Raw genomic sequence first — 126084 nt, forward strand, 5'->3', positions numbered from 1 at the left:
AGTTAACAGTGAGGACATGCAAGTTAACAGTGAGGACATGCAAGTTAACAGTGAGGACATGCAAGTTAACAGTGAGGACATGCAAGTTAACAGTGAGGACATGCAAGTTAACAGTGAGGTCATGCAAGTTAACAGTGAATACTACATATGAGATCTGGTATATTCGTCCATGGATCAAAGTCAATGCTTCATGGAGAAACACATAGATACAAAATAGGTTATATAAATTATATTATATGGTAAAATTAAATAATTGAATATATTATACTATATTTATCATTCCCATATAATGAATAATAGCCGCAAAATCGCTCATAGATTAATGATCAACAAATAACCTAGTTAAATATTAAAAATTCAATAATAAAAAACAACAATACAATACACAATTGTATAACGCCTGCATGTTTAAGGATGCCTCCGTCCCGTGAATTTTGGGCAGGACTCACCGAGGTAACAGTGTGTCCCCCCGAGGGACAGACTCAGCTGGGCAGGACTCACCGAGGTACCAGTGTGTCCCCCCGAGGGACAGACTCAGCACCCTGGTCATATAACCCGTTATGGGCGAGACTGGAATAGGCAAAATCTGGAAAAATCAAACTTGTCTATTTTACCACGTTTTTCTTGACTTCGTTTCGTGTCTGTCTGTCATCAAAAATTTAATTCTTAATTTAGAGCACTTCTAAACATACTAGTAAGTTGAAATTTGGCATGCATGTTTATGCTGCCTAACAATTCAAGATTTGATCATCAGAAATAATATTTAAATTTTTTTTTTTAATTTTAAAATAAAAAAATACTAAAAATTCACGGTTTAGAATAGAGTTTTTTCTCGAACATCCACACTTGCCAACCCTGGAAATTGATTTGAATTGCTAAAATTGCTAACTAAAAAGTAGAAAATAAATAAATATAAAAATATTTTTAAAAACCACGTTTTTCTGGTTTTTACAAAACTAAAAATAGTAAAATAAAACAAATAAAAAACTTTTGAAAACCATGTTTTCTTAACGGACAAAAAAGAAAAACATCTACTCTTACATAACATTTCATAACATTTTACATAACTATGTACGAGTAAATGTTATGTACGAGTAAATGTTTTTCTTTTTCGTCCGTTAAGAAAACGTGGTTTTTAAAAGTTTTTTTATTTGTTTTATTTATACTGACACTGGATGAAAGTCTCATGCTAAAAATTCAAACTAATCAGAAAAAATTTGTTAAGAAATAATCAGAGTCAATGCAGGATCATAATTTTATTTTTATCCTCAGTTATTGAATTTTGATTTAATAGTTCGGTAAGATATAAAATTTATAATGATTCAGCAATTATTTTGTAGTTTTTATGTGCATTTTTATAAAGAAAAATACTTATTTGAATTAAATTATAAAATTCAAGTCCTGAGTGAAGGGGCGATTGTTCATATTGAATTATATAACTGAATAATTCTGCTGAGATATCGTTTCAGATGTCTGAGCTCAGCACGTATTGATTCTACGAAAACTAAAATATTGTTTCTTTAATTTTAGTGAAGGAATTCTACTTCTTCAAGTGGCCTAACCCCACCAAATACAATAGGATCGATCATGCGTTATGTGTATTTTTTATCGCATTAAATTTTTCTCTGAAGATTTGAGGTTTTTCACTGAATGTTTGAAAAGAAGTGGCTCTTCCCCCTAAAAATGATATAGAAAAAATACATACAAGTCATTCGAGAAGGTAATTTAATGGAATGAATTATTATCCGCCATATATTATGACCTCACATTTTGTTAGGAAAGTGATTATTCGGATTAATAATACTATAGTCTTCAGGCCTTTTGATCCATATAACACCAATAGCAAACAATGCGTTTTGATTGAAAACTTTTGACTAAACTGAATTCGTTCAATGAAATATGTCTTTCATGGTTCGCTTCGCTCGTAGCGTCCGATTAATTATTTATATATTCACATCACTAAAGTTATTCAGCATACGGCTCCATAACTTCCATATTATTCGTTAAGATAATGCAAAATTAATTTAAATTTCATTTAATTTTAGTGATGTAATTTTTCCGGCATCCCGCATAGACAGAACCAATTAAAATATTTGATATTACGCTAAAAATTCGTCACCTAAATATAGCGCAGTCCGAAAGCCGATATACCGCCAACCAGAAGAGCATTGCCGAGAGCTATTTAATTAACTTATTTTGATTGAAATTTCAGTGACAAAGACCCAGTCTGTGCAATTCAGAATTATATGGAGAGTCCCACAACATTGAAATATTCATTTCGTCCTGGAATTTTGTTTCTAAAATTTTAATTTAACGAGTCTCGGCGTGACCAGATTACTAGGAGTACAGGGATTATTAAGAGACGATAAACATGAATCCTAATTAATGAATAATTACTTCTCAATAATTAATTAATCATCGGGAAATAAAAGAGAAGACCTACATTAATCCCGAATAATTATATCGCTCTAATAAAAATTAATTCCGATCGTTCCCTCTAGCTGTATTACTAAATTCTGCAATGGATTCAAACAGCTTGCATTTAGATTGAAATAATCGATATTATAATAATATTATTGATTTACCGGAAAATGTAACCATGCAGAAATTGACACCTATAATACTTTTCTTCATCCTGTAATGTATGACTTATTTAATATTAAAATCCTGACGCCCAAAATGAGATTGGCACAAAATAATTGCCATTTTTTTCCAGCGTGTGATGTCAACAATTTAACCTTAAACCTTCCCTTATTTTTCCTTGAATTCTGAGCGTCCAACTTCACCGCGTCAAACTCATTCGCTTCCAGTAAAAAATCTGTCAAACTCGTTCAAAAAAATTCCAATAAAGTCCCCAGCCCGCCAGACGCTCAAGCCCGCAGGTTTGGTATGTCAGCGGAATATCAAACAGTCCTTGTTATTGACTGCACGCACAATGCACTGTGGAACCGGCGAAAATGCTCTATTGCCGAATTTTAACTATGTTTTCCAATAATTTTCTTGGACGTTAGTCTGTCATCCACTGGTTGAACAATTTAATTTTATTTAAGTGAGCATTTTCTCAAAAGTTTCTCCTGGAAATTTGATTAGAGTTTACCAAGAGTTCCCTTCTTCTCTAAGTGAATATTCATTTTAAAATGGTTCCTCAATATATTTATGAAAAAACTTTCCTATTCCTATTGTTTACATTTAAGAAAACGTAACAGTTTATTAAAATTATAAATAATATTTAAATTTGTATAACTTCCGCTGCCCTGACAAAATTCGGGGTATGCTTCAGCCTCCACCCCAGAGTTGTTATGTTCGCGTTAGAGTTATTGGGGGTCAGTTGGCCAACTGATCGCAATTCAAGCTACATCAGTAACACCAGCAACAGAAGAAATAGCTACATCAGCAGCACCAGCAACAGAAGAAATAGCTACATCAGCATCACCAGCAACAGAAGAAATAGCTACATCAGCAGCAACAGGAGAAATAGCTACATCAGTAACACCAGCAACGACTAGTCAGAACCTCCTTGTCGACTTTATAGTCTCCTGAGAGTAGGGCAAGAGTTGGCAGAATCCCCTCAGTCCTCTCACCAGGCACTTGTAGCTGTCTGATTAGGGGACCGGAATGTAGACCAAAAAGCGGACATAGAGAAGTTGATTTACGTTCGGTCCGAGTCCTAGGCGGTTCCTAATTCAGGGTCGCCACCAACTAAAAATTTTGATAGGGTGGGTGCACAATGCCGTCATGCGTGGGCTTGTGAGCGCCGTGCGGCCAACATACGCAGCCAGAAAAAACACAAGAAGGATTCTGTTTCTTCTAAAATTTTATAATTGATGCAGTTTAGCGTCAAGCTCAGAGTTCGATTGGAAACCTGAGAATGAAGGTGAAGGTCTTCAAGGAACCATTCTTTGGTTTTCAAGCGAATTCTATGCTTATACACTCATTTTTGTCATTTGGTGTTGTTTGTGTCGAGTTTCAATTTTGCCGCCTTCCAGTGTTTTCAACTTAATTAATTGTTTTCCAGCTGAAAGTTTCCCATATAAATAACTTTGGCCAATGGTTTCCATATAAAAGTAAATCATCAATCTGGACAGTACATTTTAAAAATTAATCGATAATTCAGCATGATTCAAGTCTGTTGTATTAATCAATTATTCGCAACATGTAACCAAATACCATTAGTGCGGTATTCTATAACCATAAGGTAAACTCTTATCACTTAGCACCGTCTTTCCTGCTGCTCTTAGACGTTCCTTTGTTAATTAGTGAACACAATGGACCTTAATTAAGACCTTATTATCCCCCAGGTAACAAGTGCCCTGAGTTCCTTTAGCGACACCAATCCAGGGCCGTGCTGGAAGCACCACCTTTGACGGCAACCAAGCGCCCCCTTAATTCCCAGCGACACCGAGAAATGAGCAGAGCTTCCCAAGGCTCGAACCCACGACTCGCTTCTCTCATCTCTATACCGCTACCACTACTACACAACAGTAGCGTCAAGCTCATAGACGTTATACAGTTAATTACTGAATGAAATTTAGTTTAGCTACTATTGTTGCTTTTTCCTGGATACCTTCACTTAATTAACTGAATGTGTGTGGCTGATGTTGCACAGTTGACTGTAACCTTAGAACATTATTCCAGATCTGACTTTACTGGCTCTTTGAGCCAGTAAAGTCAGTCTTTGCTTACTGGCCATCAGCTAAAAAATATCATAGTATTTTCTGCTTAATTACAAACAGGCGATACGAATTTATAATTTATTGTCCTAATAATGTAAAAGTATATAAAAAATATTTATGGGGGCTTTTTCCCACCAGGCGGTAGATTTAATTTCAGTACAGAGATTTAAACGCTTTTTGAACTCCAACACGGTAGTTTTATGTGTATACTTCCTTAAATGTTGGATTAAATGAATCGTTCACTCATCAACCAAATTTTAGTTCAAAAATTTGTAGCGGTATTCATGATAGCGGGATTTGGTGAAAAAGGATTCTTGACTCTCACGAATTGTCTATTTCGGGGAAATTGATATAAGTTAAATAATAATATAAAATAAATTACAGTTTCATAAATAATTTGCATCACTCCAGAGCTATTTGTTAAACTCAATAAACATTTTATCACGCGTTACGTCATTATTTTCTTGATAAATTAACAAAAATAATAGCAAAGCTGGACAGATTTTGCCGACAAGAAGAATGCACAGGAAGAAACTAATATTCCAATCGCGGTGCCACATTTTGGACACATTTCACTGAGAACATAACTTCATATCACTTATAAAACATGGTTTTGATTTACATCCCTTAAAGAGTGAATTTTCAAAAACCGCTTTGAGCATTTACTGTTATTATGTCGAACCATTTAACTAATTTTATTAAACGTGTAGCTTAATGAAAACCTCGTAAAGAGAGGGAAGCGAGAATCGATAGTCTCTATTCCAAAGGCAAATCTTATCAGTGTAATGGTTTGCTGACTTGATTCAGAAAGTTTCTCGACATAAAATCTCGTTTCATTGCAGAGTTTCAGTGCAGCGACTCTCCTCGATTCAACAGACTCAGCAGGGCAAGACTCACCGAGGTACCAGTGTGTCCCCCCGAGGGACAGACTCAGCAGGGCAAGACTCACCGAGGTACCAGTGTGTCCTCCCGAGGGACAGCCTCAGCTGGGCAAGACTCACCGAGGTACCAGTGTGTCCCCCCGAGGAACAGACTCAGCTGGGCAAGACTCACCGGGGCACCAGTGTGTCCCCCGAGGGACAGCCTCAGCAGGGCAAGACTCACCGAGGTATCAGTGTGTCCCGTTGAGGGACAGCCTCAGCTGGGCAAGACTCACCGAGATACCAGTAGGTTCCACTGAGGGCGCTGAGGTCGAGGGGCGCCGCCATGCGGATGTACAAGGAAGAGTCGCAAGCCACAGAGGCGAGCACTGCCACGCCGGCAGGGCCAACGCACCCACAGAAATGAGACAGCCTCACCCTGTCCCCCAGGATGGTAATGGTTAAATAAACTGAAGTGATTGATTGTTTTCAATGCATTCAAAATTAAGACAAGAGAAAGGAGCCGTTTTTCCCCTTGAACTTTATTTTTCACGCGCAGATGTCTTTTTATATTGGGAAAACTTGTTTGTGACATTTTACTGATTTTATATTATTTTTAACTAATATTCATTTCATGAAACCGGTATCTAAATTTTTTCTTTACATTCAAATTCAGTTATAACTTGAATGATATTAAAAAAATTCCGTAAATCCGTCATCCTGATCACAGAAGTTATCTTTCACGACCGAAGTTGTTCTCATCCACGTAGATCAGTGAACAACAACAAAGAACTTTGAATTTAGCCCACGAACGAGGAAAATATTTTGTTGTATTCTGACTAGTAGTTGATTAATAGTGATTATAGTGCAGAAGACACCAATATGTGATAAAGACGCCGTCCAGAGGCCTTGATGACGACGCATAGAGACGCCTACCGTACCGTCCGTATGTGCTAAAGGCTCCTATCCAGACGACATAGTGTTTTAGAGGCCATAGCGACATACTGATATGTCGTACACTCTTAACAATGAAATGACAATAGATAGAAACAATTCATCTACTAGTTAATAAGCAACAGCTTGAAGAAAGTTCGTCTGTGGGCTATTTATTTCAAGTTCTTTGTGGGCTATACGTGGCGATCAAGGTATTTGCTGGGAAATCATTCTATGTATTATCTTCGAGTTGATTTAAGAACATTCGGCTGTTCTGAGAGTTTAGACCGAGATCTCCGACGGCAATGCAACAAGAGGTTTTCCAGCGTAAAAGAGAAAACCTTGGTGCTATTCATTTACATTTGCAGGTTCTCACCCGCTGTTGCGTAGCGGCACAAGTAAGTCGTCTAGGGGTTGATAGTCGTCAGGACGGAGCTTGAGCACCACTTCTACGCCCTCCGCTCTCGCCACGAACTCCCCCCACTGCGTCTCTTTCAGGGCGACGTAGTCAATGTCCACCACAAGACGTCGGGGCTTCCAGTGGCACAGCATCGCTACTCCCACTGCAACATGGCGACCTGATGCGGTCAACATAGGGGAAATTAAACAGTTCTTTGACGCTGTGAAAGACGACTCAACACGAGTGTGCGTCACACATCACAGTCAACATGAGCGAGAGTCACTCGCCTCAATCAACATGAGTGAACGTCAATCACCACACTCAACATGAGTAAACATCCCTCAACACAAGTAACATGAAGGCCACACATCGCACAACACATGAAACAGATGCGAACGTCTCCCACAACATCCAACATTAGTGTATGCCACACAATACATCAAATAAATCTAAATGTCACCCATTACGTTTTACACGAGTGAACGTTGTAGCTGTTGTTTATAGAGAGAAGAACAGAGCATGGTTGACAGTATCGAATGATTTTGAAAGTCGATGGCGGCATGCTACTGTGCGGGCTGTGATTCGTTGCGAGTTGAAGCCATCCGCAATTAGGTGCGCGAGCGGGAAAAGAGCTGCGGCAGTTGAGAGACTTGGTTTGAAGTCGAGCAGGTACAAAACTTAACAAGGCAGTCTAAGAGGTGCGGGAGTCTAAGCCACTGCAGGGTGACTATTATAGCCATTGCTCCCGCACGAGGTGAGGACGGGCTCCGGCTGAAGTGCAGCCAACACCGCGGCCGTGAAGTCTGGCCAGTGACCTTTGTTGAAGTTAATGGAAAAAAGGTCAGTTTGAGGAACCGTTGAGATGGTGAGGGTTTAATGGAGAAATAATGTGTATAAGGACAGAATTAAGTGTGAGGTGAAGAGCCCAGTATGTGTCGAGAAGATGTGAACTGATAATGGTGATCCGGTCATATAGGGGGACCGTATGACGTGAGCAAATCGGAGAGTTTCCATCGAGGATGCCGAAAGAAACTTTACACACCGCATTAAACATGTGAACGTGGTGCATTATAAAGAACATGAGAAAATCTCACACCACATTAAACGCACGTGAACTTCAGCCACTACATCCAACGTGCGTAAACCTCACACCTCATCAAACACACGTGAACGTCATCCACTACATCCAACGTGAGTAAACCTCACACCTCATCAAACACACGTGAACCAGCCACTACATCCAACGTGCGTAAACCTCACACCTCATCAAACACACGTGAACGTCATCCACTACATCCAACGTGAGTAAACCTCACACCTCATCAAACACACGTGAACATCATCCACTACATCCAACGTGAGTAAACCTAACACCACATCAAACACATTTGAACTTCACCCACCGTTCAGGATCCTCCAGTCCTCGTTTCCAACCAAGGTAGCAAGCTCGGCCACCTGCTGCGCGACATGGTCAGGACAGCGCGCGACGCAGTTCCTCACATCGTCCGCGGTGACGCCGGAGTAGCCTAGGGCCTCCTTCAGCTCCCGCCACCGCCGATGGAAGTGGCTGCCACTGCGGTTGCTGAGGGCCGGCACCACGTACAACAGCACTTCCCGCAAGCTGGTGGAAGCGTTTGTGACAGCGTTTTATAGGATGTGTAGTCACAAAATAAGATCTTGGGTAATTATCTGTTACATACAACATATTTTGGTTTGTTCCTCATCTGGTGAGACACAGTATTCATCTACCTTTTCAGCGTTTTCAAAAACGCTGCATTAAATTGCGAACATTTTGATTTAATTTCGTGTTTTTTTTTGTAAAAAACATTAGGGTTACGATAATGGAGTTTTCTTCTCATGGTTTGGAAGCTACTGTTTACTGCTTATGACTGAGAACTTGGTGCAGTTCATTTATCTTGGCTGGGAACTTCCCGCTAGTCATTGCTAACAGATAAAAACTTCGAGTTCAGAGGTAACGTTCACAATGGGAAAAGTCGCTCGAATCGTTATCCAATTTAGGGGCGTCAATCTATTGGAAAGTCCTACCCTGAAAAAATTGGACCGTGAAGCAAATTCATGAGTCATTTCAGTGTGAAAGTTTTTATGACTAAATTGGACACGTTTGGAAGCCAATCCTCATAAATTGCACATTGCACCATTGGCAGTAGAGTTAACGTGCATTTAGCGGATTATGTTTTGGACATGTCATGTACCCCAGTCTTCTTTTAAACAAAATTTTCTCCAACTAGTCAAAACGTTGACCAGTTTTTGACTACACTTCTCATCGAAAATTTGCCGCTTGATTTTCTAACAATTGCTTCACAAATATTTTACTTCATTTTCGTCTTGAGTGCGCCAACCACCAAGATGTTTCAAGTGTAGGAGCATGACCTGCTGTTTCCAATTGAAAATACGTGACATGTCAAGGTTAAAATTTAGAGCTGAGAATTGAAACGGCCATAGTTGCTCTTATAGGGTAGACTTTGACGCAATGCGCGACACAGCAGAACTGTCGGCTCATGTTGCCTTTACTAAAGTTTGAACAGAGTAGGGATGTGAGTTTTTTGTATGGTCATAATTTTCGGCCAGTTTAAAAAAAAGTGACTTAGAGTTTATGTATTGAAAGAAAGTAAGGCAATAAATTCAACTGCCTCTGCCTCCTTCCCACTACGGAGTAAAGACAAGGGGGGATTTTTATCTTCTAGTCAGACTTGGCCTGAGCTACCGCGCTAATTCGGGCGAACTCAACACCTACCGCTCATCGACTGCTGGAGTAGGAACCAGGACCTCGCACTTGTCTGACTTGGGAACGGATGGTAGAACAAAATGCGGACAAATAGAAGCTGATTGATAAGCTCCTAAAATTTTAGGATTTACCTATTTCATAGTTAGAATCTTCAAAATTGTGTTAGAATGCCTGAGAGATAGGATCAGCTGCTCCGTGTGTTGATCAGCTTCCCTCCTCGCCATTTCGGAATACGTCATGTCATTTGGTATTTTTGATCCCAGAATTTATTTTTTTTGACGAATTTGATATAGGTATATATATTTATTTCTTATTTTCTCACCGGGTTATTTGGTCCGGCGCGACTCCCAGGATGAGGTTGAGGGACTCGTCTGAGTTAATGATGCAACGGAGGACGTATTCAGCAGCGAATATTTCTTGAATAGATTTGTGCTTAAAGGAGTATTTTGTGCATCCTTTACCATTCGGTGGCCTTTGTATTTTCAGAACCACTGACAAGAGAATCTCATCGTCTATTTCGTTGGCCCTTTTAGTAAATTTCAATTTACACTGTTGTTTAATGTGCTCGCACTTTTCTTCTGATATAACTATGACATTTTCTACAAGTAATTCTAATGCTTCTTTGCCGATGACTTCAAACAGGTCGGCAACAAGGTCGTCTGGTTTGTTGTAACTTGCATCCAACAATTTCGTCAGAACGAGTTTTTTGTACAACTGTAGGATACTATGGGCCACGTCTCCAGGCATTTCCCATGATAAGATCATGTCAGGTAGGTACTTATGCACGGCACAGAAATGCATCAAGTTAATGGGTTCCGTAAATAGACTTCGGACGTCCTCATTGAGCGATTCGAAGCACCTTGTAATTTCTCCTGCCTTATTACCTTTACCAAAGGACTCTTCGTACTTCCTCAGGAATTCAAGTTGGTCTTCAAGCGCTCTCAGAGGCACAATCTCATACGCAGTGTAGCAAGCGTCATTGCGGGTCAGGATTGGTCCCAATTTCTCCATGCCATGAGGACGACTAGAGATCAGTACACGCCAATTGCTTCTTCGCCTTTTCCTTATGACCTCACTTACAACAGCTAATGATTCGGCGTGAACTTCATCGAAGCCATCGATTATAAATAGCACCTTGAGGCGTAGAAGGGCTTTTGGGACGTTCTCTTGACCACCTCGCTCGTTGCACAGATTTTCGAAGTGTTGCTCGATGACGTCATTCAGTGTTTTCGAGTCGCGATCTCTGCACTCGAAAAAGATGAGCAGGTCAAATGAGATCAAGTAATCAGCATCCACATGCATGAAAAATTGGAGCATGATGTTTTTCAGGAGTGTTGTCTTACCAGCACCAGCAACCCCTGTTACCACCACCACCTGTTCCGATGCCTCAAAAATTTTGGTGTATGGGAGGACATTTTCGCTGCTGCCTTCCCTCACCATTACGTCAAGGGCGTGGAATACGTCTTGGCGTAGAACCACGTCGTGGCTCAACATAAGCATTTCGCAGGATAGCGTTGGCACCCAGAGAAGTCTTATGGCTTCTTTTCCGTCCAAAACCAACCTCGATACCCAGTAATGAATGTCATTTTTGTCCAAGCCCTTCAGTTGGTCTATTTCATCACTAAGCTTTTGTTTCATAACATCAGAAGGAAAAGATAAAATACTTGGGTCCATTGAAACTGAGTAAAATCTTCCGGCTTCTTCTATTAGATCAAACAATGCTGATGTCAGATCATCAAAATTTTTCTCGTTCTGAAGTTGATCCATATTGTGGAAAACGTTGTTTCGCATATTCTTGACGACACGCAACTTGTCAAACATTTCTTTGCTCGTACTCGTATCATATCTTCTAACTTTTGTGAAAATGTGGGAAAGCAAACAGAAGATAGCAGTGACATCGAAGTTAGCAGGACTCGTCTCTTGGGCAAAAATTTCTGAGTTGAAACCAAATTCTTGTTTCCATTCTCTATTGGAGAAAACTGGTTCGTTTTTCTCTGTTCGCAAACGATCCAAGTATTTTCTATAAGTCTCATAATCTTTCTTTCCCTGACATTCCGTCTTTACAATAGTTCCCATGACTAATGGACTAAGATGCAAGTTAGCGAAAATATTGCATAGGCAAGTGTTGATGGTTTTGTCGCTCAAATTAACTGCGGACGTAGGAGGGCTGGCAATAGATCCAGCGCCGGCCATCTTGAAGGATCTGCGGAGGAATAAAATTTAGTGAACAAATAGTACACAGCATTATTCAGGAATTAAACTTGATGTCGATGGTAACTAAACGAAAAAATCGTTCGTCCTAGCATTAAAATAATTTGATTGCTAGAATATCTTATTTACCAGGAAATTGAAAGGCAATAAAACCAATAAAATTCACCATAAATTCACTCTACACGAACAAAATAAATATAGCGAATCTCTTTCATATTCATGATTATTTTTTCTTTGAAGTTCATAGATAGTACTAATGATAATACCGTATTTCTAGGTGAACACTTGAGCTGAGTTAAACAGTTCAAGGTCCCAGTGACCAACGATTACTCGACGTTTTAGCTTGAAACTTTGGCAACTCGGTAATTGGGAAAAAGCTGTAAACTTTTAGCCAACGCTGATTCTATAAAATTCCACTTGCTCTAATTCATTTAAAGTTGTCAATAGATACACTTGGGAGCAACGGCTATTGGTCCGCTCTGATTCATTTCATTATTATACAATTTTTGGCAGCATTAAATTAATTATCTGAAATTAAAAGCGATATCTGCCTTGCTCATGCACAGATGAAAGTGCAGCTGCGTCGCTGGACGGTCATTAAAATAGAATAAAATTAACATAATATATGGTGTACCCTGGCTGCTTGTTGTTTAAAAAAATATAGTCGAGTAGTTTCACATATTAGCTTGGTCTTTGTAAAGTTTTTACACAATTTAACTGCAAAAGAATGGTATATTTCGGTGATTTTATTCTTCTTCAAGATACGCCAAATGAACAGTGCTTCGACAATTCATTGAATTGAATTTTAAATGCTATCTAACAGCGTTCAAAAAAACCGCACCTAACAGCCCAACATAATCGCCAAACAGCTTGCAAAAGGCAATTGAACAGCCGTCAAACCGATCTACAACCGTTCCTTTGCAGCACTGAAACAGCTCTGCCAACAGTAGTCACATGCAGCGAAGATGTGCATTCTCACACATTATTTTCCTTGTGTCCACCATGCGTGATGTGCATTCTCACACATTATTTTCCTTGTGTCCAACATGCGTGATGTGCATTCTCACACATTATTTTCCTTGTGTCCAACATGCGTGATGTGCATTCTTACACATTATTTTCCTTGTCTCTAACATGCGTTCAGGCTCAACACAGCCAAACAACAATAGTCACGACACAGATTAAAACCTAAGTTGACACTAAGTTAACAACAAAGGAAAAAAACTATCGATTAACAATATCAAGGGGGACAACAGGTGTACAGTGTGCGCGTAATTGACGCATAGTTTACGTTTAAAAATATGCGTCGATTCCAAAATCCTTAGATATGAATCGCCAAAAATGGAACCGAGTATCTTGAAGTCACTCTCAGATACAGTCGCGTCACACTATTCAACATGAGGTGCACAGCAGAGTGAGAAGACTGAGGATAAAAAATATAAACAAATACTGCGTGACAAAGTTGCGGATCTTGTCACCAGACAAATGTCTATCTCTCACACCTGAAATACCACTAAATCCTCAAGGGTTTGATTGCATTTGTCATCAAGAGGTGATCAGGAAGCCACATTCGCGGCCAGCAGATAGCGAGGCAGCTGACATCACCCCTCTTCCCACCCTACCGCTCAAGACGTACCCTAGGGCAATGTAGATTGGGCAGGTGGGGCGGTGGCAAATTTAAAGGTAACCTGACAATGGTGTTCTATATTTGGAGAACGAACTTCCGCTATGTACCTAAACCTCCTAGTGATTCCAAAAGCAACTTATTTACGGGACGACAATGATGCTGAAGGATGACCTTGCGTGAGAAGAAAGAGCAGCTATAGAAACGAAAACAATGGAAGCAGGTACGACATAAACACTAGCAGTGCCACAATCAGCAGCAGTGAACAATGTACAAAGCAAATGAAAGCAGAGCCTAAACAGCAGCGACAACAACAGCGGTCCCAAATGCGCAAAAAACAGCTATTGATATAACAGTAATAGCAGCTATAACAGCAATAGAAGCAGCAATAGCTGTACTTGCAGCGATAAACGCAGAAGTCTCAGTAGCGATAAAAGCTGCATCAATATCTTGCGTAGTTGCGTCCACCGGCGTAACAACTGCCAATAACAAGACGATGAGTTATCGAACGCGACCGGAACATAACACAAACAACAACAGAAGCGGTAACAGCAGCGCCAGCAACAGAAGAAATAGCTACATCAGCAGCGCCAGCAACAGAAGAAATAGCTACATCAGCAGCACCAGCAACAGAAGAAATAGCTACATCAGCAGCACCAGCAACAGAAGAAATAGCTACACCAGCAGCACCAGCAACAGAAGAAATAGCTACATCAGCAGCACCAGCAACAAAAGAAATAGCTACACCAGCAGCACCGGCAACAGAAGAAATAGCTACACCAGCAGCACCGGCAACAGAAGAAATAGCTAAATCAGTAGCACCAGCAACAGAAGAAATAGCTACCTCAACAGCACCAGCAACAGCAAAAGTAGCTACATCAGCAGCACCGGCAACAGAAGAAATAACTACATCAGCAGCACCATCAACAATGAAAATAACTACATCAGCTGCAACTACAGAAGTGCATCAGCAGAGCCGCACTGGTTTTGCAATACGCCGCATGGCATCATCTCCTACCAGACAGTAGGCACCATTAACAAACATGCCTGCCTATGAGAGTCTTATAAACTTTCACTTTCAGTTGAGATTTTTGTGCTCAGAATGTGAAACGGGAGCTGAGAGTTAGAAACGACGCTCAATGCAGAGCGGTGGCAACACACAACGTACACTTTTACTCACGTCACATGGCACACTGGAGTGTTTGTTCGTCGGTCGGTCGGAGTACGAGTGTCTGACCAGCATGGCAGCGGACAACCTGCTCGTTGCTGATGCCTCTGTAGGCATGCATGTAAATAAAACCAGTCTTGAATGCAATGACCCTTCCTTAAACCCATTTTTTTTCTTTCCCGCCATATTTCCCCCCTCGCCTTCTGTCTTGGTCATCTTGCGATCTAATTTTTGCCTTTCAATTATATCCTGACCAAATTATATTATATTGATGCCCATCCACTGCATCAATTCGCCGTTTCCTTGAATAAATTCATCCCAGTTACCGTTGTGCTGTACCGCTGCTGACGTTGTGCTGTACCGCTGCTGACGTTGTGCTGTACCGCTGCTGACGTTGTACNCCACCTCGTCAACCATCGGATCTTGTTTAGAGTGACGAACGAATCGTCTTAGAAGAACTGGTCCTGGCGATCCTAGCCATGATGGGAGCGAAACTCCGTGTGAAGATCTTCGTTGAAAGGCAAAGAACCTTTCATGCGGTGTCACATTCGTTGAAGTCGAAAGCAGGGACCGGATTGAGTGTAAAGCGGTCGGCAGCACCCTTTCCCACTGATGGTCGGCCAAGTGATAATTTCTCAGTGAAAGTTGGACCGATTTCCAAATTATTCCGTTATACCTCTCGCACTGCGCGTTGCCTGTACTATGATAAGGAGTTGTACGACTTGTAGCTACTCCTTTCTGCGAGAGATAATCTTTGAGTTCTGATGACATGAACGAAGAACCTCTGTCTGAATGAATGTAATTAGGCATGCCACAGAGGGTAAAGACGGTTTCGAGGCATTTGATCACCGTGGAACACTGCGTATTTGGGCATGGGAAAGCGAACGGAAAACGAGAATATTCGTCAACTATTGTTAGGATGTACGTATTTTTCGTAGCTGATGGGATAGGTCCCTTGAAGTCAATACTGAGACGCTCCATTGGCTGCGTGGCTTTAATGAGGGTCCCTTCTTCAGCCCTGAAGAACCGAGGCTTCAATTCTGCGCATATTCTACAAGAGGCACACGTCCGTTTGACATCTTCGGTTGAGAATGGGAGATTCTTCGTTCTAACGAAGTGTAGCATTCTTCTGACTCCCGGATGACACAGTCCATTATGAATTTCTACGAGTGTGGAGGACCGGAAGGATGAACAGCACGAGGCTCTTGTCAGCGCATCAGCAGTGACGTTATCCTTCCCTGGACGATATTTGATCGAGTAGCTGAATGATGCCAGCTCTAACCTCCATAGATGTATTTTGTTGTTTTTTATCTTAGTCCTCTTCTTTCTGTCCAGCATAAAAGCCACTGACCGTTGATCCGTGATCAAAGTGAAAGGGCGTCTGGCCAGAAGATGGTTCCATTTACGCACCGCTTCTATGATAGCCGTTGCTTCCTTCTCAACAGCAGGGTAATGCAATTCGCTCCCATGTAGAGTTCTTGACATAAAGGCAACTGGACGTCCACCCTGGTTCAAGACTGCTGACACTGCCACGTCTGAAGCATCACATTCTACAACAAAAGGCAATTCCTCGTCGATGGACGTTAAAGTTGCGCTGGCCAGTTGTGACTTGAGAGTTTCGAAAGCAGACAAAGCGTTTTGATCGAGTGGAAAGGATTTTGTGTTGACTAGCGGGTGAATCTTGTCCGAGAAATTCTCAATCCACTTCGCATAGTACGCAAACATACCCAGGGCTCTCAGCAAGGAAGACTTATTTGTGGGAGGCGGAAGCTCTTGAAGGGGACGAAGTCTCTCTGAGTCGGGCTTAATGACCCCATTTCCCACACAATATCCCAGAATATTGATACTGGGTACCGATTTTATGGTTTTAGAGTCGTTGAGCGTTATGTTTCGGCGCATGACCGCAGCCATGAATTTTTCAAGATTGATATCATGGTCTGCTTCTGTCTCTTATACACATCTAATTATTAAGTTTGGGTTATTGAGCCTCAATTAAGAGGTTTTGCAGCGAATTAATCGTAACGCAAATGTTATCTTATTTGGAGTAGTATATGTTATCGAGGGAGTCTATCCAACTTTACGTGATCTCATTGGAAATTTCAACTTTTAACGATTTTAATGTGAACCTAGATTTCATACGAAGGCACTTGATCCAGCATCACAGTTAACATAAAATGTAATGTAAAAATGTATTGAATAATTTCAATTAAATAAAAACCTATGGCAACTGCCAAAACGGGCTTGAAGTGAAAGGTTAATTAGCAGTCAACTAATTGACAGAAAGAAAAAAATATATATAACTCAGTACTCACTGCAGTGAGTGACAGAGAGCGCATTTTCTCGTCGACGAAAACTTGAGGTCACGAACGGACAGACAGACAGACGGACATGGCGAGCACAATAGTGCATTTTTTTCCATAAATGAGAAAATGCGCTAAAAATTAGAGAGAAAGTTGCATTAATTAGTACGAAGTCCAGATCTCCAAATCTACAACCACCAGCAGGTAGAATGGATACGGATGCTGCGCGCGTTTGTTGACAGCCACGTAGCGGGAGCAGACGGGCGACGATAGGTTGAATTCTATCCACTGCAGACTTCCTAGTGCTGGAGGACCGGCGTAGTAGGCCAGCACTGTGTAGGCACTGAAGTCTCCTGGGCTAGCAGGAGGGTTCACGCCGCCCAGGAACTGATAGTGTGAAAATGAGGAGTTTCATTTTGTATTGTCTGACGGTGTGAAAATGAAAACAGTCATATTGTATTCATCAGTTGTCATATTGTATTGATGAATACTTTATGATAATACAATGTTGTTTCACAGTTGTAATATTGTACTGTATAACTGAAATCCTGGAAATTTATCGACTATCCAACGGATGAAACGATACCTGATGACAATAGTCTGATCTCGGTTGCACGATGTTCGCTTACTTTCTCGATTAAACCTTATCGTACACAAGAATAGTTGAAGAAATTCTTTCAAATCGCTAATTTGTACGTGTTACTTAACAAAATCGAAACATAATCTGATAATTCAATGCTTAAATGAAAATGGCAAGAAATGACAATAATTTATCTCATCGTTATGGCTTAAACTGTTAACGTCTGCTATTTCTCAGTTGACAAGGAATTGTTACGTGAGAGTAAATCGTCATTAACTGATGCTTTCGTTCTTATGAAAACTCCATTAGACTTTAATTTATGCGGAACATTCAGCGTTAACCCCATTAAGAAAAAAATATACAGAATATCTCTAGATATTCACCTGAATATCCACGAAGCGTTCCACTTGATTTGGCAACAGAGTGTAAGGTAGCACTCTGATTTTTTCAACTCGCACGCAACTTATCAAGTCGATCAGAAGCCAAGGTTGGTCCAGCGAGTGAAACACAGTAGTGTTATCCCCGTCGNGGAATAGTTGTGATTAAAATTAACTATATTTTCACTTCCGCTGTAAAATCTGTCTCTTATACACATCTAGATGTGTATAAGAGACAGGTTAAAGAGAAGTGTTGTAAAAAAGGCCTCGTTACTCGATAGGTATGGTCTTTACGAATAGAATGGTATATGTCTCATCGCTGTAGCTTCAAAACTCTAGGAGGAGTAGGCTTTTCCGTGACAATAAGTTAAACTTTTCAGGACGGCGCGACAAAGTTTCGTGCGCCTCGAAATAGGCACTCAATGCATCATGGATGCCAAACTACAGGCTTCTGTAGCTTAATCCACTCAAGGATGCTAGCAGCGACTTGTAGCACACCTCTACGTACAAAGTTAGGAGGGTAACTGAGCTCAGATGCCAGATACTGCCATATATCTAGTCTTGCCGGTCTAATTTCCTTGGATCTATTAGTGAAGGAACTCCCTCCCCCCCGCCCCCCGTTAAATACCAGCCGTGTGCGTAAATATTGACGTACATGGATCGCAGTAGTATCGTTAGAAAGCGCAGAATGTCAGCTTTAAGATGAGACTAAGCATGTAACTGCAGCACAACTAAAGTAGAAACTATATTCAAAGATTTCAGCAGCTAATTACTTTATATCTAATTAGTTAAAGAACTCTCCCACCCGCTTCCCTTTAAAGAGACGTCATGAACGTAAATATTTACGTACAGGGATGGCAGTGGTACCATTGGAAAGAGCAGAATTTCAGCTTTAAGATGAGATTAAAACCCAAAAATGCCAAATCTGAAAATTTTAGGGTATACCTCCCCCTTAAAATTTACATTTTAAAGACAACACTTCTAAAGAGGTTAGTGTCTCCGATATTACACATCTACAATGAATTTCTTATTTTATTTTTAAATATTTAAAAAAAGTATTTTTTCAATTTTTTATGCGAAAAAATGTAAAAATTTGTGCAAAATTTCAGATCGATTGAACAGGTAGAAGTGTGTTAAATATCGAGTATAAGATTTGTAGCACACAAACAAACAAACAAGAAGTTAAGTTAAAGAGAACTCTTGCTAAATATTCGAATTAAAATTAAAAATAAATAGTCAATTTACTTAAGAAGGGCATTATTTTCTTTAAATGTTTAGCTCAAATAATGTGCGTTTTAGGTAAAATTACGTGGTAAAAATATTAAAATCCAAATTAAAAATACATGCTCACTTTACTTAAAAAGAGCATTATTTTCTCAAAATTTTGAATTAAAATAATGTGCATTTTAGCTAAATTTACGTGTTAAAAATATTAAAATCACAATTAATAACATACGTATAAAAATTACTTCTTAAAGACAACACTTCTGAAGAATCCAGTGTCTCCGATGTTGCACATGTACAATGAATTTCTAATTTTATTTTCAAATATTATAAAAATTAATTTTAAATTTATTTTTATTATAGAAAAAATTAAAATTTCTAAATTATTTATTCTGTCAATCGATTCATGATAACTTACGCAAGTGTGTAAAATTTCAGATTGATTGGGCAGGTAGAAGTGTATTAAATATCGATAATATTTGTAGCAGACAAACAAACAAACAAGAAGTGAAGTTAAAGAGAAGTGTTGTAAATTTGTTGGCGACATCACGGCCTAACCATTAACCGTTAATTATCGAGCTTTTGAAAATTACTGATCTATGTATCTATTTACACTCACCGTTGTCAACTTCAAATAAGTCACAGCCCATAGTGCTACAGTAACTGCCGCACATTATTTTGCTGTCAGCATTAATGGTCATGGGTCCACATGAGCTCAAGCCACAGTTGCTTCGGTTGCTCTCGTCAATCCAGTAGACAGCGCAGGTGTTGCTTAAGCGGTGCAACAGAATAGCGAGCTGAACGAACTTCATGATAATTGATTAACGGTAATTTATTCAGGAAATAACCTTGGGTCGAGTGCAGTAAATTAGTCACTGCGTCGAGAACTGTGCTAGGAGTAGTCAATTCAGTAGAAATGATTAGCAGCTTAATTATACCGTCAGTGTCGCAAATAGAATAAACTTGAGATTTCCAGAACCCAGTTCTACTCAAATTCCATAATAGTTTTCAAACTGATTTAATTAAATACTCGACTGACAAAATAAAATTTGTTTTGACTTCGATTTGAAGATGAAAAGAAATTTAAATTTATGATTCCTGCAAAAAATTAAATGCGCATAATCAAACTATATGATTTAAAATTTAATTCATAAATCACTTCTCATAATGACTTGACCACTACAAATGAAATTCCAGATCTAGGTAACATCCTCAACGATATTCATTGAGATACCGTGCCTAAATAGCCACTATATATGTAATAACAGTGCCATGCTACAAGTACACGTACAATCATTCGGCAGTATTAAATAGATTTGAACTGCACGAGCCCGTAGCATTTCAAGATTATCGCGAGGCTCAAACACTCTTAAAAGTCTAAGTTTCCTCAAAATTTCATGAATGACCTAAATGGTTAAATATTACGTCCGAATGAAGTAATTTTAAATGCAGTCCAGCTACTTCTAATTCAGAGTAATGGGTTACGAAATTTAACGACAAATTTTGGTCGCAGAGATGAAAATTTTGTACGTCAATATCAAATTTTTGTTATATCAGCAACAAATAAAATAAATTCAATAAGAGCGCTCATGAAAATAATTACGACTTGCTAATGAAAAAAATTTCATGCACTAAGTAAAATAATGCAAAACTTTTTCGGAATACTGGTATAAAAAGAATATTACGATGTTACTCCCGATACTGGCAAGCCTAAAGACGCATATTCTTATTAAATCGGATTTTGGCGAATTAAATTTCATTCTGAAGTAGCTATCGCTTTATTTTGGATGTATATAAATAGCCAATTTTGTGTGCATCGCATACGGTATATCATAATCAAATGATTTAAATTTCGGAAAAACGAAATCAAAATACAACCGTTCACTGTTCGAATGAAGTATTTGCGATCTCGGCGAAGGAAGTACTGTTAATATTAATAAAATTCAAAATTTATATTTAAATCGTTGTCGCCGAACAGGAAAACTCAACAGCGCCGTATACAGGCTGAGCCACCTCACAGCAGGCGTTAGTGCTCGGTAGGGTCGGAGATGCTTAGAGACCGCAGCAGCCTGCAGCCGTCTCTAAATATTAGATAACGCTGCTTTTGAAAATTTCTGTTAAAATATAAAGGTTTTACATGATTAAAACATCAAATGATAGTAGCACTAATCCCTGCATGTTGTTCGTAAAAGGAACGAATTATTTGTTATTTTTTATTAACCATTCATCTTGCTTGCTCGTGTTGATTGGAGTTTTATCATGTGCCGTTAGTCGGATGAATGTCTCTCAAAATTAATAATCTAAAAATCAATATTCCCGAATGAAATGATCTTGGCTTCCCTCTCAGAAATCGAGTCCCTCACCGACTTCAATACGAACAGCTGTGTTTAATGTATCAATATGCCTTTAAGGGTGGCGACTGCAAATATCTTGCGATAAAATGAAGGTGTTCATTCATCTGGTGAATGATGCATTTGATTTGTACAAAAGGTGAGTTCTACTGAATTTTAGTATTTAGTAACAATGAAGAAAAAACATGCAGAATAAGAAGATATGGTCACAAATAGTGATTTGTGATTGTAATGTCGGCAGTGGAAGAATATCTGAGAGTTTATGTTAACACACAGCTGAAAGTTTCTAGGCACGTTCAAACACAAGTTAGTAAATCTAATAAACTGCTTGGGCTGATCAGACGCTCCTACGAGTACCTAGATGCAGAAGCGATAAAGATGTTGGTTAATCCATAATAATCCATAATAAGGTTGAAGCTGTTGGTAAGAATATAGGTTAATCTGCAATGGACATTAAAGTTCGCATCGAAAAGGCGGAGCTATCACTTATTAATAATGTTGAACGAAATAGAAGTAGAACCTCATGTGAATCAAGCTTAGATTTGTAAAAATAGTTTAATCTCATCCTGTGAGACAAATAAATCCGTACAATTTCGAAGAGTTTCGATCAAATTATGTGCTTTCCATATACGGAGACGGTATAGTTGCTAATTTCAGGAATGTAAATATTTCCCAGATATGTTTTTCATGAGCAAAAACAGCTAAAATTTAAAACCGCGGAAATGGTTAGTACTAAACAACTCCTAATTGTATTAAAAGAGCCATTTTGTTTTTAGAGGTGCTTTGATGGCCTTTTGCATCGACCATCCTTTCCTAGCTTATTAATTAGAAGTTGTCCAGTAAATTTAGTAGCCCAGTCTAAAAAGGTTTTTAAGTTCCTGTATAGCAACAATTGGTTAGAGACCATGCAGAGATACAAATGACTGCTTAAACCCAATGGACTCTATATATTTCTTTAATTTGTCGATATGATCGGTCGATATCAATAGCATGGTTCACATTTTATCTCATTTACGCATCGGGCATTTTCGTTTTCGACTAACTGTTAGTCATCGAAATTGATTTCAAACATCCTGTCAAATGATAGAATTGTAGAACTTACAAAATATTGGGTTCGTAGCAAGCCTCGTATACTGTGGATTTGATGTAAGTTATTTTTTACTCGGTTTCTGACATTTAAATATTTTCGGAAATGAAGCTAGCTGCTAAAAATTTGCTTAACCATTTTGTCAAGAACCGTGAAGAACGGTACAAGTAATCTATGATTAAAATGTTGAGAAACATTTGAATTGAGAGACTTTAAATGAGTGTGTATCTTTGAGAGATGTGAGGCGAGAAAACTTTTTTCGGCATGAATCAGGTCAATCTTGACTAATCTAATTTTTTTGATGCAAAGGTTGGGAATAAATTACGAATTAATAATGACACCGTATCAGTTAAAAATTATAGCTATTAAAATTAAACTGTATCTAGTCACTCGCAATTAGATTATGTATAAGTAGTTTCTACCCCTAGAATATAATTCATAAGGCTTTTGTATTAAGATTGTTTACTTCAGATAATTCGTCGTAGAATACTTACGGACTGCTAAAAAAATATAGCTAATCAATAATAAAAAATTATTTAGAAAATTTTCAATTTTAAAATGTACGAAAATATTCTGAGTGAAAATAACTAATTTTTTCCATTTCGGTAAGTTTTTAATTGTTATAAGAAGGCTTCGCGCTGTGCGGCACGCGAGGTCCCACGTACAGCCTCGTCGCCACGCGACTGGAGGCCGACGTCGGGAGGCCGAGATAATATCGCAGCAGGTGAATTTGCCGTGCATGCACGCGTCAAATGCAGCTGATTAGCCCGGCAATGAGGCGTGAGTTTTGTATCCTGGAAAATAATAATTTTCAGACATTGAGTGAAATATTGAGGCATGAGTTTTGTATGCTCTGATGTTGCTGCTGAAAGTTTTGACCCAAGAGAATTTCGCAACACAGATCATTTAAAACGCCCAGGCGCGTGTCTGGGTAACTATGTTCATTGAGTTTAATATTGAGGTTACAAAAACCTAGAGACTTTACATTTTGTGTCGTCGTAGCCATAGAAATCTTAATAAGATGCTAGCTATTCTTTCATAATTTTTAGCAGCGGATTCAAATTCACGTTTCATTCGTAACGGCATGCGTCGTGAATGTATTCTGTCTTCTTATTCTGTCTTACCATTACCATTATTCTGCCTTTAGAACTTTAATACAGGTCTTAAGGTCTCAAAGTCATGGTCTTGCAGTTACCGGTATAACTGTGTACTCAATTATTGTAGGTACCTGGATGATAATGACACTTGACTCAATAAAAATTCAACGTGAGATTCAGAAAAAGTATAATATCGAGGATTGAATTTGACTTTTCTTTCTGTTAATTGCAAATCTGACATAATTCAGTTACAAAAATAAGTTCAATTTTAATCCGCATCCCGTTCCTGAAGCTTTTTTTTTCAAACGAATTTTCGTAGTCACTATAGACTAAAAATTTTACTAGTTTTAACTTATCTCAATCACAATCGAAACACAGCAATTTAGTAAGGAATTGTACAAATGTACACGGGCAGCAGGATTGATATTGTTAAAGAAAACACATGAAAGGAAAACGAATGCATGCCCATGTCAAATTACAAAAATTATATTTCAGTACTTTGCATTGAGTAATGATGACCCGCTAAAAAAATCGGGTGCTGTTTCTGTGCACCATTGCTTTCTGCATGCATTCGTCGTCGCCAAATAATTCATTTCGGAGCGCTGCCTTAATGCGCGGAACGGATACCCATGACGCGGACAGCACTAATGAGCATCGTAGCCGTGCCGCTGATTGTGGTCTATTGACCATCTGCAAACTTCTGGAGGTTCAGCTCATCGTTCTAGGTGTTATTTCATCGACACGATTAAATGTCGAAGCCATGATGTTTTCGGTAGTTTCCATAGGGATGGTTTAATTTATGCTCAACAAATTTTAAAATGAGGCAGAGGAATTATTTCGCTGGAGGAATCATTTCGTGTTCAAGGAACATGTATTTTATGAGAACAACTTGACATCCGACGCATCCATGATTACTGTCATAGTTCCACTAATCACCATGATTGCTGGACTTTGAGACTTTCATCTAGTCACTCTCTAACATTAAAAATGCATTTATAATTTAAGCCAGCGGATTCTAATTCACGTTTCATTCGCAACGGCATGCATCGTGAATGTATTCTGTGTTCTTGATAAACTTTATAGAAATACTAGTGCAAAAAGAACATTATGATGCTAGTCCCGCATTGACAAGTGTAATAACGCATATTCATATTTAAAGGGATTTTGGTGGACTCAATTTCATTCTGATGTCGCTCTTGTTTTATTACAACACTTCTCTTTAACTTCACTTCTTGTTGCTTGTTAGTCTACTACAAATCTTATAATCGATATTTAACACACTTCTACCTGTCCAATCGATCTGAAATTTTGTCGGAGACAATGCTTGAATCAATTGACAGAATAAATAATTTGAAAAATTAAAAAGATTTGCAAAATTAAACAAAAATGTAACAAATAATTTTCAAATAATAGAAAATAAAATACGAAATTAATTGTATATGCATGCGTAACATCAGAGACACAGGCCTCTTTAGAAGTGTTGTCTTTAAAAAGTTTTTTTAAGCGCATATTTTTATTATAGATGTAAATACATAACCAATGTTTGTGTGCATCGCATACGGTATTTCAATGCTGAAATGGTTTAAATTTTGATAAAACATCGCTCTTCATAATATTCCTACTTGCTTTTTCATGATTCAAAACAGCGGATTTAAATTCACGTTTTATTACTAACGGCATGCGTTGCGAATGTATTCTAACTTCGTATTCTATCTTTACAACTTTAACTTTGCAATTTTCTTATGGGGCCATACTTTCAAAACTCGCTAAGTGAACGTAAGTACTTACGCTCTATTTTCTCGTTTATGATTGGTGGATTTTGCTTGAAAGCCCGTCATTGATTGGCTGATGAACTTACGATCTCTTAACTTTTTTTGAAAGTATGGGCCCCGGTCTCTAAGTCATGGTCTTGCAGTTATCGGTATTACTGTACTCAATTATTGTACCTGAATGATATTGAAATTTGATTCAATCAAAATCCAATGTGAAATTCAGAGAATATTGAGGACTGACTTTGACTTTTTTTAACTGCAAATCTGACACAATTCAGTTGAAAAAATTAAATTTTGATCGGTATGCCGACCCTGATTTTCTAATTCAGACGAATTGTTGGAGTCACTATAACAACTACGTTTGTTGTATCTCTGTTGTTTTGACTACGTGATTGTTGTATCTCAATCACAATCGAAACAAAGCAATTCAGTAGGGAATAATGCAAATATACACGGGCGGCAGGATCGATTGGTAAAGAAAACATGTGAAAAGAAAACGAATGCATGCCCATGCCAAATTACGAAAATTATATTTCAGTACATTGCATTGAATAATGTTGACCGGCTAAAAGGAATTGGTGCTTTTTCTGTGCAGCAATTTGTCTGTATTTCTTGATTTGCCTTTACAATAGAACATTACCTTAACCTGAATTAGCCTAACCTAACATGATATTTCGCATATAGGATCAAAATTAGATGGTTTGATTCTTCATTCAAAATTTTCAGCGAATTACTAAATAAATACGTTTATTTTATAAATGTAAGAAAAACGTTTGAACTTTAAAATTGAATGCACTACTCTTATTTGTCTAAAAAATTACTCTCCGTGACCATTATTCTTGTTAATGCGTCTCTAAGTAACTGTCATGATCACTTTAAATCCACAAAAGTTGTGATATTTTGGTAGAAATCGAGTAATTTTCTTACGCAAGCCCTATTAATCACTAATATTTTTCTAGTTTATCACAAATTTACGAACTATATTTAATTTTCACTCATAACACGCGTTTTCCTATGACGCTGCTGTGGTTATATAACACTATCAATAATAACACTATAAAACATTAACAAACACAATTGGTACGCAAAATGTTTCGTGTATATCACAATTATGAAAAAAAATATTTTTACGTAGAGAAAAACGATTTTTCCTGCCACGAGCTGGAATAACAATCAGTTTTTTTGCGCTTCCCCTTTTTATTCTATCTCCTTTATTTCTCCGGCAGCGAGTTGGATGATCGATTTGAAATTATTTCTTTTCCAATTTAAAGCCCCATTATTTATTATTATTTATTTTCCCATTATTTAATTATTCCTTTTCGTATTTAGACACATTACTCCACTTGTACTGGATAATTCAAAATAGGGTTTTATAAGAAACAAGCATTCCTTCACTCTTCAGAGACTCCGATGACCTAACTTCTGATAGCGATACTGTGTAAGTGGAACAATATTGGTAATGGTTATAAAACAACTGTAGCTCAGTAGAAATTTCTTCAGTTTTTATTTAAATGAGGTTCAAGGATCAAATTTGAAGTCAACTTCGTTTCTGGCTATTAATTGAACGGTGTGGACAAGGTTTTCTTGGTTGTGTCTCCAATATAAAGAAATTGAGGCAGCTGCCGGGTCGTCAGCGTATACGTGAAACGCACGTAAGTTATGCCCCGTCGCCTCGGTTTTGTTCTGAAGTAGAAAAGAAAAATACTCTTAAATTGCTGCTTATAAAGAAATATAAATAACTAATTAGCATTACAAAATAGTGTTTCATTAAAAATTGAATAACTCTATAGGCGTCTAATTCACATCATACATTCCTCATTAGTTGCACCTTTAAACAAAACAAAGAACCACCTCGTATCAATTAAAACTTCATCAAAAACTTAGTTTAAAAAAAGTGGGGGGCGCGCTGCCCCACGTTACCCTAAATACTATTTAGTCTACGAACGTTATCAAAGGTTCAGTGGTTTAATGTTTAACTGCTCACTTCGCTGTCGAAACTCGATTTTGAACTTATCACAAATATGTTGAGAGCCCAATAATGGCTTATTGTTACATCTTAATTTTTTATACGAGGCAGATCTTACCAAATTGATGTCAAAATATTCAGATAACAGCGCTTCAAATTATCGAGAATCAGCAAATACTATAATTAGTGTCTGATATTTTGCAAATAGATGTTAGTCATTCATTCTTGGACGACACAAGGGTGATTGTTCACACGGATGAAAATTTCTATCAGTTCCCCACATTCGTTAGGAAAATAACGAAAACTTCAGCTATGAGTCACGTAGTAGGTGAGTAAATCATGTGTCATGAGATGGGCCACTTTTGTCCTTAATCTGTTCGATTAACCCGAAAAATTTTTCAACGATTCGATCGATTAACCCGATTAACCCAAAAAAAAGCTTCACTTAACATCCAGTTAGGTAGATCGATGCGATCAACAAAAATCCATTTAATTATAGGCAACAGTCATTAGAAAATATTTAATTGTAATCAAAAGTTCTCAAGGGATGATAAAGCATGGCACCAACATTTGAATAAGATAATTATCTTTGTTGCTAAATTAGTAAAAGGAGTCAGTCTTGTCCTGCATTATTCAATTAAATATTTTTAGTATAGTTATACATGAGTATATAGAGTCAAACAGCGAGTAGTGTTCAACTGTGCATGAGGCGTGTTAAATGATAGCGCGAACTACGAGCGTGTTAAATGATAGGGGTTGTGTAATCCATTTTCAGAAGGAATGTCCATTGAATTACATTCATTCATTGCTATCTGTTCCATGTACTGTGCTGTGTGACAGGGCCTAACATTGATAAAATCCTGCTTAGGAACTTTCTTTGTTGAACTTGTGTTGTGATTTTAATCGAACCATGAGGCATTTTTTCTTCTCATCTTGACCAGCGTGCAGTGTCTGTTGTAATGTTTTCTTTTTTTTAGACTAATTCAAAGTTCTAAAATGTTAGATTCTTCAATGGGAATTTGGCTTTGAAATTTATTTAGTTTCCATGTGATTAACTGGTGATAAAAAGCTATCAAAATCTACAGGCGCCTCATTAGGTTTTCCGTTGAGATTTCTGTATATTTTAGGGAGATATTAGTTTCTTCAGTGTATACTTCTAAACGAAGTTCGTGGTAATTAATGCCCATGAGCTACCGCGGTTCTAATTTTCACGCGTGTCGTGTTTTATTTTTATTAAGTGAATTCAAAGTATTAAGTATTGCGAGCAATCAAAATCTTCGGATGAAAAACAAAATAATATCTCTAAAGCAATCGTGATTATTATTTGATGACATTGATTCTGAGCAACAATCGCATAAATGACATTGATATATCTATCCATGTTTTTCAATGTTCGTTCCCAGAAGTCATGTGCGACACTAAGAAATTCTCAGCAGCACTGCACAGGTTCCACTTAAAAGGCCCCGACAATGGTTGAATTAATAATAATATTAATTAATATTAATTCAACCATGGCCCCGACCGCGGTAGAGTTTCGTTCTCGACTAACATTTTTGTCGAGAACTGCAGACGCTCGCTGCTCTTGTCAACAGTTTGTCGACAGATGAGGGCTGCTAATGACTCTGCTGCTTGCCGATTCCTTAAAGAAATGTATTGAGCCAATTTAGCTTGAGTTAAGTATTTTTTATCTTGTTAGGATTTGGAATTTTTTTCATCAAGTAATTTGATTGAGAAATGGAGATAATATATAAAACAATATATAAGTAGCATTGCAATCTCGTATAAAATTTCATAGACGCATAATCTCAAAGAACAATATTCAGTAAAAACTAAACTTGTAAAATAGTGCTGTAAAACTCACTATTTGATCATTTAATGAAGGCTCGCGCTATGAATTCTTGGACTACCGTAAAAGAAATTCCATTGATCGCTGAACGAAGGACGATGACAAGACATTAAGATGTTCGTAAGGGCATATCAAAATACTGGAGAAAATTATACCCGACAGAAATGAAATGATGTACGAGGATAATGCATCGAATTTTTAATAATAGATATCCACTACTGACAGCGCTAGATACATTGAACTTACACATTGACGTTCAACTTATGAATATGATTTGAACAAACTTACGTTCAGCACTAAACAATCATTATTATAATAACAGATTTTTTAGAAATATATTTCCTCATTCATCTTATTTTAATATCTCACCTCATACCTATAATTGCAATCCTATATATTCTCACACTTTTCTTGTATTATGACATATATTTTTCAATATAATAAGCCGACAGGAACAGAATAAAACAATAAATGAAAATTAATCATTCATAATACTGGTGAAATACTGCTGCCCAAAAATTTGAGTGATTGTAGGCGAACGAACACTCAAGTAGCCAAGATACATACAACATATTTGATGCCAGAAGAAAATATAAGCAAATAGAATCAATAATTTCATGTTAAGGTTTAAGGTCAATTTCAACGCCATCGTAATTACCCATAAGATTGAGAATCCCAGCCTCACATTAAATTCCCCAATATCGCCTAAAAATTACTCTAACACAACAAATACGTATATCCCAGCGTGCAAGTAAATTACTACATTGTTGTAAGTTTTCAACTTACCTCAATTTCCAACGTAAACTACTCAAATCTCAGCTGATTACCGCACTGCTGTAGGTCCTCACATGGACGTAACTCTCGCATCGTCGTAAATTCTCATATCTCTTTAAATATATACGACACAGCTGACCAGTAACAATAAATGAGTTTACTTTAATTTCCATAACATCAAAATACTCAGCCCCTTCCAAACTGAATTTTTTTTAAATTACGCCGCTTCGACCATCTTACCATGATGTGAACGCGAGATATTATTAGTGTGATTATTATCTTCAACTTTTATGGTACTCTTCAATTTTGACATGGAGCAAAACTTGGTGGAATTTCGCATCAAATTCTACATGGAGTAAAACTTGGTGGAGTTTCACATCAAATTCTACATGGAGTAAAACTTGGTGGAACTTCACATCAAATTCTACATGGAGTAGAACTTGGTGGAACTTCGCATCAAATTCTACATGGAGTAGAACTGAGTGGCCGCGGAGCTCTGCAGTTCAATTTGTCCCATTTTGAACTGTAGCCTCTTGAGCCAGACGTGGAGACTATGGGGGGAGTGCAGTAGAGGCGTCCAGAGAGGCAGGAGCCTTGTCAGGACGGTCGAGCCACACTCCTGCAGCGCCTCCAGCAGCGACAAGAAGTGCAGACTCACCATCTCACCCAACTGACGGCATTCAGTTCACAATATTTAACACTGAATATGAATGAAATACATATTTTCATTTCACGCATATCTGAACCCTCCAGAAAACCTTAATATACTCCGTTAATTTCTATTTTGTTCTTCGTCTCCTGGTAGGTGAAGAAAATAAATTTTGGTTTACAATTTCATAGTGTTTTTAGCCAACCTCTTGTAGAAAAAATCCTCTACTCGACAAGTTAAAAAATATATAACTCAGAACTCACTGCAGTGAATGACAAAGAGCGAATTTTCTCGTCGACGAAAACGTGAAGTCACGGACGGACGGACAGAGAGACGGACGGACGGACAGACGGACAGGCAGACAGACGGACGGACGGACATGGTGAGCACAATAGTGCATTTTTCCATAAATGAGAAAAGGCGCTAAAAATGGGACTGCCATATAGATTAAGCGACGTGCAGCTTCTAAAACCTGTAAATGTACAGCTAATCGCTACCTTTGAAATTTACTAGCCTTGTTTTCTCCCTTTTTGGAGAATTACTTTAGTTCAAACTTTAAATTAATACAAATGTATAATCATAGCCAAAGATACTCTTAATATATAATGTTTGGGATCCTAGAATGTATCTATAAACAGAACTAAACAATCAACATAAACAGAACTAGAATTGCTTTATAATGAAGATAAATCAATGCAAACAACACTTTATTTGTACAGAACATAACATCAGAGCATATAAAATTCTTTCAATATTTTTGTCATTCAACTCCCACCATTTCTATTACAAAAAATATCGAAATCTATAAATGAATTGGATTTTCGAAAGAGGGAAAGGAAAAATGACAAACTTTTCCACCTGTAAAATTTACAGAAATAATATACTATCATCCACAAACTCTACAATTATGAAGCAAACTAATAATATTTACATATCTACTTCAACAATGGCTACTGTTAATATTCCTACAGACAATGCCAAAATTAATCGAACTAAAATTACACCAACGATGGTCATGACAAAGATGACTGAAATTACAATTTTTGCGTGAATGATATACAGAAAAAACGAGCACTGATTTTAAATGCATGAAAAATTCTGATGAGACTAACTAGTAATAATTATATAAGATGTTTGCATACAAAATATGAATAATGCAAAAGATGCCATTAGCAATTATTTTGCACCGCGTTTGGTGGATTCAAAGTTAAATTATGGCTGACACATTCTTCACTTTCGCTCGTGAGCTGTAACAATTTTTATCAATATGGACCAAAATAACTTGAAATTTGACAAGAGCTTCATCAGAGGAAGGGCATTAGGGCATGCAGGGCAATTTGCTAAGGGCATTGATTCAAATGTTATATCAGTGCCAGCAATTAAAAAATGGCAAAATATTGTTTCCATGCCATGAAGCGTTTCCGGCGAATAAGTTTACTTCTTCATATTCTTATAATCGATCCGTTCAACGACTTATAAATAAATTGCTGATGTTGGGAGCTGAAGAAGCCGTTGTAGTAATTGGCAGGAGGAAATCGTTGACAAATATTGAAGAATATTTTCTTAAATTTATTCTTATGAGGAAAGTATGATAGGTTCAAGAAATGACATGATAATGAAATTTAAAAATATCAATCGTCAGCTATGGAAAGATCGGGTTCCAAAGGCTGGACATCTTGTGAATCAAGTCACGAAAAGTTCAAGAATCGGCAACAGGCCATGGGCCTATTTCTTCAATGCCGACACTTCTATTCTATTATATTATATGATGTTTATGATGTTTATGATGTTTATGAACAGGCCATGGGCCTATTTCTTCAATGCCGACACTTCTATTCTATTATAAGTCAACCTAATCTTGTTCACAAGTCAGGCAGTTGAGGCCCACCTTGCCGTGATGGGGGGAGTGCAGTAGAGGCGTCCAGAGAGGCAGGAGCCTTGTCAGGACGGTCGAGCCACACTCCTGCAGCGCCTCCAGCAGCGACAAGAAGTGAAGACTCACCATCTCACCCAACTGACGGCATCAGTTTACAATATTTAACACTGAATATAAATGAAATACATATTTTCATTTAACTCATATCTGAATCCTTCAGAAAGCCTTAATATACTCCGTTAATTTCTATTTTGTTCTTCGTCTCCTGGTAGGTGAAGAAAATAAACTTTGGTCTACTACTTCAGAATATTTTTATTCAACCTCTTGTAGACAGAAATCCTCAACTTAATCAGTAAAAAAATGGGACTGTCATATAGATTAAACGACGTGCAGCTTCTAAAACTTGTAAATGTACAGCTAATCGCTACCAAAACAAGTCGAGAGCTAAGAAGCTAGTCGGCACAAAGCATAATACAATTAATAAGAAAACAGGATGCAGCTTCAATAAATGCAAGTCTCCACAAGCTCTTATATAGAATCACTTCATTATTGTTTATTCATCCATCAGCCACCTGCAGTTCATGTTATGATTCAAACCGACAGACGCCAATTTATAACACCAACTTTGAAATTTACTAGCCTTATTTTCTCTCCGTTTGGAGAATTCCTTTGATTCAAACTTCGAATTAATACAAATGAAGAAGCATAGCCAAAGATACTCTTAATATATAATGGTTGGAATCCTAGAATGTATCTATAAACCGAATTAAACAATCAACATAAACAGAACAAGAATTGCTTCATAATGAAGATAAATGAATGCAAATGGCACTTCATTTGTACAGAACATCAGAGCATAGAAAATTCTTGCAATATTTTTGTCATTCAACTCCCACCATTTCTATTGAAAAAAATATCGAAATCTATAAATGAATTGGAAAGAAGGTAAGGAAAAATGACGAACTTTTCTTACTGCAGTATTCACAAAAATAATAGGGTACTATCATCCACAACCTCTACAATTGCGATGTGAACAAATATTATTTACATATCTACTTAAACAATGGCTACTGTTAATATTCCTACAGACAATGACAAATATTAATTAAACTAAAATTACACCAACGATGGTCATGACAAAGATGACTGAAATTACAATTTTTGTTTGAATAATATACAGAAAAAACGAGCACTGATTACAAATGCATGAAAAATTCTGATGAAACCAACTAGCAATAATTATATAAGATCTTTGCATTCAAAATATGAATAATGCAAAAGATGCCATTAGCAATTATTTTGCGCTGCGTTTGGTGGATTCAAAGTTAAATTATGGCTGACACATTCTTCACTTTCGCTGGTAAGCTGTAACAATTTTTATCAATATGGACCAAAATAACTTGAAATTTTACAAGAGCTTCATCAGAGGAAGGGCTTTAGGGCATGCAGGGCAATTTGCTAAGGGCATTGATTCAAATGTTATATCAGTGCTAGCAATTAAAAAATTTCAAAATATTGTTTCCATGCCATGAAGCGTTTGTGGTGATTTGCACTAGTATTACTCTTGAATGTCATAATTACTTTTATTAAACCTTCAAACTCGTGGTTATCGACCTCTGTAACAATATATTGCTTAATTGTCTTGATCTCGATTACGTATTTCGGATTTCATCAATTTCACTTTGAACCATTATAAAAATATGCAGTAGTTAATCAATTTTGAGCACCAATAACACTCGTGCTATTACTGAATGATGAAGTTTAGTAAATGTCGAAATTATTTTATGTTAAATCGTACCAGAAAATATTGTGAAATTTCTAAGAATGCCAGTGGAGAACCATCTGCCAATCGCGCATCGGGTAGCTAAGTCATTTTCTAGACGGCGCCGTGGGGTGAACATCTACTAAGGGGTAAGCTGCTAAGTTCTTCACTGGAATTAAATTCTTTTAATGCAATTGAGTATTCCAGGTAGCCGAAATGAATAAATTGCTAAATTGTGTTTTATATTCTTTTGATATTGTTACTCCAATATGTTCATGTCATGTTTGTATTCTAATGACCAACCGCCCGCAGGTGTTGGTCGTGCCGTCATTCTTCATCCCATCAATAAACACACAGAACCTTCATATTCGTTACTCCATCCTACTTGATACATATTTTCTACAATCAATTAAGGAAGAGGGACGGCGAAATCTTATTCATTTCCGACCTTTTAAGAAAACCAAAACCCTCTTCCTAAATGTTTCCGGCGAATAAGCTTACTTCTTCATATTCCTAAATAGATCCGTTCAACGACTTATAAATGAATTGCTGATGTTGGGAGCTGAAGAAATCGTTTTAGTAATTGGCAGGAGGAAATTGTTCACGAATATGGAAGAATATTTTCTTAAGTTTATTCTTATGAGGAAAGTATGACAGATTCAGGAAATGACATGATAATGAAATTTAAAAATATGTGTAAAATCCATCAATTTTTCAGAAGTCTGATTAATTACTTTAAAATTAAATTATTAAAGCAAGATGCTACGTTCCTCGACCACGATAAGCAATGCGAACGGTCGAGCAACAAACATGTATTCTAAATTATATGATAATAATCTAATATAAGTGCAAAGTCGTACATATTACTGTACTGTAATATTGTTCGTACAAAATACTGTTAGGCATGCTAAAGTTCAAGAGGAAGGCAATTGGTAATTAACGCTACCTGCAGGGACTCGTTTTCCTGTGGAGACAAATCAGGGTTAATGGGTTGCTACTGGCATCGAGGGTTATATATAACAGCAATTTTAACGTGACTTTTCTCTTGCAGACTATTATACGTAAATGAAATTAAGGTATAAATAATACGTGCGTGTTTCAATTGACAGTGCAACACGAACTTTCAGCTTAAAATTGTGTTGTGAACACAAATATTAGTTTATTTAAATAAATACTGAATAAGTGTTTGCAGAATAAGCCCATCGGTAAAATGTCTGTACAATACTAATCATTTAACATTTAACGACAAATTAATACTAAATACCATGAGTAGCCTTACGCACGTAGTCCTCTTACAGTAATCCAGCCTTATTGTTAAAAAGGTAATAATTTATTAATAATTAGGGGAAACGAAAAAAACACACTCAACAAAAACAGGCTATTAAAAAAAGTTGTACTAGTGCATACTCTACTGGAAGAATGTATGTAGTATTCAAACATATCTTAATGAGACACTCGTGACGGGCTGAACAAACAGTTAAGGTACGGGATGAAAGGTATCACTTAATTGTTATCATCATTAACAAATAATGAACCATCTTTTCGTCTGCAAAATCAAATGAGAATAATATAAGGCATGATAAGATTTACGAACAATATGAAGCAAAATGGAGGTTATACTTGGATGAAAAAGGTCGTGAATGTGGCATGAATGTGGCGTGAATGTGGCATGAATGTGGCATGAATGTGGCGTGAATGTGGCATGAATGTGGCATGAATGTGGCATGAATGTGGCATGAATGTGGCATGAATGCACTCACAACTTTAGAGTGCGAGACGAGCTGTAGGATGGATGGCGTGACCTTAGCCCAGAAGTCTGTGAGCAACGCGCACGTGGAGTTGTAGACGTCGGTACCTGGAGTACCTGCGTTCTGCTCCAGGTACACCGTCCACACCTGCAGACACCCCACAGTCTTCAACACATGGTCTATACACCGTCCACACCAGCAGACACCCCACAGTCTTACACACATGGTCTATCACGCGGCGTCTTTGCTATTGTATTTCAACTGGCGCACGCGGGGTTTGCATTATGCACGATTCTTTCCAGTTAATGTCTTCAAGGGTGTTCATGCCCAGGGTAATATTTAATATTTAGCGGGGCTATCTGGCATACGTAGAGCTTGTGTTTTTCAATAGAAAGAAAATTTAATTAATGCAGCAATAACGCATTATAAGCTTGGTAGCAGTTATTACGAGTACGAACTGTGTTTGCAGTGAAATATATTTCCGTAAAGGGCCACTGGATCAAATTAGCTTTATGTATCAAGTTCATGGAGCAAAATACTTCAGTGGTGCTAAAAAAATATGATTCAGTCAGCACGGTTAGTCACCTGGGATAGGATGAAGGCGAGGAAGAGGGACGACATGTTGATGACGGACGCCTTGGACTGCTCGGGGAAGCCCGACAAGATCACCTGACGAACATCCATACTATTTAGAACTTTTGTGATTGTATGCATATTGAATTTCTCAGTTTGATCAAGATGCTTAAATATTTTGGTTCTACATTTAGCAGCGGCTCTGGGCAGCCACTGCTTTGCAGCGCTCTGTTCAGTGACAAGAATTTGCTTGGCTGTTGACAGATTTGTGGAAAAAATGAAGAAAGTTAAGGTTTCAGCAATGTATACGGTTTCAGCAATGCATACGGTTTCTGCAATTTATACGGTTTCAGCAATGTATGTGGTTTCAGCAATGTATACGATTTCAGCAATGTATTTATGTCCCATCAGCTTTGGCTGACTATCAGATGATAGTGAGCTTGCAGTGCGATGGGATTGACAGGCGGTCGAATGATAGGACGGTTATGGAGGTCCAGTTCATGGGGTTTATCAGAGTGTCAGCGGCAATTGATAAGTCCGGTGTCGGCTTGGTGTGTCCATGTCCGGGGTTACAGGTCCAGTTCATGGGGGTTATCAGAGTATCAGCGGCAATTGATGGGTCCGGTGTCGGCTTGGTGTGTCCATGTCCGGGGTTACAGGTCCAGTTCATGGGGGTTATCAGAGTATCAGCGGCAATTGATAGGTCCGGTGTCGGCTTGGTGTGTTGTCCAGGGTTACAGGTCCAGTTCATGGGGGTTATCAGAGTATCAGCGGCAATTGATAGGTCCGGTGTCGGCTTGGTGTGTCCATGTCTAGGGTTACAGGGCTTGAGTTGCCTCTCTCGGTTGCCAAATCTTCTGCAACATCGCGTTCTCCTTCTCAACTGCGTTGCCACTCGCGGCATGCGAGGTTCACGAGATGAGGGTCAAGTCTAAACTTTTTGGATTACATTGGAGCGGGAAACTAATACGTCTGAACACTTAAAGGTCTCTGCCAGCGGGTACGGTTCGTGGACGATTGAAACAACCAATGATGATGTTCAGGCCGAGCTTCACTTAAGAAACTTGCGATAATTACTTGTAAATTTCAAAATCAATTGCACCTAAGAAGTCCAGATAACGTAGAAAGTTAACACAGCAATCATGGGCACAACAATTGGTATGATGAAGTCGCTCCCTAATAGAGATAGACTACATCCGAGAACAGTTCGGCTAGAACATTTTTCTCCGCAGTCGTCTGTCGAGGAGTGCGGCGGCTTCAAACCTAGTGCACAAAGCGAGGCCAATATCTGGTCGTTAAAATATGATGTTATGTACCTTATATATGTAGCAAACAAACGCCGAAAACACAACAATATTACCAAAAAGTGAGATCTTGAATTGCGAGGAAATGAAAAAAAAAGAAGTATATATATTCGTTCACTTGAGCAATTAATTAAAGGAAACTAACATCTGAAGATCCAACAACAAAATATATATATCAGTTATATATCAGTATATATCAGTTATATCAATTATATATCTGATATATCAGTTATATATCAGTATATAACAAAATATTTACTGGATTAAAAACCCTTCATGATTGAAAAGGGCGCTGTATTCAAGAATAAACGGATATTAAGATAAATACGATGCAGTCTGTATTAGAAGTTCTAGATGTAAAATACCTGAATGTGGTCAGCGATGTGGCAGGAGGCGTCAGGTGGTACAGGCATGCACACAGATGGTATGCTGGTACCAGTACCCGTCTGGTTGCAGGTATGCAGGAGTGACCCAACCAGCAGCCATGACAGTAGCCTGATGTGGCTTACGCAGTCCAGAAACTCTTTTTGCCTGGAAAAAGTCGAGTCTGGTCAATTTTGTAAATACGCTTATTTTAAATCCACCACAGCCGTTATATTTGGAATTGAAAATTTAAATTTTCTTGCCGTACGTAGTCTGTCGAATGGCGTCATTTCTTTCTAATTTTAATTAGCCACGTAAAAGTATTCAGATGACTAGACAAGACTCTAAAATAAATATGACGGTAGGTGTAGTCTTCAACCAAAAATGACAGATATTTTAGAGGTAAATGAGATCAGACTGCCTCGTTTCTGGGAAGTGGGCGGGTTGTTCAGCCACGGAAAATATTTATTGAAGAACCTCGTATCTTATTTTAGACTTAATTGAGACAAAACTCACCCTTGTTGCATGGCAGTGGGCGGGTTGTTTAGCCACGGAAGATATTTATTGAAGAACCTCGTATCTCTTGCGTGGCCACGGCTGATCTCCAGCGAGAGGTACTGCGCTATGCCGGCCTTCAGGAGCCCGCCTATGGTGTCTTGGTTCAGGCCACTCTGCTTATCAATCAAGAAATAATCATTATTAATATATAGGGAGATAAAATTATACAATAGATAGATAAAATAATCAAAAATAGATTTTTGGAACGGGGAAAGAATTTATAATGTACACTTATTATGCATATATTCTATTGAGAGATGTGATTATTATTTTCTTGTTTGTAGAGGGTTCACAGTAGAAATGGAGTTATTAAATTGTGACATTCTATTCATAGGAGTAGTGTATCGATATTCAGTCGACGACAGTTCCACTGATGAACTATAATACTGACCAGAAAGTTATATTTTAATTGACTTCTCTCTTTGAATTTCATGATGAACAACGAAAGAAATAAATTTATATCAGGTAAGAGGCAAAACAGTGACTAAAAATGCACATAATTAAAAGTAATAACAGTAATAGAGACATGTAGAGATCATGATGGCGACCTTTATCTTGGTGAGCGTGTGGACGTCTGCGATGAAGTCCATAATGTCGCTGATGTAGGAGGCGCGGATGCACTCAGCCACCAGCGTCGAAGTTTGTGGACTCAGAGGATCTGTGCCCGAGGGGCTTGTCGTCACGTCCAGTACAGGGTTGGGGCCAATACTTCCGCCATTATCCTTCAGAAAAAAAATTTATTAACAATTACCATCAAGTGAAACCATGCAGCACTTGGGTTGGGGCCAATACTTCCGCCATTATCCTTCAGGAGAAACATTTATTAACAATTACCATCAAGTGAAACCATGCAGCACTTGGGTTGGGGCCAATACTTCCGTCATTGTCCTTTGAGAATTACCGTAATTACTGCCATCATTGTGATTTAAAAATAAACGCGTATCATGAATTACCGTTAGGTTTTGGCGTGGCATCATGAGGTATTTGGGTTGGACAAATAATTCCGCTATTGTCATTGAAAAAAGAAAGCGCACCACTAATGGCCGTCAGATTTTGGTATTGTATCATGCGGCTCTTAGATTGGTGACAATATTCTCTATATTGTTCATTTAGGTAATCATTCTCACCGTGAGGTATCGATATGATGTGGTAACCTGTGCACGGTACATCCAGTTCCTGTCAACCCACCTTTGCACCACACACTTCAATTGTGCCATACATTAGAATATCTGGAATTTGTGTCGATAGATTCAGGTATTACTTAAGAAAGTTTTAAAATGTAAAGTTCGGATATCCAATCTTAAAGAGAGCATAGAGAAGATAATAGTCTAACAGTTGGGTATGCTCCAAAGTATTCAAAGAAATATGAATAAAATAACAAATAAAGGAATTAAGTTGACGAGCTAGCAGACTTCGTGGATATGTCTGGACATTTAGAAAAGTATTATTGAAAGAGTTAACAAAGATACTGCACATGTAATACGTTATTATAACTCATAAAAGAGTGAAAATTTAGTGCAACCAGAAACACGTGTCATAAGAACCTTACAGTGAAGGTCCGCACGATTGGAATCGTTTTTAGATTTATCTTCATTAACCTTTAGGATCACCTTCAGCATTAAAAACATGAACATGACCAAGTTGCTGTCAGGTAAAGTAACCTTGAATTTCAGCGCTTGGATAAGTTCCAGCGCCATCATGCGAGCCAGGAACAGCTTGTCGCGCTCCTGTTAAATAAACCTCAAAATGTACTTACATTCATGATAATTTTTTATATTTTGCGATCGATATACTGAAATTTAACAATATTTTTCCAAGAGTATATATACGTTCTATCTATTTTCACAATATTTCTTCCAGCTGTACGCAAAATATTCTAATGTTAACTACATCGAAAATTTCAGTTTTGATGATTGTATAAATTAAAGCATATTGTTCAATTATACACAGGCCAATCTCCTCTCCCGGATTGGATCATCAATTTCCGAGAGTAGAGTCCATCCTGGAATTTTTGTTCGNATACGCCATTTAATGTCCGCTTCAGCTCTGACTTTTAAGCGTAGCTTGCACGTTCAGTATGACTAGGCTTGGCCTCCCTTTCTCATACTCCAAGGTGACCATAAAGTCAGAAAGGAAATTCTAACCACAAGCCAATTTTGATCGGGTGGCCAAGCTAACCCGGAATAACTTAAGGCCGAATGTAGTGACTTCTTCTGTGCAGAAACCTAGGCGGTCGCCAAATTTTATTAGGGAGAATTTAAAAGCAAAGCAAAGAAAATAGCAAGGAAATTCACCATTTCTTATAAAATACTTAAAAAAACTTTTTAAAAAGCACATTTTTCTTGTGGACTAAAAAGTAGAAAATGAATTATGGCTCGCCGCAAAAAACGTGGGTACGTTCACCATCAAATTTCCAAAATTCGTGTGTTGTGTGCTTCTCGCTTTAATCATAAATTTGCCCGACCCACGTTTTTTGGGGCGAGCCATAATTTATTTTCTACTTTTTAGTCCACAAGAAAAACGTGTTTTTTTTAAGTTTTTTTAATGTATTTTATTTTCTCTTTTTTAGTCCTACATAATATTCATTTTAATTCAGTTGGCCACGCAAATGCACGAAAGAAAATTCTTTTCGAAGTTCTGTAGAAAATTGTATTCGAGAGGATACATTGGTGAATGTAATTTCATTTCATTTCATGCACCTATTGAATAAATTCCACGCATTTCATTGAATAAATACGCCTGGAAACGTGCAACAAATTATTGATTATTGTATTGTCATCGGGAGCTGAGCTTCCCTAAAAGTTTCAGAGCGCTAGCTAGCGGGAAAGTTGGTGAAATATCGATTGCAAGATTTGATCATCACAGACGGACACGAAAGCGAGCTATGAAAAACGTGGTAATAAAGGAAACGTTTCGGAGTCTAGCTACATCGTCAGTTCAAAACCTGAAACACAGGTACAAACAATAAGCAAATACATTCACATTATAGCACAAATCGTCAAATGACTTTTTCCTTTATAATAAATGGTGAATTTTTTGGCTATTTTCTTTGCTTTTAAATTCTTGATAAACTTGCGATTTAAGTGATTACGATCAAGTGATCGTAATATTTTCGTTAGGGATTTTTAATGCTGTTATTTTGTTTCTTCTACGTTTAGACCTTAATTACTCAGCATTTGTTGCTTAATAACACTTTTTACGTCATTGGCGTCATTGCAAGTTCTATTTCACTCACCTGTCGTACCATTGTTAGCTTCGCTGTTGCCTGCTGTCCAGCCGCCGAACGCCTGCCAGACGCGCTCGATGATCGAGTGCTGCTTCTCGGTGCCAGCCTCACCGGCGTCCAGCAGCCGCTCTGGCGTCGGCATTTCTAGTCTCGGCGACGGCAAATCCACGGACGTCGAACTCGGGCTGCAGTCAATGGCAACCGGTGAACCTGGCAATGCGGTTGTAATGCAGCATTATTTTATCATAGGTTTGCCAAGATGGGCAATATTGATAGAAATAATTGATTGCTTTTTGGTTAAGGCTTGTCCAGCTTGTATAACAGAACACGTTATTTCAAGAGCAGAGATCAAACTACAACCATTGAGTATCTATATTTCCTTGTGTCGCTCACCAACAGTGATGAGATCCATCATGGAGAGAGGGGATGGAGGGGAGCAAATGGATGCTCCTGGGGGGATCAGCGCAGTGGGGGAGGTGGGTGGGGGACCAGAAATGCTTACTTCTGCTGCGTCAGCCATTTTTACCTGGAGCTGAATAAAGCAGATATTGATTATGGTTCTGGAACTGAGTTATAAGAGGGTGCACAAATATCAGTACGCAAGACAACAAAACTGAACATTTGAGTTGGTAGTAACTGTTTTCAACTTCATATAACAATCACTAGAAGAACAAGTTTTTCTTTGATAACAGTTTCCTTTAGTTCTAACCCCCACACCCTTTATTCCCTGCCCACCCTAAGGCCCTCACTTCACTAGCAGTTGCCATGCGCAGTCCAGACTCAGCAATAACGCCCTGCTCCGCGCCACCGTAGCCAACGCCCGCCACAACAAATCCTCCTTTGTTGGCTTGAGGATGCGGGGTATGAGTAAGATGAGTGTGGTGATGAGTGTGGTGCTCGGAACAGGTAGTGGTGGCGTCATACATGACTGTGGTGAGGTCAGTGGTGCTGGAGCACACTGTCGTCGCCTCGATGCCAGACTCCTCGCTGTAGTCGGGGGGCGCCGCGCCCGCTGCTGCAGACGCGCACCAACAAAACATCGCCGCTTGAGTGTCATCAACGCATGGCACCATGCAAGAAAATGGCGCCATGCAAGAAAATTACGCATTTTCCACTAACGCATGGCGCCATGCAAGAATATTACGCATTTTCCACTACCAAAATAGCAATAACTTATCAAAAGGTTGCGCACACGTTTGAAGTGCTCGAGGAGAAAAATGCACCTAGTTGATACGGAAAGATAGGATAGGTAGATTTTGGCAATAATAATACAATTTTTAAACTACTCCAGATGGAAAAATAGATTTATTAATACTATTAATATTAACTAAGCAACGTATTTTTCAATGGACCTCGCACTGTAGACGAGCTTCACCTTCTTTTGACGAGCGCTCAGGCCGGACGGGGAAGTCGGCGCTGTTCTGCACGAAGACATTCCCCGTGGGGGTCAAAACTGCCTCCTCTCAAGCTTATATTTATACCCAAATTATATCGTTACAGTCAATATGTCAAAGTTTTCAAGAGGACTGAAATCTTCTCAATCATTGCAGGAAAGTTATTGAAATTTTTCCCCCATTCTTGTATGTAGTTTTTTAATGCTTCACAAAAATGGTCCAGTCGGGCCGAATCTCATACAAAATATACAGTGACTGAATATAAAATTATTCGCTAAAGAATTCTCTCGCATCTTATTACAAGTTTAGTTTCATTTTTCACAGGTTTCCTCGGTTTATTATACTGAATTAAATAATTTAATTAGCAAGTTTCTCATCAAATAACTCCTTGATTATTTTATTACTGCCAAATATTACCTCAATATTCTTATCACTTATCTAAAGTTTCACCGGATTAGTATCTAAAAGACGTAGACTGAAATTTGGATGGTATTTTTATCAACTAATTTATCAAATGAATGGATATACTAAATGTTCGAAATAATTATAAATAATAAAAATAATCACAGCATAAGATGATATAACATCAAAAGAACTCAATGACGGCCTCTCGCTTACATTGTTGCTCTCGCCGGACGCCTCCCAGGCCTCCTATGTTCGAAATAATTATAAATAATAAATATAATCACAGCATAAGATAAGATAACATCAGTTAGAGGTAACCTGACGAAGTTCAGTGGCTGCACCGAAAATAGAGTGATTAGTTAGAGGTAACCTGACGAAGTTCAGTGGCTGCACCGAAAATAAAGTAATTAATTAGAGGTAACGTACCTGACGAAGTTCAGTGGCTGCACCCAAAATAAAGTAATTAATTAGAGGTAACCTCATGAAGTTCAGTGGCTGCACCGAAAATGAAGTAATTAATTAGAAGTTCAGTAACTGAGATTGAATAAAACTAAGTAATTAGTGACATCCTGACAATGCCCAGTGGCTGGGCCAGATGGAAAGTTATTAATTAGTGGTTATCCGACGAATTTAGTGGCAGGGCCTGAATGAATATGAATAATTAGTCATAACCAGATGGACTACAGTGCCGGGACCTGAAGGGAAGTAAGTATTCAATGATACTCATCCAGCAGATTAAGTATCCCGCGCCAAAGTTTAGCAGTCGTTTAAGAATGTTTAATGTTTGTAATATTGATGAGAAGAGAATATACGGGAAATTCCACAGTGTTGGTTTTCTTCTCCAACCGCTTCCAACCACTTCCAAAAGCCTATCACACCCTCTTTACCATCCAAAAATTCTTAAAATAATTTGTTGCAATCCTGACTAAATGGGTGCCGCCTAGGACTCAGGGAATACGTATATCAGCCACTTGAAGTCCGCTTCTGCTCCGAGTTCAAAGGGTAGCTTGCCCGTTCAGTGTGACTCGGCTTGGACTCCCGTTCTCATACTGCAAGGTGACTATAAAGCCAGAAAGGAAATTCAAACCACAAGCCGATTTTGATCGGGTGGCCAAGCTGAACCAGAATAACTTGAGGCCGAATGTAGTGACTTAGTCCGTGCAAAAACTAGGCGGTCCCCGAATTTTGTTAGGGAGAATTTAAAAATAAAGAAAATAGCCAGAAAATTCACCATTTATTATCAAGGGAAAAGTTTCGGAGTCTAGCTCTATTGTCAGTTAAAAACTTGAAACACAGGTACAAACAATTGACAAATAAATTCACATTGATGCATATCGTCCAATTCCGTTTTCCTTTATACGAAATGGTGAAATTTCGGGCTATTTTCTTTGCTTTTAAATTCTTGATAAACTTGCGATTTAAGCAGTCAAGTGATCTTAATACTTTTGTTAGGGATTTTTAATATTGTTATTTTGTTTTTTTCTACGTCTAGACCTTATAATTTCACAGCATTTATTGCTTTACAACACTTTTTACGTCATTGTCATTGCAAGTTCCATTCCACTCAGCTGTCTCAGTTGTCGTACCATTGTTAGCTTCGGTGTTGCCCGCTGTCCAGCCGCCGAAAGCCTGCCAGACGCGCTCGATGATCGAGTGCTGCTTCTCGGCGCCAGCCTCACCGGCGTCCAGCAGCCGCTCTGGCGTCGGCATTTCTAGTCTCGGCGACGGCAAATCCACTGACGTCGAACTCGGGCTGCAGTCAATGGCAACCGGTGAACCTGGCAATGCGGTTGTAATGTAACATTATTTTATCATAGGTTAGATAAGATGGGAAATATTGATACAATAATTGATTGCTCATTTGTTAAGGCCTTTCCAGCTTGTATAATAGAACACGTTATTTCAAGAGTATAGATCAAACTACAACCATTGAATATCTTTATTTCCTTGTGTCTCTCACCAACAGTGATGAGATCCATCATGGAGAGAGGGGATGGAGGGGAGCAAATGGATGCTCCTGGGGGGAGCAACGCAGTGGGGGAGGTGGGTGGGGGACCAGAAATGCTTACTTCTGATGCGTCAGCCATTTTTACTTGGACCTGAATAAAGCAGATATTGATTATGGTTCTGAAGCGAGTTATAAGAGGGTGCACAAATATCAGTTCGCAAGGCATCAAAACTGAACATTTGAGTTTGTAGCATCTTTTTTTCAACTTCATATAACAATCACTAAAATAACGAATTTTTCTTTGCGAACAGTTTCCTTTAATTCTAGCCCCCACACCCTTCATCCCCTGCCCACCCTAAGGCCCTCACTTCACTAGCAGTTGCCATGCGCAGTCCAGACTCAGCAATAACGCCCTGCTCCGCGCCACCGTAGCCAACGCCCGCCACAACAAATCCTCCTTTGTTGGCTTGAGGATGCGGGGTATGAGTAAGATGAGTGTGGTGATGAGTGTGGTGCACGGAACAGGTAGTGGTGGCGTCATACATGACTGTGGTGAGGTCAGTGGTGCTGGAGCACACTGTCGTCGCCTCGATGCCAGACTCCTCGCTGTAGTCGGGGGGCGCCGCGCCCGCTGCTGCATACGCGCACCAACAAAACATCGCCGCTTGAGTATCATCAACGCATGGCGCCATGCAAGAAAATGGCGCCATGCAAGAAAATGGCGCCATGCAAGAAAATGGCGCATTTTCCACTACCAAAATAGCTATAACTTATCATAAGGTTGCACACACGTTTGAAGTGCTCGAGGAGAAAAATGCACCTACTTGACATGGGTTGATGCAAAACGATTAATTTTTGTTGAAAATATAGGATAAACTTTGGCAATAATAATACAATTTTTAAACTACTCCAGATGGAAGAAAAGATTTAATTATGCTATTAATATTAACTAAGCAACGTATTTTTCAATGGACATCGCACTGTAGACGAGCTTCACCTTCTTTTGACGAGCGCTCAGGTCGGACGGGGAAGTCGACGCTGTTCTGCACGAAGACATTCCCCGTGGGGGTCAAAACTGCCTCCTCTCAAGCTTATATTTATACCCAAATTATATCGTTACAGTCAATATGTCAAAGTTTTCAAGAGGACTGAGATCTTCTCAATTATTGCAGGAAAGTTGTTAATGGAATTTCTCCCCGATTCTTGTATGTAGTTTATTAAGGCTTCACAAAAATGGTCCAGTCGGGCCGATTCTCACACAAAATTCCAGTGACTAAATTTAAAATCATTCGCTAAAGAATTTTCTCGCATCTTATTGCAAGTTTAGTTTCATTATTTCACAGTTTTTCTCGGTTTATTATACTGAGTTAAATAATTTAATAAGCAAGTTTCTCATCAAATAACTTCTTGATTATTTTATTACTGCCAAATATTGCCTCAATTTACTGGCCACAAATCTAAAATTCCAACGGATTAGTGTCTATAAGACGTAACATGAAATTTTAATAGTATTTTTTATCAATTAATTTATCAAATGTATGGATATACAAAATGTTCGAAATAATTAGAAATAATAAAAATAATCACAGCATAAGATAAGATAACATCAAAAGAACTCATTGAAGGCCTCACGCTTACATTGTTGCTCTCGCCCGTCGCCTCCCAGGCATCATATGTTCGAAATAATTATATATAATAAATTTAATCACAGCATAAGATAAGATAACATAAAAAGAACTCATTGACGACCTCTCGCTTACATTGTTGCTCTCGCCGGACGCCTCCCAGGCCTCCGAGTCTTCCTCAATGCAGATCTCGAAGGCAAGTTTTGTGGCCGCCCTCGAGATGTTAAAATCGCTCGACGAATCAGTCGACGTGCTCGACGAGAGCCAATATGACGTGGATGAACGCTGTGACGAGCCACTGGATTTAGGAGTGGATGAACTGACGTGGGTCTGGACGAGGGCGCGTCGTCCTAAAGCTTCCTTTAAGGACGACATCGTCTCGTCGCCGTCTCCAGGAGTTTCTCTCCTGAGTCCCTGGAGCGCCTGTTCGCTCAGCCGCTGCAGGCCAGAGTCGTCGTCGTCTGCAAGCTCCGCATTGTGAATCCTGCCGTGGAGTTTCAGTCCAACATTTTCTCGCCGAAAAATGATGCAATGACACTATATAAAATTGCAGTTTTAATAATTATTTGATAAGTGAAATTTGTTATATTTAAAATTTAATAAGTATAAAATAATTATTTGGTGTTAATACTAGGAATGCTTATATCAAATTTGGCCTATCAACTGTTTGCACGTTAGTATGATTGCTATTGAGAAGGGAGGCCGTTTTCGTGAAATTAGTCCCAAGGTTGCGTTACTTCGCAAGATGAAATTTGTATGAATTATTGCCGCTATTAGCACCAAGCAATTTAAAACTTATTCTCTTCTTAAATAACAAAAATGTTCGTGCATTTTTATTTCATATATGTTAGTTCCGTGACATGAAACATTCCCAATGAAAGGCAACTCGTGCCACTTGGCTGGAATGTCAGCCGTTTATTATCATACTTGACAATGATTCAATCGCTTTACATGAAGTAGGTTAAACATAGGTAATAATGGTGCAGTCAATTAGATTAGTTTCGCTAATAAGATTTAATTTATGACGTCACTTTCTTACTTGTACAGGTTGCATGTGTTTTAAGGGAAATATCACGCAATAAAGAGGATATGAAGAGGAAATTGATAAGTGCAACCTTCAGTGCAACTCCACGATGATGAACAGTTAATCTGTTGCTCTATACGTGGGATGGTAACGGTATTTTATTATCAAGTATATTTTATTATTAGTGATGACGATGAAGTATGGAAATGATGTTGAGATCAAGTGTGAGTGAGGTAAATTTCAAGGGTAATATTTGCACGCACTTGACCGTAAAGGAGTCGTCAAAAGCTTGTATCTGCGACGCCATGACTGACGTGACCGCCGTGGACGAGTCTCTGACGTGGGGCGTTGGTGCCGAGATTTCTTTGGCAACCGCAAACTGCACGTCTTCTGTGCTGCACGTCTCGGCTTTCAGCTCACCTTCGTCAGGCAGCGTCTTGAGGCAGTCGGCGTCGTACCAAATGTCCTGTTGTTTTCGTAGCTTCGTCAATAATTCGTTTTAAGCGTAATTAATTAATTGATATTTGCGAAAGTATCGTAGTTGATTGATCGCAGTTCAGCTAGTAATGCCATTAATTAATTGTGCCTTAGGCCCGTATGTTGATAATTAATCATTATTCAAGCAAGCATCATCCTTTATTTTTGGTATTCTATTCAAGGTCGACATTTTTGTCTTTTTTCGCGACTAAGATCAAATTCCTAAGCTACACGTGGCCTTAGAACTCAATTCAGTTTTGACGTTCACCTGCGAATTTGGGCTAAATCAGTCTTCGCCCTTCCTCGATATACTCGTGCAAGTAGAAGATGCAATGTTCGTCGCTAAAGTTTACCGACAACCTTCAGACGTCGGAAGAGTTCTGAACGAAGCAAGCGAATGTCCCCAGCGATACAAAACCATCACTTTTCGCGCCCTAATACTTAGGGGCATTTAAAACCTGTACATCGGCCAGTAACTTGAGAACTGAACTCCAGACCTGCAAGCAAATTCTGGTAAACAACGTTTATGCGACTAAAACTATCGACAGCGAAATCTCAAACTATCGACCACGTCAAACCAAACGGACAATGAACCAAATATTCAACAAAAGTATTCTAACAATTTCTTACCAAAAACAGATGACTGAAGGCCACAAAACAGACGAAAGAGTCCTCAAATAAATTTTGCTGAATAACATTTGAAGCGCAACCGAAGCCGACCGAATCAAACTCCTGATTTATTATAAAAACATTAAACTCAAGAATTTAATAATGAAAAATAATTCATGCACAAAGTCGGGTCCATTACAAGAAAGTAATGTTATTTACAAATATTCCTGCCACAAAAAAGGTAGTAGACTTCCCAGAACGTGAATTTCATTGGCTTGACCAGCACGACTTTGAGCCGCCGCCTAACATGCCACCTTCAGACCAGAGGACCGAAGAACCACATGAGAGAGGCTCATAATGAGACCCTCACTCGCGCGACGTTGGAGACCCACACCAGAATCATCATGAGATGCCCAGACGCCACAAGACTGGCCATAGCTGAGGCTCTCATCATCAAGCAGGAGTCTCCAGCTATTAATTTGCAAACTACCGGATTTGTCAGGACGTTGAAACTGTTCTCGTAATTTAAGCTATGATTTCAATCTGTGTCCATAATACCCTTTGTTTGTACTAATGTCATTTCAAAATTTTAATTTCAAGTGTTGCAAAACTCTTTCCTTATTTGATTACGAATGAAGTTTCATCCGAAACGTCGTTAATTACAATAAAATGTCGCTTGGAAACCTGATATTTAAATTTTCAAACTCTGAACTGTCACCACTGGGTCAGTTATTTTACACTGGGCCAGTTGGCTGTTTTTGAATTTTCAATTCCTATCAAAAGCCTAATTCGCCAAATAGAGAAAAACAATAAGAAAATCGTCAATAAGAAATACTCTCTGGTCTTCAATGAAACCTGCATTAAAGAACAACTTTTGCCAAAGTACACCAATGGTATTATATGCAAGCGTATTTTCTACTTAATCCTGATTAATAAAATACTTCATTGTAATTTTATCAAGATTACAAGTACACTTGAGCCGTAAATCTTAGCAATAAATCCGTACTTCTGGGGCCGAATCCTCCTGCGCCTCTTCGCTGAAAGAGGCGTTCAGCTGCACTTTTGCGCTGCCATAGAAACGATCAAATATTCATGTTAAATTATAATAATGGAAGCATGAAAGTTCATTTTGGTGCTTAAAAGAGACTAATAAATATGACTACTGAAATTGATTTATTTACTCAAGATATTTTATTCATTAAATGACTCCTCCCGGTCACCAGAATAATTGGCAATGTAGACAGGATTGAGCTCAGTATCTAATTATCTACATTGAAAATATATATTATCATATACATATATTGTAAACAATAATCGAATAAGGTTCTTATAACAAAACAAGTAATTTAAAATATCACTTTCATAAGTCATGTATTGTTTTTCAATTATCACAATGGTTAAATTGAACAACGAGTTACAGAAGTAGAATAATCGATCATGTATTATAATTAAATGTTAGCTGACTACAAATCATCTATAGCCGTGGACGTGGACGATATAAATATGCTTTTAAAATACTATGTTTCCATTACACGGAGCAAAGAATAATTTTATTCAATAACAATAATAATGAATAACACATTCCTGGTGTATTAATGTAATATTTATGTTATATTTATATTTATATGACTTTCAAGAACTCTGAAAAAAAATGATTGCTCACCAGCCGTCTTGTCCGGTGACGATTGTCGCCACGACTGGGGCGTAAGTTTCCCCTTCTTCTGGGGATAAAACCTGGGTGAGGACGAGCTCAGGAGCGTCCCCACGACTACCCTCGCTGGGGGGAAGAGGCGTTGTTTCGTCCCCGGCAGCTGGGGCACCAATGCCCGCCGTGGGGCTCCTGTCTCCCCCCTCATCCACGGTATCCACGTCCCCACCCAACGAGCCCAGGCTCGTCTCTGATCCCCAATTTTGGGGCGAATCGAGCGAAAAAAATTAGAGGTTTTCCTGAATTTTAGGCTGACATCAGGAAATATTGGTAAATTTTGAATGCTTGTTCAGCAACTCGATGGTACCTCTCCTCTAGGGTAATACACTAAGGAGGAAATATTACCCTGATAACCACTATTACAACCGCTGGATGGTACCTCACCTCTAGGGTAATATTACCCTGATAACCACTATTACAATCACTGGATGGTACCTCACCTCTAGGGTAATGAATTGAAGATGTGGTGACGGCTGTGGTGTGGTCCACACGGCATCTGTGGTAGTGGCGGTCCAGAGTGTTGAGTGTGATGAGCACCAGACTCACCACCTGCCCCTTCAGGTAGCTCTCGTCGCAGTCAAACTGGCCAAGGTGCACAAAAATGATGCTATACGGCAGCTTTATTTCGAGGGACATGAAACGAGCACAATTTTTGCTCGTTGCGTGATTTATTTTTTAATTGAAACAATAATAAATTAGTGTACTTACATAATTTTATGCAAGCCTTGAAAACTCTTTTGCAAGTTCTCCTTAATATTACGTTATTATTATTTTGTTTCTGCAGTTTAAACGAATACATGGAACAAATTTTCCATACTGCGAAAATAAGAAAGGGGCACACAATCTATTAGCACTTTTGGCAATAATATTTCCGTTGTTTAATATCAAAAAGAGTGGCGTCTACGGGAAAATTATTATTAAAAATATGACAAATAACGATATTCAGATATTTCCTAACGAAATGAACACTATTAATAATTAATATTTTTGACAAGGAAGTCACCTTATAGAGGATGGTGAGTGTGGAGGTAAGCCAAGCCTTCCTGATGGTTGGTTGCAGCATCCAGAGACTGTACGTGGGTTGCCGCAAGTCCTGAACCTTGTGGACTGCAGGACTGAACTGCAATATAAATTAGCCCAAGAGCAATATTTAAATTTAACTAAAATAACGACAGATTAATAGACGGAATCTACGTACGACAAGATGCTGGTAAATTATTGGAAAAGGTTTGCAATTTGTCTCTACATCAGCATCTGAGAACTGCTGAGAGCTTAGCGATAAAAAGTATACTCATTTAATAATAAGAGACAGAAAGTTACTGCAGCCATTTTCAGTTTTCTCGATTTAATTTTTTAAACTTCAAAATTGACTGTATAAATACGCAATATAACCGTTGACTTCATTACCTATAACCGAAGACACGCTCTGCACAGTTTCGGCATCCCTTTTGTCGACAGAAACTCGGTAGTTGACAACGGTGGTTTTGTCTTTACCCAAATACGGTAAGACGGCCTTGCCGTGGCTGACGGCCTGAAGGTCTGTCGTCTGCCGAGGGCTCAGAGGTCCTGTTGATTTGTCCTCAACTGAGGGAGTCTCGCACAACTTTCTTTCTGGCTTTTGACCATCACTGATAACCTGACGAAGTTCAGCGGCTGCACCGAAATTAAAGTAATTAATTAGAGGTAACACGACGAAGTTCAGTGACTGCACCGGAAATAAAGTAATTAATTAGAGGTAACACGACGAAGTTCAGTGGCTGCAGTGAAAATAATGTAATTAATTAGAAGTAACCTGTCGAGGTTCAGTAACTGAGATTGAATAAAACTAAGTAATTAGTGATATCATGACAATACCTAGTGGCTGGACCGGATGGAAAGTCATTAATTAGTGGTTATCTTACGTATTTAGTGGCAGGGCCTGAATGAAAATAAATAATTAGCCATACCCAGATGGACTACAGTGCCGGGACCTTAAGGGAAGTAGGTATTTAATGATACTCCAAATACGCCTAGCAGATCAAGTAACGCGCTCCAGAGTTTAGCAGTCGTGAGGAATGTTTATCGTTTGTAATATTGCTGGGTAGTAAATCTACGGGAAATTCTACAATGTTGGTTTTCTTCTACAACCACTTCCAAAAGCCTATCACACCCTCTTTACCATACAAAAATTCTTAAAATAATTTGTTACAATCCCGACCAATGGGTGCCGCCTAGGACTCAGGAAATACGTATATCAGCCACATGAAGTCCGCTTAGGCGCTGAGTTCAAAGAGTAGCTTGCACGTTCAGTTTGACTCGGCTCGGCCTCCCGTTCTCATACTGCAAGGTGACAATAAAGCCAGAAAGGAAATTCTAACCACAAGCCGATTTTGATCGGGTGGCCAAGCAGACCCAGAATAACTTAAGGCCGAATGTAGTGACTTCTTCTGTGCAGAAACCTAGGCGGTCCCAAAATTTTGTTAGGGAGAATTTAAAATCAAAGAAAATAGCCAGAAAATTCACCATTTCTTATAAAGGATAACGTTTCGGNATATGGAGAGATAGGATAGACTTTGGCAATAATAGTACAATTTTTAAACTACTCCAGATGGAATGAAAGATTTAATTATACTATTAATATTAACTAAGCAACGTATTTTTCACTGGACCTCGCACTGTAGACGAGCTTCACCTTCTTTTGACGAGCGCTCATGCCGGACGGGGAAGTCGACGCTGTTCTGCACGAAGACATTCCCCGTGGGGGTCAAAACTGCTTCCTCTCAAGCTTATATTTATCCCCAAATTATATCGTTACAGTCACTATGTCTAAGTTATCAAGAGGACTGAAATATTCTCAATTATTGCTGGAAAGTTGTTAATGGAATTTCTCCCCGATTCTTGTATGTAGTTTATTAATGTTTCACAAAAATGGTCCAGTCGGGCCGATTCTCACACAAAATTCCAGTGACTAAATTTAAAATCATTCGCTAAATAATTTTCTCGCATCTTATTGCAAGTTTAGTTTCATTATTTCACAGTTTTTCTCGGTTTATTATACTGAGTTAAATAATTTAATAAGCAAGTTTCTCATCAAATAACTTCTTGATTATTTTATTACTGCCAAATATTGCCTCAATTTACTGGCCACAAATCTAAAATTCCAACGGATTAGTGTCTAAAAGACGTAACATGAAATTTTAATAGTATTTTTTATCAATTAATTTATCAAATGTATGGATATACAAAATGTTCGAAATAATTAGAAATAATAAAAATAATCACAGCATAAGATAAGATAACATAAAAAGAACTCATTGAAGGCCTCTCGCTTACATTTTTACTCTCGCCGGACCCCTCCCAGGCCTCAGGATCTTCCTCAATGCAGATCTCGAAGGCAAGTTTTGTGGCCGCCCTCGAGATGTTAAAATCGCTCGACGAATCAGTCGACGTGCTCGACGAGAGCCAATATGACGTGGATGAACGCTGTGACGAGCCACTGGATTTAGGAGTGGATGAACTGACGTGGGTCTGGACGAGGGCGCGTCGTCCTAAAGCTTCCTTTAAGGACGACATCGTCTCGTTGCCATCTCCAGGAGTTTCGGACAGCGCGTTGCTACACGAATGTTATTAGTTTCCATTTGTTAACAAATTATTTTTTTTAAAAGACGTTTTTTTAGCGCATTTCCTCATTTATGGAAAAATGTCCTATTGTGCTCGTCATGTCCGTACTTCCGTCCGTCCGTCCATCTGTCCGTTACTTCATGTTTTCGTCGATTTTGAGAAAATGCCATCTCTGTCACTCATGCAGTGAGTACTGAGTTATATTTTTTACATAATCTATTAATGAGTTATTATCAACTTAATTTTGACTTGTGTAAGAATATGATCAAAAATTTGGATTGTAAATTTAAATATATTTTTCTAGAAATTGGAACTGATTTGCTTATCTAGCAGGTTAGCCCGTAGTTTAAGAAGATTGATTATTTCGGAAATTTTAGAATACCGTTATCTCGAAATCCTGTTAATCGGATTAAAGCTAATTAGGCTAATACTAGAAATTTCTTATCAAAGCTACATTTTACATACTCATAGGATTCCCATCTGATATACGTTATGACATGCGAAAACACTTTATATCTGTCCTCAAATTAATCATTTATTCAAAATAATTTAATTTCAATTTCAATCAATCCCTTCCTTTCACTTTTGCAATGCATTTCTATTATTTCCGCCTGGGAATAAAATTTCAGGTCAAGGTAATATCTCGATAAGTTGCTGACGACAAAGAGACGTAAGCGGAGCTTGGGGATATTATATAATATTTAGTAATATGCACGTCAATAATACACGGAGGAAGAGGCGGGCGAGGCAGCGGTGTATATATTACATGCATATGACATATAACACACTATAACACCTGGAAGAAGAGGCAGGAGAGGCTGCGGTTGAGGCAGAAGTAGACGCCTGAGTCGAGTCGTGCGCAGTCGCAGAGAATCTGCTCCTGAGTCCCTGGAGCGCCTGTTCGCTCAGCCGCTGCAGGCCAGAGTCGTCGTCGTCTGCAAGCTCCGCATTGTGAATCCTGCCGTGGAGTTTCAGTCCAACATTTACTCGCCGAAAAATGATACAATGACACTATATGAAATTGCAGTTTTAATAATTATTTTATAAGTGAAATTTGTTATATTTAAAATTTAATAAGTATAAAATAAGTATTTTGTGTTGATACTAGGAGTGCTTATATCAAATTTGGCCTATCAGATGCTTGCATGTTAGGATGGTTGCTATTGAGAAGGGAGGCCGTCTTCCTAAAATTGGTCCCAAGGCATGATAGGTCCGGTGTCGGCTTGGTGTGTCCATGTCCAGGGTTACAGGTCCAGTTCATGGGGGTTATCAGAGTATCAGCGGCAATTGATAGGTCCGGTGTCGGCTTGATGACCGGACCGGTCCGTGTATCCGGTATCGGCTTTGAGTGTCCATGTCTAGGGTTACTGGGCTTGAGTTGCCTCTCTCGGTTGCCAAATCTTGTGCTACCGCGCGTTCTCCTTCTCAACTGCGTTGACACGCGTGACATGCGAGGTTCACGAGATGAGGGTCAAGTCTAAACTTTTTGGATTACATTGTAGCGGGAAACTACTACGTCTGAACACTTAAAGGTCTCTGCCAGCGGATACGGTTCGTGGACGATTGAAACAACCAATGATGATGTTCAGGCCAAGCTTCACTTAAGAAACTTGCGATAATTACTTGTAAATTGCAAAATCAATTGCACTTAAGAAGTCCAGATAACGTAGAAAGTTAACACAGCAATCATGGGCACAACAATTGGTATGATGAAGTCGCTCCCTATAATAGAGATAGACTACATCCGAGAACAGTTCGGCTAGTACATTTTTCTCCGCAGTCGTCTGTCGAGGAGTGCGGCGGCTTCAAACCTAGTACACAAAGCGAGGCCAATATCTGGGCGTTAAAATATGATGTTATGTACCTTATATATGTAGAAAACAAACGCCGAAAACACAACAATATTACCAAAAAGTGAGATCCTGAATTGCGAGAAAATGAAAAAAAAGAATACATATTAGTTCACTTGAGCAGTTATTTAAAGGAAACTAACATCTGAAGATCCAACAACCAAGTATATAAAAAAATATTTACTGGATTAAAAACCCTACATGATTGAAAAGGGCGCTGTATTCAAGAATAAACTGATATTAAGATAAATACGATGCAGTCTATATTAGAAGTTCTAGATGTAAGATACCTGAATGTGGTCAGCGATGTGGCAGGAGGCGTCAGGTGGTACAGGCATGCACACAGATGGTATGCTGGTACCAGTACCCGTCTGGTTGCAGGTATGCAGGAGTGACCCAACCAGCAGCCATGACAGTAGCCTGATGTGGCTTACGCAGTCCAGAAACTCTTTTTGCCTGGAAAAAGTCGAGTCTTGTCAATTTTGCAAATACGCTTATTTTAAATCTACCACAGCCGTTATATTTGGAAGTGAAAAATTATATTTTCTTGCCGTAACCTGGCGAATGACGTAGTTTCTCTTCAATTTCGATTGGACATGTAAATGTATTCAGATGACTAGACAAGGTTCTCCAATATATATGACAATGGGTGTGATCTTCAACCAAAAATGACAGATATTTTAGAGGTAAATGAGACCAGACTCTCTTGTTTCTGGGAAATCGGCGGGTTGTTCAGCCACCTACATGCATATTGAAGAACCTCGTATCTTATTTTAGACTTAATTGAGACAAAACTCACCCTTGTTGCATGGCAGTGGGCGGGTTGTTCAGCCACGGAAGATATTTATTGAAGAACCTCGTATCTCTTGCGTGGCCACGGCTGATCTCCAGCGAGAGGTACTGCGCTATGCCTGCCTTCAGGAGCCCGCCTATGGTGTCCTGGTTCAGGCCACTCTGCTTTTCAGCCAAGAAATAATCATTGCTAATATCTAGGGAAAATAACATTATACAATATGGATAACATTATACAATAGGGAGATAACATACATAGGGAGATAACATTATACATTAGATAGATAAAATAATCAACAATACATTTTTGGAACGGGGAAGGAATTCATAATGTGCACTTATTATGCATATATTCAACTGGGTGATGTGATTATTCTTCTCTTCTTTTTTGAGTGTTCACAGTAGAAATGGAGTTATTCAACTGCGACATTCTATTCATAGGAGTCGTGTATCGATATTCATTCGACGACAGTTCCAATGATGAACTATATTACTGACCAGAAAGTTATATCTTAATTCACTTCCATCTTCGAATTTCATGATGGACAACGAAAGAAAGAAACTTATATCAGGTTAGAGGCGAATCAGTTTCTAAAAATGCACTTAATTATGAATAATAACAGTAATAGCGAGATGTTGAGATCATGATGGCGACCTTTATCTTGGTGAGCGTGTGGACGTCTGCGATGAAGTCCATAATGTCGCTGATGTAGGAGGCGCGGATGCACTCAGCCACCAGCGTCGAAGTTTGTGGACTCAGAGGATCTGTGCCCGAGGGGCTTGTCGTCACGTCCAGTACAGGGTTGGGGCCAATACTTCCGCCATTATCCTTCAGGAGAAAACATTTAATAACAATTACCATCCGGTTTATATGTGAAACCATGCAGCACTTGGGTTTAGGCCAATAATCTTGCCAGTGTCCTTTAGAAATTACCGTAATAACTCCTATCATTATCATTTAAAAAAGAAACGCGTATCATGAATTACCGTTAGGTTTTGGCGAGGTATTGGGTTGGACAAATACTTCCGCCATTGTCATTGAAAGAAGAAGGCCCGCCACTAATGGCCGTCAGATTTTGGCATTTTATCATGTGGCTCTTAGATTGGTGCCAATATTCTCTATATTGTTCATTTAAGTAATCATTCTCACCGTGAGGTATCGATATGATGTGGTAACCTGTGCACGGTATACCCAGTTCCTGTCAACCCACCTCTGCACCACACACTTTAATTGTGCAATACTTTTAGCTAGAGTATCTGGAATATCTGTCTCTAGATTCAGTTGAATGTGATCCAAAATATACAAACGAAATTTGAATAACATAACAAATAAAGGAATTAAGTTGACGAGCTAGCAGTAGCAGACTTTGTGAATATGTCTGGACATATAGAAAAGTATTATGGAAAGAGTTAAAATAGATACTGCACATGCAATACGTTATTATAAATCATTAAAAAGTGAAAATTTTGTGCATCTGGAAACACGTATCATAAGAACCTCATAGAATAGGTCCGCACAATTGGGACCGTTTTTAGATTTACTCTCATTAACCTTTAGGGTAACCTGCATTATTAGTTAGATGAACATGACCAAGTTGCTGTCAGGTAAAGTAACCTTGAATAATTATGTCAGGTAAAGTAACCTTGAATTTCAGCGCTTGGATAAGTTCCAGCGCCATCATGCGAGCCAGGAACAGCTTGTCGCGCTCCTGTTAAATAAACATGAAAATGTACTTACATGTACAATAATTTTTCATATTTCGCGATCGATATATTGAAATTCAACAATATTTTTTGCTAGAGTACTCTCAATCTATCTATTGTCATAATATTTCTTCCAGCTGTACGCAAAATATTCTAATGTTAACTGCATCGAAAATTTTAGTTTTGATGATTGTATAAATTAAAGCATATTGTTAAATTATACACAGGCCAATCTCCTCTCCCGGATTGGATCATCACTTTCCGAGAGTAGAGTCCATCCTGGAATTTTTGTTTGTACTCAATACTCAATTTGGGGGCAAAAACTCAATTTTGACAATCAGCAAAATTTGAATCGTGGTAATCAATTATGCTTCTGCCATAATAGAAAACGACACACAAACATATTTGGAGTTGCTAAATACTTTAGGAATTCTATTTCAGTCGCAGAATAACTTAAATATATATATTTAAAGAAAATTTACTAGGGCAATTATAATTATTTTATCTGTGCCACCAGACATCTTCGTTCAGTAGAGAAATGATTCATACAATAGATTCAGCATATCGCATGATCCGACTCTTTGAAACATTTAGAATTCAATAATATATTTTAAAAGAAATATTTCACTTGTCTGAGGCCGGTGTAGCTCCAAATAAATATTACCTTAGGAAACGTCTTGGTGCACAGGATGGCGAGGTCTGCTACGAGGCGATACTGAACAGGCGCCTTGCGCAGTCCAAACACGACGGCTTTGGAAACTGGTTCAAGGATGTTCTGAAGAACACAGGAAACTGGTTCAAAGATGTTCTGCAGAACACAGGAAACTGGTTCAAGGATGTTCTGAAGAACAAAAGCAACGCTGAGGAATTAAGTGTAAGGGTATCGATGTGGCTGAATGGCATCAATCGAATCGGTGGGTAATAATGGACGAGTTAAACAGTAATTTTAATTGCATATAAACTGATAGACGAAAATGAATACTTAACTTAGAATACTTAAAGCAATGTCCTCACATTAAGTAAATGTATAATGTTCTTTATGGATCTTCAATTCAGTTTCTTTTGATTATTATGCATCGAGAGGGAGACTTTAACCCATGTACCGTGAGAAGAGAATAATCGGGAATGAAGCTCACTTGTGAAACTGTAATGCAATATTCTACGTGATGGTCCTGAATTTCCCGTAACAGAATGTTTACGTGCAATCGTTGAATGGAAGAGGAGTATCCCATAAAATTGTAAGGATTTCAAGATTTAATATTGTCATATACTTGATATCAAACAGTTCGCACTGAAAATCGACTGAAAATTTAGTCTGCACTGAATTTTCTTCAGTAATCGTTATCGGAATCGGAACATGTCAGTCATCAGTAAGTCACAATGCAAGGCACGTCTCACCTTGTGCACGGATATGCCAGGTATGCGCAAGAAGGCGCAGATGAGTCTAAGCAAGGGATTGGCGTCCTCGAGTATATCGAAGACGTCGATGAGCTTGCGTATGAACGTCTCGAAGAGACTGAACGGGAAGGTGCCGGGTGCTGGGGCGGCCTCCTGGAACGCGCATTCCATGTAGCACGCCAGGTTGCTCACGGCAAGCGTGATCGTGTCAGCCGGCAGCTCTTTGCGCTCGTTCAGATTCTGGGTAGAAATTAATTAGAAATTTGCTGAGTTCATTTCAGTTTTTGACGGAAATTGGCATAGTATTTTAATGTTAGTTGATAGAATAGTTAGGAACTTTTTGAAATTTTATGGACGACCATGAAAAATTGGTCATACTCGTTTAGGTTCTGGTGTGAAAAACCATGTAATAATTTCCTACGTGTGTGCCTCATGAGCCTCCACTGTCGTTTAGGACTCACACCGCAAGACGTTAAAATATAATTGTTGAGCAACATCAACAATGTTATACGTAAGAGATTTTTCTTAAACCCTCACCGACAAGAGTGACTGCACTGGCGCCGTGGAGTTTAATTCGTTAAAGTCGGCGAGCGCCTTAGCGAGCGCGCGGAAGAGCTTCTGCCGATTTTCCTCCTCGATTTTGGTGATGAAAATCTGGTAGAATATCTGGTTGGGTGCGAGTTGGTGCAGCACACAACGGAGGAACTGACCAGCAATGCTGGTAGAGGAGCCGGGCAAGTGGACGTTTGAAGTGTTCTGCCAGGAATACAACTCGTGCGATGACACTCTGCCCGCAAAAACAAGGTATGTGTCAGGGACAATGTTAATACTGTCCCTGGATACTTCCTCATTGATATCTTCCTTGTTGAAAGATAATCTCCTTCATTGCGATATGTTTATAAACATATCTTTGTTCGCCTTCCCTGTTCATCAAGTCACGTTCTTGGTGACGTCAAATGGCGAAGCTATATATAAGCTCTGTCTCGAGCGATTAACCTCAGTCTTGGGCGAAGACCGCTGTCGGTATACCTCTGCTCCTGTCCATGTCAAACAAGACAGTAACCTAAATTAACGTCTGTCCAGAATACGACCACGCGTATATACTCCATGACAGATCCGTATTTCAACTGGATGCCGAAGACATCAATGTTAAAGCTCTAACTCACGCTATATCACGTGAGCTCTAACTCACGCTACAAGCGGACCAACCCTCAGGTCTTACTTAATTACCATCATGCAAAAGGTTCACAGAAAAGCAACTTCTTACATATGTAATGGTATTATAACGTTATATTTATACGGTTAGTAATAGTAGAACATTTAAAATAATGTTCATTAATATTGATATTGATGCGTAATGGGAGCTGGGATGCTGCACCTGGCGACGGCATGAAGCATGCGCGGGAGTAGGGGTGCGGACAGCGCGGGGTTGCGGTGCACGAAGGTGGAGAGAACGATGATGCATAACCCCAGGTCATCGTTGGAGAACTCCTCGATGGCCTCACCACACTCCAGGCACCTGCTCACCACCGCCGTATATTACATTCAATACCATATAAACTGCCATAAATATAAACGTATATATAACAATATATAAACGTATATAAACTGCCATACTCAAAACGCCTTAGTAACGGTACACCAAGTTCATGCCAACACACCTGTGCACCACACTCCCAGCCCACCAACCTGTGCACCACACTCCCAGCCCACCAACCTGTGCACCACACTCCCAGCCCACTCACCTGTGCACCACACACTCCCTGCCCACTCACCTGTGCACCATACACTCCTCGCCCACTCACCTATGCACCATACACTCCCTGCCCACTCACCTGTGCACCATACACTCTCTGCCCACACACCTGTGCACCACACATTCCCTGCCCACTCACATGTCCACCACACACTCCTCGCCCACTCACCTGTGCACCATACACTCCCTGCCCACTCACATGTCCACCACACACTCCTCGCCCACTCACCTGTGCACCACACACTCCTCGCCCACTCACCTGTGCACAACACACTCCCTGCCCACTCACCTGTGCACCATACACTCCTCGCCCACTCGCATGCTCGACTGCTTGGTAGCGGAGGGCGGAGGTCCGCTCGACACAGAATCTCCATCTCCGTTTTTTGCGCCGTTTTACGCTCGGCGCAAAATGATTTGATTAGCTGATGAACATTTTTCATCAGCTAATCAAATCAAAGATGTTTCAAAAAGAACACCCTTTTTCATAATCGAACAATTAATTGAAACATCGATGTAGGCAACATAGTACCGTCGTATTCAACGAGGAGTATGTAAATGTTCTAGAAAAATCTCGGCAACGGCGCTCGTTTTACGAACTGCGCTGGAATCGACGGTTTTGTCCGCGCTATGGTCCAGCAAAACCGGCAAGTTTTAATTGCGAATGAGGTTGAAAAGATGTATTTTAAAGTACAAATTTTAAGTTGAAACTCGAATGCGAAATTATAGAATTGTACAATGAAGACATCATAACAACATTTGCATCGAATATAAAGATAACAAAAAAGAAGACGAGTAAACAGAGAACCAAAATTGTATATCGCAAATGAACATTCACTCAAAAATTATTTAAAAAAGAAAGCTAAATCTGTGACTATTCCAAAAATCTTACCGTGTCGAAGAAGGAAAAATGTTCTCCGTTTTTTGAGTAGCTGACACCGATGAACCAGCCTTACTAGAGCCGATGTTCACGATCTCTGTGACGGTGATAATAAAGAATGACTTCATTAGGCAATATTCGCGAAAATTATGCCCTGTCTTTTTTATATATACGCTGCATAGAATATAATAATTCTCTTATCCTGGTCTGGTTTTTTATCAAACATATAAATTAGCCCAATAGCAATATTCAAATTTAACTAAAATAATGGAAGATTAATAGAAGGAATCTATGTACGATAAGATGCTAGTAATTCAATGGAAAAGGCTTGCTACTTGTCTCTACATGTGCACACCTCAGAAATGCTGAAGGCTTAGCGATAAAAAATACTCATTTGATAATAAGAGATAGAAAGTTACTTCAGCCAATGAGCACACATTTTTCAGTTTTTTCGATTTAATTTTTTAAACTTAAAAATTGACAGGATAAATACGTGATATAACCGTTGACTTCTTTACCTATGACCGAAGACACGCTTTGCACAGTTTCGGCATCACTTTTGTCGATAGAAACTCGGTAGTTGACAACGGTGGTTTTGTCTTTACCCAAATACGGTAAGACGGCCTTGCCGTGGCTGACGGCCTGAAGGTCTGTCGTCTGCCGAGGGCTTAGAGGTCCTCTCAATTTTTCCTCAACTGAGGGGGTCTCGCACAACTTTTTTTCTGGCTTTTGACCATCGCTGATAACCTGACGAAGTTCAGTGGCTGCACCGGAAATAAAGTAATAAATTAGAGATAACCTGACGAAGTTCAGTGGCTGCACCGGAAATAAAGTAATTAATTAGAGATAACCTGACGAAGTTCAGTGGCTGCACCGGAAATAAAGTAATTAATTAGAGGTAACCCGACGAAGTTCAGTGGCTGCACCGGAAATAAAGTAATTAATTAGAGGTAACCCGACGAAGTTCAGTGAATGCACCGGAAATAAAGTAATTAATTAGAGGTAACACGTCGAAGTTCAGTGGCTGCACTGAAAATAAAGTAATTACTTAGAAGTAACCTGTCAAGGTTCAGTAACTGAGATTGAATAAAACTAAGTAATTAGTGATATCCTGACAATACCTAGTGGCTGGACCAGATGGAAAGTTATTAATTAGTGGTTATCTTACTTATTTAGTGGCAGGGCCAGAATGAAAATAACTAATTAGTCATACCCAGGCGGACTACAGTGCCGGGACCTGAAGGAAGTAGGTATTTCATGATACTCATCCAGCAGATTAAGTAACGCTCTCCAAAGTTTAGCAGTCGATAGGAATGTTTAACGTTTGTAATATTGATGAGTAGTGAATCTACCGGAAATTCCACAATGTTGGTTCTACAACCACTACCAAGAGCATATCACACCCTCTTTACCATACAAAAATTCTTAAATAATTTTTTGCAATCCCGACTAAATGGGTGCCGCCTAGGACTCAGGAAATACGTATATCAGCCATTTAATGTCCGCTTCAGCTCTGACTTTTAAGCGTAGCTTGCACGTTCAGTATGACTAGGCTTGGCCTCCCTTTCTCATACTCCAAGGTGACAATAAAGTCAGAAAGGAAATTCTAACCACAAGCCAATTTTGATCGGGTGGCCAAGCTAACCCAGAATAACTTAAGGCCGAATGTAGTGACTTCTTCTGTGCAGAAACCTAGGCGGTCGCCAAATTTTATTAGGGAGAATTTAAAAGCAAAGAAAATAGCAAGGAAAATACTTAGAAAAAACTTAAAAAAAGCACGTTTTTCTTGTGGACTAAAAAGTAGAAAATGAATTATGGCTCGCCCCAAAAAACGTGGGTTGGGCTGTACGTTCACCATCAAATTTCCACAATTCGTGTGTTGTGTGCTTCTCGCTTTAATCATAAATTTGCCCGACCCACGTTTTTTGGGGCGAGCCATAATTTATTTTCTACTTTTTAGTCCACAAGAAAAACGTGTTTTTAAAAAAGTTTTTTTAGGTAATTTATTTTCTACTTTTTAGTCCACAAGAAAAACGTGTTTTTTTTAAGTTTTTTTAATGTATTTTATTTTCTCTTTTTTAGTCCTACATAATATTCATTTTAATTCAGTTGGCCACGCAAATGCACGAAAGAAAATTCTTTTCGAAGTTCTGTAGAAAATTGTATTCGAGAGGATACATTGGTGAATGTAATTTCATTTCATTTCATGCACCTATTGAATAAATTCCACGCATTATGCTCGGAACAGGTAGTGGTGGCGTCATACATGACTGTGGTGAGGTCAGTGGTGCTGGAGCACACTGTCGTCGCCTCGATGCCAGACTCCTCGCTGTAGTCGGGGGGCGCCGCGCCCGCTGCTGCATACGCGCACCAACAAAACATCGCCGCTTGAGTGTCATCAACGCATGGCGCCATGCAAGAAAATTACGCATTTTCCACTAACAAAATAGCTATAACTTATCATAAGGTTGCGCACACGTTTGAAGTGCTCCTGGAGAAAAATGCACCTACTTGACATGGGTTGATGCAAAACGATTAATTTTTGTTGAAGTGATAGTATAGCCTTTGGCAATAATAGTACAAACTTGAAACTACTCCAGATGTAAGAATAGATTTATTAATACTATTAATATTAACTAAACAACGTATTTTTCAATGGACCTCGCACTGTAGACGAGCTTCACCTTCTTTTGATGAGCGCTCAGGTCGGACGGGGAAGTCGACGCTGTTCTGCACGAAGACATTCCCCGTGGGGGTTAAATCACTAAATTAAATTATATCACTACAGTCACTATGTCAAAGTTTTCAAGAGGACTGAAATATTCTCAATCATTGCAGGAAAGTTGTTAATGGAATTTCTCCCCAATTCTTGTGTGTAGTTTAGCAATGCTCCACAAAATATCCAGCGACTGAATTTGAAAGCATTCGCTAAAGAATTTTCTCGCATCTTATTACAAGTTTAGTTTCATTATTTCACAGTTTTTCTCGGTTTACAATGCTGAATTAAATAATGTAATCAACAAGTTTCTCATCAAGTAACTTATTGATTATTTTATTACTGCCAAATATTGCTTTAATTTGTTGACCACTTATCTAAAATTTCACCGTATTAGTGTATAAAAACGTAGACTGAAATTTTAATAAAATTTTTTATCAATAAATATATCAAATGAATGATACTCACTAAATGTTGGAAATAATACTAAATGTTCGAAATAATTATAAATAATAAATATAATCACAGCATTAGACAAGATAACATAAAAAGAACTCATTGAAGGCCTCACGCTTTCATTGTTACTCTCGCCGGACGCCCCCCAGGCCTCCTATGTTTGAAATAATTATAAATAATAAATATAATCACAGCATAAGATAAGATAACATCAAAAGAACTCATTGAAGGCCTCTCGCTTACATTGTTGCTTTCGCCGGACGCCTCCCAGGCCTCCGGATCTTCCTCAATGCAGATCTCGAAGGCAAGTTTTGTGGCCGCCCTCGAGATGTTAAAATCGCTCGACGAATCAGTCGACGTGCTCGACGAGAGCCAATATGACGTGGATGAACGCTGTGACGAGCCACTGGATTTAGGAGTGGATGAACTGACGTGGGTCTGGACGAGGGCGCGTCGTCCTAAAGCTTCCTTTAAGGACGACATCGTCTCGTCGCCGTCTCCAGGAGTTTCAGACAGCGCGTTGCTGCACGAATGTTGTTAGTTTCCATTTGTTAACAAATTATTTTCTTTTAAAAGACGCATTATAGCGCATTTTCTCATTTATGGAAAAATGCCCTATTGTTCTTGTCATGTCCGTACTTCCGTCCGTCCGTTCATCTGTCCGTAACTTCACGTTTTCGTCGATTTCGAGAAAATGCCATCTCTGTCACTCACTGCAGTGAGTACTGAGTTATATTTTTTACATAATCCATTAATGAGTTATTATCAACTGAATTTTGATTTGTGTAAGAACACGATTCAAAATTTGGATAGTAGATATAAATAAAATTTTCTAGAAATTGGAACAGATTTGCTTATCTAGCAGAATAGCTCGTAGTTTAAGAGGATTGATAATTTCGGAAATTTTAGAATACCGTTAACTGGAAATCCTGTTATTAGGAATAAAGCTAATTAGGTTAATACCAGCAATTTCTTATTAAAGCTACATTTTACATACTCATAGGATTCCCATCTGACACACGTTAAAACATGCGAAAAAACTTTATATCTGTCCTTAAAATTAATTATATATTCCATATGACAAATAACACGCTAATAACACCTGGAAGAAGAGGCAGGTGAGGCAGCGGTGTATATATTATATACATATGACACATAACACTAATAACACCTGGAAGAAGAGGCGGGTGAGGCAGCGGTGTATATATTACATGCATACAACAAATAACACGCTATAACACCTGGAAGAAGAGGCAGGTGAGGCAGCGGTGTATATATTACATGAATATAACAAATAACACACTATAACACCTGGAAGAAGAGGCGGGTGAGGCTGCGGTTGAGGCAGAAGTAGACGCCTGAGTCGAGTCGTGCGCAGTCGCAGAGAATCTGCTCCTGAGTCCCTGGAGCGCCTGTTCGCTCAGCCGCTGCAGGCCAGAGTCGTCGTCGTCTGCAAGCTCCGCATTGTGAATCCTGCCGTGGAGTTTAAATAATAGTTTTATAACAGTTATATCCAGGGCAACCTAGGGGAACCTACTTAATTGAGAGTTGATTGCATTGGTTGCTAGAAAAAAAGGCTCCCAGTAGAAATACGTGCAATAAAGTAGGTTCCCCCAGGTTGCCCTGGATTTAACTGTTATAAAACTGTTATGTAATTAAGTCCAACATTTACTCGTCGAAAAATGATACAATGACACTATATAAAACTGCAGTTTTAATAAGTATTTGATAAGTAGAACTTGTTATATTTAAAATTTAATAAGTATAAAATAAGTATTTAGTGTTAATACTAGGAGTGCTTATATCAAATTTGGCCTATCAACTGTTTGCACGTTAGTATGGTTGCTATTGAGAAGGGAGGCCGTCTTGCTAAAATTGGTCCCAATGACAATTAAGGCTGCGTTACTTCGCAAGATGAAAGTTTAGTGAATTATTGCAGCTATTTAGCACCCAGCCAATTTAAAAATTATTCTCTTTTTAAGTAACAAAAATGCTCATCCCTTTTTGTTTTAGATTTGTTAGTTCCGTGATTTGAAACTTTCTCAATTAAAGGCAACTCGTGCCACTTGTCTGGAATGTCAGCCGTTTATTATCATACGTGACAATGATTCAATCACTTAACAGGAAGTAGGTTAAACATAGGTAATAATGGTGCAGTCAATTAGATTAGTTTGGCTAGTAAGATTTGATTTATGACGTCACTTTCTTGCTTGTATAGGCTGCATGTGTTTTAAGGGAAATATCACGCAATAAAGCGGATATGAAGAGGAAATTGATAAGTGCAACCTTCAGTGCAACTCCATTTGCACGATGATGAACAGTTAATCTGTTGCTCTATACGCGGGATGGTAACGGTATTTTATTATTAAGTGTATTTTATTATTAGTGACGACTATGAAGTATGGAAATGATGTTGAGATCAAGTGTGAGTGAGGTAAATTTCAAGGGTAATATTTGCACGCACTTGACCGTAAAGGAGTCGTCAAAAGCTTGTATCTGCGACGCCATGACTGACGTGACCGCCGTGGACGAGTCTCTGACGTGGGGCGTTGGTGCCGAGATTTCTTTGGCAACCGCAAACTGCACGTCTTCTGTGCTGCACGTCTCGGCTTTCAGCTCACCTTCGTCAGGCAGCGTCTTGAGGCAGTCGGCGTCGTACCAAATGTCCTGTTGTTTTCGCAGCTTCGTCAATAATTCGTTTTAATCGTAATTAATTAATTGATATATGCGAAAGTATCTTAGTCGATTGATCGCAATTCAGCCAGTAAGCCAATTTATTAATCGCACCTTAGGCCGGCATCTTGATATATAATTAATCGTAATTCGAGCAAGCATCGACATTTATTTATGGTATTCTATTTATCGACGAAATTTTTGTCCTTGTTCGCGACGAAGATCCCATGCCTGAGCTACGCGTGGCCTTAGAACTCAATTCACTTTTGACGTTCACCTGCGAATCTTGGCTAAATCAGACATTGCCCTTCCTCGATATACACGTGCAAGTAGAAGATACAATGTTTGTCACTAAAGTTTACCGAAAACCTGTAGACGTGTAAAGAGTACTGAACGAAGCAAGTGAATGTCCCCAGCGATACAAAACCAGCACTATTCGCGCCCTAATACATAGGGGCATTTAAAACCTGTACATCCGCCAGTGACTTGAGAACTGAACTCCAGACCTGCGAGCAAATTCTGGTAAACAACGGCTATGCGAATAAAACTATCGACAGCGAAATCTCAAACTATCGACCACGTCCAAGCCAAACGGACAATGAACCAATATCCAACAAAAGTATTATAACAATTTATTACCAAAACCAGATGACTGAAGGCCACAAGACAGACGAAAGAGTCCTCAAATAAATTGCGCTGAAAAACATCAGAAGCACAATCGAAGCAAACCGAATCAAATTCCTGATTTACTATAAAAACATGAAACTCAAGAATATAAAAATTAAAAAAATAATTCATGCAAATAGCCGGGTCCATTACAAGAAACTAATGTTATTTACAAATATTCCTGCCACAAAGAAGGTTGTAGACTTCTCCAGAACGTAAATTACATCGGTTTGACCAGCACGACTTTGAGCCGCCGCCTAACATGCCACCTCCAGACCGGAGGACCGAAGAACCACATGAGAGAGGCTCATAATGAGACCCTTACTCGCGCGACGTTGGAGACCCACACCAGAATCATCATGAGATGCCCAGACGCCACAAGACTGGCCATAGCTGAGGCTCTCATTATCAAACAGGAGTCTTCAGCTATTAATTTGCAAACTACCGGACTTGTCAGGACGTTGAAACTGTTCTCGTAATTTATGCTTTGATTTCAATCTGTATCCATAATATCTTTGTTTGTACAAACGTTTCAAAATTTCAAATTCAAGTGCTGCAAAACTCTTCCCATACTTGATTATGAATGAAGATCCATTAGAAACGTCGTAAATGATAATGAAATGTCCCTTGGAAACCTGATATTTGAGTTTTCAATTCCTATCAAGAGCCTAATTCGCCGAATAGAGAAAAACAATAAGAAAATTGTCAATAAGAAATACTCTCTAGTCTTCAATGAAACCTGCATTAAAAACAACGTATGCCAAACTTCACCAATGGTATTATATGCAAGCATATTTTCTTACTTAATTCTGATTAATAAAATACTCCATTGTAATTTTATCAAGATTACAAGTACACTTGAGCCGTAAATCTTATCAATAAATCCATACTTCTGGGGCCGAATCCTCCTGCGCCTCTTCGTTGAAAGAGGCGTTCAGCTGCACTTTGGCGCTGCCATGGAAACGATCAAATATTCATGTTAAATTATAATAATGGAAACATGAAAGTTTATTTCGGTGCTTAAAAAAGACTAATAAATATGACTACTGAAATTAATTTATTTACTCAAGATATTTAATTTCATTAAATGACTCCTCCCAATCACCAGAATAATTGGCGATGTGGGCATGATTGAGCTCAGTATCTAATTATCTACATTGAATATACACTGTCCATCATATACATATATTGTAAACAATAGTCGGATATGATTCTTATAACAAAACAAGTAATTTAAAAGATCACTTCCATAAGTCATGCATTGTTTTCCAATTATCACAATGGTTAAATTGAACAACAAGTTACAGTAGTAGAATAATCGATCATGTATTATAATTTAATGTTAGCAAACTACAAATCGTCTATAGCCGTGGACGTGGACGATATAAATATGCTTTTAAAATACTATGTTTCCATCACACGGAGCATAAAATAATTCCATTCAATATCAATAATAATGAATAACACATTCTTGGTACATTTATGTAATTAGCCAAAAACGTTCAAAAACTCAGAAAAAATGATTGCTCACCAGCCGTCTTGTCCGGTGACGATTGTCGCCACGACTGGGCCGTAAGTTTCCCCTTCTTCTGGGGATAAAACCTGGGTGAGGACGAGCTCAGGAGCGTCCCCACGACTACCCTCGCTGGGGGGAAGACGCACCGTTTCGTCCCTGGCAGCTAGGGCACCAATGCCCGCCGTGGGGCTCCGGTCTCCCCCCTCATCCACGGTATCCACGTCCCCACCCAACGAGCCCAGGCTCGTCTCTGATCCCCAATTTTGGGGCGAATCGAGCGAGAAAAATTAGAGGTTTTCCTGAGTTTTTAGGCTGACTTCAGGAAATATTGGTAACTTTTAAATGCTTGTTTAGCAACTCGATGGTACCTCTCCTCTAGGGTAATACACTAAGGAGAAAATATTACCCTGATAACCTCTCTTACAACCACTGGATGGTACCTCACCTCTAGGGTAATGAATTGAAGATGTGGTGACGGCTGTGGCGTGGTCCACACGGCATCTGTGGTAGTGACGGTCCAGAGTGTTGAGTGTGATGAGCACCAGACTCACCACCTGTCCCTTCAGGTAGCTCTCGTCGCAGTCAAACTGACCAAGGTGCACAAAAATGATGCTATACGGCAGCTGTATTTTGAGGGTCGTAAGACATGCACAAATTTTGCTCGTTGCGAGATAGATTTCTTTAATTGAAACAATAATTTAGGTTATTTACATAATTTTATGCGAGCTTGAAAACTATTTAGCAAGTTTTCCCGAATATTACGTTATTATTATTTTGTTTCTGCATTTTAAGTAAATACACGGAGCAAATTTTCCACACTGTAAAAAAAAGGAGCGCAATCTATGGGCACTTTCGGCAATATATATTTCCGTTATTTAATATCAAAAAGAGCGGCGTTTACAGGAAAATTTACATTAAAATTATGACAAACAGCGATCTTCAGATATTTCCTAACGATATGCACTGTGCAGATTTGATGTTCACAACTCTCGTCCGAACCATAACGTGCCTTACGCAAGCCCATGCACACGATAGCAACACGTCGCGTTAGTATCTGTTTTATCGGTATCAGACGAAGTCATCCAGATCTTGCTCTCTCTGTGTTGTCAGTATACGTGCCGTGTTACCCATTGTGTTTCAGTACCAGCTGTGCCCCGTCGGATTACTCGTACATGCACAATATTAATTATTAATATTTTTGACAAGGAAGTCACCTTATAGAGGATGGTGAGTGTGGAGGTGAGCCAAGCCTTCCTGATGGTTGGTTGCAGCATCCAGAGACTGTACGTGGGTTGCCGCAAGTCCTGAACCTTGTGGACTGCAGGACTGAACTGCAACACCGGCACGATGATAGCGATGATCTTCTTAGCCATCAGGAAATTGTGGTCCAAAACGTGCGCTAAATTTCCTATGAATGAATTGAACACCGGCGACGCTCTGCAAGCAGGATTACGAACCAATGGATAATTTCATGCTCTATTGTTATGAAAAATATAAATCATATTATGCGTGACGTTAAAGTTGATGTTTGATTGTATTTTTCACTGATAAGAGCAACTTTTGATAGTTTAATGTTAAGGCTGCGTACGAAGAAACTTCAGACTTTAAAAGTTAGGCGGCCTTTAGTTCGACATTGTTGAAAGAGAAACTTTTGAGTTTTTTAATTGTAATAAAACTATTAAATGTAAAAAAAAGAGTTCGAATGGAATGATGCAGCCATTATGCCGGCGATTGGCAGGATTAACTGAGAACCATTGCCTGAGTTTGGCAGGGCTGAAATAGAACCATTACCTGAGTACACCTCTAGGGTAATACGCTAAGGAGGAAATATTACCCTGATAACCTCTCTTACAACCACTGGATGGTACCTCACCTCTAGGGTAATGAATTGAAGAGGTGGTGACGGCTGTGGTGTGGTCCACACGACATCTGTGGTAGTGACGGTCCAGAGTGTTGAGTGTGATGAGCACCAGACTCACCACCTGTCCCTTCAGGTAGCTCTCGTCGCAGTCAAACTGACCAAGGTGCACAAAAATACAACTCAGTACTCACTGCAGTGAGTGACAGAGAGCGCATTCTCTCAAAATCGACGAAAACGTGACGTCACAGACAGACGGACGGACGGACGGACGGACAGACGGACGGACATGACGAGCACACTAGCGCCTTTTTCCCATAAATGAGGAAATGCGCTAAAAATGATGCTCTACGGGAGCTGTATTTCGAGGGTCGTAAAACGTGCACAATTTTTGCTCATTGCATGATAGATTTCTTTAATTGAAACAATAATTTAGGGTATTTGCATAATTTTATGCGAGCCTTGAAAACTATTTAGCAAGTTCTCCCAAATACTGCGTTATTATTGTTTTGTTTATGCAGTTTAAACAAATACATGAAGCAAATTTTCCATACTGCGAAAATAAAAATGGGGCACACAATCTATTAGCACTTTAAGCAATAATATTTCCGTTGTTTAATATCAAAAAGAGCGGCGTCTACGGGAAAATTTACATTAAAATTATGACAAACAGCGATATCCAGATATTTTCTAACGATATGCACACTATTAATTATAAATATTTTTTGACCAGGAAGTCACCTTATAGAGGATGGTGAGTGTGGATGTGAGCCAAGCCTTCCTGATGGTTGGTTGCAGCATCCAGAGACTGTACGTGGGTTGCCGCAAGTCCTGAACCTTGTGGACTGCAGGACTGAACTGCAACACCGGCACGATGATAGCGATGATCTTCTTAGCCATCAGGAAATTGTGGTCCAAAACGTGCGCTAAATTTCCTATGAATGAATTGAACACCGGCGACGCTCTGCAACGAGGATTACGAACCAAGGGATTATTTAAGGCTCTATTGTTATGAAAAATATTAATAATATTTATACGTTTCAGCTGAAGTTTGATTGTATTTTTCGCTGTTAAGAGTGCCTTTCGATTGTTTAAAGTTAAGGCTGCGTACGAAGAAACTTCAGATTAGTTCGACATTGTTGAAAGAGAAGCTTCTGAGTTTTTAATGGTAATAAAACTATTAGACGTAAAAAAGGGTTCGAATGGAATGCTGCAGCCATTACACCTGAGTTTGGCAGGGCTGACAGAGAACCATTACCTGAGTTTGGCAGGGCTGACAGAGAACCATTACCTGAGTTTGGCAGGGCTGAAAGAGAAGTTTTTCTCGATGGTGCTGAAGCCCATGAGTCCTGCCACGTGACGAAGGACGGCATCAATTGACTTCACGCCGCCTTTCTCCTCTTCAAGGCCGCCAGCCTGGAGCCAAATGCAGCATTTGCTATATTAATTGAGATAATACTTGGCTCCTGACGAGCAATTAAAATCAAGATGTTACTCAGCACCAGTCTAGATATTTTTGTTAAGATAATGTTTTGCTACTGTCGAGCTGTATTTACTAAGATATCGTTGTTAAGTAAGGAAATGCTATGAAACTATCATCAAGTGGCCGCACAAAGAACGCTGTTTGTTAAGATATTGTTTTGCTACTGTTGAGCTGTATTTATTAAGATATCGTTGTTAAGTAAGGAAATGCTATGAAACTATCATCAAGTGGCCGCACAAAGAACGCTGTTTGTTAAGATATTGTTTTGCTACTGTCGAGCTGTATTTATTAAGATATCGTTGTTAAGTAAGGAAATGCTATTAAACTATCAAGTGGCCGCACAAAGAACGCACGTGCTGCGGCTGAGCCAGGAACTGCATGAAGAGAAACACGAGCAAATGCAGCGTATCTCTGTCGGTCTCCTCGAGCTCCATGGCTTTCTGTAGTCTCTGTATCATCGTGTCACTGCCGGCAGCCTCCTTAGCAGCGCCTGCTGCGGCCACCACGGAGCTCAGTCCTCCGGTCATGAACCCGCCGCTCTCAGGGTTAGCTGTGCATCCAGTTATAGCATTCATTTTAATCGCGTCAAGGGAAGTTAACTGCGGTTTGTGGGTTATTCTAGGTAGGATAAAGTAAGTATTTTCCTTAATTGCATCACGCTAATGATACGGCAGAAATATTTATTGCAGGATAAAATCGTGCTGTATATATCTTTGTGCAGTATGAAATAGTTTATTTCTAGATTAAAATAGTAATTATAGTAGAGCAGTGTAAGGAAAATTTTGTATAGAAATCCCTGAGTTAACTTTAGAATTTATTAGCAAGATCATGGAATTTAAATTCCTTATTTTCTCACACGGAATAAATTAACTTGAGATGTGTGTCGCAAAATTATTTGGGATTCAATAATTTTATACAATTATAGTCAGCAATAAGGCTACAATAACTAACAATGAAAATGAGAACATTCAAGATTTATTGCATCGTAATGTACTCGAAACCTAAATTTGAGATTTGATTTAAAATTTTTTACTCAATATGAATGTTTCTTTGCACTTGCATGCATGATTATTTTTATCTAATTTCACGAGTTAATCTACATCTTGATCTAAACCCTCCCATATTTATATACGTGGGACATGAATCTATTACTGGCTATTATATATATGTATATATATAACTGAAACACTGTACAATTCTTTAGAGTAATATTTCACATAAGAGAAAACAGCCTTAGATTCCCTAATATAACCAACCAAAATATATATGCCTTAAATTATAAAAAAAATTCTACCAAATATTCAAATAGAGACAAAATCACGTGCTTTAATCCATATTCGTAAAAAATATTGAGTAACACCACGTGAAGTTCATGAAATATTTAATATAAACACATTTTAGATTATACGCTATTAATATACATGAAAGTTGTTGAATTCACGATTGGTGAGCTAGAGTTTTCACCTGCTAAAAAAAAGACTTTTGAAGAAGCAAACGAAGATGTTTGTTTATTTCTTGAATCGAGTAATAAGAATCGAGCTTCTCATCAGCCTTGCATACGATTAACAGATTATTTTATGCCATAAATAAAAAGAAAGGACAAAATTGTTTACTATTGACAATAAAGCGATACAAGTGAAGTTATTTTTTAAAAAAGATAGTAACAACGCACTGAAGGATACCAAAGCACATGATCTGCCTTTATTGCCTTATAATCAAAGCTTCTTATATATAAGTAAAGAAAGCAAGCAAATACGATAGAGAGAAGGTCGAGCAATATGCAGTAAATATGCAATATATTTGGGCAATAATCGCAATTCTCCCTCAGGCAGCAAGCTAGGACCAAATGAAAAAAGTATTATAATAATAATAATCTACAGAAATGCGCTATGCATGGGTAACTAATGTATGATGTTTTTGGCCCGTGCAGATGTTGATCAAAGTATGCAGAAAGTTATATGCTCTGATGTTATAATCATTGATAGAGATCCTAAAAGGCAAGCATTGCTAAGCGAGCGGCAATTCACTGAGATGAGCCACAACGTACGAACGATGCACCTCTACGAACACCATTTCAATCAGATAGACGGAAAACTGAAGAAAATTATCCCAATATACGGGACGAAGACCTTTGATGCTGCAGGTACCTTGATACGCAGAGTGAATTGAAACTGGGCAGGTATGTTGATGCGCCCGAAAAAAAGAAGCACTTCATAAAATTGTGGCAAAAATTGTAGGAATGGAACAAAGTTCTAACTTGGTTTGCGTAGAAAATGCTAAAAATCGTGGAGATTCATTAACTAACCGTGAAATTGCAGAGATCATCAAATTTTGTATAAAATTTAAATTTAGGAAACTTTCGATCCTTGGAAATTTATTTCGAAGACAGTGATAAAGTTTCTGTGAGAATATCTACGACCTGTGAATCGTTCGATAAATATTTTAGAACAGAGCATAAAAGAAATATGTGTTTATCGTATGAACGGAAAATGCGAATTTAAATACAAATTCCAAGTTGCAAATGAAATAGGCAAACGAAGGAAAAATACTAGAAACGAAGTTGGAGGGACAAGCCAGTAAAATATAAAGAAACCCGGAAATGCGTTGTACCGAATTCATCAGCTAACATGTTCGTAAATCCGAAATTTATTGGATTGCTTCGTAAGGGGAAACCTAAATTAAAATGAAGAGATTATTCGGGAAGAATTTATGCTCTGAGTTAAAGCAATAATTTTAAGTGATAGAATGTGCGTAGACATGTGCTATTATTCGAAACTTAATGAAGAGAAGAAGAAAATCAGACGAAGAAGAGATGTGCAGAGCAACAGAAAATGAATATAAGGAGCTGACGTTCATGCAAAACCGTGGATGAGCATAAATATAGGTAGCAACCGAGAGAAATAAGATTTGAGGCTAATACAAAGCTGCCAGAAATACATTAACTGCTAGCTGTAACATTGAGTATATATTGATAAAGTGAAAGACTGTACATCATCGATTACTTAGTATTTTTGAAAACGTTTCACGAAGCGTACATGCTTAATATTAGTTCGATCATTCACGTAAGATTCCCCTAAATGTGCAGCGAATGTAGTGAGTAAAGAATGTGTCGAAAGAAAACACTTTTGGAACGAAGCAATGACGCATGGAATACGGGAAAAATATATATAAATGCAGAAATAGTCTGATAAAAACAATTTCAACTGTCTGGATAACTAAACTATCCAGTTGAATTCGTCGGTTATTCAGTAGAATAATTGAGCTAAATCCCTCTTGAATATAACGATAATGAAGCAATTACTTAAGAAAATAACAGGAACGAATAAGAAATTCTAAAAATGTAAGAAATTTTTGTTTGAGGAAAAATTATTAGCATGTTAAATAAAATTATACAACGTTTTGAGAATGAAAGACGAGTCGAGAAATGTGCAAGAATGTTGTGATTTCCGGTACTATATATTTCTTATTTCAATATTTGTATTTAGAATCAAATAAAACAAAATATTCATCATTCACAAAATCGTTTGCTATTTCTTTCCAGATAATATAAAAATGTTGAAGGGTTTAACATTCATTTCCTTTGGAATAATTTTTTTCAGGACATTCATGTTCCTCTCTACGGACGGTTTACCTGCGCTGTCATGTGAAGGCGGCGACTTCAAGAGCTTCCCGTCTAACGCGTTCATGTTTCACAGAGAAACATGTTCTTTTGCTCGGCAAATTGTCCATTAACTTTTTTTGTCGGGATAAAATGAGTAATATAAATATATTATCTGAATACCTTATAGCGCAGCGAAAAACTTCCTGTTTTTCATGGTGTACTAATTATTTTAGAAGCGTTTGAGTGTACATATGGATGACCTTTCCGCGTAAAAAAGATACGTACACCTTTAAGAAGCAATTTTACCTTGAGAATAAAGTTTGCGAAGGGAATTCACAAGCAATCAGTATAATTTCGTAAATCAAAAATTTGAAGTGTGACGTTCTAAATTGCTCTCCTTTTGCTTTTACTGAGACGGCAAAGCTCCGCCATAATATCTAGACTCAAAAGTTCAATTCAAACTTTACTGTTACGTGACACATTTTCTCATTATTGTCCGGTTAGTAGCGCCTGACAGTATAAAGACTATCCTGCCATCGGTAATATATTAAAAAATATGAAACTAAACTAAACTCATACGAATAGATGAATATTACAGACAATGTAAATGAATTTAGATTAAAGTTGTTGGAAAAAGCATTTTCCACATGCTTCATTAAGCTTGAATATCTGGACTTGTTTTGTGTTGTAAAATTAGTAAACGGAAACTGTAGGTTGTTGAGAGGATAGCCGGAGAGTCAGTTGGAGGAGACACGTGGCGCCGAATACACAGATTACTATAGCTTCCTGATACGCTAGCCCTTTTACGTGTCCAGTGTCCGAACTATTTAATATAAGCTATATAGTCCTAAATGAACTTCTGTTAAAACCGATTTGTGACTAATTGTATTAACCTACTTCGTGAATAAAGCTATTGAACTTAACGTCTGCAAGTGCCCTTTCCAAATTCGTGATTAATTATAGAATCAACAGTTAGACAACGCAATGTACTAAAGAACGATCACTATAGGCCTATATGCGGTGCCTCAGCTGATGCGGCAGCTGACAGGCCCGACAAAGTGAAAATAGAGCAAGCAAAGAAACTATCCACGTATAAAGCTTGTAAGGAGCAAACGCATGTAAGAGTAGAATAAGAGAAGACAACAACGAAGTACTGACGTACGAAGACACGGATGAGAAAACATGGACATGGAGGAACGAAGCACAACACTCGTGGAGTCACGAACAACACGGATAAAAATAAACAATTATATAGAATAATTTAGGCACACTTTGCAAGAAAATTAGCGATAAACGAAACATGGCATCAACTTATTATAAAAATAGAATTTCGTTTTCAAAATTAAATTCATTTTCATCAAATTAGAAAAATTTATAGAAACTTAAAACATTTTAAACTATTGTATAAATTCAATAACCAACGCACAAATCCACACAAACGAAACTATAAAAAGTATCACAAAATTTTCAAGAAAATTTTTGAAATGATAAAGTACGCTTACAAGTAGACGGGAGAAAAGCTGGTCATTTAGGTGCAGAAGCCTCAAGCGTTAAAAACTAGCAAACTACGAATAAGAACTGTGATAAAATATCTACAGATATGTACCCGCAACAATGTCTATGAAGTAAGCCTCAAAGAGTTTACAGGGGATTGTGCATAGTCCCTTTATAGTATAGTCTGCAAGCAAGAAAACACACGAGGTCACACATGGCACGAAAGCGAAACACTTCACTTCACCACAGTGAAAAATTATGGCCGAATTTACGCCAACTGTCACCCATAATACGGCCATATTTTTCATTGGGTGAAGGTATTTCAACCTGCAAAAAGTCATGGCTGAATCTGGGAGGTTTCATCATCGTCCAATTAACGGCTATAATTATTGCATGAATGTTTTCTGTTGGGCATTGGCAAAATACTCGACAAAAACATAGAAGAATTATGAGTGGCCGATAGTCGGACAATGTGTGGCCACCGATCCTCCTGCCATGATTTCCAGCATGGTTGAGGCAGATTGTGTATTTTAGGCGGCACAATTAACTCAATGGCACCACAAAAAGACGTCACATGTAAAGGTTAAACAGGATATCCTCGATAGCTGTTTCTATAACTCCAATTGTAAATCATTGAAAATTATCGACGGCTGATCATCGGCCACCGAACAGTGGGACTTGATTTTTAATGTGCTGGCAGCTTACTCTCAGCTTGTTATAATAGACACATCGCGTTCAGGCACAAGCAATGTAAATCGGTATTTCCATGTGAATAAAGTTGCCTCTAACATTGGACTTAGTGCTTGGTGCACATTTAGGCAGCAATAAATAGGTTATTTACAATTTTTATTGCTCCTAGTTTTCGATCGATGATTATACCTGACCGGCGATCAGAGATACGACACGAGACACTGTCGGTCTCAGGTCCGAACGAAGCCGGACCTTGATATCATTCACACTGAAACTGATCAAGATAATTTACAGTGAAAGTAATAACCAGAGGCCAAACGACTCTGACACATCGATGAATTGATATGTAAAAATTCAATTGAAATAAAAAATGTTTTTATGTGCTTGAACGCAAAGGGTCCACATACTTTTTTGCACTCTAGGAAGGCATTTGAATTGCCAAACCTCGAGGAAGAGAAAGAGAGAGAGAACTCTAGATCTAACTACGTAGTAGCGGTGCAAAAGTAAGGCATCAACAGAGCTTAATTAAAAATATAATGGAATGAAGCAGAAGAGGAAGATGAAGTTGTTTAAATTTATCTCAGTCAATGTGAAGAAAGGTCTTTAATTTTAGAATAAGGCAATATTTGGCATTAGAGTTGAAGAACGAAACATATTCGTGATATATAAAAATGTAAATTTATTTAGGATTTATTTATAATAGGATTAATTTATCTTGTTAATAATGAGTTTTATAAATGATGAAATTCGATCAAAGAAAATAAAATAAAAAATTATCTATGCTAACAATAGAATGCAGAGCGCATTTGCCTGCATAGAAAATTCAACTTGGGCAAAATTAAAATAATTTTATGAGAGAAAATTCATTATTGAATATCAACACCTGAAAAAATACAGCCTTCTGGTCTCAGCGATGCTGCCCCATCATAAAGATTAGTATTACTAAGACAATTCGATAATTCGGAACATCAACAATTTTGCCAAGGTGCTGAAAATATTTGACTTCGAATTTTCCTAATTCCTTCCTTATTGAAAAATAAATTATTACAATCCGCTAATTTGAATCTGAAGATAAACCAGATTATTTGTCAGGAGGATAAACTAAATTATGTCTGTAATCTTTTAACACAAATTCATCATAATTGATGTGAAATATTTCTCTGCCTGTCATTTATGGCACACCCTTTATTAAATCATTTCAATAAATCACGGTGGAAAATAACCAAATATTTCGTATTAAGTTAAGTTGACACAATTTATTTCAAGGAAGGACATTACCAGATTTTCAATATTACTAACATTTACTATGTAGAAGGCATGAAAAAATTTACAGATTGCACGAAAATTCGTGAACCAGTCAATAGATTATATGCAACATGGCTGGCATTATTTTGAAACCTAGCAAGAGAATTAAATGTAAACAAGTATCGACTGGGGGAATTTAATTCAATTATTCATCATAAAATATTTACTATCAACGTTTCTGATTCACGGTTGCTTCTTGAACCGACGCAATTCAACGTGAGGTATTTGAAGCCATAATTGTTATCTAATGATCTTTTGAGCCAATTACCCTGTTTGATGGTAATTGGTCCTGAGGGTAATCAGTCCCGACTGAACTTAGTCCTGATTGAAGGTAATTGATCCTGCCTAAGAGTAATCCCGTGCAGATGTTGATCAAAGTATGCAGAAAGTTATATGCTCTGATGTTATAATCATTGATAGAGATCCTAAAAGGCAAGCATTGCTAAGCGAGCGGCAATTCACTGAGATGAGCCACAACGTACGAACGATGCACCTCTACGAACACCATTTCAATCAGATAGACGGAAAACTGAAGAAAATTATCCCAATATACGGGACGAAGACCTTTGATACTGCAGGTACCTTGATACGCAGAGTGAATTGAAACTGGGCAGGTACGTTGGTACTCTCAAAAAAAAGAGGCACTTCATAAAATTATGGCAACGTGGAATGGTTGTGCAAAAATAGTGGGAATGGAACAAAGTTCAAACTTGGTTTGCGTAAAAAATGCTAAAAATCGTGGAGATTCATTAACTAACCGTGAGATTGCGGAAATCATCAAATTTTGTATAAAATTTAAATTCAGGAAACTTTCGATGCCTGGAAATTTATTTTGAAGACAGCGAAAAAGTTTCTGCGAGAATATCTAACACCTGTGCACCGTTCAATAAATATTTTAGAACAGAACATACAAGAAATATGTGTTTATCGTAGGGACTGAAAATACGAATTTGAATACTAATTCCGATTTACAAATGAAATGGGCAGATGAAGGAAAAAATATTAGAAACGAAGTTTGAAGCAAGTAAAAAATAAAGAAACCCGGAAAATGCGTTGTACCGAATTCATCAGGAAACATGTTCGTAAATCCGAAATTTATTGGATTGTTTCGTAAGGGGAAACCTAAATTAAAATGAAGAGATTTTTCGCGAAGAAATTATGCTCTGAGTTGAAGCAATAATTTTCAGTGACAGAATATGAGTAGACATGTGCTATTAATCGAAACTTAATGAAGAGAAGAAGGAAATCAGATGAAGAAGAGATGTGCAGAGCAACAGAAAATGAATATAAGGAGCTGACATTCATGAATAACATGGATGAGCATAAATATAGGTACCAATCGAGAGATATAAGATTTGAAGCATATACAAAGCTGCTAGAAATACATTAACTGCTAGCTGTAACATTGAGTATATATTGCTGAAGTGAATGACTGTACATCATCGATTACTTAGTATTTTTGAATAAGTTTTACGAAGCGTACATGCTTAATATTAGTTCGATCATTGACGTAAGATTCCCCTAAATGTGCAGTGAATGTAGTGAGTAAAGAATGTGTCGAAAGAAAACACTTTCGGAAAGAAGCAATGAAGCATGGAACACTGGAAAATTATTATATAAATGCAGGAATAAACTGATAAAAAACAATTTCAACTGTCTGGAAAACTAAACTATTCAGTTGAACTCGTCGATTATTCAGTAGGGTAATTGAGCTAAATCCTTCTTGACAATTACGACAATGAAGCAATTTCTGATAAAAATACCAGGAACGAATGAGAAATTCTAAAAATGTAAGAAGTTTTTGTTTAAGGAAAAATTATTAGCATGTGAAATAAAAGTATACAACGTTTTGAGAATGAAAGACGAGTCGAAAAACGTGCAAGAATGGTTTGATTTCCGATACTATTTTTCGTTCCAATACTTGGATGTTAGATTCAAATAAAACAAAATATTCATTATTCACAAAATTATTTTTTATTTTTTTCCCAGATTATATAAACATGTTGAATGGTTTAGCATTCATTTCCTTGGTAATACTTTTTTTCAGGACATTCATGTTCCTCCATACGGACGGTTTAACTGCGCTGTCATGTGAAGGCGGTGACTTCAAGTGCTTCTCGTCTAACGCGTTCATGTTTCACAGAGAAACATGTTCTTTTGCTCGGCAAATTGTCCAATAACTTTTTTTGTCGGGACAAAATGGGTAATATAAATATATTGTCAGAATACCTTACAAAACAGAAAACAAATTCCTTGTTTTTCATGATATACTAATTATTTTTGAAGCGTGTGTACATATATTTTTTGAGTGTACATATGGATGACCTTTCCGCGTAAAAAAGATACGTACACCTATAAGAAGCAATTTTCCCTTGGGAATAAAAGTTTGCGAAGGGAATTCACAAGCAATCTGTATAATTTTGTAACTAAAAAATTGGAGTTGGACGTTCTAAATTGCTCTCCTTTTGCTTTTACTGAGACAGCAAAGCTCCGCCATAATATCTAGACTCAAAAGTTCAATACAAACTTTACTGCTATGTGCTACATTTTCTCATCATTGTCCGGTTAGTAGCGCCTGACATTATAAAGACTATCCTGCCATCGGTAATATATTTAAAAATATGAAACAAAACTAAATTCATACGAATTGATGAATATTACAGACAATGTATATGAATTCAGATAAAAGTGAAATAGAGCAAGCAAAGAAACTATCCGCGGATAAAGCTTGTAAGGAGCAAACGCATGGAAGAGAAGAATAAGAGGAGAAGACAACAACGAAGTACTGACGTACGAAGACACGGATGAGAAAACATGGACATGGAGGAACGAAGCACAACACTCGTGGAGTCACGAACAACACGGATAAAAATAAACAATTATATAGAATAATTTAGGCACACTTTGCAAGAAAATTAGCGATAAACGAAACATGGCATCAACTTATTATAAAAATAGAATTTCGTTTTCAAAATTAAATTCATTTTCATCAAATTAGAAAAATTTATAGAAACTTAAAACATTTTAAACTATTGTATAAATTCAATAACCAACGCACAAATCCACACAAACGAAACTATAAAAAGTATCACAAAATTTTCAAGAAAATTTTTGAAATGATAAAGTACGCTTACAAGTAGACGGGAGAAAAGCTGACCATTTAGGTGCAGAAGCCTCAAGCGTTAAAAACTAGCAAACTACGAATAAGAACTGTGATAAAATATCTACAGATATGTACCCGCAACAATGTCTATGAAGTAAGCCTCAAAGAGTTTACAGGGGATTGTGCATAGTCCCTTTATAGTATAGTCTGCAAGCAAGAAAACACACGAGGTCACACATGGCACGAAAGCGAAACACTTCACTTCACCACAGTGAAAAATTATGGCCGAATTTACGCCAACTGTCGCCCATAATGCGGTCATGTTTTTCATTAGGTGAAGATATTTCTACCTGCAAAAAGCCATGGCTGGATGTGGGAGGTTTCATCATCGTCCAATAAACGGCTATCATCATTGCATGCATGTTTTCTGTCGGGCATTGGCGCAATACTCGACAAAAACATAGAAGAATTATGAGTGGCCGATAGTCGGACAATGTGTGGCCACCGATCCTCCTGCCAAGATTTCCAGCATGGTTGAGGCAGATTGTGTATTTTAGGCGGCACAATTAACTCAATGGCACCACAAAAAGACGTCACATGTAAAGGTTAAACAGGATATCCTCGATAGCTGTTTCTATAACTCCAATTGTAAATCATTTAAAATTATCGATCGCTGATCATCGGTCACCGAACAGTGGGACTGGATTTTTAATGTGCTGGCAGCTCACTCTTAGCTTGTTATAAAAGACACATCGCGTTCAGGCACAAGCAATGTAAATCGGTATTTCCAAGTAAATAACGTTGCCTCTAACATTGGACTTGGTGCTTGGTGCACATCTAGGCAGCAATAAATAGGTTATTTACAATTATACCAGACCGGCGATCAGAGATACGACACGAAACACTGTCGGTCTCAGGTCCGAACGAAGCCGGGCCTTGATATCATTCACACTGAAACTGATCAAGATAATTTACAGAGAAAGTTATAAACCAAGGCCAAATGACTCCTACAAATCGAGGAATTGATATGTGAAAATTCAATTAAAATAAAAAATGTTTTTATGTGCTTGAACGCAAAGGTCCACATATTTTTCTGCACTCTAGGAAGGCATTTGAATTGCCAAACCTCGAGGAAGAGAAAGAGAGAGAACTCTAGATCTAACTACGTAGTAGCGGTGCAGTTTCACTAAATAAGTAATCAGAAATGTGTGGTGAAACTCTAAGGCAAAAAAACAAACTATATTTCACGAGTTTTAAATTCATAGAAAACATATTTTGTGAACACGTGGACTTATGGTGAAGAATGATAGCTTTCAAGCAATACGAGAAAAACCAGAGCTAGAGGACACAAAATAGTTACAAGTACGAATGTTAAATGAAATACCTAGAATATGAGTCTATTGGAACTTCATGACCGTAATTTTTGAAGGAAACTCTTATATGTTGGCTAAAGATTTGAAAAATAATCGAAAATACTGCTTTGTTACAAAAAATATGTAATCAATTTTCATCGTATTGCTTGAACGCAATAATTGTAGTCACTGGTAGGTATCAAAGCACAGCGTTAAAAGAGAAGACGATTAAATAGAGGGCAAATCATATTGTATGATACATGATGGTGAAATTGACAGTGAAGACTTCAAAAATTATTAAAACGTATAATTTTATCCATGTTTCAAGTGACAGGTGAGTATGGCAAATTGAAACTGAGTAAATACTAATGATTTCTAGTGACAGCTGTGTATGGTCAATTGAAACTGGAGTAAAGACTAATGGTTTTTAGTGACAGCTGTGTATGGTCAATTGAAACTGGAGTAAAGACTTATGGTTTCTAGNTGACTGTCGGCTGAACTAATGCGCGTCATAATAAAAGCGTAGATAAAGTAACGGCGTCCGCTGTGGATAAATAACATGACGGAGGCAACTTCAATCCAGTATTCATGCTTGTTAGTGGCTTAAGGAATTTATTTAGAGGATAATTTAGTTTAGAGAACAAAACAAGGAACAATATTGAGACCAACAAACAAGGAACAGGAAGAAAGCCGACAAACAAGGGATAGGAAGGATGCCAACTAATAAGGAACAGGAAGAAAGCCATCAAACAATAAAGCGCAACGTAACAGATGGATTGTGCGATAAGCTGCATGAATGGTGAGGGTGATGACTGTAAAATTTGTGATGACACGATAATGAAAATAGCAATCAATTTGGGGACGGAGATTGTGCAGCAATTTAACGTCACAGAAAATTAGCTGATTGTTTTCCAGCCCAAGTTGAAAATGATGTGAGAACTGCTCATACAATTCCCAACTACTGAGTGCTGGACAACTGTTGAAATATGAGGGATGACTTGGCATCCCCACATTTTAGGCTCAATTAAATGTCATGATATGATTAATTCCATAATTAACTGCTCATTAGATATTTTCCAACTACTGTTATATAAAACAAGTTTTATTAATATTTATTTTGCCCCTGTAATGTGCTCATTTGACAAAAATCCCAGAATATCAAATAGATAAATAACTCATTCAGGTTGTCCCAACCGAAGATAGTTCAGATTATATTTATGGGGAAAAGATAAATATACTAAATGTTGTTAGCTTTCTAAAATCTCATGGCGTCAAAAATGACCACAGCTACAAGTCAGTCTTTGAAATATTTCTGAGTGTTGAGTTATTATATATTTTAAAAATTGCTTTACATTAGGTTTCTGTGTGTCAACACATTCTACATTCCGGATTTGAGGGATTCTTCAACCAATGCGTTTATGTGACTGACAAAAACGAAATTCTAACAAGTTTTAAAATTTTAGTTGCACGAGAAGTTCACGGAGAGATTACTAATACGCTGGATATACTGAAATGAATAATAGCAAACTGAACAGATTATTAGTTAAAGGTCATCGAAAAGTAGATTTGAGTAACTTCATTGAAGTCAAAATGAATGAACAATGAGATATGATTTAGCAGAACAACTCTATTGTTTTTTAAGTAAACAAACGGAACATGAGATGCATAGAGAGACAGACAGACAGAGTAGAGGAAGAGCAGTAACGTAAAAAGTTCATAAACCGAGCACTCTGAGACGTATCCAATTCAGAGGCCGTCTTACCGAGACGTAATCAAGAAAACGTACGTTCTCGCATATCTAAAAGCAATAAAATTTTTAACAAAATTTCCAAGCCGTGTGTTAATTTCAAACAGCAAACAACACTAAATCTAGTAACCCAGCAGCTAAATTATATGAACAGAGCGGCTGCGTACATAAAGGCTGCAACTGTCTGGCTCTATCTACTCTTATATCTGTTGCAGCGCACTAAGCATCGCTCAACAATTAAACTATCATTGCGGAATTGCTGCTATTTATGTATAGTGCCAAGGAACGTTTATTCTAGGTGAATATTTATGAAAAGTGCCGAAATTTGCTGATCCAACTAACCCAGTACAATTTTTGAACTTCGATGTTTAAGCAAAGGTACGGAGTACTGACGACAATACGAACGTTCTCTCTCTTTCGGTGTCGACGCTGGGGCAATCACTGGCTTGGCTACATCAGCTATAAGCGCACAAGGAAATTACACTCAAAGTCTTATAAGCACCGAGGTCAACTTTTTGGGTGCTACTCTTAAGCCAAATTTCATTATGTTTACTGGAATTTAAGTGCAGTTGTTTGCTGTGTAACCTCTAAAAAAGGAATTACGTCACTTCTTCAATAAAAGGGAAAATGCAAATTATGGTGTAGTGCTTTATTTACCCTATTACTCAATTATAGTTAGCAGTTCGCAAGACTTTTACTCAACTTTGAATCAGTTCAAATTAGATGAATATTTCAAAAACTACTCAATGATAAGATCTCAAAAATAGGTTAATACCAAATCAGTGCGCCTGTATATATAATTACGTATCTCTAGTCTATGTGCCACGGAAGAATGTCAAAGAAGGCAGTGCGATGTACAGTCGTCCCCGAAATATCGGCGGCTCCGAGTGCAAAATTAAGCTCTAATTTTTTGGGGGATTTTAAACGGCGGAAAAATTATACTTCAAATTACCATAGTCAAAGAGAAGAATGCGTGGGAAACTGCATCTGAGCAATTGCTCTGATTGAAGAAACGAGCAATATGTTAACCGACCGCATCGTGTCAATCTTCCCGTGAAGAAGCATTACTTGAAAGTAAGGCATCAACAGAGCTTAATTAAAAATATAATGGAATGAAGCAGAAGAGGAAGATGAAGTTGTTTAAATTTATCTCGGTCAATGTGAAGAAATGGCTTTAATTTTAGAATAAGGCAATATTTGTTATTAGAGTTGAAGAACGAAACATATTTGTGAAATATAACAATGTAAATAAACACTGTAAACAATGTAAATAAATACTGTTGGATGACAGAAAAGTTTCAGATATGAACTGAGAAAGAATTTTATCTTTTATCTTGAAAAACAAGAAGCGGGAGAGTTTAGAGTAAAAATAATCACCATAATTTTATTTATCCCTAACTTATTATCTGTAATTTATAATAAGATTAATTTATCTCCTTAAAAATGAGCTTTAGAAATGATGAAATTCGATCATAGAAAACAAACAAAAAAATTATCTATGCTAACTATAGACTGCAGAGCGCATTTGCCTGCACAGAAAATTCAACCTGCGAAAAAATTACCTTAATCAAAAATTTTTTAATTAAAAACTCAATTAAAATAATTTTATGAGAGAAAATTAATTATTGAATATCAACACCTGAAAAAATACAGCCTTCTGGTCTCAGCGATGCTGCCCCATCATAAAGATTAGTATTACTATAAGACAATTCGATAATTCGGAACATCAACAATTTTGCCAAGGGGCTAAAATATTTGAATTCGAATTTTCCTAATTCCTTCCTCATTGGAAAATAAATTATTACAATCCACTAATTTGAATCTGAGGATAAACTAAATTATTTGTTATGAGAATAAACTTAATAAACTTAATTAATTTATAATAATAAACTTAATTAATTGTTAGGAGGATAAACTAAATTATGACTGCAATCTGTTAACACAAATTCATCATAATTGATGTAAAAAATTTCTCTGTCTGTCATTTATGGCACACCCTTTATTAAATCATTTCAACAAATCATGGTAGAAAACAACTAAATATTTCGTATGAAGGTAAAGTTGGCACAATTCATTTCAAGGAAGGACATTATCAGATTTTCAATATTACTAACATTTACTATGCAGAAGGCATGAAAAAATTTACAAATTGCACGAAAATTCGTGAATTGGTAATTGGTCCTGAGGGTAATCGGTCCCAACTGAAGGTAACTTAGTCCTGATTGAAGGTAACTGATCCTGCCTAAGAGTAATTGGTCGAGGTTACCTGGTTTGTCGAGTTTGTTAAGCATGTTTGCAGGGGCAGACATTGTTCTCTTGTAAGGACATTTAGGCCCGAGGGAAGAGCAGAGCGTCTTCGTGCTGGAGCTTTGGACGAGATTTAGGGCCTCTTGCGCCCGACTGTACTTGCGGTGCAAGTTCTCGCTGTTGATGATCACGTTTCGCAGGTCTGGTGCAAGAGAAGCCATATTAACTTATGGCTTGTTCGGGATTACATAACAAGAATTGAATAATTATTAACTTATAAACTTAGGTACAAAATGCTCGCAGCAAATGATTACGTGGCCTAAGTTTCCTTGTAAAATGAAAATTTTAGTTTATCCAATGTCTGCGTTCCACGAGGTGGAAGCTCACTATTCAACTTTAAAATCTATTAACTAAATCATGCTTAACACGCTGACTCCGATTGCTTCATCTTGTAATTTTTTCAATCATTTCATTTCTTGTACTATTTTGAAATAGATTAAGTTGTTGCTAGACGGTTTTTTTGGACAAATTCCGTGATTTAGTTTTTTTTTCAATTGCGTTGGCCGGCTGAAATTTATGATAGGGGTACTCCCTAATTAAATTTTATAAACTGTAATAAACTGAAGAAATGGAATTTTTACACCGGCACCTACAAATACAATAGTATATATTGAGTTATAGGACTTTTTGGCTTTTTTGTTCGCGGATTTGGCAGTTTTTCAAGCCATCTGGCAACCCTGAATTATATACCACTACGTCCTGGAGAAATACACTTCATGAAACGCATATGTACCACTTCGGCGTCAACGTGTTAAAGAAGAAAAAGAGTTCAGTTTCAGCTGAGGTGGAATAGCTCAGCACCTTGTTCTGTTATGATCTAACCAACGAATTTCTCAACGTGATACAAATCTAAATGTCTGTCCAGGCGCTGTAGCACTTAAAACTTCACTACGACCGATTCTTTGCAGCTCCTAGATTCAGTAACGAGCTCAGTAACTAAGCACTTGTGTATTATGCAACCCAGTAAGTTTTAAAACACAAATTTTCGTCAGACTAAATTTTCTAGTGTTCACTAATTCACATTTTTTAGTGGCTAAGAAGAAATTTTCCGGTGATATCAATTGCCTTTAATAATATATTGCATTTTATTATAACTCATGTGCATTCCCAACTCGCGGCTTCTGGTAAAGGTCGCCCCGGTTTTCAAGGGTCACTTGAGACTCTAAGTAGAGGCCCTCGAAGCGGTTGATCAATTGCCTTTAATAATATATTTCATTTTATTGTAACTCTTACCTCGCGGCTTCTGGTAGAGGTCGCCCCGGTTTTCAAGGGTCACTTGTGACTCTAAGTAGAGACCCTCGAAGCGGTTGATCAATTGCTTTTAATAAAATATTTCATTTTATTATAGTTTTGGTGCACTCTCACCTCGCGGCTTCTGGTAAAGGTCGCCCCGGTTTTCAAGGGTCACTTGGGACTCTAAGTAGAGGCCCTCGAAGCGGTTGTAGAAGAACTCCCACGTGAGTATCCTGCGGTCCGGCAATGAGGAGGACAGTTGATGGAAAGTCTGGATTATCATCGGTCGATCCAGGATCACCCAATCAAACTGTAAACAAGGGGAAATTATGCAGCACGAGTTGTAATTGAATGCATGAGCTTCATTATAAGTTCACAATATACAAGCTGAAATCAAAGAATAACCATGATTCCGCTGACCTAACATTTCAACAATTCAGGTCCAAAACTAGTTTAAAAATGAACGCAGGTAAAGCATAAGCCATATTTTCATGCCAAATGACCAAGGGAAAAAATCTTTGAGTTTCCAGTAAATTCCCGAGCGGTCGAGATTTTAAACAAAACGCCAAAATAATGAACGTAAACACATAATTAAATTAATCGAGGGCAATTCTTGTAAAATTAGGGGTTATAACAATGACGAAAATGGTCAAAATTTTGCGAGATTTTTTCATAACGTCATTCAATTCAGGCAATGTGAAGGGTATCCAGTTATTGCATCTAAATCAATGCTCTGAAAATTATCGTCAAATTATATTTTACATGCCATTTGTTTTAAGGCATTTGTTACTAGTATATAATATAAATTCATGCTTTCATTCGAAATTGGATTCGAAAGTACAAGTAAATTACAAGATTTTCAAGTACAGCACCTGCTGCTCAAGGCAAGAGCAGAGAGCCTTAAGGCCAGAGTCTGGGAGGCTGTTGAGGCCAAGTGAGGCCCTCTGGGCCACTGCGACGTTGAGATCGTCCAGTGAGGCCACGAGGTAGCAGAAGGCGTGAGCCAGCGCCCCTGCCAGCTTGCGACAGCCACGCATGCAACTTGTGTGAAGGAACCTTCCCAACACCACCACCTTCTCCACTGCAACAATACCACCATCATTACCACCATGGCCACGCATGCAACTTGTGTGGAGGAACCTTCCCACCACCACCACCTTCTCCACTGCAACATCACCACCATCATTACCACCATGGCCACGCATGCAACTTGTGTGGAGGAACCTTCCCACCACCACCACCACCACCTTCTCCACTGCAACATCACCACCATCATTACCACCATGGCCACGCATGCAACTTGTGTGGAAACAGTTCCCCATAGTTCCTCCAACCACATAGGAAGACAAGTACACTTACTAATAGCTAAACGCAAATGTACCCACATAGGACACTACTTTCCAACCCTCGTCACCCGCAACAGCACAACATCACCTGACAGAGTCCTACACAACAATAAAGCATTTCACAAGATACACCTACAGCCTGGACCCATTTCCCAGTCAGACCACATTCCCAAAATGGCCACCATATCTGCAAATTTCATAGAAATACCAATCCGTCCTCGTTGATCCTTCCATAGAGCGAACTGGACATTATACAAGCAAACATTATCACAGCACACAGTACCCACACAACCTAATCCTACACTAGAAGAAATATACATGCACTTAGATAACTGGACACATTCAGAAGGCCTCCGATACCTCAATCCCGACCATAACACACCGTATCATTCCCGTCATAAAACCCACCCACGAAACGTTACTCATTCAAACACAATACCTAGCCACCGTCTCTTCAATACATTCATACCCACTGTCCATCGCTAGCGCTCAACGGACAACTCATCACCCTACGTCAACAACTAAAAAAATAAGCAAAACAGCATGTAAAATATTGTAAATAAAGAACTACCACCTCCTCATCACCTGCATAAACCATTCAAAGCCCTGACGGGTTCCCCAACCCCAAACAGACCCAAATCACCAACAACCCACCAAATCATAAGCAAGACGCCTTTTCATCTCGTACTGTTTTTTCCATTTCCCCTTCTTCTTTCTGGCCAACCTGCGCCACTTTTTGTTCTCATCCACTCTTTCCTCGCGGCACCGTAACAACAAAAACAAACTTTGAACGGCAGGGACGTACCGGCCTGGAATCGGACCTTCCAGTCGGTGTGGTTGAAGTTGGTCTCACAGAGCTTCCAGAAGACGTCGGGACCATCAGGCAGCGCGATGAAGTGCATCAGTAGCGCCACGCATACCTCCGCCACATGGGACCACTCGCTGCTTATCAGGGACCACATGCTGCAATCATCAGGAAATCAATAACGTCAAATACACCTCCGCGACGTGGGACCACTCGCTGCTTATCAGGGACCACATGCTGCAATCATCAGGAAATCAGTAACGTCATAAACACCTCCGACACGTGGGACCACTCGCTGCTTACCAGGGACCGCATGCTGCAATCATCAGGAAATCAGAACGTCAAATACGCCTCCGGCACGAGGGACCACACGCTGCTTATCAGGGACCACATGCTGCAATCAGCAGCGATAGGTTTCTACCAGCCAGCATTTGCTATAACTAAAGTTTCTGGGATACAAAATCAAGGTAAGAAGTTTCATGATTTATAAAATTATTACTCGTTTTAAAAATGTGGTAAGTGTACGATGATAAGATTTGGTAGTGGACGATGCGATATTGAATCGTAATTAAGCGTGACCTGAGGGATGGTTCTGATGTCTCGGGATCTGAGGATATAGAGGAACAGCGTAAACGTTACGAACGGGATCTGAACGAACGGGATCTGAGGATAACGGAACAGCGTTATAGAATATACTTTTTGGATTATAGTTCGGCTTACAGTTAAGGAAAATCTTAGTTCAGAAGTTGGAGTTTTAACATTGATGTCTTCGGCGTCCAGTTGAAGTATGGATAAGTCTAGAGTGTATCTTCTACTCTGACGTTAATTTAGGGTTACTGTCCTGTTTGACATGGACGGGAGCAATGGGGTATACCGACAGAGGTCCTCGCCCAAGACTGAGGTTTCCGGGTCTGGGCATTGCTCATATAGCTTCGCTATTTCACGTCAACGAGGGCGCGACTTGATAAACAGGAAAGGCTAAAACAAGGAAATGCTTATGAACATATCGCAGTGAAAGAGATTATCTTTCAACAAGGAAGAAATCAATCAGGAAAAATTCAGGGACGAATAATATTAACGTTGCCACCTGACATAAGTTATGTAAGATATTTGCACACTAAAATGGCGGAAACATTTGAAAGCTTGGAACGCACCGAACACACGTATGTATGTATGGTGATGTTCTCCTGGCACCAGAGCAGCATGCCGCGGTGCTGGTGCGCAGTCTGCGTGAACGCCTCGCCGTGCAGCACGATACGTAACCCAGACGTCCTCGTCCTCCTCCAGCGGCTGCGTCGTCACCACGGGCTCATCGTCCTCGCCCACCACACTCGCCGTCGCCACCACGGCCGTTGCATTCGCTGAGTCGCCACGTCATTCAAGTCAATTTTATTATTATTTCTCATGAACAGAAGATGAAATAAAATGTCTAGTCAGTTTGTATATTTTTTAAGGTAATAAATTGCTAACAACAATTTACGCGACAATGCCGGCTGTCACTACGCGGTCATCATAGCGGTCACTCATGAAGCCTCAACTCCTATCTTTTCTTTTATTATTGATCCTCAATTAGTTAAGCAATTAATTTTCATTGGAATTGAGAGTTTTTATATACATCATGCAAGCACGATTCCTCGTGTTGAATTAATATTATTATACTTTCTCATGCATTGCAAATAAAATTCAAATACGCGCACGGAAACAAAAATCTGTCATCTTTCGGAGCATGACTCAGAACATTTTGACATTGAAATAATATATTAAGTCATTCGTGCTTGAACCGCCTAATTATTTGCCCGATGGAGTTAGTGAGGAAATCTATCATTATCACGATTTTGAATGAACTTATGTCATATATAACTGGTGTCGAGGAAAAGCCATGTCCTCAAAGTAAATTAACTTAATTAGACTATGACAAGTCTAAAAAATAGATACTGGCCCGACTCTGCAATATGGGCCGCCTAAGACTCGGGGAGCACGCCAATCAGCCGCTGTATATTGGCTTCGTCTCATGCGTGTGGAGGGCAGCCAGTTGCAAGTTCGGTATGGCTCACTGGGCTCGGCAAACCCTTCTCATACTCTCATGTGCGACCATAATATATGAAAGCAAATTCTAATTTTCAATCGGAGGGACTAGCAAACCCCAGGATAACTTTAAGCCGAGTGTAGCGATCCCTGGTCAGAAGCCTGGATGTTACGCGAACTTTGTTCAGGATGTAGCTTCAAGGATAATTTAACTAGTCAAGGGATAACAAAAATTTTAGGATAAAATTTTCCAATTAGAAATTACTACAACATAAATGATGAATTAGCTAATAAAGAATAACTTGAGCTAATATGCTAATAAAGGATAACGATAAATAAAAATTAAAGGCTAACTGAACTTGACACTCGTTAATCTTACCCTGCGACCGTTCTGCTTGTAGTGAGAAGGCAGGGCAGCCAAGAAGAACAAGACGATAGTGATAAGAACGAGATTACAGTGATAAGGAGAAAACGACTGTGATAAAAAATGAAGTCACAACAATAAGAACAAATCAACAGTCATAAGAACAAGATTACAGTCATAGGAACAAGATCATAGTCATGAGAACAAGATTACAGTCGTAAGAATAAAATTACAGTGGTATCAACAAGGCGACCGCCATAAGAACAAGATAAGAAGAAGAGCAACAAGATAAGATGAGTGATTAGGAGAAAACAACAGTGATAAAAATTAGATTACAGCAATAAGAACAAATCGACAGTCATATGAGCAAGATCACAGGAATATGATAAGTAAAAAATGACAGCGATAAAAAGAAGATCACAACGATAAGAACAGTACGACAGTAATAAGAAAAAGATCGCGTCGATAAGAAGAAGAGGATAAAAATATGCTTAAAAAATCACAGTGATAAGAAAAGCAGACATGGATATGAAGACCATAGTGATAAGAACAAGAAGGTAGTGTACAAGATCTCAAGTACACAAGCCCGGTATGGGCATGTAATACATACACACTATCCACACGCAGATGATCACAGATTTGGTGATAATGTTGTTCAATTATTACATTAATTATGGAAATAGTATATTTGTCGGACCGCCATGTGAAAATAAAGTAATTTCGCATGTCGCATTCTGCACTTTTTTGGAGGGAAACGCATGCTTCTATGTTAAATCTAAGTTGCCCGGAGACGGTTTAAGGATAGGTCAAAAAATTTGACTAATTTTGAAGTGTTCGCTGAGAAAAAATTGACTCCTGCTTGTAAATATTTAAGTGTTCCAAATAGTAAGCGATCGTGCCAAAACCGAGACACCTACGACCGTCCAGGTGTCTCAAATACGTCAAAGTGTCTCTAAATTTGAGCTTTTGAGAATAAATCTACGGAAAACCCAACCAACTTTCCCAGAATCTCCGCGATATCCTTGCCCAGTTTCCAACGCTAGATGAAACCATTCTCACCACATGTTTCACTCCTCTAGCCGATGTCATCACTGCATATTTTGCAGAAAACAATCTTCACTTTTATAAAATTAATAAATAAATATATTGTAGAAAAACGCCCAAAGCCGTAGAAAGCACACAAGAACGTAGTTTGTGGCTGTGGCAACTGCCGCCATAACTTGCTCCTGTGGCATGTGCGCCACAACGTCCATGGCGCTCACTGTGGCTACCGTGGCCGTCACCACCTGCCAGTTGGTCGGTTGTGTCGAGTTAATAAAACCAACACGAAATTTCCACACGACACCTTGAAGACTTGAAGGAAAATAATAAGCATACGGCCATTAATATTATTAATTAATAATTAATAAGCTATTTTCAGAATAATTCTAATAAATATTATGGTATTATTGCTCAATTTTACTAGGAGTTAATTACTCGGTCGTTATGGCAGCAAAGCGTAAATATGCTTGAATAATTTACCCTCTTAATGTCACATTTATTTTAAACACAACGGATATTAAAAAACTTTCAGCCAATTCCCATAATGCAATAAAATTATTTAAAAAATCCCGAAGCCAAATTCTTCGCAAAATTCGTGATCAGATTTATGATTCTTCGCCATGTCTCCCTTCGCATGAGATCTTCGGAACACCAAACTACAACTCAAACTTCAACAGAATTCAGTTAACAATGCAGACACGGCCTTTGTGTTGTTGTGGAATGATTTGCAGCTTCGATTGTTTACTTAAACGTTTGATTGAGTTAATTTTTAATTGTTTTTATTAGGTGCTCGAGTTGAACCGTTGATCATCAATCAAACAAATATCGATTAATATAATAATTGTAATTTTGAGTTCTCAATAAGTTTTCATAACATTTTTCTCCTCTATGGCAATAATTTGTCGCTGCATCATCCCTGTAAAATAAATACAGACCTGAGGCAGAGCGGTCGGCGAAGCGTCGTTCGCTGCGCCGTTGGTCGCTGAAGAAGAGACGGCGGCAGCGGGTGTCGGCGACGCGGCTTTGGCGACGCAAGTTTTCGGGGCGTCGGCGACGATCGCCTGCGCAGCGTCGGTTTTGCTTTTGTCGGCTCCTGCGTCGACGCTCTTGAGAATGTCGGCGACCTGGCGGGAAGTGAATGAGTCCTAAAATACATCATTTGAGCATGAGAAGGACAATTTATAATGTACATTATTCTGAAGCGGCAAAAAACTGCCGGACAATTTTACATTAAAGCGGTAAACGTTCAAGACTGAATCTTGAATCAAAAGCTGCCCGTCCAAGGCTTGAATTGCAAAGTACAAAGTTTATGAATGTTTAGAAAAATGCAATTATAACGAAAATATGTTATAAAATTGTTACACAATTATATATTATAATTCTAAAAGAACAATAATCAGGCTGACTGAGTATTTTTAATCATTAGAATATTTGCAGAAGATTTACCCTGGAGTTAACAACGGGCAGTTTGGGGCAGAGATACGTGACAATCTCGGTGCATAGCTGGAAAAATGTGTTGATGAGGAAGCATAATGAGCACTCATGTCGACACTCATGACTGATGAGGTAAGGGGTGCGTAACATCTTATTCAACAGCTGCCACATCGTCGTGCTGATGCCGCTCGTGATGGGTTGATGCTTCGTCACGTTCTGCACCTCCATCTTACATGTGGGAAAATGATGCAAATGTCGTTATATATATAGTCTAATGAGTGCATTTAAGTTTAATAAGTGCATATATATAGTCTAATGAGTGCATGCGTGAAAATTTTTAAGATAAAAATTCAATTCACGGCCTGTTCGCGTGTTAATAGCATTGTTGCATTAAAAGTTAGTATCTGGAAACAATCTGACAGGCAAAATATTTTGTCATGAGAAACAAATTCAGACGAAATTCAAATTAAAAATGCTTGTTTTATATTGTGTTTAATTTTTCACGACAGAGCAGGAGTAAAATTCCACTCGGAAGAAGCATTGAGTTAAACATTTGTGCCTCCATCAAAAAATAAATAGATGTAAAATTCCTTTTACATCTCAGTAATTTCATGGTCAAAATTTGTTTTCGCGGTGAAATTTATTTGAGTTACCTGCTTGTAGGCGATGTCCAGCATGAGGACGTAGCAAGTCAAGACCAAGTCGGGGTCTGACTGCCTCAAGTCTTTATTCCCGCCTTTCCTTTTACCGTCTTCTTCTTCGTCGGAAAATCCGGGGCTGCTTTCATTGCCGCTGCTAGGCACGGGTTCTGCCGCCAATGAAATTCATTGCTTAGATGCGACATCAAACTTGTTACTATTAGATTACTCTACAGAAGATCACGCATCATATATTTCTCCGATGTTGAATTAACAGTTCTGAAATATTCTGCTTTAAATTCTATAATTAAATGCAGAATTAGGTAATTTTACTATTAGTATTCCATCGAAACTCAGTAAAACCTCCATGTATTGTTGATTTCTCGCAACAATACTCACGCAGCAAGAGTTAAAATCACAGACACTTTCACGTGTTTTCCTCAGATTTGTTGATTTTCAGAGATTGCCACAAATCGCTTTATTTGAGGTTGCCACAATTCGCTGGATTTTCGGGGGTTTCCGCAAATCGCTGGATTTAAAGAGCACAAAATGCGCACCAAGCTCGGGAGGCTCGTCCGTCGGACTCTGGCCCTCCTGATCCGAGCTCGCGGACGTCTTGCGCTGGGCCTTCTCCGGGGCCAGGAAGCTGCCCACGCCGTTCTCGAACATCTCCATCAGCATGTAGATGGGGACACTGATGTTGGTTGATGACAACATCTGCTAACTGTTCTCGAACATCTCCATCAGCATGTAGATGGGGACACTGATGTTGGTTGATGACAACATCTGCAGCATTAGAGGTAACAATGAACTGTTCACAAACACTGTCATTAGCTTGAACATCAAATTTAATTATGTTCAGCCGGAAAGAGATTCAAGAATTAAGAAATATATATATTTTCAAAATCCGTTCCATTGAAATTTATTTTCATAACAAAATTGTGTTACGCCATTAGACTCGTTACGTTACTCTCATATTCCCAATCAAACTCCATACTCATATTTTCTTTCACCATCAAATGCATTATGATTTACTCATATATATAATTAATCAAACTTCATATTCTCATTGCGCACTCACATCTACACGACTGTTTCGTAGGAGGTTGAGAATTTATTTAGCACTGCTTCAAACAAATCAGTTTTATCAGCAATTTTGTACGCGTCAAAAAATCAGTTTTATCAGCAACTTTTCACTGCTTTAAAAATCAATTTTACCAGCAACTCTTTACTGCTTCAAAAATCAGTTTTATCAGCAACTTTGTGCTGCTTCAAAAAGTCTGTTTTATGAGCATTTTTGTACTGCGTCTACAAATCATTTTTACCAGCAACTTTGTACTGCTTCAAAAAATCAGTTTTGTCAGTATCATTTTATTGCTTCAAAAAATCAGTTTTATCAGCAACTTTGTACGTAAAAAATCTATTTTACCAGCAACTTTATGGCGTAATTGGAAACAAAACCTATAATCAATGATGCACTAGAGAACTAAAGACACTTGCCTGCAGCCACTCGAGGTTCTGCTTCTGCACGTGGGCGGAAGTGTTCTCGAAACGCACGGCCAAGAACCTGAACATTTGTTCGCTGTCGAAGCCGAGCGGCGACATGTCGTTGTCCAGCAGCTTGCTGCAATTGTGTCTCTCTTATATATAATCAATCAAACTCCTTATTCCCATTTTCCTTCACCATCAAATGCATTATGTTTCTCTCTTATATATAATCAATCAAACTCCATATTCCCGATTTTCCCCTTCACCATAAAATGCACTATGTTTCTCTCTTATATAATCAATCAAACTTCATATTCTCATTGCGCACTCACATCTACACAACCGTTTCGTAGGAGGTTGAGCATTTATTCAGCACTGCTTCAAACAAATCAATTTTATCAGTAACTTTGTACTGCTTCAAAAAAACCAGTTTAATGAGCAACTTTGTACTGTGTAAAAAAAATCAGTTTTATCCGCAACTTTGTCGTGCGTCAAAAAATCAGTTCTATCATCAACTTTGCGATATAATTGGAAACAAAATCTACACTCAATTATGCACTAGAGAACTAAAGACACTTGCCTGCAGCCACTCGAGGTTCTGCTTCTGCACGTGGGCGGATGTGTTCTCGAAACGCACGGCCAAGAACCTGAACATTTGTTCGCTGTCGAAGCCGAGCGGCGACATGTCGTTGTCCAGCAGCTTGCTGCAATTGTGCTACTTTAATTTTCTGTTAATTCAGTTAATTTTGATCATTTACTGCCTAAATAATTATAATACTGTTAAATATATATACTGAATATAGTTGTTCAAGAAACGTGGCCTGAATATTGCTTTAGTTGAATTACAATTATTTACTTGAATTTTTGTTGAGTTACAGAGACTTATTGGGTCAACATCGACCCAGGTAATAGTGTCAGATTACAAATAATTATTCAAATGCTTAAAAATTGTATATAGATTTATTACCTACGTAATGAATCAGTTAGGTACGCAAAAAACATCTGCTGGTGTAGCAGTCTGAACATAGCTTGGAGATACTCATCTATTCTTTCCATCTGTCAATGATGTTCATCTTGATTTGCCTAGTGAAGAATTACATATAAATTTGAGAGTTACGCTCATAATTAATTATGAAATTCCTATCCAAACTGAGCGGCATTTTATTTGCTTGTCAATGCTTCTTTGTAGATAACAATAATCAATAACGCCTTTATTGAAAGGTACACTAATTTTTGTTATAAAAAACATTAATCAGATCTGAGAGCCCTTTCATAACATGTGACTTAATCGTCATAACATTAACTACTTCAATTCCTTTAGTTACTAATATCAAATATACGTTATTAGTAAGCATTAATATATATTTTACAACACATTTACCACCAATAATTAAATTTGTACACCTCCTGTCTGACCTGAGGGGCATTTTGAGTGCCTGTAGATGTTCCTCGGTGACCTCCATGTATATGGCCTGCAGCCAGTGCGGCATCACGGCCTCCCAGACAGCGATGGTGACCACCTCGTACGGCACGAGACAGAACAACCGACGGAAGCCTTCAAATATGTGCTCTGATCTCGGCGACAGCGTCTCCCTGTAAACACGCACCATAAAATATGTGCTCTGATCTCGGCGACAGCGTCTCCCTGTAAACACGCACCATAAAATATGTGTTCTGATCTCGGCGACAGCGTCTCACTGTAATCATGTAGAAAATAAATCATTTATTAATTTTTGGTACTCAAAATAAAAATTTCAATTCCCATGCTTATATTACCGAGAGAAAGTACTATCAGAAGAGCAATATGGATGGAGACTAGGTTTATATTCTTGGCAAAAAAACTATATCAGCTAGTGTCTCTACATCGCTGTGTACATCACACACTGGGTGATGTACATAGTGCATGGGCTGTGTCAACATACATAAACCAACCTACAATCCAGTAACCCATCAATCCTCAATCACCACACTAATAGTACAGAAACCTATCACCCACACCCCATTGGTCCTACAACACCCCAGTAGCCTCCAACTCCCCAGCCTCACCCCAGCCTCACCCCAGCCTCACCCCAGCCTAACCCCAGCCTCATCAACCCACCAGTGCCCCCCGACGCGGCAGTACTCAGGCGGGTGAGGCAGGAGGCAGTCGATGAAGACGTTGAGGTGCGTCTTGCACACCTCCTGCAGCCACCCCTGTAGGTGCTCTGACTTCAGCCGCTCGATGGTCACGCCGTGTTGTTCTGATTTTAGTGTCACCACAATTACTGGTTATTACTGTGATGTTATTGGCAGCTGGTAGTGACTTATTGTTAGGTGATAAAGTGCACCATGTTAATAAGACAACGAGATTGTGATTCTTTTCAATTCTTACTGGTCAGCACTCACCGTCTGGCATATACTGGGTGACGGTGAAACAGTGACATACCGGACTCACCGTCTGGCATATACTGGGTGACGGTGAACCAGTGACACACCGGACTCACCGTCTGGCATATACTGGGTGACGGTGAACCAGTGACACACCGGACTCACCGTCTGGCATATACTGGGTGACGGTGAACCAGTGACACACCGGACTCACCGTCTGGCATATACTGGGTGACGGNATGGGGTGAATGAAGGCAAGACCTGCGCCTCCCCCAGCAGACTGCGTGTGGGTGTTGGTATATGGGGTGAATGAAGGCAAGACCTGCGCCTCCCCCAGCAGACTGCGTGTGGGTGTTGGTATATAAGGTGAATGAAGGCAAGACCTGCGCCTCCCCCAGCAGACTGCGTGTGGGTGTTGGTATATCGTTGACGTTTGACGTCGTGTACTTCGTTCAGTTGACTGCTCGATTATGTTAATGTTTTATCAGTTCACTTCATGATCTCAATGCTTTAAACGCTATTATGTGAGCCATTATACATAGAATATTGATGTCTTGAAAGGATGTACAGTATATTGTCAAAAAATACAAATATTGATTTCTTGACAGGAATAACATATAAATAAGTTGATCAGCTGCATTTCTTGCGATAACCTAAGTTAAGCATAATGAATTTCATATAATCGTATAAAATATATATCCTTCTAACAATTCAACTGTTAAATGACGAGTAAAACCTTCACGGACTGCAATTAAATGGAAAAGCTCTGACCTGACGATGCACTCTACGAGGAAGCTGGTAATCTGAGGAGGCTGGTCCCAGACGGAGGTTATGGCGGTGTGAACTTTGTGGTCATCTGTGCCTCGTCGGGTGCTGTGTCGGATGGTGTTGCATTGCGAACAATAACGAACAGGTTTGTTGTTGTTGTACACGCAGCACTCGAGACTGAAACACGTCGCTATCGCGTTCTTCTCCGTCGACCGGCAGTTCTGTTTAGAGGCAATTCCCGAGTGCAGTAATTTATAACGATGCTTATAAGACAAAGGAAGGGCCTTGAATACATTTAATTTTTATTAAAATATCAATCGTCTACCTATAAAGCGATGCATTCACATTACGTAGCACAGCTGGTCTAAGGCTTGATAGAAAACAACTGCCAACAAATTACAATCTCATACTGCAGCAATGCTGGTAACAACTTGACTTACATAAATCATATACTTAAATCCATACAATCACCCATTGCTCAGACGAAATAATGTAATGACCTTGTTACATACAATCACCCATTGCTCAGACGAATTAATGTAATCACTCTGTTACCACACGCCGTAATGCAATCACCATGTTCTCACACGACGTAATGTAATGACCTTGTTGTCACACAACGCATAATCACGTTGTTCTCACACGATGTAATGTAATCACCTTGTTCTCACACGACGTAATACAATCACCATGTTCTCACACCACGTAATGTAATGACCTTGTTCTCACACAACGCATAGATGTAATCACCTTGTTCTCACACGACGTAATACACTCACCTTGTTCTCACACGACGTCGCGATGTTGGTCATTGGCTTGAGGACGTCTTGGAGCTCAACGTTGCTCTGGTTTTTCTCGAGTTGTTCCTTGCACTTAAGGCACATGTAGAGGGGCGGCGCTGTGTCCGGGCAGGCGCCCAAAGCTGTCACGTGGTCCATGCACGCCACCATCATCGGGTGTTTGTGTTCTGCTTCACAGCTGCTCCTCTGGCATGGTAACGCCTTCCACCCTAAACCAGTACACTCGGTCACTGGTTGTACAAACTTCCGCGGCAGTGCATTAAAGCCATCAATCACTAGCTGTCCCAGCTGTCTCGGTAGTGCATCAAACAACAAGCCACTGGTGGTACCAATTTCCCTGAAACTGCATCAAATCTCCCAATCACAGGTTGTACCAACTGGCCCGGTAGTGCATCAAACCTAGAAATCACTGGATGTACCTGCTAGATCTTCATCATGCAGCATCAAGCCTTTGCATAACAACTAATTTCATCTGTACCAGCTCTAGCCTGGGACTTTAGTCCTAGACTAGAAATTAAAAAACCAAAGCAATCACAATTGGGAATCCTGCTTAATTCATTGCTCTCCCAACGAGGTCTCAATCCGATAGGTCTAACTAGGTCAATTCATCATCACTTCACCGTACTGCCCAACGCTCCACCTCACTTTACCGTACTGCCTAACGTTTCCCTCACTTCACCGTACTGCCTAACGTTTCCCTCACTTCACCGTACTGCCTAACGTTCCCTCACTTCACCGTACTGCCTAACGTTCCCTCACTATATCGCTCTAACCTAACGTTCCCCTCACTTTAAGGTCCTTCCATCGCTAAATCTTAATTTTGGGTTTGCACAAACACTAAAATTGGTAGCCTGCCATCAATAACTATCAAAACATTACACATTTTCTCGAGAAGAAAGCGATATCTCGGCAAGTCTGCGTGTATTGAATCATAATCAATGATTATAACCTAAAATATTTCAAGTAAAATTATTGGATAAAATTATTTAGATAATGAAGGAAAGAAAGTTAGTAAGAAAAACGTGTGGGTAGTTAATGCGAATTTTGGTTTACTTTCGTTCGGTTATTAACAATTATTGTTCATCCATTAAGAAGTGCTGAGAAATTTTTTAATTATTAAAACACAGAAAAAATGCTAAAGTTCGTTAGATTTTGAGTGATTTTCGTGAAATTTCATTACGTTTCTAGGTTTCATATAGTGCATTAAGCTTAAGTAAAAGTTCAATTTCAAGTGTAGAAATAGTCAAAAGATAGGCAGAGTGGTTTGAATTACAAAATTCGAACCATCCCACAGGTTCTTTTTCGTTTGAATGTCAGGCTAGTTATGAAAAAAATCCTAGATTAAAATTGACTGAATGCTTATTAACATCATAAGTAACTTTACCTGCTCGCACAAAACCAAAGAGCGTGCACATAAAAATACCATGCGTTGATAAAATATCATACATTTTACGTTGAGAAAAACGGGCTATCTAATTGAAGCTTTAATAAGCGTTAAAAATACGTTCAATAAATGAGTCTACGAAAGTGCCCGGATTAAAAAATTTTACTGAGAATTGAATATTACTCGTGCAGTTCATACATTCTTTCATTGAAACTGCAATCCCTCCAATAAACATTGTTCATTATTTGATTTAGGAAAAATTGTTATGTTACTCCACAAAAATTTGCGGGCAGCCGACCGAGCATCATAATCGTGTCCTGATTATTTTAGAATAATAATCAACAGTTAATAAAAGATAAAGAGAATATGGAAGGCTGATGTTCAGGCATGACAACCATCCTATAGTTTATAATCATCATTGACTAAAAAAGGCAGCTGACTAACCATCAATCATTATCTTCGTCTAATACAGCCATCGGCAAGCGCTCATCTTAAGACCCAGCTTAAGTCAGTTGCCATCTAGAATGGCAGTAACTTTTCCATCTCAGCTGTAATATTATTCTAATATAAAGTCGAAAGAAACACTTCGTTTTAAAATGTCAAAAACAGCTGTTTACATTCACGAAGTTATTATTCTTTGTACTATATTTAATAGTCAAGATTAATAGCTTCAAATTGAATTTAAAACCTTGCTAGCATACTGTCCGATGAACTAAAATTTTTGTTCTTCCAAATCAGTCAAAAGACCTTTGTGCTTCATTTGAAACATATTCCCCACTAAATCTATTAAATAGCGTACTTTTTCCTAAGGATATTACTCCACCAGTAGATGTTTGCATCAGACCATCTTTTATTACAGTTATTCTTCATGCAAATTATAATGCAAAAATAGCATTAACATTTCTGCAGCGGTCATAAACAACGAAAGCAAAAAGCGAAGGATGGACAGAACTGATGAAAGAGGGAAATGGGAGCAGGCGGCATGCAGTTAACACTCTAATATTGTGTGCTGGATCCTCAGAGAAGTGGCAACATCGTAAATGCTTGCATAATATTTAGTCGTGCGTTCAATACAATAAAATCCCAATTGTGAAAGTTGAGATAAATTTGTGCGTCATGTGCAGGAATTAGGATCATTGCGGGAGTTGCTGAGAATTCAGCCATGAGATGTTCGGACTGACATTTGATGCGTACAAAGAATTCCTTCGTGAAGTTCTGTATTTGCACTAAAGGTACTCTGCGGTCAAAAGGAATTTTGGGCTTGAAACATCAGGTGATATATTATATATAATCGGTGATAATATTTTAGCTTAGAAAAATAATTACTTACTCATAGCTAAATTATTACGTGATTAGGGCAAGATAATTCGAACATTGTTATTCAAATATCAATCATTATATCTCGGTCAAGTCCAGTACATCTTACAAGCAGTTCATATCAACAAATTTTCATGCAAATGCCATGAGGAACAACGGCCAAATTGGCATGCTGAAGCGAAAGACATTCCAGTAATGGAAATAAAACAAGAACTAATGACGAATACTATTTTTCTATGAATAACATAAGAAAAATAGTTTGAATACCGGGAGATTGAGTTCCGGGTACAATCTAAATCTGCTACGCGGTTATAAGAAAAGATTTTGATGCGACTGAGGTCTGGATGGTCTGGGTTACACTTGCATCCATCGTTTACTCGGAGATTTGATAATTAGGAAAACGATTGTGTACTTGGTCCTGATCAATTAATAAGAGAGAAATGATCGAATTGCGTTACATTTACGCTGCTAAACTTTTTCTTAGAGCAGTGCACAATTTTAACATAATATATAATGTATAATTTATATTTTGTTTCTTGAATTCCAAACAACTGTTTTTTTATTAATCAGGTATATAATTATATGGAAGTCAAACTCATATATCATTATGAAAGTTTACAATTTACGACAAGGCTGATTTTAACACCCGACTCATTGAGCGCTAAGAAATAGTCTCAACAATTTATGAACAATAACAGTCCCGGACATGATCAGTGTTCACATGATAACAAATCTATTGAAACAGAAATATCTATATTTCGTCCGGCAAATAATTTAGTAAATTCCATGGTTGTGTGGGGGACGATCTCACGAGAAATTAGTGCCTGCGACCTGAGCTTCAATATTCGTCGAAGTGAACAATGCGTCAAGCACCAGTGACCAGTTTTTGAACAACATAATTTGGTGTTTGGAATTGCGTTACAATTATGAAAATTTGGGAAAAATAATATAAGAAATATTTTTATGACTTGCCTTCCGAAACGCGGAGAACTATTCCCTCAAAATGCAAAACATGATCTGGAAATGCGCGATTTCATAAAATCATTTTTTACGCATTTCAGGAATTACGTAAGGTACATAATGCAAAGTTAGTTCAAGTAGAAATTAGAGCAGAAAATGCAGCAAAAAACCGATAGCGTTGGAATTAATTGACCAACAACTACTGAAGAATCGCTGCACGAGCATATGAGTACTCAACGATGTACAACGGAGCTAGCACAAGCTACTGTAGTAGCGCTACGTCAACAACCTTACAAAATACTGGCAATGCACTAGTGATTAGAGTCAAACGTGAATGAAAGTTACAAGTAAAAAGAGCGTTATTTTCTAAGATAGGCAACTATATATAAAGAGTATTAAGTAGTGTGAGATCAATTAAAATGTTCTAAGGAATTTTGAGGCTTGAAAATAAATAAGGGAATAATGAGAATACCTTTGGGGGTTTTCGATTCCCTTGTGTCAGAACTAGTCACGGTATGAGGCTGCGCAGAATCTGCTTTTGCCTGCGCTGGCTTATTGAACATTGCCATCAAGACGCACGATATGTCTAGAAAGAGAGAACAACACAGGCGAGTGCGCCGGTGAGATATGAGGTATAATAGAAAACATATGAATTAACTTTCATTCTCATAAGAGGACCTATAACTCAACTATTTAATGAAATAGTTATTCGGACAGAATTTCTTCCAAATTATGGAGTTGTCAGCTTGAGTTCTCTCGTCACAATTGAAAATGTCTGTTGAAGGTATATTCCATTCTCATAGGGAATGGGCGATATGCTTCGGGATATATGAGGGTATGGATCTACTATCAACTTCGGGGATGAAGTAGATGAACACGTTGCTTACTTTGGCATAAATAAAGGGACCAGTGGTCATCAATAAATAGAGCCGAAATAAAGGATATCTCCAAACATAAGGAATGACATATTAATCCTGTGAAACAGAAAGCTTACCTAGAAATTAAATCAGTAGAATTAAACTCGGAAAGTTTTCCTCGTAGGTTTAATGTTGGGTATGAAGATGATCGAGGACACGAAATAAGAAAAATTGAGCTGCCCTTCACCCCAAAGGGCGATTAATAGAATTGAAACTAACTGTACAATACGTTTGTTAAAAACATAATTAATGTTCACCAACTACAAAACACAAAAATGCAGTAAAATTTAAGCGGTAAACTGAATAATTAGTCGTGAATTTTAATACGGTATTCAGACGTTTTTCAATAAGAAGTGAAGGTTTTTATACGCCGCATTTTGATGAGGAAGTTATGAGTTATGAGTAGAACGAATGTGTAAATTTTCTCTTGATTGTTAAAAATGTTTATTAATTAACAAAATTCTCTACAAGCTCGAATTCTAATTGCTTATACATATCAATTTATCGAAAAAAATCACAAATTAAAACGAGTTAGATTAAACTTGATTCCTAGTTTAAAATCCAGAAAAAGACTAATTTGTATTCGCAATCCTTTTCATATATACATCCATCAGAAAAACAAGGATAATTCGTATATGTTGAATCACTGCGTGTCACTCAGTAATACTCTAATAAAGGAGAGCGGTAAACAGTATAGGTTGTTAGGGTGTTATACTCACTAAAGTGTTATACTCTAATGTAAGTAATAATTATATTTGTGTACATATTGAAGTAACTACCGTACTAATAGATTATGACTGAAATAAATGCGCGTAATTAATTGTAAGCAGTTTGGTAATTAATTTCTCCTTAAATTGATAATCGATCTCGTTATATTGCAAGTCTTGACAGCGATAAAAGTAATTTATTGTTAATAACAGGTATATTAGCTGAAGTAAAAAAAAGTTCTTGTTAATACACAAAAAAACAGACACTTAAGCACACAGGGAAATTGATGGCTGACAATCAAGAAAACAAAGTAGGACCGATAATATTTGTTTTCATTACTGAACGATGTTGCTGAAATTAATGAATAATAATTAAATGAATATTAAATCCAGATAAAAAGTATTTTTTACAATAAATAAATACTTCTGTATTTATTTAATTCTGTATTCAAGTGAATCTATAGAATATAGATTGTAGAATATAGAATGTATAGAATGTATAGAATCTATAGAATGTAAGTGAATCTATGAATCTATAGAATGTAATGGGATGCGAACATATGTTCATGGTACCAGTACCGAGTTGTTAGAATAAGTTTTATTTACACTGAATTAAAAATGAAAAAGTGAATGTAAATTATCGCCTCCTTATAATGAACTATAAAGATAGAGGATACTCGCAAATAATTATTACGATTATGTGAAAGATTAGTTTAAATGATATTCAAGTATCGAAAATTGTCAATTTTTTGGTGGCCATTTATCCCAATTTCCATCTACCTCGCCAAAATATGGAAAATGACTGGATTCAAAGGCTTCAAATTATTTTAAAAAAGCGTGCATTGATTGGTAAAGCGTGGGACTTTTGGCAATGATAACATTGTGTGTGGAAATGACACGGTAAATATAGCAGTCAATGTCATACATGAATATAAGTCCCTAGTAGAATTATTGTATTTTAGAAACAATGGAACCTCGAACAATTGTGAGATGCATGAGCACCTCGCGTCCTTTGAAGCACCGTTTGAGCACCGTTTTTACATAAACGGAAAAATGTTTTAGTAATTCGCGTGAAATTAGTTTGAAAATAAAATTTGCAAGTAAATCTCCCATCAGTTTGAATACAAACCAAATGAGCAACTTTTTATCGCCCAACAATCTGAACTTCAACAGTTAAAAAAGTAAGGAGCTTTTGCATCTTCAATCTTTGATAAAAACAATAAAAGACTCCAGCCGAGAAACTTATTTGCAACAAATTGTGTGATTAAAATTTGGAAAAAAGACAAGCACTCGCAGCGACTACACTACATCAGCCGATGTTAGAATGATCTCAACTTACGATTATTTATGAGTTTATAAAATTAGTAGTGTTAACATCGTCAGTATAATACAGTCCTCCTTTGCTTCTCAATGGGCATTTGGAAGGCTAACAGATTCATAACAACAGTATAAATGAAGTACAGAAATCTAGAAGATTTACTCCATTGAAACATTCACATGTCATAACATCATTTAATCATTGAACATCACATTGAATTTAGAGCAATAGGTAGTCATGGACTCAGGAGTGAAGAAATTTACAGTTGAGGCTGCACACTTGAGGTCGTCAAGATCAAAGAGAACAGTTCGATCTGGAGAACAGTTCGAGAACAGTTCAACCTAGAGAACAGTTCGATCTAGAGAAGAGTTCTAACGTTATGTTAATGCCGAGCGGTTCCATATGGAACCAAGCTATAATTTTTCACATACAACGAAAAATAAATATATGAACATATTTTTTGCTTATTACCATCACAAATGATAATATTCTCACAAGGAACCGAAAAAAAAATCAGAAAATAATTCTCGTCATCAATGGGTTAAAGAGTTCTAAGACTCTCTCTCTCTCTCTCTCTCTCTCTCAAACTCGCAACGAACAAAACCGAGTCTCATCTAATAACAGGGATAGAAATTCTAAGGAAATCAACTCTCGCGTCCCGGTGTCCATTTGTTGTCATTTGAGACCTTGGAAATTGTGATAATTTCATCAAAGCTTAGGGTTTTTTAGTTAAAAACAATTGAATAGCAAATAACCAATCAAATATTTATACGCACATTTTAATTTAAAAAGCTATAAAATAACTTTCACAGCCTTTTTCGTATTCACAGACTTTTGTTCTTTTTTCAGTTAGCGCAATTTTTATTCTCAGGTTCAGTTAGTGCAAGTAAGATGAATTTAAAATTTCCCTAACCTAAATTCATTCATCTAAATCGTATTAATCTGATGTGTAAAATGATCTTTTGGGATGTACGAAGTGTATAGGACCAACAGAATGTTATTTTCGGAGATTCAAATATATATATACATAGATTTTCATAGTTCCTTCGTTTGCGTTGCTTTCTGTAACACAGTGATTATTTAAGATTTCGCGACAAGGATTGTTGTTTGTAATTATTGTAAGGCTCTTGTTCATGTTCTTGTATTAAAAGCTTGCCACGGAAGACGTCAGTTTTTCATCACTAAAAAGTTTATCCATGCAATTAAACACAAGATTCTTGGCAGCAAAACTAGCACCCAGACTCAAGACGGGCAAAAATTGACTGGTTATTTGAAAATCGGCATCAGATTTCCAGCAAAAAGGCAAATCTATCTCATAAATCGTTTACATTATTATTTTCCGTTCTGAGGAAAGACTCTTCAGGATTTCAGATAATATTTTTTTGCACGATTTGTTGGTTAATGTCCGACGAAAATTCAAGGCAAGTACAAGAATAGCAAGAAATTATCTTTGGATTGAAAATGTTTTATGAGATTTGTCACGGACAACCGATGCATCAAACAGAAGTATTTATTGTCTTCTTGACGACATTTAATACTCTAAATATTACTAAAAAATTAAGGTATCCGGTACGGTATGTTTACTTTAAAACTGCGGATTTTATGGACAATCTCAAGGTTTTGGTTTTCGTTGCTTTCATTAATCGAGCTCATGATACACCCTCAAGGAAGTTTCATCACAACAAATAGAAGCAAATTATTTCTTGTATATAACACAAGCTTTGTGGAACTGCAACCCAAGACTCGTGTGGGAAGCAGCAAGGTTCTCTCGGTGGAGCCAACAGTGATCCATCAAAAGCTGTCACGTCAATGCAACAAATTGCAACACTCAAACACCGAAAACACTCACATACAACAGATCTTAACATTTCTCAGCAAGTACATTACACGAATATTCGTATTATGTCCAATGTTCATGTTGGATGTATTTTAACGCTATGGTCTCTATTCAATTTGAAATTAGATCCAAAAGCAAATAAAATGGAAGGAGGCATAAAATCTTTGAAATATAACTATTTCCTTATCAATGTTTTCCCAGCTTAGATAAACAAAGACAAAAAATATTATGTAACCGTATATGGAGATAAAGTCCGAAAATAATTTTGCAACTTGGCTTGCAATTGCCATTTGATTCAACACTACGTTGTATATGAAAACAATTGATCAATTTTATTCAGTTGTGAAAATGAATTATTGTCGACCTCGGTAAGAGATAAAAAATTATGTTCTTGGAATTTAAATATCAAATATGTAATGTTATCATGTTGTTGAGCTGTATGCATGGATGAACTTTTTTTCCTGACACTTTTATGTTTATTTAAATAAAGCCTGCATAATAAGACAGCTAGACTTACCGCTGAGCTTGATCGGCATTCCCTTGCGATCGAAAAGCTTAGGATTGAGGTTAGGCCAGTAATAAAATAGGAGGTTGGCTGCAGGTATCCTGGAGCCTGGAGTGCCGTGGGCGATGACGCAAAACAAATCCTGGATGACGTGACACTTGACAGACATCAGGCACTCGATGAGCTGGCAGTGGTATGCTGCAGAGGGAAATGATGGCGTTAGTGTTGGATGAGGTACATCATCAATGGTATGCTGCAGAGGGAAATGATGGCGTTAGTGTTGGATGAGGTACATCATCAATGGTATGCTGCAGAGGGAAATGAGGGCGTTAGTGTTGGATGAGGTACATCATCAATGGTATGCTGCAGAGGGAAATGATGGCGTTAGCATTGGATGAGGAACATCGTTAGTTGCATGGTGCACAGGGAAATGATTACGTTAGCCTTAGATGATTCACTTCGTCAAACAGTGATATGCTAGGACGTAAAAATGATGCTAAACTTCATACATCTCATAGGTTTCAAGGCTATAGAAGTCAAAACTCTGTGCAACTTAGACATCATGGCGTTAACAGAGAGAACTTCACACATTTCAGGCGCCAAAATATTGACTTGAAAGCATGTCGCCATCGGGTGCTTGCTAGACGCCAGTTAGTCTATAATTCACACTTCACTTCTTTTTCATCTCCGCGGTTCAGCACGCTAGAGAGCATAGTAGCCTATAAAGTTCAAGTGTTCAGAGCCACAGCGCCATAAGTCCGCAGCCATGCTCAAGCTAGTCTCGTCTTTAGCTGCGTAAATCCAGCACGATCTTGCCTCCTAATTCTCATCAACACTCCACCAAAACAAACCTAACCAGATCTGACATAATCGCATTGGTTGCGGTGGAGTAGAAAGTAGTGGTAAGTGTTGAGGTAGGGCCATGCTGAGTTTGCATATTCATGATGACAAAGCCAAGTGTAGTGGTGCATGTTTAGCCCGAGAGTTGGCTCCAGAGATAGTTTAAGAGTTTAGTTTGTAGCCAATTGCTGCAGCCTCGTCGTCATGGCCTTCGGAATCTATTGTCACAAAACTGAGTTCTAGGAGAGGTGGATTAATTATGTTAGAAGGTAACACTTCGATGTACGTTTTTAAAGCTCATCACCTGTGCCTTTCTACACGGATGAATTTCCACCTCTGCCAGCCTTATAGGTACGTATAAGTTGGTGCCAGAGCGATGGTCGATAAATTTTCAACTTATCTTAGTTTGAAGAATACATTTTAAATAAACGTGTATTAATAATAAATTTAAATATGTTAAAATAAATATCAACGAATAAAAATAACCAAAATAAATTAAATTATAATAATATTCACCCGAGTTCTCGGTGTACTGAAGAATGAGCATAATGACTGCGGGCACTGACGCTGCGGCGTAGTTCTCTTCCTCGTTGAGCTTGGGAGTGGCGCCTGGTGTGGACACAGCGACACAAAAATGAGTTACTTAAGAGCACACGATCTAAAATGACTCTTGTAAAATTGTTTTATCGGGACATTTGATCGACTTTGAAGCAAACTATAAAGTACAAATGATTTAGTTGAGAAGCCCCACTAAATATGTAAAATGTGGAAAATAATTTAAACAACTTCAAACAATATTACACAAGTGAAATGAGCTACCGTTAATTGCGTTTTTAATTTCATTATGATAACTGTTCATATGAGAGTAGCACTGACCTACAGCAACAGGCAGTAACTGTTCATACGAGAGTAGCACTGACCTACAGAAGCAGGCAGTAACTGTTCATACGAGAGTAGCACTGACCTACAGAAGCAGGCAGTAACTGTTCANAAGCAATTTTACACAAGTGAAAAGAGCTAATGTTAATTGCGTTTTTAAATTCATTATGATTACTGTTCATATGGGACTAGCACTGACCTATAGAAGCAGGCAGTAACTGTTCATATTAGAGCAGCACTGACCTACAGAAGCAGGCAGTAACTGTTCATATGAGAGTAGCACTGACCCACAGAAGCAGGCAGTTACTGTTCATATGAGAGTAGCACTGACCTACTGAAGCAGGCAGTAACTGTTCATATGAGAGTAGCCCTGACCTACAGAAGCAGGCAGTACATGGAAACAGAGCGTCTTGAGCAGGAAGGGGTGGACGGTCTCGGGCGTCGTGGATATCATCGAAGCCACCAAGAAGGGCAGCGAATCCACGGTGTCGCGATCCAAGAAGATCATGAGGGTTGACCACAGCTGCAGGATGGCAGTTCCCAGCGCTGCGATGCAAAGCCGCCGTAACTTCACTTGATTAGTTTAGGTAATCATCTGGCATTCAGGTTACGAATATAGATTGATAATTAGGAGACAAATTGTAAGATGCAGTCTGACCACGGCTTGCAGGTTCTTCTAAGTCTTTGAGCCGCGTTTATCACCGAACCTGTGGACTGCCACGCAGTTTATACCCACGACAACGGCAACTAATGTTATCAGTCGTTTAGGAGCAAATACAGTGGAAAAGTTAGATATCATCCGTATACGAATAGTATTTACTCGCGATGTTTGTCAATGATGGCGAAATGCAATTAACACAACATGAATGTTTACCTTTATCTTCTTACGGTAATTCTTTTTAGCAGGCCTTTAGGTATAAATATCAATAAAAACAGACAATTGATCCGTGGACAAGTTGTAAAGTTCTCACCATGTTTGGCGAAGGTGACGAACTGGAGGAGGTCCAGCAAGTGGGTGAGGGCGGTGTGCAGGCCGAAGTAGTCCAAGCAAGGGAAGAGCGTGAGGCGCATCTCGTCCTGGTCGCAGTGTCGCAGCATCTCCACAGGCGCAGACTTGATGTCGCGCAGAACTCCTGTGTCGGTGGACGTCTACTGATTAACCCTCTGTCGACTGACTGGTAATGCATTCAGAACTCCTGTGTCGGTGGACGTCTACTGATTAACCCTCTGTCGACTGACTGGTAATTACAGAAGCAGGCAGTAACTGTTCATATGAGAGTAGCACTGACCTACAGAAGCAGGCAGTACATGGAAACAGAGCGTTTTGAGCAGGAAGGGGTGGACGGTCTCGGGCGTCGTGGATATCATCGAAGCCACCAAGAAGGGCAGCGAATCCACGGTGTCGCGATCCAAGAAGATCATGAGGGTTGACCACAGCTGCAGGATGGCAGTTCCCAGCGCTGCGATGCAAAGCCGTGCGTAACTTCACTTAATTAGTTGAGGTAATGGCATTCAGGTCATGAATATTGATTGATAATTAGGAGACAATTTGTATGATGCAGTCTGACCACGGCTTGCAAGTTCTTCGCTTTCATTCGTATACGAATAGTATGTACTCACAATGCTTGTCAATGATGGCGAAATGCAATTTACGGAAAATGAATGTTTACCTTTGTCTTCTGACATTATTTCTTTTTAGCAGGCCTTTTGATATAAATGTCAATGAACACAGACAATTATTGATCCGCGGACAAGTTGTGAAGTTCTCACCATGTTTGGCGAAGGTGACGAACTGGAGGAGGTCCAGCAAGTGGGTGAGGGCGGTGTGCAGGCCGAAGTAGTCCAAGCAAGGGAAGAGCGTGAGGCGCGTCTCGTCCTGGTCGCAGTGTCGCAGCATCTCCACAGGCGCAGACTTGATGTCGCGCAGAACTCCTGTGTCGGTGGACGAATATTGATTGACCCTCTGTCAACTGACTGGTAATACATTCAGAACTCCTGTGTCGGTGGACGTATACTGATTAACTATCTGTCAACTGACTGGTAATGCATTCAGAACTCTTGTGTCGGTGGACGTTTACTGATTAACCCTCTGTCGACTGACTGGTAATACATTGTCCGGTGCATGTTAATTTCGTTACCGGGCATTGACACGCGAATAACATTGGAAAGTTCAATGTATTTCCAAAGGAAAGGATGATATTTTATACAAAGTAACTCACCTAGCAGCAGCTGGTTGAAGTACTTCAGAATATTGGCGATCTCCACCCCAGATGGTGCCGGAACTGTACCCTGTACCAGCCGCAGCTGGAACTCCGATAAGTTCCGGATTTTGGCTGTGACTGTGACGTAAAAAATTAGTTCAAATATTCACCACACTTTAATTAGCGTGGCGAACGTACGAATATATGAAAGTAGTTCATAGATTCAGTTTAAATTTACCCTATTAGTCTCATTTAGCTCCTTTCCTCCTTTTAGTGAAATGTAGCTTCCGTGAACCTTGTTAGCCGTCGGCTGTTCCTTTCAACCTGAATGTAGGCCGTTGCTGAATAGCGCCTCGCATATATAACCTTAATTATTCACAAACCTCGCCATCAATGTCTACGTTCAAATAATATCAGTTGACTACAAACGGCATGACTTTTTGAGGGTTAACTTAAATATTTTTGCCTTATATTGCGCTCACTAGCGACTTCTGTCTTGAGGGACTAAAACTTCTGTAATGTTTACGCTGAATTGCTATGTATTCTTTAAATGGGTTACAATTCGTTTCCCTCACTGACCATCATTAATAATTTCGCTACATATCATAGGAAATTTTCTACTTACAATTATTCTATCTTGCAATATAATTCATGTGACGTAAGCCGTACTAAAATGTCCAATGACTAATTAAAATCTGATAAATACAATAGAATGAATACATTATGATTATAAGTCATCATCGAATGTCATTCAAATTAGTTATGCATTAAATTTTGGCTATACCAACTGTACCAATCATTTTTAATTCAAGCATGCATTTTATGACATTATCTTAAATTCAAACAAAATCTTCATCCCAGCAACATCTCCATCATTTGCTGTTAAAAAAATGTATGACAGCACGGACCATACCATCAGCGAAATAACTTCACCGATCATTGTTCAGTTACATTCAAAATTGGAACATTGAACTCAATTGTTTCCGTATTTTTATATTGAAAATACTCCGCCATTTTCTATTGGCCTGTGAAATTTCTGTATTATAAATTTGTTCATATAAGAAATTAATTCGTTAATTTAAAGGCAAAGACTCACACGCCGCCGCCCGGGTGCCCATGTCTGGGGTGCGTACGTTGGGTCGGCTTCAGTCCAGCAATTACGCACTGAAAAATAAAAAGTATATAATTATGAAATAATATATTCTATATTTATGATGTGTACACATTAATGTTTAAATAGAAAATCTTACCATGAATTTGACTTAAAATATTTATGATAGAAATTTCTAATTTAATAGTCCCGTAACACCGAATCTCGTCATTTCGAAACATGAAATTCAGAATTTCATCATCCGAAATTCCGCCTTTTCAAATCCTAATATCCCGAAGCCCATAATATCGTAAATAAGACGAAATTGTTATTAAAAAGAAGTGTCACTTGGTTTGCAGGTCATGCACAAATTAAAAAATTTTAACATTCATAAATTCTGACAACTCGAAACAAATGAATGTCTTATAACATTTGAAATTAATGGAGGCCTAACAAAATTCTCTGCCATTGAAATTCAATGTTTTCCAGCTAGATCCTGACACTCCTGACTATTGGAACGTGGAACATTGTTCCGCTAATCTCATTTATGGTACCAAGATGAACCGAACTGTCATGATTCTGGTTCTCAATCGAATATAACTATTCTGTTTCTAAACTTATCCAGCTAACCAACATTCTGGATCTTAACCGAAACAACTAAACACCATTTTGTCTCTCAACAGATAATTTAAACCGGCTTAGCATTATAATTATTATTCTGAGTCGATAAATTCATCGAAGTTATGATTTTCAATCAATGAAGGTTTGCGCATTCATAAAGATAGGAAAGTTTAAATTTATGAATACAAAAAAATGTAATATAATTAAAGGTGATATTAACTCTTAAAAACAGGAGTTACGATCTCTCTCAAATGTGTCTTCCCATCTAAAAATATTTCAAACTAAAAAATATAAAAATAAACAACAATCACTCAATCCATCAGCAGGATCCATCATTTGTTTTTAAACTAAAACTGACGCCGATCACAGCCATGAAAAAGAGATAACGTTCTTCACGACTTGTCGGAAATATTATGACCGTTTTAAATTAAGCCTGAAGATTAATTTATTTGTTTGAAGTCCATAGATGGATTATAGCTGGTTATTTAACGATTAACTTTATGTGATAGTTTATTATGATTTGGAAGAGATAGCGCCAGCAAGAGACTGGCTCACGCAAATAAGACAGCACGTAAAGAGCACATCAGTTGAAGCAATCACCTTTAAAATATTGTTGACGTACAATGACCGTGGTAGTAGCAAAGCATGATTAATCAAGTGTTGGATCCATAACAGAGTTTCCATTTAGTTAATCACTCAATATTGTACTCACAAAGGAGACGTAAAGAAGCTATTGGTCTATAGAATTCATCTCGCGACGTCTACATCGCACGCAGGCTGAGATGCAACTGACCTGCCTGGCTCTTTTCGGCGGCTTAGTTTATGCTACGTAAAGAGGAGCATAAACAAATGGGGGAACATGCAGGAGGAACAACCGGAGAGAGCAAAATTCATGGGGAAAGAGTGGATAAATAAGATATTTGACGAGTCGGAAACGACAAACACTGCATTATTGAAGGTTTATGTGCGACCAAGGCGCAGGTATATACTACATACAGTGAATTATGCTGTTAGAACTGGAAGAGATCCAAGACTTTTAGATCTCTTTCAGTCTATATCCTATAATCCTATAATATCCTATAATTGAATCCTATGGCGTATCGTCTAATACTTCAGACTTCATAAAAATGTTCGAGCACGTTTGTTCCAGTTCGTATTCTTACCATGCGAATTTCCTAAGTCTTGTCTAGTCATTTGAATACCTTTACGTGGCTAAATGAAATTAGAAAGAAACGACGGCATTCGCCAGGTTACGACAAGAAATTTCAATTTTCAATTCCATATATAACGGCTGTGAAGGATTTAAAAAAGCGCATTTTACAAAATTGACCAGACTGGACTTTTTCCAGGCAAAAAGAGTTTCTGGACTGCGTAAGCCACATCAGGCTACTGTCATGGCTGCTGATTGGGTCACTCCTGCATACCTGCAACCAGACGGGTACTGGTACCAGCATACCATCTGTGTGCATGTTGAACTGGACCTGTAACCCTGGACATGGACACACCAAGCCGACACCGGACCTATCAATTGCCGCTGATACTCTGATAACCCCCATGAACTGGACCTGTAACCCCGGACATGAACACACCAAGCCGACACCGGACCTATCAATTGCCGCTGATACTCTGATAACCCCCATGAACTGGACCTGTAACCCTGGACATGGACACACCAAGCCGACACCGGACCTATCAATTGCAGCTGATACTCTGATAACCCCCATGAACTGGACCTGTAACCCTGGACATGGACACACCAAGCCGACACCGGACCTAGCAATTGTCGCTGAAAACCGGACTATGCAGGCAATGTATGAGTTTACTATTGGTCCTATTTTCAAATCGATTTTTCTATAGAATGTCGTTCCTGTGATTAGTAAGTCGTTAAGTGGCTGATTTTAAAAACGTAATCTTTCTCCCCTTGAACTTAAACTTTCAGCGTCTAGCTATATACTTGTATATATGTCGCCTCTCAAAATACTGTTTTTGTTAATGCCAGAAGCTCATTCGTACAATTGGAAAGATATATCGGCTATCGAGGTCGACATATATGACGCCTGTGGAAATTTACGGTGAATAAATTTCAGCGAAGTGGTATGGATGCTATGTTGCCTTTTGCACTGTCAAAAAGGGTGGTCGATAAAGAGTGAAAACTTCATCATAAGGAGCAAGTGGACATTTATGTAACTGTAATGTGGAGTTAGTTCACCGTAGACTGTCGTGCCCCACCCTGTCGTACCGTAACACACTGCCGTACCGGGACCGTAAGGCCGTCTGGACCTCGAGCGGATGAGTTGTTGGAGGCTGCAATGGTCCCTGTCGAGGGGATGTTCAGCCCGGATTCGGCGTACGTATGAAGCGGCGGGTGGAGGGGCTTTGAGGATGTGGGGCGATCGAAGTGAAGAGTGTACAGAAGGCGGACGAAATCTTACGTTGGGAGGAGAGGGAATTAAAACCAAATTGAATTGGTTGATAGGGGGAGAGCGGTTGCTCTTTTCGGCTAGGGGACGAAGGAGATTCCAGTGCTTGGACTGGTGCATGCGTCTGCTGCACGACGCGAGATGCGTTTGCCAGGTTTTCCTGACATGGGCCTGTATGGAAATACGAATTTCCAGGTTGAGTTCTGGGAGCCGGAGGTCGGTTGGGTTGCGCGCCCCATCCATCCCGTCGCTCGATGAGCAGCCGGGAGCAAGGGTTGACTGAGGGGAAGAAGTTCTTCCGGAAGCCGGCAAGGATGGCTGTCTGGCAGCAGCCGCCAGAACCCCTCTCAGGGTCGTCTCGCCTCTACACGAGGTGGAGGAGGGACCGGCTTGAATTCCACCTCGATAGCTGCCGTGTAGGCGGGCCAGACAGCTTTCTTAAATTTGACGTAATAGCGGTCGGCCCGGGGGGTCGGGGAGTCAGCAGAGGTAGGAAGATGAATCAGAATGGGCAGGTGGTCAGAGTTAAGAGCGATTTGAGGAGTCCAAGATGTGTTGAGAAGTAAATGTTCGCTGATAATGGCGAGGTCCGGTGAGAAGGACGGCCATGGGAGAAGAGACGGGTAGGCGAGTTTTCATTGAGGTAAGCGAGGGGGGAGCCGTAGACGAGGTCCTCCACTGCGGTTCCTCTCGCTTCGGCTCTCTGGTCTTCAATGTTTGAGAACCAAGAGGGGTGATGGGCGTTAAAGACGCCCACCATTAGACAGTCACCCGAGAAGGTGAAAATATCTGAGAGATCCGGAGAAAATCGTGGGGGGCAGGAGGAGGCCGGTGGGATGTATATGTTGATTATGAAGAAGGAGGAGCCATTTAGAGGGGTGGAGATAGCTGTGGCTTTCACGGTAGTGTCACCGTTCAGGGGGAGGGGAGATATCGCGCCCAATATACGGGACGTCGTGGCGGATCAAGATGTGAAGACCGCCACCGTGACCATCGGGGCGGTCCCGGCGCTCCATCGCGTATCCGGGGAAGGAGGGGGAGCGGGATGCGGCTGATAGCTTGGTCTCCTGAAGACAGGAAATCGTCACATCTTTCTGGACGAGGTAAGCAGCCAGTTCGACTGCACTGGATTGAATCCCATTGCAGTTAAACTGGAGGACGCTGAGATGGGTAGATCCAGTCTATGGAGAATCAATGGATGGAGCGCAGGCCGGAGCACCGCTTGTGGGTGCAGGCGTTGCACCTGGAGCACAGAAATGAGTATCCTCGCCGGGGTTGGGATTGATAAGGAGGAAAAGGACGAGTAGGAAGAAAAGGTAGAAAGAGAGAAGGGCATAAGGTGTCCAGAGAAGGATAACCGGCCAAAGATATGGGCAGAGGAAAGGGGAGGCCGAGGTTCCCCAACCCTTAGGCGAAAAAATGGAGAAAGGGGCCTCCGTCCGACGGCGATCCGGGCAAGGGGGCCTCTGCCGTTTGGCCTGACCCAGGAGTATGCCGGGCATCCGGCCGACGCGCGGGCCGGGGTACCCCCACGACGTAGACGCGGCAGAGATCGGGGGCAAAGCCGACGTAGAGAGTTGTTAGAGATTTGCATCACGCATTGGTGAGTAATTTAGTGTTTTATTATATATATTGTTTCTTAAAATGATCTAAATTTTCTAGGAGGCTGTACTTTTGGAGCCGTATGGTATTTCTTAGTCAGTTCAATAGCTATTTAAAAAATGGCCAATATCCGATGTCAATTAAAAATAAAGCTAAGCATTTGAGGAGGAAGAAATGTGAGGTGCAAATGTTCTCCTTGATAACTCTTTGTAAGTGTTCGTTTATTTCTCTGATGAGGACCCCTCGTGGCATTTATAGTTCAAAAGACTAGAGAAGAAAGTGCCGGAAGATAGAGGAAGGTGGCAACCCTAATGGACGTAACTTTTCACTGTTTCCCTTGCTAAGTTTTTCTGATTATCTGTATCATCGGTAGAGGCTTAAGGAACAATGATAACGATATACCCTGCAGACAAAACCATGACTATTTACTGTGCCATGAAACCGAGATGAAGACTCCTGTGGAGACAATGCTCATTCGATGACTTGGATATTTTTGCACGAATCCCTAGTGCTGAAATAATATTGATTCGATTTCAGTTGAGACTGCGCTTGCACATTGAATGTAAGGAAGCGAAATTACTTGTTGAGCTGAAATTCCTTATTTGAATCTCAAGTTATCTCACCTTACAGGGTTCATGGATTGCCTATGTTAGAACCTATCCAATGTGATAATTGAATGTTCATTGTAATATCCGAAGACTTTCCTACATTTTTGGGAAAATCAAATCGGTTTTTGCCGGGCCCTGCGTACTTTTTTTGACGAAATTTATTCATTTTCATAGATTTGCATCGTTATTCTCAACATATTAGTGGGAGTCGCGTTGTATATCAGTAACAAACAGTAATGAGTTTGTATCAGTAACTTTGAAAACAGTAATGTGTTTACAGCTATTGTTGATACTGCAATTGTGAAGAAATACCTAGCTGAAAACTAGACGCTTAATTATTCTTTAATTAGGGGGAGGGTATCGATCAAAACAAAATTAGTTTATTAATTGACTGACAAATGCGAAATTTCATGCATGCATGTTAATAAATTGTATAAGCATATATATGAACTAGTATTTGTTTGATTGATTTATTTTTTTTGTGAGAAAACGAAATTAAACGTAAAATGTGAAGAAAAATTAAAAAGGGTGACATTTAAAAAGTTTTAAACTCATTATATTTCATTGCTAAAATTTCGGAAAACATACGTGTATATTACAAAAAAATGCTTATCAACTCTGGAGAATTTTTTTCTAATTTAATTTGTATTATTATGGGGGATTTTTTGTATATCCTTCCGTTTTTTTTATTATTCAAAAATTATTAGACAGAGAATCGTCAAAACCTTGCACGTGCTGCATCAAACAAAACCTTCAATAGATCTGTCTGCGACTGGGTGTTCTTCCTAGCGATAACTACGTATATATTAATTACGTGTGACACAGTATCAGCTGCAGTGCTATATTCGCCCTGGCTTTCTTTGATAGCAAAATCTAATTTTCCCATTATTGCGAGCCATAGCAACATATTCTTATTCTAATGACCTAATAGTTAATGATTCGATCAGAACACTCACTTATATATAGAATCACTATAAGATACATTCCCGCACCTATCTACAAAAACTGGAGCTTTTCCACGGATGATTAATTCTCAGTAATATTCGTAAACAAATTCTACTTTACGTACAAAAAAATATATGACATAAATCATCTGACCAAACTTCTGGGCTCGCATATGAATTTACTCTATATTCTGTCTGGATTATGGATGGTGCGCGGTGGATGATGGATTGTGTGCGGTGGATGATGGATGGTGCGCGGTGGATGATGGATGGTGCGCGGTGGATGATGGATGGTGCGCGGTGGATGATGGATGGTGCGCGGTGGATGATGGATGGTTCGCGGTGGATGATGGATGGTGCGCAGTGGATGATGGATGGTGCGCGGTGGATGATGGATGGTGCGCGCTGGATGATGGATGGTGTGCGGTGGATGATGGATTGTTTGCGGTGGATGATGGATGGTGTGCGGTGGATGATGGATGGTGCGCGATGGATGATGGATGGTGCGTGGTGGATGATGGATGGTGCGCGGTGGATGATGGATGGTGTGTGGTGGATGATGGATGGTGCGCGGTGGATGATGGATGGTGTGTGGTGGATGATGGATGGTGCGCGGTGGATGATGGTTGGTGCGTGGTGGATGATGGATGGTGCGCGGTGGATGATGGATGGTGCGCGGTGGATGATGGATGGTGCGCGCTGGATGATGGATGGTGCGCGGTGGATGATGAATGGTGGGCGGTGGATAATGGATTGTGTGCGGTGGATGATGGATGGTGTGCGGTGGATGATGGATGGTGCGTGGTGGATGATGGATGGTGCGCGGTGGATGATGGATGGTGCGCGGTGGATGATGGATAGTGTGCGGTGGATGATGGATGATGCGCGGTGGATGATGGATGGTGCGCGGTGGATGATGGATGGTGCGCGGTGGATGATGGATTGCGTGCGGTGGATGATGGATGGTGCACGGTGGATGATGGATAGTGCGTGGTGGATGATGGATTGTGTGCGGTGGATGATGGATTGTGTGCGGTGGATGATGGATGGTGCGCGGTGGATGATGGATGGTGGGCGGTGGATGCCCTGTCAAAATTTTCGTGCCGATTAAGGTCGAATTAGAGGAACTATATTCGGCTTAGGGGTGAATCAGGAGCAAGTCGGCCACGTAGGGTGTTTTGCTTCTATTTACCAGCCTCTTTTGGAAGTCAATTGCCCAGTAGGCCAAATCTACGTAATATGCTTAAAAAGAGCAGCTGGTCAAGCTTCGTCATGATGCCCCTGGTCAAACGCTGATGACGCTATCGCATGATCGGGCTGATCAGATGCTGAACAAGGTAAACGCACGAACAATCGAAGTTCCCGCCATACGGGGGTATGTGGGGGTCTACCTCCCGCACCCCCATCCGGACAGAGCATACCGTTGCAGCAATTGAATAGGAA

General features: G+C 38.8%; 5 protein-coding genes across 5 annotated transcripts; all 5 read right to left on the minus strand.

Annotated features, from left to right (window-relative positions):
• Positions 1-5773: 5773 nt before the first annotated feature.
• Positions 5774-12645, minus strand: LOC108680447. Its single transcript, XM_018169266.2, has 5 exons — positions 12090-12645; positions 9935-11815; positions 8270-8487; positions 6843-7044; positions 5774-5972 (listed from the first exon to the last, which is right to left on the minus strand). The coding sequence occupies exons 2-5, from the start codon at positions 11803-11805 to the stop codon at positions 5774-5776; spliced, it is 2490 nt and encodes an 829-aa protein (XP_018024755.1). The 5' UTR covers positions 11806-11815; positions 12090-12645.
• Positions 12646-17077: 4432 nt separating this feature from the next.
• LOC108680448 lies at positions 17078-46340 on the minus strand. Its single transcript, XM_018169267.2, has 19 exons — positions 46164-46340; positions 45808-45946; positions 45434-45625; positions 44274-44290; positions 43424-43505; positions 42798-43063; positions 42442-42580; positions 42058-42258; positions 41001-41047; positions 40433-40549; positions 39371-39544; positions 38781-38935; positions 38267-38432; positions 36610-36693; positions 36037-36171; positions 35223-35240; positions 32527-32652; positions 30534-30659; positions 17078-17302 (listed from the first exon to the last, which is right to left on the minus strand). The coding sequence occupies exons 1-19, from the start codon at positions 46338-46340 to the stop codon at positions 17078-17080; spliced, it is 2586 nt and encodes an 861-aa protein (XP_018024756.2).
• An 897-nt stretch (positions 46341-47237) lies between these two features.
• Positions 47238-54790, minus strand: LOC108680449. The gene is made up of 9 exons (XM_018169269.1): positions 54559-54790; positions 52653-52891; positions 52242-52358; positions 51679-51820; positions 51194-51428; positions 50537-50597; positions 48708-48910; positions 47556-47904; positions 47238-47252 (listed from the first exon to the last, which is right to left on the minus strand). The coding sequence occupies exons 1-9, from the start codon at positions 54788-54790 to the stop codon at positions 47238-47240; spliced, it is 1593 nt and encodes a 530-aa protein (XP_018024758.1).
• Positions 54791-56963: 2173 nt separating this feature from the next.
• Positions 56964-62724, minus strand: LOC125179356 (protein unc-79 homolog). The gene is made up of 10 exons (XM_047885069.1): positions 62628-62724; positions 61961-62101; positions 61120-61369; positions 60583-60822; positions 59849-59959; positions 59096-59189; positions 58692-58705; positions 58136-58309; positions 57488-57642; positions 56964-57144 (listed from the first exon to the last, which is right to left on the minus strand). The coding sequence occupies exons 1-10, from the start codon at positions 62657-62659 to the stop codon at positions 56964-56966; spliced, it is 1392 nt and encodes a 463-aa protein (XP_047741025.1). The 5' UTR covers positions 62660-62724.
• Positions 62725-65414: 2690 nt separating this feature from the next.
• LOC108680452 (protein unc-79 homolog) lies at positions 65415-119836 on the minus strand. The gene is made up of 42 exons (XM_047885070.1): positions 119780-119836; positions 118453-118520; positions 117375-117494; positions 116926-117087; positions 116445-116615; positions 116127-116288; positions 115531-115701; positions 114793-114885; positions 113449-113634; positions 108625-108738; positions 104471-104700; positions 103695-103912; positions 103205-103325; positions 102991-103042; positions 102655-102796; positions 101973-102149; positions 101137-101260; positions 100569-100706; positions 99626-99785; positions 99084-99238; positions 98443-98658; positions 97932-98120; positions 97137-97241; positions 95946-96066; positions 94825-94927; positions 93567-93724; positions 92288-92496; positions 91548-91725; positions 91416-91466; positions 90142-90324; positions 88218-88334; positions 74937-75133; positions 74392-74516; positions 73842-74064; positions 73116-73257; positions 71258-71492; positions 70617-70677; positions 68852-69054; positions 67699-67860; positions 66631-66910; positions 65900-65945; positions 65415-65572 (listed from the first exon to the last, which is right to left on the minus strand). Exons 2-42 carry the CDS (start codon positions 118472-118474, stop codon positions 65415-65417), a joined length of 6180 nt encoding a protein of 2059 aa, XP_047741026.1. The 5' UTR covers positions 118475-118520; positions 119780-119836.
• Positions 119837-126084: the final 6248 nt, after the last annotated feature.

The sequence above is a fragment of the Hyalella azteca genome, unplaced genomic scaffold, assembly GCF_000764305.2.
Source record: "Hyalella azteca isolate HAZT.00-mixed unplaced genomic scaffold, Hazt_2.0.2 contig16847, whole genome shotgun sequence".
Classification (NCBI taxonomy): Eukaryota; Metazoa; Arthropoda; class Malacostraca; order Amphipoda; family Hyalellidae; genus Hyalella; species Hyalella azteca.

Excerpts from the sequence above, each read along its gene's own strand:
- LOC108680447 (XM_018169266.2), bottom strand. The coding sequence starts at position 11,805 with ATGGCCGGCGCTGGATCTATTGCCAGCCCTCCTACGTCCGCAGTTAAT. Across the intron at positions 8,488-9,934 it reads GCGCCGGACCAAATAACCCG|CTTGCGGGAAGTGCTGTTGT; the intron begins GTGAGAAAATAA and ends CGCTTCCACCAG. Across the intron at positions 7,045-8,269 it reads GGACTGGAGGATCCTGAACG|GTCGCCATGTTGCAGTGGGA; the intron begins GTGGGTGAAGTT and ends TGACCGCATCAG.
- LOC108680448 (XM_018169267.2), bottom strand. The coding sequence starts at position 46,340 with ATGTATGACGCCACCACTACCTGTTCCGTGCACCACACTCATCACCAC. Across the intron at positions 38,433-38,780 it reads CCCACTGCCATGCAACAAGG|GCAAAAAGAGTTTCTGGACT; the intron begins GTGAGTTTTGTC and ends GACTTTTTCCAG. Across the intron at positions 36,694-38,266 it reads ACATCGCTGACCACATTCAG|GTGATCTTGTCGGGCTTCCC; the intron begins GTATTTTACATC and ends GATGTTCGTCAG.
- LOC108680449 (XM_018169269.1), bottom strand. The coding sequence starts at position 54,790 with ATGTCGTCCTTAAAGGAAGCTTTAGGACGACGCGCCCTCGTCCAGACC. Across the intron at positions 52,359-52,652 it reads CTGTGCAGAGCGTGTCTTCG|TTCAGTCCTGCAGTCCACAA; the intron begins GTTATAGGTAAT and ends TTTATATTGCAG. Across the intron at positions 51,429-51,678 it reads TTCAATTCATTACCCTAGAG|AGACGAGCCTGGGCTCGTTG; the intron begins GTGAGGTACCAT and ends ATTGGGGATCAG.
- LOC125179356 (XM_047885069.1), bottom strand. The coding sequence starts at position 62,659 with ATGCGAGTGGGCGAGGAGTGTATGGTGCACAG. Across the intron at positions 59,960-60,582 it reads CTGGCATATCCGTGCACAAG|AACATCCTTGAACCAGTTTC; the intron begins GTGAGACGTGCC and ends TGTGTTCTTCAG. Across the intron at positions 59,190-59,848 it reads GCACCAAGACGTTTCCTAAG|GAGCGCGACAAGCTGTTCCT; the intron begins GTAATATTTATT and ends TTTATTTAACAG.
- LOC108680452 (XM_047885070.1), bottom strand. The coding sequence starts at position 118,474 with ATGGGCACCCGGGCGGCGGCGT. Across the intron at positions 75,134-88,217 it reads AAGTTCAAAAATTGTACTGG|CTAACCCTGAGAGCGGCGGG; the intron begins GTTAGTTGGATC and ends CTGGATGCACAG. Across the intron at positions 74,065-74,391 it reads TTCAGCCCTGCCAAACTCAG|AGCGTCGCCGGTGTTCAATT; the intron begins GTAATGGTTCTC and ends TCCTCGTTGCAG.